This window comes from Chelon labrosus, assembly GCF_963514085.1.
Source record: "Chelon labrosus genome assembly, chromosome: 4".
NCBI classification, from domain to species: Eukaryota; Metazoa; Chordata; class Actinopteri; order Mugiliformes; family Mugilidae; genus Chelon; species Chelon labrosus.
This window is the reverse complement of record NC_140340.1, coordinates 13,497,073-13,629,959: the sequence shown is the minus strand read 5'-3', so window position 1 is coordinate 13,629,959 and position 132,887 is coordinate 13,497,073. Positions and strand designations below refer to the sequence as shown.

At 40.6% G+C, this 132,887-nt stretch overlaps 4 protein-coding genes across 4 annotated transcripts in view; 1 reads left to right on the top strand and 3 right to left on the bottom strand.

Annotated features, from left to right (window-relative positions):
- Window positions 1-9,895, bottom strand: part of vgll4b (vestigial-like family member 4b) — a 17,416-nt gene extending 7,521 nt beyond the window's left edge. Inside the window, 2 exon segments of the mRNA XM_084542795.1 lie at window positions 3,792-4,020; window positions 9,490-9,895. Of these exon segments, the coding sequence (XP_084398921.1) occupies window positions 3,792-4,020; window positions 9,490-9,571 (311 nt within the window). The 5' untranslated portion in view covers window positions 9,572-9,895.
- Window positions 9,896-27,928: 18,033 nt separating this feature from the next.
- On the bottom strand, window positions 27,929-35,666 carry tamm41 (TAM41 mitochondrial translocator assembly and maintenance homolog). The gene is made up of 8 exons (XM_084543846.1): window positions 35,184-35,666; window positions 34,612-34,794; window positions 34,299-34,391; window positions 33,665-33,815; window positions 33,000-33,145; window positions 30,919-31,084; window positions 30,526-30,588; window positions 27,929-29,432 (listed from the first exon to the last, which is right to left on the bottom strand). Exons 1-8 carry the CDS (start codon window positions 35,319-35,321, stop codon window positions 29,341-29,343), a joined length of 1,032 nt encoding a protein of 343 aa, XP_084399972.1. The 5' UTR covers window positions 35,322-35,666; the 3' UTR covers window positions 27,929-29,340.
- Window positions 35,667-52,194: 16,528 nt separating this feature from the next.
- On the top strand, window positions 52,195-128,849 carry syn2b (synapsin IIb). Its single transcript, XM_084542091.1, has 13 exons — window positions 52,195-52,964; window positions 98,052-98,109; window positions 99,965-100,056; window positions 104,561-104,717; window positions 104,997-105,086; window positions 116,828-116,890; window positions 117,768-117,910; window positions 118,296-118,370; window positions 119,580-119,682; window positions 123,429-123,605; window positions 123,851-123,917; window positions 127,439-128,285; window positions 128,660-128,849. Exons 1-13 carry the CDS (start codon window positions 52,525-52,527, stop codon window positions 128,811-128,813), a joined length of 2,466 nt encoding a protein of 821 aa, XP_084398217.1. The 5' UTR covers window positions 52,195-52,524; the 3' UTR covers window positions 128,814-128,849.
- On the bottom strand, window positions 105,452-116,225 carry LOC311487498 (metalloproteinase inhibitor 4-like). Its single transcript, XM_084543795.1, has 5 exons — window positions 115,331-116,225; window positions 108,992-109,089; window positions 108,469-108,583; window positions 108,021-108,145; window positions 105,452-107,667 (listed from the first exon to the last, which is right to left on the bottom strand). The coding sequence occupies exons 1-5, from the start codon at window positions 115,467-115,469 to the stop codon at window positions 107,470-107,472; spliced, it is 675 nt and encodes a 224-aa protein (XP_084399921.1). The 5' UTR covers window positions 115,470-116,225; the 3' UTR covers window positions 105,452-107,469.
- Window positions 128,850-132,887: the final 4,038 nt, after the last annotated feature.

Genomic DNA, 132,887 nt, shown 5'->3' with positions numbered 1-132,887 from the left:
GGTAAATCTTTCAGAATTTCAATCATGCAGAAATACTGATAGAAATCAGGCCCATTTTTGCCAGTTAACTGACTGCAGAGAAAGAGTACTGAAGAAAATCCTTTGTTATCAAAGCTGGGACAGATCGGATATGGGAAACAACCACAACAAAAAGGCAAAGAAAACATGCGAACACACACACAGACACACTGAAGAGAAAAAAACACCCATGTCTCCATCTTTTCCTCACATGCTCACTACATAAATAGTCTCATGTAAAACAAGAGGGTAACAATGACTTCACCAGCCTTAGCCACACACACACACACACACACACTAACTCTTCCTCTCTTATTTTCTCCCATTTGGCCTCTAGAGAAACCTCCATGAGAACAACTTACTGATGAAGTTCCCAGTAGCAAGCAGCTGCAGTTTCTGTACGCTACAGCTCTTAGTGCAGCAACTTGACTTATTTGGATTTTGCGTTTAACCCATATATCTACAGCACTAGCTTTAGAATAGCATGTATGCAGCTTCAGATTGCATACAACTATAATCTGAGTCCTTATCTTGTTGTCCACACATCTTTTCAGTTGTTTAAATAATGTGTAGTGGAGAGAAATGGAAATGATGTCTGATTATCAGGCATTAAGAAGAAAAGCATGAAAATGGATCATCTGTTCCAAGCAATGACTTCCAGACACTTGCTGACTCTCTCATATTGTCTGAACTTATTGGGTTCGTCAGTCTTAAACTTTGCCATTAATGGCATCAGTAAAACCAGTACCTATTCAGTCTTGTGAGTGCTGAATAGACACGCTCCTGTCACTGGCTCTTATTTTTAAGGAGGTTGAAACAGCTGAGAAGGAGCACTCTACTGGCAGGCCTACAACTGCAGAGCGACGGGCAGGCAAGCAGGCAGCAGCAAGCTTCCAGCCCGCAGGCTCCAGTGGACAGGATAAGGCTTCTTTGTTCAAGACTCCTCCTACTCGTCAGAGAAAATGAGAAAGTAGCCCCTGCTGCCTGACCTCACCCCACACACAACAAGCACACACACACACACAGATGAACACAGATGAGCACAGATGGGAGAGCAAACATGCACGCATTGACAACACACACAACGACACGTGTGCATACCTGCACAAACACATGCATACTCCATATAGCCAAACAAATCCCATCCACGTATTATCATTAGGACTTACCCCTATAGCTTTTACATGCAGAATTTATCCATGCAAACTTTTACGAACTTTTTTGTATTGCATTAGTGACGGATCTTAGTTGACAAATCTCTCTCACAGTCATATTTCTTAAACACACCAAAGTAGAATAAATTTTATCATGCCAGTTTATGTTGCTATATAAAAAAAAGCTGGTTCAGAGAGTTTTTCTCACCCCAGCCTGTGCCTCCCTTGAGTTCAGCTTGTTGTGATTGGACAACAAAGGAAACCTGAGCGTTCTCCTTTGCAGCCCCACCCAGAGCCTGAGGTGTCAGGTGTCTGTCTGTGTCAACGCTCGCCAATAATATGACCAAACTTACAGACAAAACAAAGCCGACTACAAGTGACTCAAAGCAAACTCACAAAACTTAGAAACCAACACAATCAGCACACAGGAAAACTGCCATTTGTGCAAAACAGAGAGGGTTTTAGAAAGAGGAGAATGAACACAGAAGCTTCTAAACAAAAACAGTCAACAACATTGAGCAAAGCAATCAGTGCGGACAAAAAAACAAGCTACACAGACAGAAGCAGCCAGCAAAATCCAAAAGCTAGAAAGGACAGATAACCATCTCTGGACTGAAATGCACTGTGTGTGCGTGTGTGTGCCATTTTCTGGTTTTCTGTCTAGCTGTTTCCCAAGAACTAAGTCCATCATTTTCAAATTAAGCCTAATCACTGTCCCTACAATTGACAGATGAGTTAAATGAAACGGAAAGTTTCTCTGAGTTAAAAAAAAAAAAAAGACAAGTCAACTGCAAAGTGCCTGCTGATGTTTTTTCCCAATGGTGGGTGTTTTATGTGCTATTTTTAACTTAACTCTTTCTGTAACAACAACCCATCATTCTTCCCTTTAGTGCAATCACTGGACAGGCAGAGCAGCTAAATCTAGAAGCAAACTTTTCAGAGGCTGACTCTGACTACAAGTTTCAACAAGTCACTCAGCAGTTACCTTTGCCAGGGGAAGAATGCCCTCAGAGAAACCTCAAATTAAATGACTATAAAAAGAGGATGGCCCAGAGGGAATAAGGTTTCCAGGATAAAGACGTTTAGATATATATATATCTTTGTGAACCAGAAAGCCATGAATTGCCCTTCATGTTGCAGCAAGTCAATGACCAATTGGCTTTTGTTTGGTAGAGATTAACCCAGAGCACTTAGAGTCAAATGACTTCAAGGTCATAATTAAATAAAGGGATTGTGGCTTATGTCTAGAAAATAATCATGTTACAATGAGCAGTCTGAAAAGTCTTAAACATCACAGACTTTTTCTGTTTTCTATCAGATATTTTTTTTCCAGAACCTTATTCCAACTAAGCAAAATGGTTGCATGTAGGATCTTTGGCGAGGGAGTTGCAACACCAACTGAAAGCTGATACGACAATAAGTCCTATTGTACTACAGCACGGACGTACAAAATAAAAATTCAACTTGTGATACACAAGTAGGAGCATTTGCTTATCAATGCATGCAGAACTTAACCGCATAGTGAATATATAATGTGGAAAACAACAGAATAACACACCAAGGGGAGGATAGATTTACTGCTCGGTTTCACGAGTATAATGTCAATTCTCCCACCACTGACACATGCATAACAGAAAACAAGATGACTGCACAAATGTCAGGACACACAAGCTAATCCTTTGTTACGTGAACCCAGATGGTCACAAGACTGAAGAACAAAGACCCTCCCCCTGTGCCACAGGAACAACTTGATTCACAAGTAATTCCTACCTGTAACCCAATACATCTGTGCCATGTCACGCAGGGAAGTGAATATATACAACTTCCGCAAGTGGCTTTGTCGTTTGAAGGCTCATCAACTAAAAGGCCTTAACCTGTTCTGGGGAAAAATATTCCTCTCATATTATTTGTACAATATGCTGTATGCTGCAAACAAAAAATGACTAAATACACAACTACCAGTGGAGCTTTGGAGCTATTAATATGTATCTATCAACTGTATCTTCCACTGCACTCCATTGTGTAACCTCAATGCCTAAAATGTTATAAAAACAACAATGTCACTTGTATTTACATCTGAACAAACTGGAAGCAACGAGCATGCCTGCAAAACTGCACAGCTCTACCTAACACCTCCTTTCCTCTGCAATAAATAGCTACGGCTGGAGTCCCATGACTGACTTAGTCATGACTGCCTCTGACTCCACTGCCCCCAAGCCCAGCAGTCCTTCGCCATCAACCAGCACTCCAGAATCTCTGGAATCTCTGGAAGTGGGAATGTGGGAACGCTGGAGACGTAAGCTATCTTTCTGTTGTGCAGTCTCTGTTTCCAAGCGTCCACAGACCTGCGGCTATAAAGAGTGTTCAACACTGCGGAGCCAGCTAAACCTGGCATAGCACCATGGAGTCCAAACTGGGACTTCTGAGAAGGCCTGCCTGTGCAGAGCTTCACATATGGCCACTAACCTTCACAAGCAAAAAAAAATGTGTTTTAAAGACTTTACTAGCTTTTAGAAGGCAATGTCATTCTGTCACTTCAGAATGTGTTAAAAGGAGATGATGTCTCCAGTGATGGAGAGATTGAGATGTATATTTCTTTATTTTTTTATGTGTACTCACAGCTGTGCAGCAAATAGTCGACTCATCTTTGCCACATGCTCGTTGTCGTCCATGTCGCTGTCCCCCTGGTCCCCGCTTAACTTTCTCTTCGTAGGACTGATGGGAGGTGGACCTGTCCTGTGGCTGGAGATGGAGGAGGAAGATGACGAAGATGACGACGAAGAGGAGGAGGAAGATGAGGACAGGGACAGGGATTGGAGTCTGGGGTCCCCTCTCAAAGCTGCTTCACCTGAGGAGGAAAGACAGCAAGGGAAAAACAGTTAAAATGAGTTATGAATGATATGGAGCCGGTACTTCAAAGAACAGTCAATATGAGTCAGAGATCAGGTGAACACCTTTACACAAACTAAGTACGATATCAAAATGACGACTGTGTTATCAATTATATTGCAAAATAACACATGATCATGTATACTGCTGGCAATTTAAAACATGGCTGAGACTGAATGCACAGTTGCAGTAGTTGTCAATCCACCTGCTTCAAACCATACCATAAAATGAATGTAAACTATGGTAACTAGTCAAAATGACAGCATGCTAAAGAAGATAACCGTTATGTTGAAACTTTTAATCACAAAAAGTACTTCATGATGGTGTTTTACTGTACAGACTGTGCTTCAGTTCAAACTCAAACTAGATTTTGTTGACTTATACAGTTTGCTGAGAGAGGCACAAACCTCTGGCATTAGCAGAGGAGTATCTGGTTAGGAATGTTTTGGAAGAAATAGTTGTGGATGGATTTCGCACATGTGTGTGTTGTGTGAACTATTTCTCTTTCTGCAGTCTTGTCCTGGTACAGAGGGCCTACAGAAGTGACCAGTGAGTGGGAGTGAAATCAACAGAGAGTCAGGAAAACTACCACTGGCTCTGTCTCAGCACGGGGACTTTCCACTGCTTCAGCCTCATGTATCTGTCTGATTTTTCCCAAACAAAACATAAAGCCTGAACTAAAATTCCCACTGCATCTCACAACCTTCTTCACAACCACTCTCACACCAAAAAACTAATTTGTTACCAACTCTAGTCACTAATATCCCAATAATTTTATACTGAAATACAGCATTTACAAGTTAATCATTTTACTATAGATGTTGATGCTTACTCTGCATAACTTTTGAATGCACAAGGTCATAAAATCTGATCTGAAACTCATTTAGAAGACATGCTGCTGCCTTCTGATGCCATTACCACACAGTGAAAAACAGACTTTGTATTGTAACAAAATGTCTGTATGTTTAGTTTTAGCGTGGCCGAAACACAGCAGCAGCAGCAGCAGCTCCTCCTCTCGCTCTGTCTATGGCATGTTCCTGCTCGCCCTACTGTGTACCATGGTAACAAGGGTGACATCATTGTTTCTGGCAGGGCAGAGGGATGGCAAAAAAAAAAGAAGGGGGACTGTGACACCACACCGTCCAATCAGGATCCAGGACACATAAAGGCTTATCAGTGAGTGAAGCTCTCAACAAAAGGGTGAATCTGTGAGTGTTTCCCCTGCAAACAAGTAAGACATTTGACCGCATGGAGTCAAACTCTGTTGACCTGACTCCTACTCGACACTGAACCTGAGCAACAATATACTCAGTTGCCAGTTAAATACACCGACTCAAAACTAGCGCAGCCCTGCAATAAATGATAAAGTTGCAAGGTTATGATGTTTTGTGTCTGTTGACAGTGAGAGAAGGTTATCCATCTTGGAGAAGGCAAAACCACTTTCAAGAAAAACTAAACAGTGAGTTAGACAAACCTTTTATACATAATAAACTAGCAACTGGATATCTACTTTTACTTCAGCCTTGAGTTAGGCATGTCTCTTTCTACAAGCAGTAAAAATGTAACCATAACATTTGCTCAGCAGCCACAAAATAAATTACAGAAATAGGCAGAAGGATAATGGTACAAAGGACCAAACCACCCTGTGCAATTTGTTTCTAATTTACCCTCAAATGAAGAGACGGATGGGAACAAGGAAGGTAGAAGGAGTACTGATATAATCACTGCCCTGATACATGAAATAGGCTGTAGCTCATTTTGTATGTATGAGAAATAATGTCTAAAAGGCACTACAGCAATAATATTGCATAACTCTGCAATATTGGGATTTTTCTTACATTAAACCAGCAGACAATCAGTATAAAGAGGGCACTAACACAAAAGTGAAACTCCACTCTGTCTTTTTCCCCTCTGTGCTCTCCCAGTTCATTAGGTCCACATGATCAAAGCCTATTTCTCTTGATACAACTTCAAACAGCTTGGAATCAGGATGAGATTGGATTACAAACTGAGGCGGACCTCTCTCTCTCTCTCTCTCTCTCTCTCTCTCTCTCTCCCCATTCCCATCACTCTCTTTTGCCCCCTTCTGATTCTTAAAAAAAGATCCTAAAAGTCCTAGCACGTCTTCGCTCTGCAAAACAGCAAAGTAGTTATTTTTGGCTGATCTAACCTGAACTTGGCTCTCTGGGTTGCCTTTATTATTTAAGTCTCTTATTTAAGTATTTCAATATTTAAAAGGACATGCAAAAAAAAAAAAAAGCTCTTCCACTGAAGTTCTTGTCTATATGAGTTGCACTTTTAAACCAGATGTTAGATTGATTTGCTCTCTGACAGAGAGAGACAGACAGACAGACAAAAAGGGAACCAAGGTTGACAGAAGTACATGGTTTTCAGCCTTGTTTATTTTCTCCTGCTCAGCAGCAAAAAGAGGAGGTCAGCATTCCCTGCATCCCTCGCCGCCAGGCTTACAACTGATAGTAGCTTCTATCTCACAATTGACCAAAAGCAATCATTTCCAAGAAGAATGTAACCGAAGCCACTACTTAATATGATCAGGAAACAAAATTAGTTGAAATTAAATGGGAGCAATTGGTCAGCGTGGTATTACAGGAGACTGATGTCTAAAGTTAGAAGCCGTTTAGAAAGCTGCACGTGTAGGACATTTAACTTAATTTGGTGTTAATGTGACATGTGATGGTAAACCTATCCCTGAAGTGCTCACAGGAAAAGACCAAAATTCACCGTCTTATCCTACACGTATTCATGACAGCATGGTTTGATGCCAATCCGCCTTTGTGGCTGTGTTACCTGGCACCATAAGCACTGACTGCCAGCACTTCAAGGCCAGCTACTGGCTGACTGCCTTTAATATTGCTGGTAAGTAAATGAAATCTGTCATCATGCATAGCTGCATACAATCCATCACTTATTATAAATTTACAAATCTGACATACCCATCCATTCTAAAAGGTCTGCCACTGATTTTTCTACAAGATTTAATGTAGTGCATAGACAAAATGGAAAGGATAGGATAGGCAATGTAGATGAATGTCACTTGTCATCTGTTACATTTACCCAATCATATTAGTAAACTCAAGGTCCGGTCTTGTCTGTTTGTCACTTCATACCCTTCCAAATGTCTTTCCTGAACCTTAAATCCATTAGTTCATATATATATGTTCAAAAGAACTCAGAAATCAGACTGGATACTGTATTTCATCAATAATATAAAAGGCATACATCAGCTGTGTCAGATAGTCAGATCAGTACTTGCTGATAAATGTCAATGCACAGAGCAGAACAGAGCTGGAGTGCACCAGTATGAGCATGCAGGTGTGTTTGTCGGGAATCGTACTTGAGTTGGTCTGCTCATGCACATAATAACAAGTTAGGACACCCACCATATGACAAAGCCCTTCCAACTCTTTCTTGGCTCAACATGTTTGAACACCAGGGGGGTTTCTTTCACCTGTTCTACTGGTAGCCTTTTTCCTGTTCTTTTATCTTTGTGTTCTTATCACGAGGCACATGATGGAGAAAGATTTTAGCTCAGTCAGCTAAACTCAACGTGCATGGGAAACGCAGAAAAACAAACAGAACAATCCTGCAGAGATATACTTCCAGAAAAAGGGAAGTTAAAAAAACAAAACAAACATTTTATACAAATTAGAAGTATGATTTAAACCCCTCCCCTTGTCCCCCAGCCTGTAACTTTTTTCCACAGTGAATGAAACAATGAAACATGAGACAGGTGAAGGTTTGTGGCTACAAGGACAACCCCCTTTCCGACTGGCATCAATCCCAGGCCGGTGGCAGCCTTATCTGCAACACCTTCCCCGCACAGAAAAGAAAGCTTTAAGAAAACTGTCACTAATATTTCCTCCAAACTACTGGGCAAAACTTGAATAGTCACATGTCTAAATGCAAGAATCTCACCTGCAGTTTGCCAAACAGGAATTACAGCCACCCACCAACACTTTTCCAGGAAAGCATTAGAAATAGACAAAAATATAACTCTGTTGACAGAGGCCTTAATCACAAGCCAAACCACACACAAAAAAAAATAAATAATCTTTTACTTCTGCTGCTGACACCTTCAGTAAAAAACAACCTTGGCACAGAAAGTAATTTTCTGTATTTATCATGCTCCACTCTGGCACTCTCAGCAGAATGGTTCACACAGTTTTAATAGGAGCACTACTACAGGTTGATTATACGTTACATGTCCAGGAGAGCTTTTAACTGCTGCACAGTGGCACTAGGTAAAAGTAGGCTAATGCACAGCAAAGAGGCACAGAAACGTGACAAGAAAAATCTGCTGACTGGTTTAGTATGAAAATGCTCCACTTGTGCCTTGCTGCAAGGTGTTGTATTTTGTATAGATTGTCTATAAATCACCACTTCAGAAAAGACTGTGAACAGTCTTTTTTTTTCTTCTTCTAATCTTAAAATGTTATTCCTTAGACAAAAGACAATATCAGTTAGTTGTCATGTAAAAATCTCAAAAAGCTGCATACCTGCTTGTGAAACTAGACAAAGAAATGCTTCTCTTTGTTTCCTTTATTTGATCCTGCAAGCTGGAAAAGAGGCCAGGAACAGGACAGAGCTTTCATATAGCCCCCCCAGACAGACTGGGTGATATTACAACGCCTGACATGTGAGGAGAGGAGCTACACTACTCCAAAGTCAGCCACTCTGCAAAGATATGGACGTCTCTTGCTCTGAGCATTCATGACATAACATGAAATCCAATACTGCCAATGCCAGAAACAAATTATAAAGCACAGAGAAGAAAAGCAATCTCAACTATTATCAAAAAGGAGAGAGACAGATTTTAAAATACAAAAGCACGTATGCTGTATTGGATCACAAAACAACCCAATGTAGAAATCCTGGACAGTTCAGTAGGACCTCAGAAATTTAACCACAAATAACTTCTCAACAGAAAAGTAAGCTATGAATAAGAGCGAGCAGGGAGTGAGATTATCTATGTAAATACCAATACAATGAGTCAAGCGAACATATGGCTTATTTTTACAACACTTTATCTCCGAGAGTTTTCCTTTAGGTCAGCAGTCAGTAACACACAAAAACGATAAGCCAAGTCACTAAATCAACTTCCAGTCTTTTCAGATAGCACACAAATAGAAATGGTTAACGCCAACTACGTTGCTACGTAACGTAGTTAGCGTCAAGTTAAAACCGTTGAAAGCAACAACCAGTTTAAGTCGGTATTTGCGTAAAATAAATTCATTTATAAATTCAGTTAGTATAAATATTAAATTATGCAACTTTCTACTGCTGTAAAGTAGCCGGTTATAAGTTAAATAAAGTCAGCTTAAGAGAAAACTTGCTACGTCGTTAACGTAACGGCCACTTCGAAGTTTTAAAAACAACCGTAAAAACGCCCACAAATACTCCCGTTTACCTTCGTAGCAGAGAATACCGATGTTGTTGTTCATTTTGTCCAGGTACTGGTAGTTCAACAGGTCCATTTTCGTTAGTAGCATTTATCGGGTTTTTAATTATTATTATTTTTCTTTTAAAAAAAGAGAGAAAAGGGAGAAAAAAAGACCAGCTTTTTTCTTCTTCTTCTTCTTCTTCTTCTTCTTTTTCTCCTCTCAAGCGACGGTCAAAAAGGTAAAGGCCCAGCCTCGAACTTTCTCAGGAAAAAAAAAAATAAACAAAAAAAAACCCTTTATAAAATAACCAAAGTGTTATCGCAGTTGTTTTAGTGAGTTTACGGTACTTTTTTTTTTGAAACACGGATAAATGTATAGCGGTGATAAAGAGCAAATAAAAAAAGAGTAGCGTCAGTTCTCCTCACAGCCAGCTGTAAGTCGACTGCACTGACACGCAGGCTATGCTTGGTATGACTCCTATGCTGCACCAGTGGTTTCCTCTGCTGCTGAGAGGTGCGCACTGGGCATGCTCGCTAAATCCCTGGAGCGCCTCAAATATCAGGGATGTTTTACGCACAAGATCAGCCTCTCCAAACACATCCAGAGAGAGAGCGAGAGAGAGGGAGAGAGGGAGGGGGGAGGTAGAAAGAGTGAGAGAACACCCCCCAAAAAAGCTGCAGCTCGACCCCATATTAAATCTTTAAGGGAGGCTACAATACGGTTAGAAATAGTCCCAGTGCTGAAGTTTTGCCAAGGGATATTCAACATGTCAAATGCTGTTGACGCACATGGGAGCCTCTCCAGGAATATAGAGGAGATAACTGTGGAAATCATAGGTGCCATAAAAGTACGTTAAGACCTCCATAACCTCCTTATCGCTGGCTGTGAGTCCCTGCAGGACTTATTATGACAATAGTAAAGTGGTGGCACAGCAGCCATAAAGTCTCATAAGTAATTATAAAGTTGCCTGTAAAAGGATACTGCAGGAAAAGTATAAGAAAAAAAAACTGAGGGTAAATAACAACGAGATAATGCTTCAATTTATGAATTTGTTGCCTATAAACTCTTCTCACAAATCTACATGTGCTTTATGTGTGATATATAAACAAAGTTTGGTCCCTAAAGAAGCTAAACTGACATGAATTCTTCATATCTGTGAAAAGCTTGTAAATTGTCTGTAGTTGCCATGTAAAATGAAAGGAAAACATACTTCTCTGTGCAGATTTTAAAAGCTAGGAAAAGTTAGAAAAACCTCCAGTGGAGTCTCCAAACTGTTAAGAGTGGAGCTCTCCTGCCCCCTGGTGCCTGACATGGGCTATATGCGTTTCCTCCTCAAAAGGATTGACGTTCAGAAAAAGGAGTAGGAAAATAGGATGATGAGAGGAAACCGCTTCCCTCGGGACAGATGAACCGAACGTGAATATTACTGTCAACACATCACATGGGGTGGAGTGGAAACAGCAGAGAGCAACGAGCTCCTCTGGGGTATTTGACTGGGAACACAATGAGCCGGGTGTCTCTGTGCGAGTTTACATACAAACACACACGTGTGGTTTAAGTGTGACGCACACCTGCAAACACACAGACTGGAAGCATCATGAAAAGGTGAGATGAAATACTGAGAAGTCTCTGTAAACAATTAAGTGTTGAACAAGACAAACCCGGAAGTTGGCCTTTTGTTAGAAGATTACAGTAACATGAAAAGAATAAGTGAAGTACACAAAAAGGAGCTAAACAAAGATAATGCTTTAAGGTCATAAAGGAAGAATAACAGTATACTATACCTCTAATGCTAGTGGTGGATTTACCTCTCCATCCTTTGCTCCATGCAGGTGAAAAGCACTTAAATTCTGTGTTGAATTTCATATGACAAATGTAAGACAGATTCACAGACTTCTATCTCACTAAAAATGTTTCCTTTTACTTCTAACGCTGTTCAAACCTGTGTATAAGAAACTTTATCCCCTGTCTCCCTCTCTTTCAAACACACAAGTGCCAACAAACACGGTATGCATCCATATAAACAGACTCATACACCCACTCCATCCTGCTTCACAAACACATGAGTCCAAAGACCTCCCCCCTTCTTTGCACACAAACACACGCACACACAAAGGCCTCTACCCTCTTCCCTACTAGCCTCCCCCTCCAACCACCAACGCTCAGAACCAAGGAACATGGTCCTTGCCTCATTGGACGGCCATTGTCTCCAGTTTCACTCACACAAAAAGTTGAGCTCAGTTCAGAGTCCATTCATTGCTGCTCACGTCTCACTTAAAGATTGCCTAAAGTATGAGGCCTGCCAATGAACACTGTTGCGTACTAGCGCAGCACAACATGCTTGAATTAAAATCCAAAGCTTTATAAAGCCCCAGAAATTTCGGTACCGCAATTTTTCGGGAAATATGTGCGGTTTTAAACCTCAAAGCTGAAATATAAGGAACAGAGAAAGGCAGGTACATTGCATCTGCGCACACTAACTCTCAGCCAGAAACAAACTACCGCCTCCTCATAGCAGTAAATCTACAGTGTGGTCCCTTTGCCTCCCTGCCAAACTACACAAACACTGTCAGTGTGTGAGTATGAGGTATGCCTGCAGTCTATAGTTCCTTCTCTTCTTTCAGTACTCTCCAATGAGGAAAAGTCACATGGATGGTCACCCATGTCAGTTCCCGCCATCGATTGCATTCTTTTTCACGTTGTAATCCTTCCCCTGAATGTTAAATTTCTTAATTATTTGGAGCATAGGAAACTTCGGAAGCTTCCTAGATTGCATTTAATTGTTCCTGACCGCCAGAGAGAGTAAATTCATAGAACTAAACTTACATTTGTAACTGCTCCCCTCTTCAGATCTGCCTAACGAACCATTGTTGGTTGACGTAAGCACATTTCTACAAGTGCACCAGTTCGTGAATGTGACCCCAGTATGCTGCAAAATACGGAGAGATGTACCTGGTTCTGATTAGCTTAATCAGCATTGTGTGAACCCATCTGGCAAGGGCTTGAATGTAGAGGACATTCATTTATCTGTAAAAGTGCCTCACTATAGCTTTAAAGACCTATGCAGTAGATCATGGATAAATTGGATGTTTTAAACAACTGCTGCTGCTTTACTTAGAAAAATCAGAGTATCTACTAGAACAACGAGAAGATGTTCACTGGATAAGTGTCTGCAATGGCCTGCTGATGACCTTTTTTCCAAATATATTCAGTCACACTCAAGACACTTAACTGAAATGTGTCAAAGTCATGGTGAAAGAAAAGTCACGAAACATAACGTTTTGTACTCTGGGGATTTGGGCTGCCTGTGCAAAATGTCAACCTGACAAAGTAAAAAAGAACAACTGACTTGAAAAGTTTCTGAAATATTTCAGTTTAAACCAAAGTGGCGTACCGACCAATCAGCTGAAAGCACTGGGTTTACGTAAAGAGGTGACATCTGAATCTTTCATCAGGGTTGACACAGATTTTAATTTGTAAATTAATTAGTATGATTAAAATGTTAAAACAACGGGGTAAAAACAATCAAGTTTGGAGTTTGGAGCAACTAAATGCCGGGGCCAGCGTATTTTCTCGTCTCGTGTACATCAGTCGCAAAAAAGCAGTGAAACGGAGAGCAACCACTCAACACAGCAGCTCTATCAGACACTATAATGAGTCCTTGACAATGTGCCGAAGCAGCTCAATGAGGCTTTCTCCTGCAGAGAAAGACTTTAATGGCTGTCCAAAATCTTCTTGGATTACTAGGACTCTGAAATACAGATGAAATGTACCTTCAAGTGCTTCAGTTGTACAAAATGGGGCCCGGCGGTCTCCGTCAGTTTTGAGCAGACTTTGTGTGACCGAGGATGATCCCTCTCTTCAGTCATTTTGATAGAAAATACTAATGGATTCCTTTAAAACAAAATGACTGCAAACTGCAGGATTCTAGGATGGCTTATATCGCCTCATTACATAAATCTGTTGGTTATTACATGAAATGCAGGCAGCTCAGGTTTTATTTCCTAGTGGCTGGAGCATTTACTTCAACCTAAACATCTTTTTCTGACACAGAATATACTTCAAATGGCAAACGTGCTCTTTCACACAGTGTCTTTGTTCTGGCCTGGCATGCTCTAAGATGAATAAGTATACTAAGGAGATTAATGGTTACACAACAAGTTGGTGAAATTCCACCTCTTTTTTTTTCTCCATGTTGTAACACACACAAGTTAGCCCACGTGGAAATAACCTTTCCTTTTCACAGTTTCCACAGCTTGAGTCAGAGGTGTCAGTGTGAGGCTGATGATCGATAATGAGCAGCGCTTCACCTGAGCATAATTTTATCAATGAATAACTAACAGATTTAAGGTGGTTTCTGACCGTCGCCGTCCTCACAAAGTTAAGTTCTTCAAGAGTTTGAATCATTCTTACGTTAGTTTATAACTTGTCCATGAGCACGCCTGTGGATACGCCAGTCTTTTTATAGCCGGACAGGTACACAGCCGCCCCTTCCTGCTTTTGTGACATTATCCACTAGCTTCCTGTGTGCCTATTTATTGATCCAATCTAACAGGACAAAGTAATCTCCTGTAGTGTTAGGTGTCTCTCTTGAACAGGTCTGGGCTTCTCCAGAGAGAGGGTGTGTCTGGATAACAACGCCACACAGGACAGGTGGTGATTCATCCAAATGCTTCATTAACACACCGCAGTGTTGTGACACACAAAAGGGAGTGCAAAATAAAATAAAAAATGCCTGCTTCTTTTCACCTACTTGATAAATCATCGTCACGGCTTCTTGAAAAGGAAGGAATTTGAATTTCAAACTGGTCTTATATTCGCTTGTAAAAACATGATCTCAATAAGACAGGGTGGAAGAACAACTCTCCCACTGGCAGAGATCAAAGGTCAAATCCTTGATTACTTTACGGCGCGTCTGTTGAAATACCACCACGCCATTACTGGCTTTGTTTACATGGTGACATAATGGACTGAAGACGTTTATCCCCTTTGTAATATGTCGTCTCGGTTCGTGGTATCAGGGTGATTACTTAACCGCTTCGTTTTCCTCGACCTTGAGGCTGTAAAAGGTTTGAATACAAGTACACTGTCTCCAGACACCTGACAGACCTGTATTTCAACTTGTGACACCACACACTACATTGACGTTCCACAGTATTTAACAGGGATTCGTCTACATTTTTCAATAGTCATCTACTCTCAAGAGACACTAGGGAACAAACGCAGGTTTGGTTTTCTTGGTTTCTGGGAGTGTTTGGGTGACAACACAAGAGGAAATATCAGGTTACAGCGCTGAAACAATGACAACAACAGGTGACTGTGTGGAAGCAGAGCTCTCCTGTCATTTCCCACCTTTGTGTTTCTCGTGTGCATTTGCGTGACGGGGGGTGAACCGCGGAAACCCCGTCTGTCCTTGACACATCTAACTTTTTATTGTAAAACATAGTGCAGCTTTTTAGAGAGACAACAGAAAGGTAACCAGTTTCTTAAACCTTCATTCACACTCAATTGTTTCTGGTATAATACATAACCAGCGGACAAAAGATAAATTGACTGAGTAAAATATACAAAACACAGTGCCCTACTTTGTGTATTATAATCCATTAATAAACATTTGAAACACAGCAGTTTATTAGCCTGTAAAAATGCCAGATTTTGTGTAGTTTCTGTTTAACAGGAATTTAATCTGTTATGTCCTTTAAAGATTATTTTTAGAAATTCAACAGCTTGTACTGTATGTGAGAAGAGCGTCATCAGAAAGATTTGTGCACAGATGTTGGCTGTGTCTTAGCCACTAGATGTCAAAGTATTTTCTTTTTGTGGCATTCTGGTCTGCATTAATTCTCCGTTTAAGTCTTTTCGGCTTAACTGTATGTCAATGTGACACCACAGATCACAGATTAGAGTAAGTTTACAACCTCCAAGCTCTGTTCGTATAAATATTGAAGTCGTATTAAGGCCCCAGTGCACAATCAGCGTTCAGCAGCTTTCAGCCACAACTGGAATGTGGACCACGTGGCCGCTGACAGTTCTGATTAAGAGGCTGTGCACCATTCATGCTGGGCAGTCACAGAAGTTTGAGCCGTTTCAGGGTTCATGCGGGAAGGATTATGAACAATATCACAGTGGTGAGCTGCGATCACCTGCGTACTATTATTTACTTTATTGCCAAGTACTTTACACATACAAAGAAGAAAGCAGCACATTCACAGTAAGAAAAACTATATTCAAAACGTATAAAGGATAAGTAGTGTAACTGATTTTGAATAAATTAGCTGTGCAGGGATGTGCGGTCATTCACAGCGCAGTGTTGACAATATGAAGTGAATAGTACAGTTAATGCAATGCATTAAGACAGATTTATAGATTTTGCATTAATGGAACGTGTTTTTATAGCAGGACAGGGGCCTGTGTCGAGGGGATCAGTGTCCCCGTTGATGAGGACAACTGCAGATGGGAAGGGGCTGTGCTCATAGCGTGAAGTTTTCAGTCCCTCCTGCCAAAGGGGACTGTCTCGAAAAGTTTGCATCAAGGGTGGTAGGGGCTGCCGTTCCTGCCCACCTCGCTAACGACCACGGTGTTATATGATCTGTACAAAATCATGGTAAGTCAGGTATGTGTTCAAAGTGTTCCCTTACTGCCAAGACATCCATGCCATTCGGGACCTACTGTTCCTCATGCGCCGTGTGTCCCGCTTCACTTTTTACATTTCAGCAGACCGCCGATCTCTTCCCTCAAACCCACTTGACGTCCACCTCCGTTTCCTTTCCTGTATGAGTTTTTCTTTTCTATCATGCTGCCCGCATTTCTTGCTCTGTTGATTTAGCAAAGCTCTCCTCTGATAATACTGCACCAGGCCAGGTGTTCTTTTCTTTCAAATGCTTTAAAGTGATCTCGTTTTCTCCTCCTCTCCGGCTTGCCTACCAAATGTTGTTTACAACATAAACAAAACCAGCATGAGGCAGACACTGACTGCACTGGCTGTACTGGATTCTGGTGATGCAAGTCTAGATATCAACAGTCTGCAACCGACTGTAACACAACTCAGCTCTTATTTGAAATCTATTCTTAGCAGCAGGTTCTCTCATGCAGATTTTAAGGTCGGCTGTTTTTTTTTGTTTTTTTTTAATGGCTAATTAAAGAATGGTCAAGCACTTCAAATATATAAGGCCAGACAGATTCTATTTCTAGTAATGGAAAAGGATCGCTGCTCCCATTGGCTGCTCGGACCCATGACAGCATTCTTGCCATGCAAACAATTAGCTGGCAGCAAACTGACCCCTGGAGCCTTATCATTTATTGGCAAAGACAGTTCCTACGTGGGACTGGAGGCTCCGTGTCATTGCCACTACTCATGCTCTGAATCTGTGCCTCGGTTACAGCCTCTACAAAAAAATTATCGCCGGATGCAGCGACTACAAATGCAATCCACACTTTTCAGAGTTTTAAAACAAAAAAATGTACCACTTATTCTATCATCCTCAGAGGGATTGACAGCCTTGCACCAGCTGAATAACAATAATGATTATTCCTTTAAATATGCAAAATAAATATAAATGCAATAAGTCCTCTAAATCTGTTGCTACAGACATTTCTCTTTTGGGGTACTTGCACATATCAAAACAACCGGCTTCATTAAAAAGAAAAGTCAGTTTGCCGCAGGCAAATTACTTTTTTTGCACTTTAAAGGTTAACTTTTTCTTTGTGAGAGAGGCATTGCAATCCTGTTTCATTTCATTCTGGGTAACTATGGCGCGTGCTATCAAAAAGCGAGGAATGTAAAGTATGTGTGGTCAGCACGGCTCTGAGAAAAGGTTCCCTTGCTTAGACGGCAGAGCCGGTAAGGAACCAGCAAGCGTGACATTTGCCGAGAGCGAATGTGGGACATGAATTCTTTAACACATTTCTGTCTGGATGGCAATATTAAGAAAAAAAACACTTTGACCAAGGGCCTTAACAAATTCAACAACCCCGCCTCCCCTACCCCTCTTGTTTGGGTGAGGACAGATTTAAAAAAAAAACGTGAGCATGTGATTGTGGGTTTTCATTACATTGTGTGGATAATGAGGAAAACCAGATATCCACTTCAGTGCCAAACATGTTGCTGGCAGGTGAAAAGAGCCAGCAGGTGGCAAAAGTGTCCCAGGGCTACATGTGACTATACACAACGTCCAGTAAATTAGTTTGCTGTGACAAGATCACATTGCAAGGGAGGGTGACATCTCAAATTTGTGTGAATAAAATTGCTGTTTATGTCTACATGGAACAACAAACCGCTGGTGAAAGTAAATCATTCAAATTACATCTTTTCCAACTCAGCTACACACAACTATTTAAGAAATGAGACAGCTGTCCATGCACATGTAAATGTTTTTTTTAAAGAGCAAATAATGATTTAAAAATCTTCAACTTTTAAGTCAATGTGCAAAACAGAATGTATCTCAGAGAAATACAAGCGATGATAGTTTTTAACCTCATGGCTTGCGACCGTGACCCTGTGACAATTGACCTTTGACCTTGTGACCATGGTGGCTTTATGCCGCTCTTGTCTTAATGGCCGCCTGCTGAACCATGACACTAAGAAAGCCCTGACGTAGTGGCTGACCACTGCACACATACTCCTGCACACATGCAGGCATGTCAACAGATAAGTAAGCGCAGAAGAAAGTCTATGTAGGGGCACAGAAAAATGACTGCAGGTCAAACAGACGATAACAACAGATGATAGACTGGTGGTAAAAGGGAATTACTGGGAAGCTGTCACTCTAAGCACAGAAGGCACAGCAACAAGTTCGGGGTGGAAAAAGGCGTCTATGACGGGATGAAGACACGCTGCTTTTAGCCTGTTTAAGATCAGTGTGTTGAGTATACTGTATATGTTAGTCTTATTACTCATGTAGCCATAATATAAAAATGCTTTTGCTTTATTTAAACAACACACCTAATTTTAGGGGACTGCTCCAATTTCTTTTTTTGTTACAGCTGAACAAAGTTAAACTGAAAAACACGAGCGCTCTTGAAAGAAAGCAACAAGCACTGCAGTTCAGTTTACTTACAGTGCAAACCCCGTTACACTTGCTTGATTCATCCAAATCATTTATCAGAGCCAAACAGACGTATACTTCCCTTAGGTGATCAAAAGCGGCAGCAGGATTCCTAATATCTAACACACTTAAATGCCGTGTGATGAGAAAAAGAAGAGCACAAGTGGTAACCGGTAAACGTTCAAGTGGGACGAGTGAACATCGCCTGCACATCACTTTGACCCAGTCATCCATGAGATCTTTATAGCACTGATAAAAGCTCTGCTGATAATCGGGATTTCTCTTCTGCAGACTCTTTGACCCGCACACAACAACTGATAGCAAACAAACCGTGTTAACAGCTATCACAGTACCTTGTTTACCTAACAGACAAGAGGCACTGGCTGAAGGACTGATACGAAAACGGGCAATAAAACACAAGTGGTGTTGGACACAATGGAGCATTACACACACATGTTGCTGATTTTTCATTGCGCAAACTTCGGAATAAAATCTATAGCATACAAAAACGCAACAGGTGCCAGGACTGTTGAGTCTACAATGGACATGTTTGTGGTCGACTTCTTTTTGTTCATATATTGTCACACTTGACTTTTGCTTTTATTCACTTCGAGAGACTTAGATGAAAAGATTGATTCCATTGTCACGTCTGTATATATATCCAACCAAATGATGGTTTAAGTTTAGCTTAGCATGCAGGCTCTATTCAAAGGTTGATCTCACAAATTAACACATTTGTTTAATGTTGTATAAAAACAAATACTTTAAAATGACCTTTAAAAGGCTTTATGTGGCGCCGTTACATGGCCTGCAGTCTTATATTAGGCTACCCCTTTAGCATTGTTAAACAGATGTAGGCTAACATGCACATGCACGTGATACATGTGTAAAGGTTTACCTCTTATAAGGTTTGATTTTAAAACATGGTTGTGACTTGTACATCATTTTAAGAAATGTCGTAGCTATAGAGTTTTCTTAAAGAAAATATGTCTCAGGAAAATACTGATATAGCAGCCTTTGTATTTCCCACCCAGTGGTTAGCATGCTAAACCGTTAGCCTTGTTGCCTTTTGGTGTTTTATGACTGCCAAGTGATTTTACCACTTGACCCACAAACTGTTTGAGTATAAGCTAAGCTCCATTTAAAGATAGCGGCAGGCACAAAGATGCTACCATTAACCTGCTAACCTGCTCACAATGCTATGATTATGACATTTTTACAGGCAGTGCAGTGAACTTGGACCGTATGAAAAGAGTGCTCACACGCTCAGTAGTTATCCTACAAACTGATATCATTGGTGAAAGCCCACCTCCTGTTTGTTGGGTTATTAATACATCCCAGAACACATTGTACTTAAATCTAAGCTCTTTTAACTTAACCTATCCAGCCACACAGGGAAGATTGGTTATACGGATGGAGTCATGCTGCTCATTGTCTCTATGCTCAGACCATTATCTTCAGCTGGTTATTACCTGTTCTCTTTTTCCTACACGCTGCAGTGAAAGAGATCCAGAAACCTGGACTGGCTGAAGGGCAAATCCACTCCTGGCGGAAGAAGCTCTACACACACCCAAAAACCAAACCCATCCCAGCCAAGGGCACAAATCCTCGGTCAAATTACCTCCCACCTAGAATACCGTTTACCTCCGGATAAGTTTAGACAACGTGCCATGATGCAAGTTCTCCCATTTCACTTCATCACTGATCGTAGTGTACACACACAGAGGAGCATTAACAAGCTCCGACTAGTCTTTTGAGCTCATTTGATGAGAAGATGAAACTTTAAGCATGGACGCCCAAGACAAGGAGTACAGCATAAACGTACCTCTGCTATTGTGACACGACTCAATATAAAACAAGTGACCAGATTTAAAGTATATTTAGTTCGGTGCCAGCGCACGGGTCGTGGTTGCTGTAGGTGTGTCTGTACCTTAAGGTGCCTCTGCTATGCTATCTGCCCTTTATATGCTATCCATCTGTCTCTTTACTCAGAGACACATGTGGCTAATTCTCTTAGACCAAACCTACAGTACAAGTTTGGAAAAGTCTGTCAGACTCTCAACAAACCGTGGAAACTTTAACAATGAAGGGGGGATTCTGCAAGCATGTGTGTCCACGATTGTGTGTGTATTCTCTAAACAAACAAGCAGGATTTCAGAGTACCGAACTAGAGTAGAGGGCACTGCTCAGATCTGAGCCAACCACCTTCTCTTGGCAACAGTTCCTCTTTTGTTGTGGTTCCTGTCAAGAACAAAAGGTCCATATTCCATGTCTTCAGTAGAGCCCTAAACCGCTGGCCTCCGTTTGGAATGACTGGCTTCAACCTAACATCCAGGATCCAACAGCAATAATAATCTGGGTTTGCTGACTGACAGTGGCACGGAATTGACAATAAAACTAAAGAGATCACTCGTAAAACAAATGTATTAACTAAACATTTGAAGAAAAACTGAAACAAAAAAAAATGTTTTGAGCTGGGCCTGTAGTCAAATCCACACTGATTTCAAATACAGATTTGCTTCCAGGAAGGGTGGAGCACGCTGTGAGATCTTCCAAGCAGCCACCAAAATTGCTATGGAGGGGTGATGACAAGTATTAAGCATCTCACCACATTCACCATTAAACATAAGGCACGGTTTACTTCTCTGCTTTTTTAGTAAGTGAGTAATTACTGTATATCCAAGCCAAGGTCAGGAGCATCTGAGTTAAGACCTGTGATTAGTCTCGCATGCAGACAGCTCGTCCACTAACTGAAGGCGCCTCAATGACAGCAAAGACCTGTTCTGCTGAGGACTGTGCAAATATACATATATATGACAGTAACTGTGGCATTGGTTCAGATATGTAGTAGAAAGCAATGTTTATTCCAATCCTGTGAACATCAATTTACAATGAAAAACTGTGGGATATTATATACAGTAACTATACTGCAAACACACTTCAAATAAAAACAGCACAGATTTCCACGATGTTGAAGGTGAAGTATCGTGATTTGGCAATCTCAAGAGAAAAAGGAATAACCAAATCCACCAAGATACCTAACAATGTGATTTCAATATGGCTGATCGACACTTTGTGCAGGTCTGATCGACAACCACCCCATAGCAATGACACTCCTTGACTGCAGCAGCCATCCCCAGCAGGATGCAGCCTGACACAGGCACACACACAAGGGAACAACTCAAAAAACATGAGAAACAGCACAAGGTTTTGACTTCCAAACTCACTAGATCCCAAACTGATCAAGTATCTGTAGGATGCACTGGAACAAGCCTGATGCACAGAGGCCCCTCCCCTCAACCCATAGGACCTAAAAGCCCCCACTAACGGCATTCTGTTTCCAGACACCACAGGACACCCTCAGAAGGTCCATGTCCATTCTCTGATGAGTCATAACTGTTTTGGAGACACAAGGGAGACCTGCACAATATTAAGAATATGGTCATAATGTCATGCCTGTCACAAACATACAACGTAAAAAATTAAAACGGTCTTAATATCTGTGCCTGACAAGACAATACTGTAGTATATTTTCCCTTTCAGAGTCAAGCGGGGTGACCTCAGATAAATACATTATTCATGAACTGCATTTCTGTCAAGACGGCCCTTGTGTAATTATCTGTAAAGTGTCCAGCAGAGATGGGTTATCTGCAGGGGTATGGCAGTAGTAAAAAAAAAAACAAAAAAAAAACAATGCTTTCCAGTTCTAAATGTTTCAAAGTGCAACACTGGTCCCGGCAAGCCCCACACAGCAAGTTAAAACGGCTGCTGTGAAGGCAGGCCCAAGCCTCTCCCCATTCTGTGTCAAGTGCTACACAGTCATTACAGAAGGTTGTCATGAACGCAAATGAGTCAACAGAGTCTGCTGACTTCGCTGCCTGTTGGCCCGCCGGTCCGAACGACTCGTAACTAGTTTGTCTGACAGGCTGGTTGGTTGGTTAACTCGGTTAGGACATTTTATTCTGCACTATTGTGGAAACAGGTCGAGTGCATTGTCTTTGGACAAAGAGGCCATGCACTGCTCGCAACACAAAGTGACATCAGTGCAGAGGGACTAAACAAAAACACTGCAGGGGAGCGAGGGAGCACAAGAAGAGGGGAGGAGAGCTCCCAAGCCATTTTACTCAGAACAGCAAGGAAGCTGATATTCAGCTCATTTAACCCGAAGCATTATGGGAACATGCTGGTGATATGTGAGACGTTACAGTTGAAGACATTCCCATTCTCTCTATATAATTATCTTACAGTGCATTTTTTTATTAAATAAACTGGAAATAAGGACGCTGGAATCATTTTCTAGATCTAGAGATTGTTTTTTCCCAACGTAAGATGGAAAGAACAGCGAGGCTGCTCAGCAAATTAAAATACTTGTATTTCTTAATGGGATTCAGGACATTCCTGAAAGTTAATAAATCCACCTGCTAAGGAGACTAAATAAATATGCTAAGCTGATGTACAGAACACCAGAAAGAACAGTGCTCATCAGCCATGTGTGCTATCTGCTGAATGTTAAGTGTCCTTGCAGGTTTCACTCAGCTCTGCAGCCTACTGGCTGCTGAGAAGCCTGCTGAGAAGGATTGGCCACTTCTCCTTAATCTTGGAAGGAATTTTTTATTCATCAACGCCAACAGTCCTCAAACATGTTTAGGAGATGAGGAAGGAACAGACGGAAGAAGTCAGAGCAGGAGAAGTCTGAGGAGGAAGACTGAGAAGTGACAGAAAGAAATAGCTGGACGGAGGTCAAGAAGCCAGAAGACAGAAAGTCAGAAACAAACAGAGAAAAAGAGAGAGAGAAAGACAGAGAAAGACAGAGAGAAACAGAAACCCCACCCTGATTCCTGTGAAAGCAGGTTAACACAAGCAAGCAGCCGGTTAAAACGCAGCAGTGATGGTGGTTGGTCTTATTTGCCTGTGTGTGTGAGACTTCAAGCTTGTACAGCACAAAGGCGCCTATTGTCTTAGGGCAGAAAGCAGGGCCGGAGGTTAGGGCTGAACAAAATGTTGCACTTGATCTACATGTAACACGACTCCAGTCACATAAATCGTTTGTCCACGGTGCACCTTTCAACAGCACAGCAGAGGGGCCAAAACACATGGGTCTGTCTAAACTCCACTTTTAAAAACACACGGGGAAAACTTACTTTCTTCTTCGTTCGCATGAACAAATGATGCTGCTCTTGACAGGACATCCAGTGGCGTCTCCATGCTTGGATGCCTGCGGGACAGAGAGGAGGGCAAAGCTGTCAAAGGTGTTTGGCTTTGGACACGTTACGTTGTCTTGTACAAAAATTACATTGGAGGATGTTGAGTCATCAAGAGCTGCACAACGGTTCCAAGACCTCACGTGTAAATGAGACTTATTTTAACTGCTTACGTTCAGTGAATATAAATCATCAAGACTACTTTTAAGTGATTTTTAAGAGTCTTGGTGATTAATGTTGTCTCAACGCAGTCTTTCCTGATTTAGATGTGAAAACAGAAAGGCACGCTTTGATACTTGCTCCCAGTTGCTAGCAAATGTTTTAAACATTCAACACCAAATCCCTGATAAATTAAAGTATAATTGCTTAAGTGGTGTTCTTCACTGGACATTTGTGGTATGTTGAGCTTTTGTTTTTATTCGATGCTATCTTATACTTCTATCCACATAATTTCAGGGGGATTTGTTTTGTCTGGATCATCGTTTTGCAGTAACAGTATGTGAAGTAGTACTGGGCAACAGTTAATAAATTTAAACAATAGTAAGAGTAACAGTATCTAACCGCAACCTTGTTCCTAAATGTGGCTTAACTAATCCAGGCTAAAGTGTCGATATCAGGCTAAAACAATCCTGTTAATTCTTATTCATATGATTAGGTTCTTTGAAAGCAGTTTGAGGAGTCAACTATTTGGATGTGGTTTTACAAACCTGGATGAAACTGTTTACTGTTTAATCCTGGATGAAAAGTGTACTGGGTCAGTCAGTACACTTAAAAACTAAACAGGAGCAGTTAAAAGGTTGAGAGCTGATCATGTGGCTGAACCTACATCAGGTACTGTAGCTTTACTCCAAACCCTCCCCGCATGCATTAGAGGTCCCTGGACGCGAGTGTGTTCTTGCATTTTGCTGAATATATTTCGTTTTACGTCAAGCTACACAATGTTTCCACTGTTTCTAATTTCCTCTGACAAATTAGATATCACCATCGAATGTATTTAGATCCTGAGTGATGTCGGCGCATGACTGGTGAGGCTCTTCAGTCAACGTTTTTGAAAGCTCACATGAACAGTTTCAGTGTTTCATGTGCTCTGACTCCACTCAATGTCACGGTTACAACCTCTTTTCACTATCATTTCTAGTAAACACACTTATTGAGTCACATTTGTGCGTTTAAATTCTGATAATTAGACAAAACAGATCGGAATTTTTAAATAACGGATGGTCTCATACTTACTACTTCTCATCATTTCATTATACGTAAAAAGATATGAGTTCACAAATGGGATTAACCCTTAAAAAATCTTTAAAGTGCAATCCGGCGAAGGATCTACACTTATGTCAAACAATCAGCACTCTAGTCTGGATAGTTCATCCATTTAAGAACATGGTCCTGACATCCAGCCTGGATAGACAAGTCCAGTCCAGTAAGTATTAAACTGTAGTAAGGGGCAGCTCTAGCATTTTTTGATTCTTAAAGTAATTACATGTTACTGATAATACTTCTGTACTTTTACTCAAGTGAAGTTTTGAATGTTTTTACTTTCATTGTAGTGTAAATACTTGTACAAGCACAGCCCCGAGGAATCACTGTTATTTCCCTACAATTTCTTATATTATTTGTGACCTTTCTGCAATATTTCAACACTGTTGGTCTAAAAATTAGTTTGAGGATTTTTAGGATTTTTCTCCAACAATGTTGAGCCTTCAACCGTGCTGAACTATGAAGAGTATTTATTTGCGGATTTAAAAAAAAAAAAAAAGTGGAGAAAGGCTCCAGCGCGCTTCTCTTCCCTCTCTCTCGCATTCCTGAGATACCTTCCCCTCATTTCTCCAGGAAAATAGCGTTTCTGGGCAGCCTTATCACTGACAACTATCCCTGCAACTTTAGACTAAACTGCAAATATTCCCGTTTGTTTCTTTTTCGTATGTAGCGTCACAAGAAGGCGGCAGCGGTGCGCGTAAAAAAAAAAAGACGCAACAAACTTTACGCGAGAGTAAAAACAAAAGCGTTTACATGGACAGCAAGTGCGTCCGATCTTATTCCCGGCAGCCACTGAAATGTACATGACTCAGTGCTTCCTCAACAACGATGCAGCCTGGATCACAGCAAAGTAAAGCCGCAGTAAACTGAAACTGGCACCAAGGAGGAAGCGCTCCACTTGATTTGCGATAAGGCTTCACTCTGTCTAGTTATTCCCTTTTTAAATACAACTGGGAGATAAACGGGAGGAAAGCATGTGGCTTAAGTGGGTTCCTTCTTTCCTTGACATGAGGAAGAAAGTTTGGGAACCCGACTGAGCCACTTGTTATATCGTGAATGAAATTTTTAACCTTTGCGTAAGAAGGCGGACACGATTTGAGCCCCGTTCCCCACACGGTCTGCATTTACGAGCTGGATATTTCAGAAAGTGTGACTCGATTCCTCTCACATACGGCTCGGATAAAGAGCGCACTCTCATCCCACCAACCCGAAACAACCTCTGTCCCCGAACAACTTCATGTTCAGCAGCACATACCTCCTTCAAGCGCCACTTTGGTATCTTCCGGTGTCCGCACTGAAATAAACAAGAAAAAAATATATACGTGTGTGCGCGTTTAATCCCCACGGAGATACAAAAACAAAATCCGAGGCTGCGCGCCCCTGTACGAGGAAATACAATCGCAGGCAGCAGAGCTGTCGGGAGAAAGTTGGTAGTAAACGAGGAAGAGGAGGAGGAGGGAGGGAGGAGGAGAAGGGAGGAGGAGGGAGGGAGGGAGCAGGAATGCCTGGAATGATGGAATTCAGTTCCTAGCAGGTGGTGAAAGTGAAGCGCGCTGATTGGTGGAGGAGTGGAGCAGTGATATCAGCATATATTATGATAATTGCGCATTGCATCACGTCCTCTGAAGGTTAGGCTGCTGTCACTGTGTGTGTGCATTACTCTGGGAGGGACCATGAGGTGGTGAAACATTTAGTAGATGACTGGGGGAAACTGTAAACCCCTTCCATCCAGCCGGGCTGTTAACCCTCTACCTCTCAGTGATCAGGAGTGGAGGAAGAATAGAGATCTTTATTTGCACAAGAAAAGCAAGAATTATTGACATTTTACTGTCCTCAGAATGGAGCAGTTTCTCACCACTTTATGCACTTATTTGCCAGTTCATGAGGTACACTTGGGAAAACAAATGCATCCTAAAATAACAGTCCTGCAAAAAATCTTATCTTAATAAATGTATAAATGTTATGGTATTCAGCATTTGTTAAAAATAACTGAGAGAGCTGTTGATTCAACTGGGTTTTCACTCTAGGGGCTGTAGTTTGTAGTACTACTGAATTTTAATATGTTGTACTGACACATTTCCATTATTTTGACAGCCCCATTTCAGTCAGTGGACTAAACAATAAAAACAGCTTTGTGTTAAATTCATTACAGTTTATCAGCACCACAAATTACATCCTTCAAAATGACAGTACTGTTGAATTACCCCCTTCCTGACGCCGTTTCAACCTAAACTGAGCATTATAAGTCATTAAGCTGAGCCTGGACTGTTACATTAGAATGTGTTAGTTTTCACTAGTGTACCTAATGAATTGGCAGGTGAGCGTATATTTATTTTAGTCGTTTTCTTTAAAGAGCAATTAAAAAAATATTTAAAAAAAAACATACATCATATGCATGAAACGACATAAGCACTGCATACAGAACAACTACAAAAGTATATACATAAAAGATGTGATGTGGTCAGCTTTTAAAAAGTTTTCTCCTCCTTCGAAACTGTCTGCTGCTCACCATTGTCTCAAAGCAGGTGTATTTTCATATAAAATCATAACCTGAAACGTAACTAATAAGAGCTAATTAATGGCACGACTGAACCTTAGTAAGCGTAGAACTGATCACTGGTACTGGACATAAACATCAGCATAAAGAGAAAACCCCATCAGATGCATGCATGAACATATCTGCTTGTTACTGCAGCCCACTTCTCCTCCTCTCCTCTATTCTCTCTCTTTTTCTGTCTCTACCCGGCCGGCCTGAAGCAGACGGGTCCCCTCCATATGAGCTCAAGGTTTCTTCCTGGCAGAGTCGACTTAGCGCTTGCTCCGGGGGTTTCAGGCTCTGGGTTCTGTAAAGCAGCTTGAGTTAATTGTGACTGCTACTGATGCTAAATAGATCAAATTTAATTGAATTATCTCTCAACTGTAAATAAATCACAGGAGCAGAGATGGATGATACAGTTCGTGGAAAAAAAAAATATGCTGCCCTTAAAGTGCCAAAGACAAATCTGTGTGCTCAGCAGGCTGTCCCAAAGTACAGAGATTAGATAATGGCATTATGTGACATGACGTAATGTAAACCTGCCTCTGAATGATTCATGTGTCCATAACTGATATATGACTCATATAGTGATGAATAAAAAGGTGACTTGACAACAAACAGTACCAAGTAGTAAGCGATACTGTTCACGTGATGTTTTATTTTTGATTATAAAAAGGAAATGAAAGACAAAAATCTATATGTACACTCCTCATTCTTCTATAAAAAAAATGCACCCTGTGCTCTGTACTTATCTTGCGCGATTGTAGTAAAAATACATGCACTCTCTAGCTATGTGCATATTTAGTTAATTGCAATATGTAACATTTTGTCTAGTCATAGTAAAACGTACCTGTGCTCTCTTTTCATATCAAAACTACTATTGGGAAAAAGTCCTATGATACATTTGAATGAAAACACAGAAAAATGATCTCAAATAAAACTGCAGCATCGGAATAATGTATTGCATATTTCATTCTAAGTGTGTTGCAGAGACATTTACACTCTGCGACTTATAATGTAGACATTAATGTGTTACACTGGGTCTGTTAAACCAAATTAAAAGTCCAATAAGTCAGAATAAATATAATTCTCTTCACACTGTGAACTGGCTTTTGGATTTTCTGGGGAAAACAAAACCACTGAAGAGAAAATCCTTGCAGATGCTGTGAGCAAAAAGTTTATTAAACCCATTTCTTGTGGCTGAATTACACTACAGCTATTTCCACTTTCACCTGTTCCTAATCGCGAGCTGAACCAATGAACGAATACTGACAAAACACAAAGAGTGCAGAGATGAAGGTTTGGCGATCTCTGGTGAAGTCATGTGTGAAGTGTCTTCATACGCGTGCGTGTGTGCAACCTGCACAAAGCTGCCCACCATCTGTCATCTACTAGGTAGGAAGCACGATTCACACAGAAAAATGCACAGATGTGACACTCGTATGATTAACCAGAGGACGTCCTAAGCCATTTCCTCATGTAACGCGAGGTATGCTTTTCAAACTGTGTTCATGAAGATTCTGTGCCCATGTTGTCCATTCAGTAGCACCTCATGAGTCACCGTAGTCATCATCCATTGAGGCCCGGTCTTTAGTACCATTGAATGTCAGCCATAATTCAGGTCGACTCGGGAAATGTCACCTTTTATTCTACAGCTTTTATGGATTTAATGAGAACGCTTCTAAACTATTCACACACAGGCTTATGAATGGTCATAGGGTCTACAGAGTGATACAACCAGACCAGAGGATGGACATTGTTGGGTTGTCTGAGTGACAAAAACAAAGACGGACAGGCTCCAGGTTAAAAAAGAAAAGAAAGAAAAGAAAGACAGGATCAGGACATCTGCGAGACAGGCGGCTTCCTCCTCCAGCCCTTCCACATCTTCATCAGTTTTTTGGAGCTGTAGGACACCGTCTTCCACAAGCCTGGGGGGGGGGGGGGGGGGGCACAACAGTGCAATCAACGTTAACACTCACACTGGAAGGACACCATTTCTGCATTAAAGCAGACACTACGACACAGTGAAAGGTTTAAAAAAAAAAAAAAAAAAAAAACTTTAGAGATGGTTCATCAAATAATTAATTGCTAATTAAAGATAAGAGGCACACCATTCTCAGGCTTGTCTCAGGCTGGTCTGTATTTGTCATTCAAAAAGGGAAACAAGAAGAGTTACTATTAGATGGGAGCTGTTCGGATTAGACAAAGATATACAAAATAAGATGAGCCTTCTGTGTGTCCTGTGAACTTATTCGCGTCTGTTTATCTTATCAGTTTCTAACCTGATCAGGCAATCAGGTCTCTCTCTCCGACACACTCTGCTCTTAATTCAACAGGCTGAAAAGCTGCCGACAGGGGTCCAACTAGTGGCATGGTGCAGGACACGCTGCAAAATCTAGGGCCACAGACGCTCACCTATGGGCCGACACAGAAAAACGTCTGACCATCGGCTCGGTGGGTCACGGCCTTGATATCGAAATATGGTTCGTTTTGAAGAACCAAAGCCTGGCGATATGGATATCCTGATCTTGAGAATCTCATGAGAATCCAGCAACCTTGTAAGATAGCAGCCAAACCAAGTTAGCTGTAACTTAGCATAAAAACATCACAGGGCTATCATTTAATCTAAATTGAAAGCAAGTAACAGAAAAGACAGGAGGAAGAACTGGAGGTAGCAGAGTTGAAGATGTTGATGTCTTTTCTGGGCGTGACCAGGATGGACAGGATCAGAAATGAGTACATTAGAGGGACAGCTCACGTGAGATATTTCAGATATCAAGTTAGAGAGGATGTTCAGAGGAGGGATAGAGAATGTATTGGTCAAGACCAAAGATGAGGTTTATGGACGTCGTGAAGGAGGACATGAAGGTAATTGGTGTGAAAGAGGATACAGAGGACAGGGCGAGATGGAAGCAGATGATTCACTGTGGCGACCCCTCAAGGGAAAATACGAAAGGAAAAGAAGAAGACTGACACAGCATAAGAATACATTAATGTAGGATTATAGATATTACTTCTTACCGGCTGTAGCAATGCCTTTGATACTCTGTGTTATACTGGAGGATTTCACAATGGATGAGATACCTGAGGAGTAACAGACAGTGCTCAAAACATGTAATCATAACACAATTAATATCTCATCACTCTCTAATATGATGGCATAAATCCTGCAGGTACAGCCTCCATAAACAACTATTAAAGACATTATTTCTCCATAGAGAATAAAACTTTTTTTGCTTTCTATTTACTATCATTAACTCTCACACAAGAAATAAATGATTATTTTCTTATTTACAGATATATAAAATGACAAATGAGAATTTTTGCATCCCCAAATCTCTGTTTACACAAATGTTTCTTCAGTCATCTCGAGAGAACGGATCCCGCAGCAGACCGGCCATCTTTCATCCGTACCTTGTTGCACAACCGCTCCACAGTCGGGGTCCTGAGCCACCTGCAGCAGGATCTCCTCCACGTCCCGGTTTTTCCCCGGAGGATCAACCAGCTTTGTGATCCTCTGCTGAAGAGTGCGGGGCAACGCCATCAGCTGGGTAAACTGGCCCTCGGGGCTTTTGTCAACCTGCAGGAAAACAGAGAAGAAAGAAGTAAATTAACGGCTAATATCTGAACAGCACGTCTGACTGATCAGACACAAGTGCAGAGCAATAAATATACTGTTATTATGAATGAACACAAATTTGCCTGTAATGAACCATCAACACACACCTCATTATATAGTATTTAAGTGTTTTCTGGAGGATATTGTAAACTCAATATTTATTAGCTGAGATTAAATGTGAAGTCTTTTCCTTCTTTTTCTTTTATTTATGTTATACAACCTGTTTCAGACAAAAGCTAAAAGACATGCTAATCCATCAATTTGCCTCTGCTTTCTGGAGGACAGACTGCATTACCTCTAACATATCTGTGGCTCTATAAATACTTGATTTATCAGTCTATCCTGAACCGTATATTGTACTGAACAAAGATATGACGCACAACAGAAAAGATAAGAGCGAGTATACTGTAGCCAACTATCCTCAGCTATCTTCAAGGTTTTAGTTTTGCAGGAAAGGATTAAATGATTTATATTTTCAAATTTCAACTTTAATGTTCGAATGAAACGAATGAAATAAAATACAGCCCGAAGACGATGAAGAGCCTTAATCATGAGTTTGTTATGAGTCCTGTTCTGGTTGGACCCATGGGTGAGATGACACACATTTCTGTCAATGGTTTCCCACAACGGCACTGACAAACAAGCTAAAAGCAAAGGGCTGCAAGCGAGTAAAAGCAGTCCATGCGTTTAAGCATTCTCCCGGCACAGCTCACGTCGTACAATTCCCCAAGGCGCCGTTCAACCCAAAAGATAATACGCACACAAGCCTTGCACACACAAACAATACACTGTATACACAGAGCCTTGCCCTAAAATGATCCTCCTACCCACTTACTAAACATGTTATTCCAGAGAGCTGTGATGCCTGAGGTGATGAGTATTTTTCTTGTTCTAGCAGGGGAGTGGTGGCAGCAGTTAAAAAGTACACCAAGTAAAATACAGAGGAAGGTGTACCTATGTAACTACATGTGCTAACATTTCCACACTATATTAATTACTAATGTAACTGTAGTTCAGTTGGTTGAACCCGTCTTCATTAGTTTGACACACGGATAATAAACAATTTTAAGATGGAGAGGGCAGCCGTGTGTCTTTCTGGAAATATAGCTAACGATCTTAATATACACCGATCAGCAACAACATTAAAACCACTGACAGGAGAAGTAAATAACATTGACCATCTTGTGATAATTCAATGTTCTGCTGGGGAACTTTTGGACCTGGCATTCATGTGGATGTTACTTAGACATGTACCACCCACCTAGACCAGACCAGGCACCCCCACCCCATAGCAATGACACTCCTTGATGGCAGCAGCCACTCCCCAGCAGGATGCAGCCTGACACAGGCACACACACAAAAATGGTTTAAGAACTACTCAAAAAAAACATGAAGAACAGCACAAGGTGTTGACCTGGCCTCCAAATTCAGCAGATCACAAACTGATCAAGTATCTGTGGGATGCACTGGAACAAGCCCGATCCACAGAGGCCCCTCCGCTCAACCCATAGGACCAAAAGCCCCCACAACTGTTTTGGAGGCACAAGGGAGACCTACAAAATATTAGGAAGGTGGTCATAATGTTATGCCTGATCGGTGTCACAATTTTAAGCAAATTATTTTTGAGGTATTTGGTCCAGAGGCTCAGAGAATGCTGCAGACTGTCAAACTGGTTTTGGAGAATTAAACTAACAACTAATGAGTTTCTGACTCTTAACATGATTTTGGTATTATCATAGTGTAGCATGCGTCTGTAGATAAAGCACACAACATCCAAGTTCAGCTCCGTTGCTCGAATGTCAGATGAGATGATAAGAGTAGGTGTGTAGGTGTTCTGTGCACGTCTTTTGTCGCTTGTCTGCATACAGTGTCGTACCTCAAGTTTTCCTTGTTGAGGTTTGTAGACCACTTGAGGGCAGTCCCGCAGAATGTTACTATACAGGGTCCTGAAGTGCTGAATGTTGTCTCTGACAATATTGGCCACCTTGGATTTATCCTCTCCGATCACCATCCTGAAATCCCCTTCAGAGAAACAGACATAATGTTTTCCCTTAACAGGAACAAAACAAAGTCCAACACATCCTGTCAAAGTTAAGATGGTTAATATTAAACACCTTCACCTGTTTAGTTCCCTATATAAAGTTTCCAGTAGTGTTTAATACTCATTAGCACGTACATCATTACATTCTGTCACTATAGCTTGGCAGTGTTTCCCACATAATGTTAATACTATGGGGGCCTGCCAGGGTCTAATTTACTCCACCATGGTCTCATAACGAATCGGAAATATTTTTGCACGTTTCAAACAATGTTATGCTTGCTCCTGAAAGCATCTCTTACGAAATTTTGTGGGAAACACTGCTTGGGGAATCTACATGATAACACTCCCTCTGTTAGCACATTCTTAGCAAGCAAACACTGACAGAATGTAAGAACGAAATAGAAACTATTTTCTGAGTGAAATTAATACAACCGCTGTGGGAAAGTTAATAAACATTTAGTACACATTGTGAAACGTTCAGGAAGTCGTAAGCCTCTTACCAGCATAAGAAAGACCAGCTATCTGCAGGAAAAGGTCTTCCTCAGTGAAGCTCTCTGGCAGCATGAGGAAGGAAGCCGTCACAGCACTCTTCAGATTTGCCACCAAGGCGGCACGGAGCTTTCCATTCTCGCTCTGCACCAGCATTTTCACCTGCACAGCAACACATGCAGGGCATAAGCATGCATGCAAGCCTGACAAGATTTCAATAAGTAGGTATTTACTTCAGCTGAATAAAACCAACAGTCACTAAGCCTTTGCTAAGATTGTCCAAATCAGTTTTTTTGGCATTTATTGAAATATATTTAAATTTTTGACACTGGGGACAGCAAAAAAATAATATGAAATGCAACTTTTTGTCAGTCGCCTTTAAACCACAATTTAGAGGTGGCATGAAATGCGATTTCTACAGATGTGTCTCAGTACGAATGCTGTGCCAGCTCAAATTTGACTTATTAGTGGCCTTCAGCATCACTCGCAACGACAACATTAAATACAGAGTGACAGAACTGCTGAGCAGAGTTCAAGCTGCTACTGGTAGAAGTCGAGGTAGACAAGGTGGTCCGTGGACAGACACGGAAATAAATTGTCTGATATATCAGACAGGACAGGTAACAGTCTGATCAGCACACTGACCGGTTTGTGAAGGCGTCCAGCAACATACATGGTCTTCCAGTGCATCAGGTCATCAATAAGAGAATCTGTACTGATCACACCGTACTTGATTATCTGAGAAGAGGAGGAAAAACATGTCATTAATAAATTAATCTAAATATCCCAATTTTTCTTCCATAAGCATCACCAGATCAATTATCTTGGATGCAATATTAGAGTGAATGATTTATACAAACACATGATCATCAGATGAACACATACATGAAGAGATGCCGGCTCAATCTTCGAGCCAAGTGCCTTCATCTCATAATTTACAAAGAATCTAGCGACTTACCCTCTCGTCCACAGGCACCAGTGTGTTGTAGTACACAGAAGCCCCGTGTTCATTTTGTATGGAGCTGATCTTTGTGGGACCCAGCAGCTTGAGGATGGAGTAGTGTTTGCGATTCTGCAGCAGATTCATGGTGTGCCACGTGACTGGGTCGTCCACCGCGAACACAAAGTCCAGCATGTTCTTCTGTATGTGTCCGAGGTAAGCACAGCGAGGAACATCACATATTATATGTCAAATTAGGACACGGTGTCCATTTTGATGATCCAGAGGGTGGGGGAATAATTCAGTACTGACATTATTATTTAATTATACTAAATAATATTGTGAATAAGTGATTAAATTGTGTTTCTAAAGATTACCTGTTCTATTAAACTGAGTACATTTTATATTGCATGATAACATAAACTATTTATATCTGAGAAAAATGTGAATATTGATACAGAAGAAAAGAAAAATAACAGGAAATACAGCAGGACATGGATTGACTTACTTCAATGTGACAATAAAGTCAAAGAACAAGTTTAATGTCACATGTTTGATGTTTGGAATCTGCTAAGTCGGATGTCTCTTACCTCCATTTGACCTTGGTTGGTCCCATGCTGTTTAAAAACGCCAGACCCATAGGCAAAAGCTAAGCTAATGTCCTGAGGAAACTGTGACAATATCCTTCTGTAAAGCACGCCGGTGTTGTGCAAAGCTGCAAGAGTCATTTCGAACTAGCACACAGCACCTGTCCGGCAATAACACGAGCAGGTTAGCGACAAGAAAATCAACAAAACTACGTGTGAAACAAATTACCGGCGGCATAAAGTAAGAGGTACATTTCAGACGGAGAGGCTCGGTGACTCTAAACACGATTATAGCCCATAAATAGCACTAAAATAACCCGTTTACTCCCTTAACTCCATCTATCAGGACAGTTTGGGTCAGCTGCTGTCGACTGAAATATGCGTCACAGGTTCCGGTGGGACCTCCTGTGGGATGACGGGAAATGGAGTCGGAGATGGAAGGTAAGCAACCGGAACCATTAAACTACCATTAAGAAACGTAGAATATTGGTAATTTTGTTATTTTGCGGGTGTGGTTAAATATTTCTACACATTGCTGTTGTTTATTGCTCGGGAAACGATTAGAGGAAATCTGAAGGGCTTTAAATGTAGCCAGCAGAGGGCAGTTTTCTATCAAGTTTAGCTAAGAGAGAGTGAGGTCATGCTAACCTGTTCTTTATACTTCAACTGTTTTCTGTGTAGTGCAAAGTTAAAGTTATAATTAACGTGGGAATTATTATTATTTTTCTTTTAAAGCTAGTATAAATCCACTTAGCTGCCAGTTTATTAGGTACACCCTAGCTAAAACTAATTAAGAGCAGAGGGGTATTGCACAAAACCAAGATAAGGGATTAAGCCGGGATATGTTGGTTATCCCGGTTTAATTTAGCCTCAAGTCGGTTGCATGAAAGCAGCTCAAACTTAACCCGGCCAAGTTACTATGGTGATTTATTCTCTGCAGCTAGCCTGCTCCAGACCAGGCTAACAGCCAGGCTAAGATTAATCCTGGTGATCCACCTGTATTTCCACCGTCAATCCTGTGAGGAATTAATGTGTTTTACAACATGTCCATGGTCTTTCTGAGTATGTTGCATCATTTTAATTATCCTGTATTAAAATATTACATATATATATAATCATTACTCATTTCATTTAAATCTGTTGGCTGTTTGTAATTTCAATAGTCTTTTTATATTGATTTAAGTGGTAGTATTATTACTCAGGCCAAGTGTTATATTGCTATGCTAATGAAGACTGCTTGTCAAATTGCTCTCAGAGGTTTCATAAATATGAGTTTTATTGCAGTAATTGAGATTACAAAACACAGCTGATGAAGTTGCAAAGGTGTTTTCAATGAAATCTGTGACGAGGGCAATATAGTGTATATATAGGTCCAACTCCCATTCACCTGTTCCCTCTTCATAATGGCTTGCCCTTTTTTGGAGGATGTGCTGGATGAGGAAGCCCTCATCCTCAGACGAGCATTTAGGCGTGAAAGAGTCTTCCGGGACAGGTCAGACCCGTTGGCCTTTGGAGATGACTATCTCATTGAAAGATATAGATTCTCAGGTGATGGACTAAGATATTTATGTAGGCTGCTGGGTCCAAAAATACAGCACCAGACTGCGCGAAGCCATGCTCTCACTGTACCACAGATGGTCTGTGTTACATTGAGATGGTTTGCAAGTGGGAGCTTCCTTTATTCTGTTGGGGATGCAGAAGAACCTCAATTAAGGAACCATTTGCCGCACAATAAGACGTGTTTGTCTGGTGCTGAAATCATTTAGCAACATATTCATCACCTTCCCTGGCCACAGAAGACCCCTCTACATCAAGAAGGGGTTTTACAAGATTGCAGGTAACCTCAATTTCAATGTGCAACCATTAGTTTCTAATTTGATCAGTCACAGTTGGATACTCACTATTCTTTGTTACAGCTTTCCCTAACGTCATTGGTGCAGTGGATTGCACACATGTAAGGATCAAACGCCCCTCAGGAGAACATGAGGGAGATTACATTAACAGGAAATCCTTCCACAGCATCAATGTTCAGGTAAGAGTGATTTGTGGTTATGGCCTACAGAAATTAATTCTGTGCATTTAATGACCTTAATACGTTACAACTTAACATTTCAGATGATCTGTGATGCTGACTGCCTTGTGAGCAATTTAGAGGCAAAGTGGCCTGGCTCAGTACACGACTCCAGAGTCTTTCGGGCTAGTCCAATTTACGAGTGGCTTTCACAAGGTAAGCCACACATTTTTTTTTATTTGTACTGTAAGCACCTTGGACATTGTGTGTGTAACTCTGCTGTGTTTTCTAAATGATATCTTGTATTGTCAGGCGAATTCTCTGGTGTGCTGCTGGGAGACAAAGGATACGCCTGCGAGTCATTCCTCTTGACTCCCCTTGCGGACCCCCAAACCCCACCACAGTAGGCCTACAACAACCATGCACACAATAAAACAAGGGCTCGAATCGAGATGACATTCGGCCTTCTGAAATCTCGGTTTCAGTGCCTGCACTACCTGAGGGTTCCCCCGGACACGGCCTGTGACGTTATGGCTGCATGTGTAGTACTGCATAACATTGCAGCCCCCCACCCGAGTGGCTGTTGATGTTGACTGGGAAAATGCTCCCATCTTCCCAGACAACACTAATGGCAGACTCGTGAGGGAGCAATATATTGCAAGTTTTTTCACTTAATTTTTGGATTTAGCCTCTCTTTAGTTAATAAAAGATCTTAAATGTCACTTTTTGTTGTGTGCATTTTGCTTAGCATTGGTGGCTCCTACTTTACATTCATGAAAGAGGGAGGACACCACAATGTTTTCTAGTTTTTAAAAAAAAAAATATATATATTGATTGATTTATTGATTTGATTGTGTTCCATGTGCAGTAGTGCTACAATATGTACCTTGTATGAAGCGGACAGCTTCTGTGGCTGGGACAGAGTCGTTTACTGTCCCTCCCTGATCCCCTCCATCACTGGCCTCCCTTTATTTAAAGTCACTTACCAGCCTGCAAAATGTTCTTATATTTAATTTTAACTTGCTGCCAGGCCCTTTTATGGCCAGACAAGTTTGTTCTTTATTAAAGATAGAAAGATAAAATAGATAAAAACGTAACATGAGAAAAATAGATTAAACACACATTGTGGATACTTGTTTGCACTTAATCATACTCTACATTTCCTGAGTAACTTGAAAAGTAACTCCTTTAGTCCTTTTTAATTGTAGCCTAATTATGACGGTTCCAATGGAGCACTGTTTATTAATTGTACAGTTTTGGACTACTTACGCATTAAGCCGGTCCGCTATTGTCTGCCAGGCTTTCTCGCGTTCTTTAATTATGGCAATAGTATTGCCTTTTTTCATATTGAATCTTTCACCTCTTCGTAAAACTGCATCAGGAGCTGTTGTTCCGCGGCCGTGAAATATGACGCGCGACTTTTATCTATGTTCTCATCAGTGATTCTGTGAGTATTCCAATACATCACTGAGGTGCAAACTGATTAATCAAATATTCTGGGAGGAAAAAAAAAAAACAATCATGGACTGTTGCCAGTGTTTTGAGGCTGTAGCCAGCGAATATATAATAGAAATTCAGATTTCCTATTCCGCCATTGTCGTTCACAGTCGGAGTAGGACTCTGCAGTTTTCACTCAAGGTATTAGGGTATCACAAAGCTGACCGCCTCTTTTGCCCTTTGCACGAACTGTTGCCTGCAACCAAAGCCCACTCAGACGTGATTTGTCAGTACTACTCAGAGAGCTCCTGGTACATTGTCCGTCGTTTACAGTTTCCGACATTCATACATAGATGTTTATTTAAGAATAGGACAGACAGCAGTAAAAGTCAGGACTTATCCTGTTAGTGGATAGTTTGCTGGTATTTAAATTTCATATTGCATGGCTCATCTCAATGATAATGACTGCTCCTATTAGCTTTCGGACTTTTAGATGTTTTTTAGTTCTTGGTGTTTAATGTTTATGTTGTTCAATCAGACATGTCAAAGCAAACATTGTCTTTAAACCTAAAGCATGAGTAGCCATCTTTTCCATTTTCTGGCACCATGGGAAGCTCTGAAGATGATTGAAATTAAATACCTGCAGACTAATCTGAAGTCCGAGATTCATGTAAAATAGAACTTCCAGCACTAAAAGTGTGGCGAGGCCATCCTCAAACTTCACTGCAAAACTGTATTCCAAGTGCTCACATCCATTTGAATGAATTAATATTGAATGTGGATTCATGACAGTTAGCAATAAGTCTGCAGCTCATTATGGGATTGTCAAGTGCAGCACAAATATTATCTTCTTAGTAATTGCCGGGAGCCGTCCCTTCAGTCAAATGAATATTGATAAGGTCATTGAATCCTGACTAACAAGAGCACTCGCTGTGTTAAAGTGCCTTGTTAATTCAGGGACACTGAAGGACCAGTAGGAGTAAAAGGGTATTTTTATGTTTTTTCATCATGTACTACATCATGTAAATGTTATATTAACCCGTGTGATAACCGCCATGGACATATACATTAGCCCGTTCTCTGTATGGTTTCCGTTGACCTGCACCTAATTCAGCCAGTGTGAATCTATCACGCCATTCTCATACGATTAATTCTCCCTTTTAACCACCAAACTGTCTTTATTCAGTTAAAATATATTAGCAGTAGTATTTATGAAATAATCTGAATGCAGGTGGGACAGGAAAGAACAGTAATGATATTATTCTTTTGACAGTCTATGTTCAGCCATTCATTTTCTGTAACTGCTTGTACTCTTTGTATGTCTTTGGACTGTGGGAGGAAGCCGGAGAACCCAGAAAAAACCCACGCAGACACAGAGAGAACATGCATGCTCCGTATAGGAGGGCCCTAGTCAGCCAGTGGGTTCGAACCCAGAGTCTTCATGCTGTGAGGTATCACACCTAGGTCGACAAAACAATGAACACAACCTCAAATTACTTTGACCATTTAATTCACAGTAACTATTAAACAAAACTTCAGTATTAGCTGATAAAATGTAGGCTATTACTTCTCTCCGCGTACTCCGGCTTCCTCCCACCATCCAAAGACATGCTCGTTAGGTTAATTGGCTGTAGGTGTGAATGGTTGTCTGTCTCTCTGTGTTAGCCCTGCGATAGACTGGCGACCTATTCACCTCTCGCTCAATGACAGCTGGGATAGGCTCCAGCCGGCCTCGACTCTCCAGAGGACAAGCAGTTACAGAAAATGAATGAATGACTGAATGAATGTATGCTATTACAAAACATCTGTAACCTGCAACATCTGTAGTCTGGTTCAAAAAATCAGACATGTCCAATCTGTCTTTGCAGGTTGCATTGCACATAATCGGCGTCATTTCTTCCCCGTCCAGACGACTTTAATCTTAATTTGTTTCTGCAGAGTAGAGGCCCTCTCTGCAAACACACTTGATGCTGACAGAGGCAACTAGCTGGTGTAGCCCAGTCAGCTAATCCCTTTGGAAGCTGTTGCAAAAGTTAAACCCTCATAACCACTGACTGCCACCACACATTTAGAGATAGTCTCCGAGGATTATTAGAGTTTATTTTAAATTAATTTTTCCCTCGCAAGAAACTTTAATTAACAGAAAGCCTGATAGGGAGGATGAATGAGCTACAGGATATATCTGTTGAGGAGTGCACTGTTTTCCTGGACAAAGTAAACTTAAATAAACACAGTAGTTAATTTTTCACCACTTCTAAGGCACTGACAAATTACTTAAAATATAAATTATAAATATATTGTTCTGCATGACTGTTACAAACGTATTTTGGCATTTAATAGGGCTGCATATGTTTCACATTTTTAACTCAACATGTCTGAATAAGATTTGCCATACTACACATCTTTTGGAAGTCTCACGATAAAAACCCATTTTAACAATTCAAGACTACAGCAACAATTTCCATTGATTTTAGCTCTAAGACTCAGAAACAATTGTTCTTAATTTTGTAATACATGTGCGTAAACACTAAAGCGATAGTTTCTCACCTTTACACTTTTTTCACAATAAGGGTTTCCAGGCTATTAGTCTTTCGTTCATTCATTCATTCATTCATTCATCTTCTGTAACTGCTTGTCCTGTGACGGGTCACGGGGTGGCCGGAGCCTATCCTAGTTGTCGCTTTTAGTCTTTTTTTGTTAAATTAAGTGAAGGGGTTAAACAAAATCTTCTTTGTTGCAAAGTGCTTCCAAGCAAGTAAACAGGAAGAACCAACCACAGTGACAATCCTCCCATCACACCTCCATCTTTCCTCGCAGTGTTTGTGTGGGCCTTTGTGAAAATGACTGCTGTGACTGGAATGAGAGCAACGAAAATATGCCTTTCTAACTTTTGGTTTGGAACAAGAGCACCTAATTAAAAGCTACAGGCTTGTGGTGATTGCACGTTGATTTCCCCAGTTTTTGGTGATGCAGACGATGTTTCTGTTATGTGAATGACTCTGCAAGTAGCACATGATCTAACGCACACAGTACCTCTCCTGGAGTTTGTTTAGCCGCCTTTGTGACAATTCATTTGGATGTCCATAGCTTTGTGGTGTATGGCTTGACAAAGATACTGACTGACTTATCCTGCCGTTAAAATTTAAATCTCTATCAGTCTAAAATGCAGATCACACTGATTGGTCAAATCTTACAATCCTAACATTACCCAGTACTCCAGCTGGCATAATTACATGTCCGAGCACAGGCACAGATACAAACATGCACAACAACTCAACAATTGATGAAGAGAATCTTTTCAGCTTTTGCACGCCTGTTGCCATGGAGATTGCCAGTGCAGCCCATGCCTAGTGATGGAACATCAAAAGAAAATGCACCATTAAACACACAAACGCACACTCTCCTCTGAAGCTGCACAGCTGCAACAGACTTTATCCTTCTCCACAGAAGGGTTTACGGTGTCACTGAGCAGGGAGTGAGACAATAATATTCACAGTGTGAGAATCAGAAGCAAGTGAAAGCCAAACTTCAATGCACATTTGATAATAAGACACTGGTTGGTACTGTTAGGTGTCCCAGCGATTTTAGTTCTACATCATTTCAGTTGATTTGCAATGGCACAAATGCTTCACTGATATTGTTGTAAATGATGTCTGCAAACATTAATCAGGCTCAGTGGTTTAGGAATTTTTCACTTCCTTTAGCCTTCAGCAGTTGCTCAACTTCTCATCTAAGAGCTCCTAGGTATTATCTTTCATCTATGCATTTAAACCTAATACCTAACTATGTAAATGAATATATAATTTAGGTGAAGATACTGTAAATAGCACAGTAGATCTTAATTTGCAAGAATTTGTTGTTGTATATGTATGCATACACCCTACAAAAAATATATTTGTCAGCAGCAACTGAGGTGCATTTCCACCTCACCGCTAACTGGAAGGCTTATTAATAAATCCCCAGTCATTATGGATTCTAATTCAGCGGCAGTTGCTCATAATAATGATTTAATGGTGCCGTTAACATTACAGTATCTTCAGTAGTCTATAAACTGTACTCTTCTTCTACATACTGCAATATCATCAGAATGAACCTGGACAAGAGCATATATCAGTGGTTAATTTTCTCGCATTTACTCATTGTACACTGCAAAAACTTGACTTGCAAAATCAAGATCCCGCCCTATAAAGGTAGGGAAATTTTAGAGGAGAGGTATTTTTGTTGCCCATAGTTGTGGAATGAAATTCTTAACTGATATTGCATTTATGTATTTTGTTTTGCTCTTCCTTGCTGGCTTCTGCTCTGCTGACTGTAAAAGCTTTGCTGTAACTCACAGCTGGTCACTTGTTGCTGCTTCTGTTGCTGATGAAACATCTCTACTCCAGCATCTACCAATAAGGTCTGAGTCTTAAGCTCAATAGTCTTAAGCCAGATTTATGAATCCTTGTTTGTTTCTGTTTGCATAGCTCTCTGTCCATGCAGGGGGAAGGGTGATGAAAATTCAAGCAGCATGGTGGTTATGGAGATGTGAGTCCAACAAGCCAACAGCGTGTGGTCCATGGGTGATTGATGATGTGGTTCATAGGTCAAATGCTGATCATTTGAAAGTTTGGCTTTAACTCAAAAGTGCACAATTACAGCTTAGTTGACCCCAAAGAGAAAGAACCGATAGACAGTGGCAGTGTTGCTGGACCGCACAGTCAAACCAAAAGCTGCTACTTGAGTGTGCGCCCAGTTGCAGTAAATGTGCTCTGCTTGTGCAAAGAGGAGGATGTCTGTTGTATTGTTGGCTTTGACAAGCAGTGTGTGGTTCAATGGTTGGAGCTGTCACTTTGTAAAGAGCAGAGTGTGCTCCATAGTCCCATTAGTGGACTATGCGACATCATCAAATGGCTTTGTCATATCTAGATGTGAGTAAGTGAGTATGTGAATAATATTTTAGGCGGTTTTGTGTGGGTTTGCACAGCTTTTGGTCTGGAAACCATCAGTTTTAGCTGGCGACACTGCAGACAGTGGTTACATTTTAAAAATAAGAGTAGTCAACATTTCTGGGTTGTTCTAAAGCTACAATTAGTAGATTTGCGTCTGACTGTCGGTGCGTGCCATGCATAGACTGTATAAATATGGACAACGTCTCGCTACATCCTTGCATTGACCAAACTGATGGTATTTTCCTGGGGATACAGGCTGTGCCATCTTGCGACTTTGGAGCCAGAGTCTGCGTCGTACAGTCCAAGAGTGGAGCCCCGTGGAGCCCCATATCAATGACCCGTCCACACTTCCACACTTTACTTTTGGGGAGAGTTCCACCATCCATCTTTATGCAGTCTGTGGTGCCATGCTTTATTTCCAAAGGGCAAACCTGTTATCGTCAATCCTCATTTCCTCCTGTCTTACACTTAGAGTATCTTTGTAGACAGTGATAAGGTCAGAGTCTGGACTGCAAACATTACAGGAGTATTCTCACAGTCATACTATATTTGAGTTAAATCATTTGGCTCACTGATTTATGCTGATTTATTATTATTGCTGTGCTTTTGTTCTCCTGCTTATTGAGCCGGCATTTGTTCTAGTTGTTGCCATGGCAAGTTTGAATCAACTAAGCCTCATATGAAAGTATTAGTCTTAGACGCTTCTGCACCACAACAAGTTTTGCTGTGTGTGAATGTGTGTATTTGTGAGGTGCACACAAGCCTGGTTAAGTTGTGTTTTGGGGGATTTGCTCCACTTGTCGCAGTTGTGTGTGGGTGTTTTAATTTTGTAGTTTCATCCATCCGCACTGCGCTGTGAAAATCTGAGATCTAGCTTTTGTAATAGCTCAGCTGAGTCTACGGTATTCCCTGAAGTAAATTCAGATGATAAAATAGATATTAACGTGCGTTTTCAAATGTTTTAAAGTGAGTAACAGTATCATTTAGCACACAGTTCTGAGAAGGTCTGTCATTTTAAGACATATTACTATAAGATTAGACTGTATCTAGCCGCATAGTCACCATAGCTTCCTTGGTCGTGTCCCCTGTGTATTAATTAACCTGCAAGTGAATCAGAGATTAATCTCTGCAAAGCAAAATCCCATTCAGTCTGTTTGACTCGTCAGTTCTTCTCACTACCCCTTCCAATTTAAAAAGCAATAATCAATTGAATAAAACTTGGGGTAAGTTGAAAAGAAATTAAATAATTCATTAAATGCTGGAATTTGCAATTAAATGGAGGCTGTCCTGAGGCTGTAGAATGTATTACACCATGTCATGAGCACCCACTGTCAATGCCAGTTATGCAAAGAGCCCAAGAATGGATTATCTAAATTGAGCCAGCGAAAGCACAGTTTTTTTTTTTTTACCTTTGCGTATTCACCCACACACACTTACTGTAGAAGTACAGTACACAGTACTGAACACTGACATACACCAGACAAACCATGAGACATAAAAATATCTCAAACTCCACCAAACATCCTATTTTTATTTGAGAATAATAGCATTTTTTTCTTGTTTTCTTTTTTGTTCACGATATATGTGTGTATCTAGTCATTAAAGGTGATGCTCTTCAAGAGAAAGTGCTGTGAGCAGGAAAGCTGAATGTGTATGTCAGCATCTGTGTGAGGGTGTGTGTGTGTACATGTGGATTTGAGTCTGTGCTCGTTGTGTGTGTTGGCAGATGAGTGATGGTGCAGGCATTGTGGTTTTGCTGTTTGTGCATGTGTTTCCTCCAGTGCAGCAGCACAGAACAGATCATCCTGTCCTCTCCGAGCTATTTCATAGTCAAGTCATAAGAAGGGTGGCTGAGGAAGAGGAGAGTTGTGCTGTCTCTTTTGGTAGACAGCACACCTCTCATTTCAAAGAAGATTACAAAGGGGATTCTAGGTGTGGAGCTTGCAGGCTCTCACTGTGCCTGCGTGGGTTTTCTCCAGGTGCTCCTGCTTCCACCCACAGTCCAAATACGTCCCTGTTGGGTTAACTGGTGATGTCAGTGTGAAAATTTGGTCAGCCAGCTCTTACCCGATGCATCTAGATTGGCCCCAGGCTCCCGCAACCCTGTACAGAATAAAGCTGTCATAGGTGTGCCCTACCCTAAGCTGTAGACTGACGTGCTCCTCCTCAGAAATATAGGTACCTGTTGCACTGACGCAGACTGCAGCAACTTCCCAAAAAATTTCAAAACGTCTCTCAGTGCACAGACTAGGACAGAAAATTCTCTCTCCTTGTCCCTCCTACACATCATCTACTGTGGCATTTCTTTCCTGTGTCCGGTGATTTGAGCAGAATTAAACTGTTATTCCACATTTCAATTTCAATTAAGCTTTATTTAATAGAGCCAATAACAATTCAAGTTGTCTCAAGATGTGGTCAGACTCTTTAACATCAGCAATTTGTTGCACTGCTGCAGAGATTCCTCCACGCCTAAAGAACCACCTACACCCTCAGGTTGTTTCCCAATGTGCAATAATATTATTTTTTTTCACAAATGTTTTGGTCTTATTGGAGTCATCAATATTCATAATATTCATGATGTTCTTTGTGTGCAGCCTACCTGCACCACTTTTCACTTGACTTTACTCACTGTCTCCTAACTTTAGTTAGTTACTAAGTTACTAAAGCTTAGTACCGCAACTGAAAATGTTTCTACCTATAAATATATTCTGTTTTGTTTTGTATTGTGTTTTTATTTTTATTTTTGTCTTATTTGAGTTTATATTTTTTTACTTGTATTTTTTTGTCTTTCCCTGCCACTGTAACACATATGTCCCTTGGGGATCAATATGAAACCCCTCGGAGCAAGCACTAAGGCAGCACTTACGAGGAAAAAAAACTCCTGTTAACAGGAATAAACCTTGATCAGCTCATGTGGGCCGACCCATCTACTCGAAGCCGGCCTGGTGGAGAGCCAGAAAAAGAGGGGGAAGACAGACAGAAGAGAAAGGAGGAGAGAAAGAGAGTAGATTGTCAGGTAAATCATTTCATGCATGCATCTGGATAAAGCATTGTTCATGATACTAGGTCACGCTTGATACATGGGAGAGTGAGGGGAGCGTCTCTTTGACTTACACAGAGAAACTCAACACAGTTAAGTAGTCAGTGACTTGCATTTTTTAGCGGCATAATTACAGAACGATGCCGACTCATCAGAAGCATCACAAGTATAAATGCTTACTGACGTAGATCTGTAGCAGAGGTGTAAACCAAGCTTAGGCTGTTATGAATGGATGGATTACGTTTAGGGGCAACGCTGCATTTAATTTCACTGATGTCTCTTTTCTATCTCCTCTGAAATATTGAAATACAGCCAAAAATATTAAAATTAAAAAGAAGTAAGATGGAGGTTGAAATTTTAATCTTTTAAATGTCAATCTTTTGTGGTAGGGCAAAAAAAAAGCAAAACAACAACAACAAAAAAAAGCTTTCTAATGCACAAAAGAACTTCTGCTTTGCATAATCTCTTGCACACATGTATTATATAATGACTGCTTGGGAATGTGCTGTGTGTTGTGTATATGTGTCATGAAACATGTAGGCCAGGGTGAGTTTAGGATGTCGCTACAGTTCGCACTGCAGCTCGGTGACTCACTCTGGCTCTCTTCTGCTTGACTAAACACAGCCCCCATCATCGGGCTTGACTCATCGTGACTTGCTACAAATGTGCATCCTGCATGTTATGCAGAAAGAACTGAGCACGTACCCATTTATTCATTATTTTACTACATCATAATGGGTTTTACCATTACACAGTTTAAAAATTGGTTAATGTACAGCTTCCTCTTTTTTTGATTTTTATGACGAGAAAAATTGGTTCACCTTTTTCCTGTCAGCAGCACATTTTCAGTCACGCTCAACGATGGATGGAGCCTAGGGGCATTAAGCCGCAGAGTCTTATGCGAGACTGAATCATAAGGGGTGAATACAAGGTGAGTGCTGGTGGCTGTGATGAAACGATGTGTCGCAATCTTACCACCTCTCCCTACTCTCCTGCAAATTGCAACAATTTCACCTGTTTAAAAATAAACTATGAGTCGCAAATATAGCTGAGGTTTAAAAGAGATGTGGCCATGTGCGAGTGGTTTAGATCGCAGCTGAAAAACAACCTTTCAGTGCCATAAAGGTCAAGGAATACATTTCCACCAATAGAGCTGCAGACGTCACGTGACTTTTTTTGTTGTCACTGCCATATTGGCGGGAAAAGCTCTGAGGATAAATTAATGGCGCCAGCGCTGATTTCAGGCTGTCAGAGTTTACTGCACACTTTAAACAGATAGATATTGACCAGTACAAGACAAAACTCAAGAGATTTTATATCACGGACCCTTATCATGCCACAGGTGTGCTTCTTTCGAGCACTGAAACAGCCAGCACAGACAATGTTCCTGACCTGCAGTATCCGGATATATTCTTCTCTTCTCTGGGGATGGCACATGCTTGAAGATGGATGGGACATAGTCAGGTGACAGAGGGTTATCGCTCTTTTTCCCTGAAACATATGTTACACCCATTACAGTTAAGTATAGCATAAGGAATGACAATCAACAAAATATAAATCGTAAATCATAGGCCCACTATTAACTTCCTCACAGCCAGCTTCCCACTAACAGGACAAGGGTTAAACACACAAAGGCCACACTGTTCACCCTTTAATCCTGCACTGAAGGACTGACTGGGACCTGACTTGAGTGAAGTTACTCAGCAGAGGAAGTGAGCAAATACAACAAAAAAAAAAGAAAACTATTCCGCCTAAAGGGCAATACCCCATATCTTTTTGCCCGCTACCAGCTCACTTGCCATGGTGGACTAGATAGAGGAAAAAACCCAAAATAAACCAAAGGAAAATAAACCTCCACGGCAAGAACAGCAAATGGCCCCCCGATGCTCTGGTATGTTAGGCGATTAAGTCCTACTGACTACCAGCTGCTTTCAGGCCAGCAGGGACACAGGTCGATATTCCTGTACTTGTTTTCCCTGTCCACCAGCATGAAATGAGGTGTGCACCTGCCTCACTCCACTGGTCTGAACCAATAGTCACCAAAAAACTGACTAATTGTGGCCCCTCCTCTTTTTTCCACTTGGTACCAGCCACCACATCTCACCTCCTCTACATCTCTATGCAGAGCGGGCCAGTAGCAATGAGAAGACACTAGCTGGAAGGTACGTTCTACCCCCTGATGTCCATGGTTATCATGCAAGTGAGTGAAAACATCTTTGTGCAAACACTGTGGCAATGCAAGCTGGTAAGTCTCCTTACCACCATCCGGAGAGTTGAAGCTGCGGTACAGTACATTTTCGTCAAACAGCCCCATTGGTGGGCAAGCTCCTTGGTATCTTGACCAAACCTCTATCTCTCCTTTGAATCAGGTGGCCTGGCTTTCCTCCAGCAAGACAAAAATGGCCCAAAGGTCTTGCCCTTGTAATATGGCTAGATTCTCCTATTTTTCTAAGGAGATTAATGACACTAACGTAACTCATTGTGAGTAGTTTTAATGCTGAATGAGCAACACCTCTTTGCAATCCATGTTATAAACATTAGCCTAACTTGCCTTTATGGAAAGAAATCTGTTGGACATTGAGTTAAAAACATGCTAAATAAACAAGACATTACACTTGGAAAATGCTGGATTCTGTACCTGATATAAAGTGATCGCTAAACAAGCAAAATTTGTTTCTTGAAGGATTATTGCAGTAATCCACATCTGCCTTCTTGCAGGATCTTTGGGAATCCTATAAAACGACTTCCCCTTTGCTTGTCCCCGACTTTTCTGGCATCCTGAGGCACAACAGCTGTCGGCCATTTTTGGATGTAACTGCTAAGGACAAGTTAGTTAGTTGCTCGCTGTTGTCAACCGAATAGTAATTCGAAAAGCATGTTTTCTTGCCAATATGGCGGTGTTGTGATTGCCGGAGCAGGGTGACATTAGCTACTGGAGCTCTATTGAGATAGTATCAGTGCTGAAAAAATCAAGTTGAAAGCTGTGTGTTTTCAGAAATGTGAAATGAGTGGCCAGATATAATAAATAGGATGGTAGCTGGGGTAAATCAGGAATATGTGAGCACTGAACAGAAGATGAAGGGTACGGTTCTGTAGGTTTAGAATATTTTCTTCTGCCGCAGTCTTTTAATGCCACACAGTTCTCCTTAAAGTGGCTCAGACGTTTGTGGGATTTTCTTCCCGCTTGAATAATCTTCTTTCTTCCTCTTTGTCCTGTCATCTCCAGGCTGTTTTTTGAAGTAAAGCTTAGAGCAGCAAGCAGTGCAGACCCAGACAGCAGCTTCTCTTGCTGCCGGCATTTAGCAATGGTGATCTTCACATGCTCTGATACAGTGAATGTACATGCATGCTTATTCAGGGATAAGAAATGAAAGAGAAAAAACATAGTCTCTTTAGAAAATGAAGAATATGACTGTATGTGAAGAAATGAAATGTGCGCCATGACTTGATAAATACGAATGTAGTGACTGCAGAAATTCAGTGTCCTTTTGATAGTTGCCAGGTGCGGCCGCACCGAGACGTTATTGAACTACCTGCTACGAAGGCTGTCTGTGACGTCGCCTCACATCGCCTGTGTCTGGGCGCCATTGGCCATCTGGCACATTATACAGGCTATGGTGACACACCTGCATGAAAGGAAATAACTCTACTTACCAGCAGGTGGCAGTAGTCAGGGTTCGTTACTGAAAAGGGGTAATCAGAAGCTCTACTATTAGCTGGGAGCATAAAGATGGAAAAAGCCAAAGCAAGTAGAGCTCCCCCTGGTGGCTGGCTGCACTATAGGTCATAAGCTCCACCTTCTCTATGTTAGTGTATGGGACAAAAACACCTCAAGTGCACCTCAAATATTTTTTCAAGCATGGTTTCTGTCATTTTAGGTAGTTAATATAATGCTGAAGCATGATGCAACGGTCCATTTTTCTGATAAGATGAAGATGCAAAACAGGAACAGCCTTTCTCATCCTGCACTGGTTTGCTAAGAAAGATTCAGAGACGCTCACCAACAGCCAACTGTCAGCTTGGTGTGTCACAACCTTTATATGCTGTTTAAATTTCTTACTGGAACAATAGTCATCACAAGTTTTGTTGCAGCAACAAAAACAGTAAAAAACAACCTGTACCATACTTATTTACCATAATATTTATGCCACGTGCACTTACTGCCTATTGCACTTCTGGTTAGATGCTAAACTGCATTTCGTTGCTCTGTACATGTACATGTGTAATGACAATAAAGTTGAATCTAATCTAATCTAATCTAAAAAGCATAATGCTCCAAAATGTACCAAAAAACCATACAAGTAATTTAAATTCAAATTTTATTAGAGGATAACCCCTTGAGATGTATCATCTCGTCTTCCAGGGGGTCCTAAACATTGATACAATCAAACAGTACAATACAGTCACATAAGCACAACACAAGACATACACTTAAGGTGCTCACATTGGCTCCAAATTCCCTTCTGCCCAACCCACCATACCCCAACCCCATCGTAAGAGCAGAATAGAAGTTATTTACAAAGAAAAGTTAAGTTAATAACAGCAACATTGGGTCTGAAACAAGGACATTAGTGAAGTCTTGAACAGATGGAAAGAAGCAACAGATATAATGGATGGCGGCAAGTTATTCCAGTCAAAAGGAGCTTTGTGTTTGAAGGCACGTTTACCAATTTCTTTTGAGGTTCTTGGTACAAAAAAATACAGTTGTTAACTAACATACTACACCACCATGTGCTGCTTTCTTCTATCATAGTCGATAAAAGCCAGAAGGGACAGATACATTTCAGTCCTCAACAGGAATAAAAAACACACCACAAATACCTGGAAAGAGACGCAACACTCAGGAACACTGTTCACACTTTAGGGAGATGGAAACAGACGCAAGAACAACATGGCAACATAGAGTAGAATAATGCTGAGCTTCCTTGCTGTCGTGGTTCAACTCTGCCCTCCATCATGCTACATGCATTTAAGGGTAAAATACTGACACGACAGCAGTCCTGGGGGAGGGGGTTGTATTCTCAGTTGTATGAGAATTTATCCGCTAGAAAACGTATCAGCATTGTCACGCACAAAAAAAGAAAGGGATGAAGGCACGACATGTTAAGCCGGAGGAAGAAATTATGGATGGATGGCAGGAAAAAGGGTGGGGCTTGCAAAGCAGGGTGGATGGTGTTTCCATCTGTGAACTCCACCTTGTGCACGCTTGCAGGAAAGCCCTTCCACTGGTTGCACACGGCACGCAGCGCTACAAGGCTGCAGCACGACACATAAACGTAGTGTATGATGTAGGAGGGTGATGACAGGAGAGAGGAGGAGGAGGAGGAGGAGGAGGAGTGGAGGGGGAAGGGGAAGCAGCCAGTGAGCATGCCGAGTGAGAGTGAGTGAGCGAGAGGAAAAGGCCAGGGGGAGCGTGAGCGAGTGAACGAGTGAGATAAGCAGAGAGAGCAGCATCTCTTGAGTGCATTCGGCTTGCAGTAGCTCAGGAGGCAGGAAGGCAGAGCAGAGGGGGGCGACAGCATACCTCTCTCTCTCTCTCTCGCTCTCTCTCAGATATACTCTCTCACACGTCACACACATTCGTCAGGAGGCGTGAGGATCAGCAGGAGGAAAACCACACACACAAGCGTGTTGTTTTGCTGGCTTAGCTGCACTTTGGAGAGCTGTCTCTTGAAGACTGGACCATAGCTGTATCCATCGCTTCATCCATCCTCTCCTTCCTTCCTACTTTCCATACCTCCAGCACAGAACCAGCTCTCCGTCACGCATCCCTCGACCATCTGGACTGGTTTGCTTTCTGCCACTCGTCTAACCTCTGATCATCTCTGCCTCTGCTTTCACTCCACACGACCAGGATATCAAGAGACACCCAAACAAGAGAGGAACCCCCTGACCGACTGAGAGACCCACCTTTCAACCGCAATCATGAACTTCCTCCGGCGCCGTCTTTCTGACAGCAGCTTCATGTCCAACCTGCCCAATGGCTACATGACAGACCTCCAGAGACCTGACCCGCCTGCTCCACCTCCACCCACTGCCTCCTCCCCTTCCCAGCAGGGTACTGTGCCCGCCACAGCTCCTGCTCCTGCCCAGTCCCCAACCAAAGCGCCGACACCATCCCAGGCGCCGGCCAGCTCCCCAGCAACCCAGGAGCGACGTCTGAGCCAGCTGGCTCAGCAGCCTCAACAGGCCCAGTCCTCCTCCGGTGGTTCTTCTGGTTTCTTCAGTTCCTTCAGCTCCATCACCAACGCGGTCAAACAGACGGCTGCATCCGCCGCCGGGTTTGTGGAGCAATCAGCCCCCTCTCCTTCCCTCTCCAAGAAGTTCAAGATACTGTTGGTCATTGATGAGCCCCAGCATGAGTGGTGAGTGTTGAGACTTTAATGATGGGTTTTCCAAATGTCTGATGGGAGCTTGATTCGACTGTTGGTTCTGCTGAGTGTCTTTGATGAATGAAACTGGAATTCTCGGTGACCTTTAAGTAATGTGCACACTGTGTGTGACTCTACGAATTTGGCATAGAAAATATTTGTTTCATAGATAGCCAGAAAAAAATGTATTTACTTAAAAAAAAAAAAAGCTAAATTATGTGTGGGTGAGTTGGTCTATTCATCACCAGCACTGAAGGCATTGATTCATTTGTGCAATAAGCTCATGATAAATGAAAAGTTCACATGCTCACAGCGGCTACACACACATGAAATTCATTCTTCTGTTTTATTCTGTTTTTTTTTTCATGTTTTTGTGTTTAAATGTGTTGTGTTCTCTCACTGCTCCTAAAATAGAAACAGCTTTAATAATCTGAACAGACAGAACAGATTTTCTCTGGGGTTTGGATTCACATATCCCACTACCCAGCGTCTACCCTGTACCGTCACCTGTCTCTGTTCTTGTTTTTATGTGTCTTTATGATGCCACGTTTGTGTATGCTTATATCAACGTGTGTGTGCTAGATAGCTATGAGTAAGTGCCTCCATCCCTTGACAGCACAAGTTGGCTAACAGGATATAATCCTTATACTATCAGCTCATACATCATACGCAGTCATGCGGGAGCATGTCGCTCTGAATAAAACATCGTCTCCTGAACATAAAACGTGAACCCTCAGCTCTGTAATAATGTTTCTTTTCCTCTCGCTCTGTCCCTGCAAATCTCATGTTTAGCCTATAAATTTATTTCGTGTGGATGTTGATGACTGATTTTACAGATGTTCAGTGCGGTCGTTATCTTGGTGTAGTTTCATCTTGTCAGCCCTTGTATTGGAAGTAGCAGCCGCACGACACACTTTTGACCTTTTCAATTTAACTGCAGTGTTGTCATATGGCAATAATTGTTTAGTGCCACTCGTAAATCTGAAAAAGTGTATTCGAAAAGAACCAGAGCAAGGAAATGAGCATGGAAGCTTGAGTTAGACTGATCCACAGTCGGCGAGCATCATTTTTAAGTCAATATGAACAAGAAATGCTTGAATAATAACAGGTTTGAACATCTACGTCTCGACTTCTGAACAAACTCCTTCTGCTCATAAGGACTGTTGACAGCCCCCAGAACAAGCTGATAAGTGGAGTTTGAGTTGTTGCCTTGGGTGTATTAGCTTTATTATTATCTCTTTCTTTTATGATTGTGATGGTGCTTGATGGTTGGTGAAAATGAAAATGTATTTCCAATAAGATTTATGAATCTTTTGTGAAAAAAATATAGAGTGACTGGCCAGTTCATTAGATACACAAGTAAAAATGAATATCTTCTGATACAACCCTAATATATAATGTAATCCTGAACTAAATCTTAACTTCATTAAGGTTATAGTGAAACACATTTTTAAATTATCGAGATGTTGATTCATCTGTGTTCAGGCTGTGTTTTTTTTATACTATTGAATTAAACTCTAAAGTGTTTCTATTATTTAGTCTAGCCCATTGACTAAAATGGTGTCGTCAGAATAATAGAAACGTGTGTTGGTAAAACACACATGATTTCAACACTACTACAAACCACAGCACCCAAAATGAAAACACAGATGAATCAACAGCTCTCTGTTATTTTAAACAAATGCTGAATATTATAAAGATTTAGTGCAGGACTGTTATATTAGGATGCATTTATTTTCGCTAGTGTACCTATTGAACTACTTAAACATGCTTTAGTGATGGGATGATACAAATCTCGTTGTTGTCTGTGATGCCAAGATTTATATCGCCCAGGTGCAAATTCATTTCTATGCCATAGTATATGTAGTTAAGGACACTCAAGCTTTATAATGGACTGTTTATGTCCAACACCATCAGTTACTATAGGCACAGGATTATCTCTATACGAGTGCATAATGCATGCGTGTGTAGGGAGTATGTTGTGACGGTAATCACATCTCTCATACTGTGATTGTTTTGGTGGATTATGATTGGATCGCTGCCGTTCATGATGTGGCTGATTGTGCGGAGCTACAACTATAATTCATGAAAGCATGGCTTCACTGCATGCAGTCCTGCTTCTGTAACATCGGCAATGACTAAACACAATCAGTGTATGTAGGTAATGTTTTTAAAAAAAACATTAACAGACCGATTTTAGAGTTTCACTGTTGCTCATTGTTGCTGCAATAATCAAATCAGTGATTTCCAGCATTCGCTAATACTGTGGTTTGACTCACATGTTGTACTGTGGGGTATATTTGAGAGACGTGTGCAAATGGTGTTTTAAATTATGGCTAATTTATGTCACAATGCTCATTTTTGTTAAGTGATTGCTCTAAAATGTGATGCAAGCTGTGTAGAAATGCACATCTACATCTAAACTCAAATTGGAAAAGGTTTTTTAAATTCCTTTAACATAGAATTGGCAGCAAGAAGACGTCAATTTCAGTGATGCCCAGTAAGTGACATGATTTAAAATAAAAATAACGTGATGCATGAATTTGCAACTTTCCTGGCGTTATTCTGACTAGTCTTTTGTTTGTAAACAATCTTTCATGCCGAGAGCAGGACATAAATATTAATGCTTGTTCTTTGGGCATCTCGACCAGAGAGACATTCTGCTAAATGTTATTGATTTTCCACAGAGCAAAGAGCCAACTTGTGGCTCTCAGTAATATAACTTAGGGAAATAGAAAGTAACACTGAAAATACTGCTGCAGTAATGATCCAGTGAAGAATCAATCAGACATGGGGGGGGGGGGGGGCACATTTTGTCTGTTTGACATTGCTGAAATCTGCATGCACAAAAATAAATACGCTTTCAGTGGAGAGCATCAGTCCCAAGCCAAAATTTTACTTCCATTTACATCCAAATGAAGTCTTAAGAATGACGAATGATTTTTTAAGTTGCCATTGTTTAGTTTGTTCATTTGACAAATTTGTCCTAAAAGGGCATTGCAGTCTGACATGGTTAGATAAGACAGATGGACAGTGACTGTGGAGCTACTCTTTAAAATATAAGTGCACAAATATACTTATTTATCAATAAATATGTGTTTAAGTACATACTGTACATGCATACAATGGGCACATGCACTGAAACCTAAATGTGCACACAACATGTGTACATTTAGATCCACATTATTAAAATTCCATCCTAAAACACCATATTTGTAAAAACTGTTTTGAGTTTGATGGATCAGTTTCTAACCATCTGTGAAGTGCTTTTCCAGAGTGTGGAGGGTCCTGACGACAAAAAACAATTCCCTTCTGGTCACAAAATGTGACTTGAGAACAGAAAGAAGTAATAAAATGATCTAAAACTGCTTTGGCTCATAGGGTACGAGATCTATTGTATATTTTAAATTCAACAGTAGTTCCACAACATTAAGCTCTATGAATAAGAGACACTTGAAATACATTAGGTCTATAAATCCAGCTAATACTGAACATTTTATCTGCTGCCTGATCATAATTTTAATGAATAAAACTGTATAAGTTGTAAGAGAAACATATTGCTAGCGATGTTGTCTAACCTGACCAAATATGATGCAACAGAACTTAAGGTCCACTAACTATCATACATTTTAATCATCATTCACTGAATGTGCCATGCTCAAATTAAACTCCTTAATCTGGGAAATGCATTCGGTCTGTTTCAGAGTGTCTGAATGCCAGACTTCTTGTCCTCCAAGAACATAACACAAATGAAGCCCATTTTGCCTATGAATTATAAACAATGTTGGATGAGTAGACTGATGGAAAGCCTAAAAGGGATTGGCATTCAATTAGTTTTGATCATTTCCACCTGTCAATGTCAATTAACTGAGATAAAACATTTTAACATAATCATCATTGATACTGAAATGATGATAGCAATGAGAAGCAATGAGGATTTTACATTCTCTTGTTTTGTCTGTCTTCTTTTCTATATCTTTAATTCTATACCTTGACTTTTCCTAAGTAATGCATATTCAATTTTATTCTATTTAACTTCCTTTTATCCATCAAGCAAAAAGTCAAAATTAGCATTTTGCATTCAGCATGCATTGCAAATTGAGGGGAACTCGACGTGCAGAAACGGGAGGATGTCAGTGTCCAAATGACACTGACATCCTCTTTTAAATGCTGTCTGGCTGTTGCATAAGCAGCCTGAGGTGTCATGAATCTCTCTCTGCATCTGACGGCTCTTTCTCTATGCCCTGAAGTATCGACTGTGCTGCTATGATGACTTTTTCCCACTGCGCAACACAAAGAGGCCACAATGGGTGTCCTGCAATAAAGCCGCGACATGAAAGACCGCATTTTACAGGCGATTCAGAATGTGTGTTTCAGTAGCCTTGTGTAGTCCTTACGTAACAGTCCCGAGCCCATTGAGATGGAGACTGTGTCCTCCAGGGCCTTTCAAGGTGATATCAGCACAGAGGGGAGGATTAATGAAGAGTGGGGGAGAAGATCTGGGTGTAATCGCTTTTATCGCTTTCTCTTGACGTCGATGTGATGCTCTTTCCCGTTTGTCCCACCTTCTTTCTTTGTAAGTTTTTCTCTGTGTGTTTCCTCTTTCCTGCCTCTCTGTGCCTTTTATCATGTCAGGCACTCTGTGTGTGGCTCCGGAGAAAGTGCTATGGGTTCACGATGTGATGAAGTAATGAGAAGAGACGTGGTGATTCAGCAGTTTCAGCCCAAAGGCCACATCTGCTCTCTTTCCTCATCTCTATATATCTGTGCATCTCCCTCACTCCCTCTTTTTGGTTTCCCTTTCTTTATATCTCTTTTTCTCTGCTGGCTATGTACTCTGCAGTTTTTACTAGACTGCCAGTGAGTGTATTCGCCACCTATATTGCATAAGTGCCCATCAAAAGAGATTATTTTGGATTGTTGACTTTTGAAATGACTCACGATGGAGGGTTTTGTTGGTTTGTCTGTAGGCTGATAGTGGATGTCACCCGATTGCCCTGCAGCTTGAGCTTGAGCTTTAACCAATTGGTATTTAAAGGAATACTGATAATCCAACAAGTAGCGACATTTGAAATGCTTCACAGAAAGCAGCGGGGGCGTAAACATTATTTCACATTATTCTTACTGGCAAGCATAATAACTAGACTTGTGTAATAATTTATTTATGTGCTACTCAGACGGTTTCATTTCCCAAGCTGGAAAATATTTTTTTCTGACTTGTTGAAGTTGATAACTGTTTCCAGTATATGTCTGACAATGAAGAGCAAAATAAACGGATCACAGGACCCATTACATTTCAATAAATTTAAAAAAAAAAAAAAAAAACATGGTAATCATGCTCATAGGTATGGTGTTTTTGGCACCTGTGTGAGGTGGCCATACAGCTTGCCTTCAATTGAACTGAATTTTCTCATATAGATACAAATTATTCCAATTATTAGTTTAGCATGCTAATGCCAGTAGTGGCTAATTAGCACAAACACAATATGCTGTGTGATTAGATTACAAGGTTTGGGGTTTTTTTACACGAAAAAAAGTTTGGCTTGATGGCATCCAATGATTAAAAATCTCAGGATCACCAAAGTCACTGGGGTTCATCCTCTGGGTACGATGCATGTCTGTACCAAATTTTGTGCCAACCCATGTAGTAGATGTTAAACTATTTCACAGGATAAGTGAATGAGAAATGGCCACTAGCTGTAGACCTCACCAATGCCGACGTGCTGTATTTCTGTCTGGACCAGAAAATCAACACACACCTTACAACTGCATCACAGTTTGTATGAGTCTGGCATTGCTAGTGGAAATCAGGGGCGCACAGTTTAAGCAGGTGGGGAGGTGGAGCCTTGTATATCTCTAGCAATATCATAGTCAAACACACACACACACTTCATGCATTTCTATTTTCTGTCATCTAAGTACACATGATAGAAAAAGTGTTTTCCCACTGAATTCAGCATTTTTTGCTGATAGACTGTTCCTTGTTTCTGCTGACTGAGTTTAACAGTGGTTGGGGAATAAACTTGTTGCAGTCTAAGTATACCTTTGAACAGTACACCCATTCACAGAACAGTACACCCACAATGAACAGTGAAAGGGAGCTTTTGTTATCTGCTGGCTATGGTTTGACTTAGTGGTAGTGATTAGGAATTATCTGTGACATTATGGCTCTCAGCTGCAGGTCCCTCCTCCAAACACACAGGCTGAGAACTGACCTTATTACAGCCGGGGCAATGTCATGTTGACTTTACAGGGTGCTCTTGGATTCGACCTCCTGATGTCTAGTACCTCTTAGCAGTTGTCATACTAGACCGGTGGCATTTTGAGCCCCATGGACGAGGCAGAAACAGCTCCAAGGTAAAAACTGTAATTTCCACAATAAGAAGTGGTAGTTTTATGACTTCAAAACGTGGTTATGTGCTGAAAGTATTGTGTGATTAAACCTATTTTAAAACCTATGTTATTTACCTACTACGACAAATGTTTATGACATCCTCTGGCTCACTATTATTCTGATAATACGGACAGATTTTACAACTCCGGAAAGTTTGTCTTTTGTAAAAATTCTGTTTTAGAGCCAAAGGATGGTCATCCCAAGTATCGATTGGATTCAGTTAATTTTTCTACACTCAGTTTGAAGCTTATTGATTGGCCTTTTCTAGAAAAATTGGTCAGCATCAGATCAATGCCGTCAGAATAGCATTGCTTCAGACACTATGCCGTATGCCACAGTCGTGATAGCGCAGACCGAAACAGCTGTGATTCGCCTGAAATACACTTCCAATTCTCTCTCCTTCTGTCTCCGACTCACCGTCTCCTAGATGTCTTCTGTCTTTTGTGCGCTGCAGTGACTTCTATCAAACTTGTTCAACATTTATTTGCTCTAATTCCAACATGAGCTACCCGTGTGAATTGTTTGAAGTACACAGAGAAACTCCACACAGCTGATTAACCAATTTCGGGGGTAATTACAGAAAGATGCAGACACATCAGCACACAAGTTTTTCTACTGACAATGGCTTAGCCCGTTGTGGTGTCGGCTCCGCGAAGATCTGTTGTGGGTGTGGAAGCCAAGCTGTAGACTGGCAGATGCAGTGCCTTGCAGGTTGAGCTCATATTGTTGTACTGACGCTGCATTGGCTGCAATCAAATCTGTTTTCACAGCTAAGGTTGAAAAGCAAACCTTAACCAATTTACCGTACATTAATCATAAGATGGCAGATAAAGCAGTCATAAATACATTTTGAAATGAAAAATAACCTATGCTATTGTTTTGTTTTTTAGGGAGGTATTAAATAATTCTTCTTCATTTACATTTGAACACTTTATCATAGTTAATGGTAGAATTTGAAGTTATTTTTTTTATTGTATAATATGCTCCCGTATGGCGTATTGTCTCTGTGAGGAATACTTAAATAAACAGAGGGCTTGTAGTAGCTCTCATGAGACCAGGCTATTAGTGAAGACAGATCTGCCATACTGGCCGTGTCAATACCTGCTGGCTTTAAAAAGAGCTTTTCTTCCCAAGGCCTAACTGATGCTCACAGATCAGCATTTGACTCACTATGAAGAAGGAAGGGAAATTAGTGACAGGAAAAGAGAATGTCCCAGCTGCGCATTATGTATGAGTATGTATATCTCCCTTTACTTTTTCATTTCTTTCACTGACTTCTTCACTCTCTCAACCGTGGCTGACATTTTGCAAAGACAATTAGATCAGAACAGCACTCACTGCCTGTGCTTCCTCCATGAATTTACACCTCAACCGGCTGTTGAACTGAAAGAGCCAAACAGATTGAGCGGCTTTGTTCCAAACTAATTTATCCAAAAAGCCACGGAGAGCAGTGAGGCCTGAATGAATGACTGGTTCAGTGAATGATGCCAAAACAAACATTTGTGTTAAGCCAACAGCTGTACATAAAACAACACCTGTACTTGTGTTTGACCACTTGAATAAAATTAGCGTGTTTCTGTATTTGATTGGGAATTTCAGATGGTGAGGAGAAATTAGTTGTCTTTTGGTTGCTGGGTTTATCATGCAGTTTTACCCAATCAAGAAGACAGCTCCGCTATCTGTCAGCTATGGTGTCCTTTAATGGCGGCGTGTTTACTAAGTTCATCTGATTGCTCCTCTTTGGTGGTATTTGCAAACTTTAAAGTAGAAATTTCTGAAGTCGTGACAAGTTTGGTGACATTCTCAGAAATGGCAGAAGTCATGGAAGTTCAGCGGTACGCATTACGTTATCCTCTTGTTCGCAGTTGTCAGCCTTTGGGGATCTTTAGGCAGATTTAATTGCATTGCAGTGGTGTTCTGACGACTTGCAACCGATGGTACAAACTTAATGCCATGCATTTTGTATACACAGTGAGCTTGTGGGTTTTGTTTGAAAGCAGTGTAAGTTAAATTCCCTAACATGCTCTTCTCCTGTTCCTGTCCCACCTGTACTGTTTCTCTTCAAATGATCACAGCATATATTCATTGAATTGTCTTCGTCTTGTGAGAAACCATTAAGAACAATAGAAAACCTATATATTGGTCAGATACCTTACCTAGTTTATCTAACTGAGAAGACTAAGGTATCTTGATCTATGCATTATATACTGTACTGTATATATATTTGTGTATATTGTCTTATATATCATTTGGAGAGTGACATTTGTTTGTGAATACCCTTATAGTGTTATCAGAATGCAGATGTAGTTCATATACGTATATTTGCAATGAAATGCATTTAATTAAACCACACAAAGTAATTCATGTCTGTAATGTAGTTTAAAATTATTTATGATTGCAGTCAGGCAAAAGGTTTTGCTTAAGGCCGTCATACTGGAATTCAAAATGCACTTTGTGTACACTAGAAATATAATGATGTGAAAATCAACTCACATCCAGTGATATGGACAACATGCCAGATAGAACAGGTTTTTATTAATTTAATCTGTGCACACATTGACCTTCATGTCATCCAAACAGACCTCTTCAATCATCCCTTTATTCGTCCCTTTATTTAATAGACTCTTCAGTCAGACAAGGAGACATGGCCAGCAATCAACCAACCTACCAATTAAAGCATTTTTGCATGGAATACGTTCTTTCCATGATCAAAGTAAAACTGAGTTATAAAGGTTTGGTGATATAATACAACATTTCTGCTTAGAGTTTGTTCAGTTGTAGTTTGGCTCATGGCTCATTGAGTTCTCCTATAGCTGTATGTGCTGCGGCTGTTTGCAACAACAACAACAAAAAAAATACAAAAGGGAAAAGCTTTACAGAGTGTGCAATAACAAAAAGAAAGTGGAATTTTATTGATCGTTGTTTTACCAGTTGCACTTGTGTTGAGCGCAGCCCCTCTGTAGTATTCCTGAGATAAAGCTGTAACTATGCATGAAGCATACAAATACCTTAGAGGGCCATAAACAAGAGCAATCAGCACCACAACCTCTGGTGAGATAGGCCCGCTGTTGCTACGGCAACAGGTAATCCTCTTCAATGATCTTGAGAATATATGGTTGAAAAGAGGAACCGATGTGATTTTATGAGAAACAACTGATTACAGTTTACGTTGAGTTTTTCTGTGTGAGGTGCACGAACAAATGGAGCAATTAACACATCAAAACTGAAGCTTCCTCAAATGACATCTCAACCTTTTGTCTTCTTTCTTTGTTTCTGTGTCTGTCTACGACTCGCTTCCATGGACATTTGAACATTTGGGGATGAAACACAATGTCCTGAACAAGTTCAGGAAGGAGCCGCCAACAAATTGAAATGATTATTAAGCTATTCCTCTGAAACCCTCTTGTATTTGCAGACATTTCTCACATTATCAAAGGGTTATTCAACAGATGACCTCTAGAGGAAGATGTGAATGGAGAGAAAATATTTGAAAAATGTCCATTTTTAACGGACACAATAAGCCAAACTGTGACTATTCAGTTTAAGCGTTTGAGACTCTTTTTTTTTCCTTCTAGAAAGTCACAAAGAAAGAAAGAAAATTCACTCTTCTTGACTGTAATATAAAAAAAAAGAGCAATAAGCGCCAATAAAAAATAACAGTTTGCAAAAAAAGAAAAAAAAATGCCACAATAAAATGTTTCCATTTCATTAATGTGTGCGGGGGTTCAGAATAAAGTCAAACCATTCAGCCAAAGAGGACTTTAATTAGCATGCATTTTCTTTATGGGGTGCAGAAGCACTTTTTCTTTCTGCTTTAAGTATATCCTGGTTATTTCTTAACAAAGAACCTCCTGTGTGCATGTTCTTTCTATGTCTCAATGGGACATATTCACATTAGATTAATGGGGTGCTCTGAATTGTTCCTAGGTGTGGCTTGGCCAACGTCAGCTGGAATGGGCTCCAGCTCCCCTCTGTGACCCTCTAAGACGGTATAGCTAATGGATGTAGGCAAGATATAAGGCACCGTATGTAATCGTGTTTTTTTTTTTTTTTTCAACACCATAATCGTTAGCCTCCATTAGCGTCGCTTGCTACAGAATTTGAAGCTCTGTGACTGAATATCTCTTCCTGTTATGGAGCTTGATTGTCACAAGTATTATGTGCCTATACTTTCTGCTATCTGACAGTGAAATTGATGTATTTTCTCACACAGCTGTTCACATTTTTGTCTGATGATTAAACAGTTTCTTGATGATCCAAATCATAAGAGCTGTGGAGATGCGTTGCTAACCATTTCCTCCATTTTAAACCACAGTCCTCTCTGATCAGCTGCATGATGAGATTATGCTTGGTGGGCAGCAGCAGCCTGTGGTGTATAGGTTTGTATGATTAGACGTAGCTGCAAGCTGCTGCCATGTCATTGCACCCTGCTGCTGAAGAAGGAGGAACCTCTCCTCACTAGCGGGTTTATTTTAGGATGATGTGTGGACAGTGTATGTTGACACACACCTCTACATAACAGCTGAATCTAAAAGTTCCTAGGAAGCTAAGAAGAGCTTGCGATAGAGCTGTTTATATTAGGGAAGGTAGACTTGATTCTGCTTGATCGCTCTTTGTTATATTAGCATTCTATGCTGTGGGTCCTCCATGAGGATTTAAGCGGTCAAGATGCTAAAATGCAGGTTGCAAACCATGTTTTTTAAAAGTGGAAACTTCATATATACAGTAGTATCCTGGTGGAAACACCTGCTCAAATCCTTAATGCAGAGCAGTATGTAGCTTTAAAGCCAATAGGAACTGCCACTGTGTTGGTGCAGCAATTGTGGAGATCAGTAACTTGTGGTTCACAGTTCACATGTTCTGTTCTATTACTCTTTTTTAATTAAGGTGGTCTGCGCCAACTCATAATAATCCTTTAGCTTTAGTGTGGCATGACTGATTCAGATAGTTTCCCTTCTGTTAGCTTCTGCAAAAGGAGATTATATGCATATGTGTGTGTGTTTGTGTGTGTGTGTGTCTGTGTGTATGTTTCTGAGAGAGCTGTAGTGAGAGAACAGCATTGACACTTGCTGTGATAATATCACCAACAGAAGAACGGGAGCTATTCTGTCATCACAAATGTTTAACTTATTTCTTGAGTCTAGTTACGATCGAACAAAGGCAGTGACCGGATTCACTTCAGGTTTTAATAATGCTGCGCCACTTCCAGTTTTTGTTCTGCGCAAAACAGTTTGACACCTTGTCAAAGGTAAAGACGTCAAACCCGGGGTGACAACTGCAGGTAATTAGTGCAACAAATGAGCAAATGAGAGATAACCTTCTTCGGATATGAAATTATTATTTTGCTTTATTGCGATAATGAGCTTGTGTCTAATGGGAGTCGTTTAATTGGTGATAGAACCATCAGCAGGCTGAGGACTGTGGCGCCATTTCATATATTTATAGTGTCACTGTGGAACAGTCTTGTGCTGAGGTTGCGGCCCACCCTCCCACATGTGGTCACACATTACACATCTACGCGCAATTCCAATATTCACATGTGCTTAATATTTATGTGTACCTTATTGGATTTACAGTTTAAGACGGATGATTGCTTTACAACTCTCCCCAGGCTTATGGGCAGGTCTATGAGGACTGATGATTAACACTGTGACTAATATCCCAGGCAAAGCATAACATTATGACCACCTTCTTAGTATTGTGTAGGTCTCCCTTGTGCCTCCAAAACAGTTGTGACTCATCAGAGGATGGACATGGGCCTTCTGTGGGTGTCCTGTGGTGTCTGGCAACAGGATGTTGTTAGTGGGGGCCTTTAGGTCCTATGGGCTGAGGGAAGGAGCCTCTGTGGATCAGTCTTGTTCCAGTGCATCCCACAGACACTTGATCAGTTTGTGATCTATTGAATTTGGAGACCAGGTCAACACCTTGTGCTGATTTATTTTTTTTTTTTTTAGTTGTTCCTAAACCATTTTGGTGTGTGTGTCTGTGTCAGGCTGCATCCTGCATCAAGGAGTGTCATTGCTATGGGGTGGGGGTGCCTGGTCTGGTCTAGGTGGGTGCTATATGTCTAAATAACATCCACATGAATGCCAGGTCCAAACATTTCCCATCAGAACTTTGTATTGACACAAGATGATCAATGTTATTTACTTCACCAGGCATAATGTTGTGGCTGATTGGTGTAGATGATTGTTATTGAACAGCTGGTACTGAAACGGTATGAAAAAGGTGGTAATTAAACTGTGAGATAATTTGTGGTGCTTTTGAACTGTATTGAATTAAATACAAATGTGTTTCTGTTATTTAGCCCACTGACTAAAATGGGGCTGTCAAAATAAAAGAAACATGTGTCAGTGCAACACAGTTCAATAGTACTGCAAATCACAACCACACAAAATGAAAACACAGTTGTTATTCTAGCAATCCGAGGAAAACCCCCTCCTAAAGATCTGCTCAGTTTTAATCGAAATGAGAGCACAGACTATTTGACCTCTTTATATTTTGGCCTGTTAATGAGACCAATTGGAGCGCAGGTCATAAGGGACCGAGTCTTCAGCGCAGCAGATGGGGTAACTACTCAGTCATGTTTCTTTTCCTCACACACACACACAATTCTTTTTCTTTCTTTCTTTCTTTTTTTTTTAAAGAGAAAACGTGACTCCACTTGACAACAATAGTTCTGTGCTGCTTTCATAACAGTCCTAATCTGTTTATCTGCCATCAAACGGAAGCACAAAGACATGAATGGCGCATTTCTGCTGTCCCAGTTGCTATGGAAACGTACTAATTAGATTGTTTTGGATTCTGGAGGCCGGCACTAAATATGTGCTGAATTGTTGTGGTTATTAGAGTTGCCACCTATCGAAAGTGCTCCTAGTGCAACACACGTCCCCTCAGCCTCGAGGAAACGAAAGAAATTAAATCTGTTTTCTATGGTTCTCTCTCACCATTTTGTGTACAGCACACACTGATATGAGGCCAATATGAGTTTTTAATCTTCATCTCCTCTCCTAATGTTTTTTCTGTGTTCAAAGTTGACTTCCCCAAAAACTCTGTTAACTAATCGCCATCAAGTGACATGAAGAGGGATTGGCAATGACACATTTATAATATCACAAGTGAGAAGAGAGAATCTGACAGGGTATGGAAATACAGCAACAGAATAGGTGATGTCCGGTGTGTTATTGGAAAGTGCCTAAAGAGCATGAGATGGCTGTTGCAATAAGAAAACTTAAGTTTATATTTTTTGCCAAAATGTCTCAATAAAAATCATGACATGGTTTAGGGCTACTAGAAACAATTATGTTTTCAATTGATTAAACTACTGATTATTTAATTCTTTAAAACATTTTATAGTGATGGCATAGCTTACCATAAAATCTGTGAATGAAGGAACCATTACTTAATTTTTTACCTCATGATAATATTCATCCCATTCAGTGTATATCTGTTTGCTATATTCTGTCATTAATAAATTTAGATAATGTTGATTATGAAGTAATTTCAATAGGTTATGGTGATTGTAACTGGAAATCCACCTGTATTATTTATCTCCAGTTGGCTCCTTGAATCATCTTAGAGTGTAACATTAATGTAAATCGTCATAATTTAGTTTTGTAGGCCTGAATGTGCGTGAACAAATTGCTTAAAACTTTAAAATGCGCTGAAAAGAAGCATTGCCGCCCTTACCATTAGCATCTTTTCTAGGAACTCTTTCTTGTGGAACTTTTGCCAGAAAAACAACCAATTAGGATGCAACGGTGACTTCTAGGCACTAATCACCAGCCGAGAATCAGACAAACTCGATGTTATAGTCCAGTACTGATGCTGCTGTCTCGTTTTGAAGTGAGAAAGTCGGCAGGTGTTTTCTGTTGGGATTCTCATGTGTAGCAGTTGTGCAGCTGTGGTACTCTGTTTCTTTTTTTTTTTTTTTTTTTTTTTACAAAGCAACAATTATATCAGATCTTTAGTTAAATAATTCTCACCATTTTGATGATTTTATTCTGGCTTTTTCAGATAAATTCTCATATTCAGCATGTCTGGCAGCCGAACGCATCATATTCGAGAATGTACGTAAGCTTTGTGTCGTGTTGACGTATTCCACGCTAATAAACGTGTTTGCATAAGCGATGCCACACATGACTGCACCCCTAATCTGGAGGTAGCTCTTGCAAAGAGAAAGTTTTCTCTAATAGCAACCGTTGCTGTGCCTAAATATACTGTATATATTTGGTACCATAATTCAATTAATTCAGATCACAACATAATGATTTCTGGTCCAAGGTAATTGGTTAATGCCGCAAAGTCTCTTAACTCAGGCACACATGCCACTTAAGAATACATCTGTTCGTGTAAGTAGGTCCAACATGAAATCCAATGTTCCCTCTGTGTGGTAGCGTATGCCATTAAGTATACTCTAATTGTACTGAAAGTACACATAATTTAATCAGACCAATAGTGCAATGCAATAAGCTGACTGGGTGAGCGTTTTTCCCTTGAGCCATCGCTGTTTACTCTCCAAGCCCTGTATAGACATTTGGAGGTGCACCTATTGTACCTCATGGCATATAAATCAGCCGTGTGATGAAACACAAGGGCACGGTCTCCCCGAATTAATCCCAGTGGGGATTCCCTCAGGTGGAATTTGGACGGAGAGGGCAATCAGTTCATCTCTTTTTGTCTCAGAGCTGTGAGCAGGGTACGTTCAGTCTGCCTTTGTTTGTCTTCCGTTAAGCCAGGGGTCGATGTGAAGCACTGTTAGTTTTCGGAGTCAGCAGGGAATCAGGGGTATCTGCCAGATAGCGGAACCGGGGGGGGGGGGGAGAAACAGAGAGAAAAGAGAAATCAGATAGGGCAACAGAGGTAATGACAGGGAAGCTGGTTTGAACTACAGAGATGGACATGAAAGAAAGAAGATGGAGGGAAAATGAGCTCAGCAGAATCAAAGCCGTTACCATTACAGTATAACAAGACGTGGTATCAAACAAGTCTCTGGGCTTTTCTCTCCTGGAAACTTTCCCCTACTGTCTGTTGCTCTCTCCCCCTCCAGCTTTCTCTCGCAGTCTCAGTTCAATCCATATAATGAGACGCTCCAATCCATCAGAGGATCAAATAAGCCTAAAGCCAGTCTGAGCCATTGGCTTCTCTGCTCACTACTCACTGTCGGTGTGGCCCAGACACTAATTTCCAAGTGTTTTGTTACAAATAGGGGCATTTATTATGTCTAGCATCTATTTATTTAACCTCTAGAGATATGTCATCTCTTGTAACAAGAAAGAGCTTGCCAAAACGACAGCACAGAACAGTCATCTCATTAAGAAAAATGTTCGTTTACACCATTCACATATCCCAGAAATAAAATAGGACTCAGAGGGTAAGATATGACTTAATTGTTTAAACATTTACAGTGCTTGTAAAATCGTATTGGTATAGTATTTAAAAAATATGAACTGAAGTTTGTCAGTTAAATTATTCCTTCTTATCCTTATTGTACAAAGGTGTGTATTGGGAAATTAATTTGTGCCCAGGTCAGCATGGACACCGGAGACATTGATTATCTGGTTAAGAGATTATTGTGCTGAGTTGTATTGTGATGTTGTTTACACACAAGAGAAACCATTCTCTAAAATCTGGCTTTCACTTTAAGCATATTTTAGGTTAAATACAAAGGACTTGCCACCGCATGTTTAACTTTAATAAATAGACACACCAGTCAGCCTAATGTTGTGTAGGTCTCCCTTGTGCCTCCAAAACAGTTGTGACTCATCAGAGAATGGACATGGGCCTTCTGAGGGTGTCCTGTGGTGTCTGGCAACGGGGTGTTGTTATTGGGGGCCTTTAGGTCCTATGGGTTGAGAAGAGGGTCCTCTGTGGATCAGGCTTGTTCCAGTGCATCCCACAGATACTTGATCAATTTGGGATCTAGTGAGTTTGGAGGCCAGGTCAACAGGTCTTGTGCTGTTCCTCATTTTGGTGTGTGTGTCTGCTGCCATCAAGGAGTATCATTGCTATGGGGTGGTGGTGCCTGGTCTGGTCTAGGTGGGTGGTACATGTCTCCAAGAGATTCCCAGCGGAATCTTTTTCACAAGATGGTCAATGTTATTCACTTCACCTGTCAGTGGTTTTAATGTTATGGCTGATCGGTGTATATTGTAATTTTACAAAAGACTAATTCTGTGAATTAAACCCTTGACAAATGCAAAACTCCAAAATCTTCATAAAGCCTTCACTCGATTATGTTCATGTCACCCAAGCCTCGCTGACACCGGCGTAATGAAATTATATGCTTTCACAGCGTTTGAAAGGTGGCGTTTTACAGAGGCCAGCTCGCTGTGATATTAATCAGATGAAGTGTTTTGTGAAAGATGAAGGGCTTTACGTAATGACACAGCTCTGACCTTGGCTCTGCAGTGTTTTGTCATCATTTGCTACAGCGCACTATCCATGGCACCAGTAGAGATGACAAAGCAGCACACAACAACGGAGAAACTGTAGATCCTACACACACAGTTTACTAATACACAATAGAGACGCTGCACCCTGCATACATCAACAAGTTTGTTCTGGGAAATTTTAGTTTTTTGGTTGTTTCTCTCTCAACTGCTGTCATAGTCAAACTGAAAATCCATGCTGTATGAATATGCTGCAGAGGGGAACAAGCTGAATTGCATTTAAGTGAGGCCTGATTATGGGTTTAGCCAGCTGCAGTGTAGTATCAGGTAACACAGTATGGTTAACACACAGACACATGCATTTTGACATAACACCCATGACTTCTAGGAAGAAAGTTACCGGTCCAGTGTACTAATCCAGTGAATTTAACCACATTTGTAGTGAGTTAAGAACACAGCTATGCAATTAGCCCAACACAGTTGTGCCTTTGAAGTTCTTAATTGAAGCAGTTTAGTTTGGTTGTATGGGTTTCCTAAGATAAAGGCCTGAGGACTAAAAGAAACAATTATTTGTCTTTCCCTTCAAGCAAAGACATTTTGTTTCTACCACCAGTTACTAAGACTTTATGGCGATACGCTCCTCTGCGCTCACATCGGCCTCGCAGTGACAGTGTAAGTGTCTTTGTGGACTTACACTGGACTTAATTAGTCTAACCAGCCAAAAGAAAAAGCCTGAGGAAACTCTTTTCTGCTGCAGAAGCTCACCAGGACTCATTTTTAGTTTATTTTTTGTAATTTATAAAAAAAAAGAAACCATCCTTTTTTGTAACTCTGATGCCGGTCTCAACTGTGTGTACTTAAGTGCATACTGCATGATTTTTGACAATGTAGTCTTGTTTCAAATCAAACACAGTGAGTTGTTCATGGTCCAGATATAAAGATAGTACCATTTGCCCAACTGATCTGCAGAGCTAACACCACCTGCTGCATATTGCGGTACAGAATCATTACAAACTGCTAAATGAACCAAATGACGCTGTTGTGGCATTTAAAGAGGTACAGCTGTGGCCTAGTGGCTTTTAAAGCAGCTTTGAGCCTCATCCCTTCTATGTCCTGAGATGCCTTGAGCAAGCACTTTACAACTGCTCCCCAGGCACACTGGCTGGGTGTCCATCAAGGGGTGTCATTGCTACGGGGTGGGGGTGCCTGGTCTGGTCTAGGTGGGTGGTACATGTCTCCAAGAGATTCCCAGCAGAATCTTTTTCACAAGATGGTCAATGTTATTCACTTCACCAGTCAGTGGTTTTAATGTTATGGCTGATTGGTGTATTTTGTAATTTTACAATAGACTCAATTCTGTGAATTAAACCCTTGACTTGAATCTTGAATCTTAATTAAGTCTTCACTCGTGTATGGATGGGTCTAAGCTTTGAGACCCATCCCTTCTATGTCCTGAGGTGCCTTGAGCAAGCACCTAACAACTGCCCCCTGGCACATTGTCCACTGCTTACATTGTGCTCACTTGGATGCAAAGAACAAATGCCTTGTACATATATATACATGACACATAAAGCTGATTTGAAAAATAAACAATACTTATGTCTATAATGTGTACAACATCCATGCACAAGCTGCAGTTTCCTTGAGTTTCAAAATTGGTTGATGGTCCCTCCTGTTCCACTTAGCAGCCAAGATGGCGACCATTGAGAGTGAAAAGGGTTAATTCTTTCACATTTACTTTATTGATTCGCTATCAGCACACCACACGGGTTTCCACTGCATGTTTCCATACCTGTCAGCACCACTTACCACCACTCCAAATAAGTGCAACTATTGAAGAATTCATCTTTACTCTTGAGAAACTCATACACACACCTAACATTGTTTCTTTGGTCTTTCAACCTCACAAATAATCAAAAGGCAAAAGCGCCTTGCAGTTTACTTCACTTCCATACCCAACTGAAATGCAAGACTGAAGTAAAATGTAGTGGCCAAACCCATAACCTTTAAAACAGCTCTTTGAAGAAAATACCATAATATCATAATAATAAATAACCATTTCCTACTTTTTGCCAAGATCTAGCGACTCTTCAGATCTGATCCACAGCACATATACATACTGTACATAATAACCCACCATTATTCTCGGTCTCTCCGCCCACACACTGTCCATACAAACCACCCATGGAGCTTAGCTCGCCTTTGACGTGACGGTCTATAGGAGGAGTAATTGTCAAACTGTCAACATGGAAACACTGCAAACTGCCAAGGCCAAGAAGGAGAATTCACACTCACTATATTCATATAAAAGCATTCAGAGGCACACACCAACATCCATATGTTGATGATACATAATATAATAAATCAAACTTGCTGACAGAAATCTAACAGCACTCTATCTTTGCGTTTCCAATCAAGACAAAAAGCATACTGATTGAATAAGCTGCATCTCTCTCTGAAGACACCATCAAATATTCAATAAAATCAAGTTTTCCTTTTTAATTCCATCAATTAAGAGCATCACTGACATGTTACAGTAGCACAGAGACAGAATAAGAGGTAAAATTACGATATACAGAAATATAAATCTGCATTTCATCATTGTTTCACTGTCTCCACACAGCCCTGTGTGCATGGCAGTAAATGTATTAGAGTTTGTGTTCACAACACAGAAACTGTCCTATAAAGAAATAACTACATCTACAATAAAGAGATGAGAAGACAAAAAAAAACACTTGTTAAAGATGTCTTTTAAACCAGAAAACTAATTGAGACAGCTACATTCTGTTCTGTAAAGATAAATGTGTGTGTTTCCATATGTGCATGCAGCGTAGGTGTGGGCGTGTGTGAGTGGGACTGCGGCAGCTGACTGTGTGCGCTGTCGCGCCAAAGGCTTGCTTCTGTATCCGCCGTTCACATGTTTGTATTCCACACACACCTCAGGGGGAAGTCACATGACTCATCTACGCATGCACTTTACGAAAATAGCTTGAAGATTAATGGAGGAATGTGTAAACACTAAACAAAAAGTGTGTGTGTGCGTGTGTTTGCTGGGGCAGAGCGTGCTGCCATTTTGAGTCGTGACCAGAAAATATCCTCCCTCCTGAGCTCACCTCAAATACCTACTTTGAGGGTAGGGAGACGATGTACACCTATACTGCCCTGTGCATGCTTTCTCTTGTCTTGGTGTAAGATGAGACGGGAGTAAGTGGCAGAGAAAAAGCTCCGGGCTAGCTCAGTCCAGCGCCGCAGCAGTCCTTAAAACATCGACTTCCAACTGGCAGAACTCCAACTCTTAAGGCGGTAGCGATGAGGCTTGATTGGCCCCATTATCTGCTTTCAGCCTCCTCATCACAGGTGATGCGGCTGCTGTGGAGGTTTGGATTAACCCTGTAGAGTCCAGCGGCAAGCAGTTCATCATGGACAAGACTTGCGTGAAGTGGTCCTCAGATCGGCCTAACCACAAGCCACAGTGACATTTGGCTGAAAGACAAGACTTGAAAATTGTGTCTTTTGAATCATCTCTCCTTCTGTACCCAACCCGTGTGGTTTGCCCTTTTTTTTTTAATCATCAGCCCCATCTGTATCTGTCTCAACCCAGAGGCTAAAAAATGTCACCCACAGCTTCCCCATTAATTTTCCTGTGACAAAGAGCTGTAATAAAAAACCAAAGGGACAAGAGGCTGCCCTGTGGAGAAGAATCATCTTCAAAAATCATTGGCAACTGCACGGCTATACATCATGTGGTTCTTTAAAATGTTCCTTGGGTTCCTTCAGGATGGCACATTTAGCAGAGTAAATGTAATTGGACACTTGGCTGTTTTATGGGCAGATGTTGGACAGTTCTTTGTTCTTTGATATTTCCTCATCAGTTAAGCCAATTAAAGGTCTGGAGCCGGTTCTAAGTGCGGCAATTTGCATTTAGAAGGTGCATTCAGAGTAGTTTTAAGACAGCAAAGAAATTAAGATCAAAAAATCCATCAGAGAGAAAGCGTAGTGACCAACAGTTTGATCGATTCTGAGAAAATAAAGCGCACACTGATAAAGCATGCAACAACAAAATAGATGCCTGAACATCCAATTAAGACAGCAGTGGTGGATAATCTCGGGATCATTAGCATGCATTGCTTCCAATGGCACAGAATCGGTAATGTTTAATGATGAATTAACTCTGAAGTGTACATGGATATACTGTCTGCTCATATTCAGTCACACTGATTGGACCCAAAACCTACTACGAAAGCAACCCAGTAGTTATTGGAGGTAAAGAAGTAGAATATTCTGCTGAGCCAGTCTGTGTCTGACATGAAATGAGCGCTAGAGAAAAATGAATCAACACACACACACACACAAGACACACACACACCTCGTTCTATTCCAACTTCAGAATTTCTAAAGCCCTATTCTGTTTACCAAACTCAATGATGATTAACAAGACGTGTAAAAGAGCTACAGGCAGCAAAGGTCATGCTAAATCAATCGTGTTTGTTTCCACTGGGACACCGTGCATGATTTTGTTTTATTATCAGTAATTTAGCAGAGCCTACCAGAACCTCCTGTGCAACATATTACTCTATTAGCTATTCACTCTCAAGAATGACTGTCTTTGTAATTCCTCCATCAATTTAAGCAAATGCATAAGACTCGATAAATGTGTTGCCCTATTATCCTTCCAGTCAACAGCTGCCAGAAGCAGCGTAATAAAAAGCCACAACGAAATCAAAAATGAACTCAATGAAGCTCAGTTTTAAGATTATATGGATGAGAAATCCCTTGTGTGATGTTAGCGTGAGTTAAGTTATACTGAGAACTAATTGTTCAGCGCAAGACCGATCATAAGGCCGTGATACGAAGATCAACGTCAAGCCCCCGACAGTCGTGTGTGGTCCTTGGCACAAGTCGGACCCCTGTGGGCAGCTTTTTAGTCAATTCATCGACAGCAGAACAAGTCAGAGAAAGAGCTAATTTTGATTGGCTGATCATCTTACCAAATCAGTACACAGGAAATCAAAAAATTCCCTTCACGACTCTTGTCATTTTCTATCTCCATCTAATCTGAACATTCAGATATAATATACTTTCACAGTGACGTGATCATTCAGAACTAGCTTATTAGCTTGTGTCAGCTAAATGCAGATTTTCCTGTTTTTACTCTTGAACGACAAATACAGACTTCTGTCATCTCCTGGTATGAAGACTTATTTCCTTTTACGCCACTGGGCTGTTGACTGTTGACTTTGTGGAGTGTTGAAGTCAAACTTTTTGGTCGGCCAGTAGCTGTTTGATGCCGATTTGTTGTGTCGGTACTTTCGTGCCCAAGGAAAGGGAAATCATTTGAAACAAAATGAGCCACTTTGAAGTTGTAGTACCATTTTCGTTTGTGATCATTTCTTGGAAGCTATATACCATAAACATGATACAGCTGATTTCTGCCCAATTCATGGGGACAAAATACACAAAAACTGCTTGAAACCAAAATTATATGGTTTACTGCTGTGAAACCATTAGTGGTGCCTGAAGTCATTTTTCGCATGTGCTGTTGCTGTAATTCCAATTATAACACCCAAAGGTGTGATTGTTCACAAAACCATGTTTTTAGACTATTATGTGCGCTCTTGAAATGAAAGTGCAGCCTTTTTGCTTTGAGGGAGAGATACAATTCCCCGCTTTGTTATTATGTGCCGATTTTTCATAAATGACAAACAACCCAGAGGAAAACAGATGCTGGGACGAGATAACGCAATACATTTATTGAAGCCCTCGGCCTCTAAACAGGGAGGCAACACAGAAGATTTAGCATCGGAGCATTGCCTCGTCTTGTGGACAATAAGTATGCAAGGAGAATAATTACATTCCAGCTTTTAGGAGAGAGATCAGAGGAGTGGAGAGGCAGAGGAGATGATAAGTGTTCAGAGGCCAGGATTTGAGGTGAAAAAAAAAAAGGAATCGTAGATAAGACGGTGCTTCAGCCTCTGTCGGTGATGTACAAGGGGAGCAGAGGATGATTAGAAGTGAATGGAGGACAAAATAACGTCAGGGGAAGCTTTTATTCCAGACAATGGTTCAAGGTGCAGAATTGAGGCATTTACTGTTCAAGAGAAAAACTGTTTAGAGATGACAGTAGGGTGTAGGTAGAAAGATAGAAAAACAGATAGACAGAGGAGAGAGGGCAAAAAAGCGCCTCAGAACGACATTAAAAAGGTAGATGAATGGAGAAAGTGTGACATGACAGGTTTTAATAGGGACAGATTAGTTCTGAATGGTAACTGGGAAGATCTGCGAAGACACGTGTCTCTGTCGCCCTAGTGAGCGCCACGTCACATGAGTGCCCCCAGGGGCCTGCTGCACTCAACCATGTCACGCCTGAACGGTCACGACACACATACAGAAACAGACACACAGCAGGAGAGACCGACGGGAGGATGAGAGGGTGAAGGGTGAAAGAGCAGAACAAGAGGCAGGGTGAGAGGAAATGGTGGTCGAGGTGTGGAGAGATGGCGAGTGAAGGAGTGAGATAAGGCAGGGGAGGATGGGCAGCGAGTCTCAATGTCACGCCAGCGAGGCTGAGGAGATACAGATGGAGGCGTGCAAACTTCAAATGTTGAAGCTGTGTTCAGCTATTTCCCCCTGAGTCGTTTATTATTTGTGCACAGGTGAGGCTGAGTATTTGAATAAATCAAAGCTCAGATTCAGGTAAAACAGTGTGACTGTGGAGTATCTAGTAGTGGGAATACTGCAGTTCTGTAAGCGGCAGTGAGTCTACTGAGACTGTGAGGAGCGTGTGGTGCCTGTGGTTTGTTAGCGTGAATATGTTTGATACCTTTTGTGCACTGATTGTGAATGACAGCCCGAAATGAAACATGGAGGAAGGCTCAGAAATACATACAGTAGTTTTGCCGGTGTGACAATTCAACATGTAAGCATAAATTTCTGAATACGAGTGTGTTAAAAAGGAGAGAAAAATGTGGTATGCTGTAAATAAACAGTACTACTTGTATTTAGAGAAACGCTGTGAAGTTAATGCTATAAAAGACAGAAGTCATTAAACATTGATGATTTGAAATTGGAGAAGTCTCCTGGACCGTTCTGTGAGTCACCATTGTGGCAGCTAGGTTTGAGTCATATTTTTCACACATCAACCCATCCTTGTCCTCATGGCGCTGGCTGCAAATCTGTCCTAGAAATCCATTTTAAAGTAATAATAATCACACACTAGGCTTCGCGAGGCCTGGTGCCGGAGATTATAATCGATCCTCCCACTGCTTTCAGATCCCTAAGTTCTGCCTATTTGAATGTGAAATGTTCCCAACTTCCGGTTAAAAACTAATGATCGAGGTTTTGCTGTGCCGACTCCTTAGAACAGACTTACGAGTCAGCATGAGGTTGGCTGACACGGTTTTACAGAATGGCTTTTTTCTTTTCTTTGTTACTCCGAGAAACACCTGCAATGTGTTCTAATTCAAAGATTATTATTGTAGTATACTGTATTATTATTCTTTTTTACTATTAATGTCATTATGGCAAGTTTTTGTTTAGTTCTCTGTGTTAATTTGGCCAATAGTCTGAGCAAATGGTCAAATTAGCAACCATTTCTTTCAATGAATATGCAATCAGCAATAATTTCAGCAGCACACGTAAAAATGAATGAACGATTACCTCTAGAAATCAAGTGTCCATCCAAATACTTTTATCGTTCAAGGACTACTAGGATCTGTAGATGACATTTGAATCAATTAAGTGTATTTTTATTCAGTTCCAGCTGTGGCAGAGCTGTGTGTTTTGCTATGAAAAGGAAAGATGAATTAACAAAGTAGGGAAAAACAAAGCCCACGCTCATTTCTGTTTGACAGGGTGACCTCTGCTGTTTCTTCTCTTTGCTTCTCTCATACGTATTCTGTTTTCTGACCTCCGCTCACCTCTCTGCACACAGTCCCATGAACTGAAACTTGAATCTATAAACAGATTGTTTTAGAGGTGGATGAGAGAGACACAAACAACATCTCATTAACATTCTGTACAACTAGTCTCCTTTTAAACTCTTTGACACACAATCACACACTGTATCAAACCCACACAATGCAAGGTGCCTCACAAGATGCGATTAATGAGTAGCACTGAACCAAGGAGAAGCAGGGGCCCTTGGTATCACCACTGTGTGACAAGCTGTTATGCAGAACAATGAATGAGGGAAACTGCATTAAATGACTTTGAGAGTTTGCACATGCGCAGTTTGTTCACACAGAGCTGAACATCCCTAGAGAGTCTTATGGCTTGGACATCAGCTCTAATGATGATGATGAGCAGCAGACAGGCTACAGACGTCTCACTGTTTGTTTGTCTTTCATTTAATTGAGGGATCCCTCTGGGTCTCTGCACAGTGGATCAGGACAACCTGGATTGTTTCACACGTTTCATTAAGGTACCTGCATGATGTGACTGTCTGTGTATCTCTTTGTTGTGAGCAAGAAAAGCAGCTCATCTTTACTGTTGATGTTATGACGAACTGATCAACACCGCTAGCTAGCGGCCGGTTAGCTTAGGTTAGAATAACGATGGGAAACAAAGGTTTTACAGTCAGCCTGGTCTCGTCCAAAGGCAACAAAGTCTGTGCTAGCGCCTTTAAGTGGAATTTCACACTTGCTGCTCCAGAGTGCATTAACCTATATTGGTATAAGTGTGAACATCATGTACCATGTTTTGGTCCATTATAAGGAGGTGAATTCTGGTCCAGATCAGTCTAACGTTGAAGACATGACTCAGAAATCTGAATAAGCATGCATATCTCAGCTTCTCAGCTTTTCAAATGGGCAACAGGCAGGGTGCGTCGAGTGTCCTCCTCATTCTCTGCAGTGTTGTGTAATAGTACCCCATTGTAAAATTAGCCAGGGCCTTCTGTGCAGAGTTTACATGTTTTCTCTCTGCTGGCATGGGTTTACTCCGACTTCCTCCCTACAGACCAAAGACGTGCTCGTTAGGTTAATTGGTGATTCTGAACTGGCCATAGGTGTGCATTTGAGTGTGAAGGGTTGCTTGCCTGTCTGTGTTTGCATTGTGATAGACCTGTCCAGCGTGAACAGCAGCCCGATGACAGCCTTGATTGTCTCTAACCCCACTGCGACCCTGTAGAGGACAAGCAGTTACAGAGAATGAGTGAATACAATTGTTGTGTGTATGTTGATGTGAGCTTAGAAGTGTATGAGACACTGATCTGAACAATGGGGAGTTAGGGGAGTTAGTAGGTTATATGCATGGTATCGTATCAGTTGTACCAAATTTGGAAGCCCTAAAGTTAATTAATAAATAAATGTCTGAAACAAGATTCTTCATAATGGACAGTAAGTGGGGACTATATAAATAGTCCAATTGTATCGATCCTATTTCTCTGTTAATTTATTACCTCAGTAAACATTTATATAGTCTCAGTATCTAGATTCCTGTGTTGTTCAATAAAGCATGATGGTCATTTTGTGAACATCTCAGTCAGATTCACCCACCGCTCCTCTCTCGCTCCACCCTCTCATCCATATATGTTCCATTCTGCCTCCAGAAATTACATTGTCAGCCTCCTAAAGGTCAGACTCGAGGCTTCAAAATGGTTCTCTCACATCAAGATGCGATTCTGACGTCACTGCACATTTCAGGATGATCAACAAAATGCAGGAAACAGATTTAATAAGTGTACTAATTAAAGGGTACTGATTTGTGGAGTGCTGAGCTGCTGCACGACATCTTTAAGGTCTGGTAAACTTCAGGCATCTAAGTCATACTGAGAGAGAACATCTGTAGCTTCAGGTTCACTAATGTGACTTGAAAGAATAGCCTGCACGTATTGGATCATTTTTAAAATTTGGTTATGGCCCTTGGATACACGCCCTCTAAAGCTGTAGACAGTTGTTGTTGTTGTGTTGTTAGCCTATTATATTATACCCCTGCTCCATTCTGAACAGGCACCTGACCAACTAGCAGGATTCAGTACATCAGTCTTCCCACCCACAAACACTGCCCGGTGCATTTGATTGAGTCCAACTGGATTCATTGGTAAATCAATAATCTTTCCGTCTGTGTGGTTGAGAGTATTATGAACACACAAACTGGTCGTCTGTCATGGCTGAAGGTACTCTCTGTACTCTTTAGGTACAGATAAGCTTCATAAGTCAACTCCAGCTTCATCCAAGTTTCAGCTTGAGATCTACAGGCGAAGACAAATGACAAATGTCACCTGAATATAAGCCTTCTTATAAAACCTTGTTTGTGCCTCTCTGTGTTTTTGAGTGTGTTTACCTCTGCTCGTGGGGGCGTAGTTTCCCAATTATCGCACGGTCACAAATGGTAACTTCCTGTTCAGGTTTAATCTCTATTAACCTCGATGCAAGCTACTTCCACCTCTCACCGGTTCAGCAGCCTTAAACGGATTAATCCACAGGGAAAGAGCTCTTTCCCTGTTCCTTCTCGTCTCTCTCTTTCCCTCTCACCGTTAATACCTTCTCGAATTGTCTCTCGTCGTGCCTGTCTTCCACTCACATTCTCTGTTGGAGAGTTAAAATGAACCACTGAAGGAAAACAGAGTCATCTGTTCGGTTACTTAATTAGCAGCTTGGAGCATGCATACGCTGTGAAACACTGAATTTCACTGCAGTTATACAGTGACTGGCTGCAGATGCACACCAGTACACAGATGTCATGCATGTACTTACATAATCTAAACCTGATATAGTCCTCTGAGATCACATGACGCATATCAGCCTAAACCTACACAAAAGGACTAGGATTACCTCCTTAAATGAGCAAGAAAATGGTTTATTGGCTGCTGTTATTACTGATTTAGTAATGGTTAAGCTGCTTTTAATAATAGTTATAGCTGTCCAGTTAGAAACCTAATCCAATCTGTTTATCTGCAATGTGACTGAATTACAATTTTTAAGTTGGGATCAGAAATTTATAAATGTATATCACAGACTCATAGAGCACTCATTTCAGGAAGTCATCGTGTCAAATGGATTGTGACATCTGTTGTATGATTTTTTTTACCCTTCATTTTGGGCAGGATTATCTTTTCATTGTGAGATGGATGAGAAACATGTAGCCTGAAGGAGTAATCCATCAGTACACTTTATTGTGACACGTAGAGGACAGACTGCCCAGCCATGCAAATTGCATTTTGGAGACAGCTGACACATTAACCAAACACAGACACTAGCAGAGCTCCAGCAGATTCATACAGTGTCTACTCTGCGGGACACAAAATAAACACAACTCTAATTACAGTCGGGGCTGTGTTATTTATGCTTTGTAGCGCAGGAGCAACCTGAGTAACTATGTGGTGTGAAGATGATATGGTTAAGTAAAAGAGAAGTGCATTGATAGGTGCTGCACCTGTAGTCTGTCTTTTCGACTGCATGTCAGTCGGTCAGCACATACAGTTATGCTGTCCATCCAACACATTTTGGGAGATGAACTGATTCGAATTTGGGGGTCAAAGGTCAAGGTGGCCTTAACTCAACAAATCATTGTCTAATTATAACAAAATGTCACACAGATTTTTAATGGAATAAAAAGATCCAGTGGCCACATTTTAAACCCAAAATGTAAAAGGCTAACTTAATTTTCGGGGCATGCAGTTATGAGGCAGTGATTCAAGTTAGGCCTAAATTACCAAGGCCTCTAATATAAATCAGATGGGCTGTTTTTGAGGAATAAAATTACCCTTTGAATGAACTCTGAAGGTGGTAGGCATAATTAACGAGTGACAGACTAAAATAGGTTGGAAAGCACCGCCTTAGAGGCACCTCGCGCTGTGTTCAGATGTTTGTTATCATTTCAAATTCATCATCAGTCTTAAGTTAGAGAATGGATGAATCTCCTTAATTGCATGTCAATAAAAAGAAAGGCATCATTACACTTAGCTAAGTAGCTAAATCTATCTATTTCCAAATAAAGTAGCAATAGGAAGATGGATATGTGTCAGAATTTCGGAATTTTTGGTGGGATGATAATTTTTAACATTATTAGGAAAGTGACTAGTTATCAAAATATAAATAAATTCACTGAACCCAAAACAAGTCATGTCTGCAGAATAGTCTTCTGCACAAGAAATACTTTAAATTCAGTGTTTAATTACCTAAATTCTTGCCTAAATGTTTTGTGCAAGGCTATGAAAGCTTATGCTCATGACACTCCTGTTAAAATCCTTCCCTCTGAAACTGCACCAGTTCATCCACTCTGTGCCTGAATGAGCAGCAGTTTAAAGGCCCCTCCGGTGCGTCTGTTGAGCTGGAAAAGGTTTACTTTCACATTTTAACAGGCTTCAGCGTTACTCCTGGAAAACATAACTGAGGAACTGACTGGAAAATTAGCCGGCTACTTAGAACCTGGCTCATCGCCACTACCCAGGAACAATGTGGGATTTGTAGCGTTCTGTCCAGTGATGCAGTAAATTACCAAAGCTTTCATCACTAAATTTTATTTTACTATGAGGTATGAATAGCCCTTGAGTATATCCATTTCTTTCCCTTAACAGTATCATGTTGGACTCCGCTGCAATCATTTTTGTTTGTTTCATGCCTCTCTGTGACAGTAAAATGAAACAGACTGAGGGCTTCATTTTCTGTGCAGGTGCTAAGCTGTTGACGCAAATGAATGACCTGTGTGCCTTTTCGTTTTTATCATTTTCTATAGTTGGATTATTTTGTAGTGCAGCTCTGAACAAGTGTTCTTTTGTGTCAAGATATAGCTGCTATGATTGACCTGAATGTGCTTAGATAAGGCCTTGTATACAGCAGTTTTAATTTCCACTTTGATATCAAGCCTGATTTTTTTCTCCACCTGTTTAAATCAATTCTTATTACACGTGGCACCAAAATCTGTTTTATGTGCTTCATTTTGAGTGAGTGGCATTACTCAGCTAAATATAGGCAACAATCAAATATTATGCACACACGTTTCATTTGTTACAGGTTATAAAATGACACTATCTAAAGTAAGTTTTAAAGGTGGCACCATCAGTCTTTGGAAGGATATTTTTGGTGTTGCATATGTGTCATCTGGGAATTTATATCTCCTTGATAAAACTGTATTTTCTGGAGCAAAGCCACTCAGGCTCCCCACTCGGCCCATTAAACTGTCTGCACTGTCTAAAGATGAAACAGATGTCATTGGGTGTTGTTGATGCCTGTTCCGGTTCCACCTGCCAATCACGTATTCTCTCCTTAAAAGTATTTATCTTTACTCCACTTCTCAGAATGCGCCGTATTAGAATGGTGGTGAGCAAAACTAAAGAATAATAATATGGTCTCATGTATGTCTTTTCACGAACATGGCAACCAGTGCATTCTTAAATCTTGCAGAACACTACATCACTGTCAGTCGAGACATTTAAAACTGCATTACTTGTTTTATTGGTTTGTTTTTTTGCTAATTACACATTCAGCATACGCAAAACAACAGTTTCCGATTCGAAATTTCTGAGTTGTGTGTCAGGTGACCTGATCTATGTGTGTACAACTGTCATCTCCATTTTTCTTTATCTGTTTAGCTGCTAAATGCTCGACAAGGTTCACCAGCTTTTTTCAATGTGGCGTTGGATGTTTGTCTGGCAGCATTCAGATGGTTTGTCAGAACTATTTTACCGAAAACTGTTATCTTCTTCTGTGGCCAGAAACAAAGTTCCTGACAGAAGTGAGATTGACGGTTCACACCATAGACTGTATATAAATATGGGCAACGTGTCGCCACGTTCTTGCATTGGCCAAACCGACGCTATTTTCCTGGGGATATGGACACCGCCATCTTTCGTCGCCAGAGTCTCCACAGTATGGTCCAAGAGTGGGGCCACACGGAGCCGTGAAATCAATGACCCACCCACACTTCCACCGGATTCACTCGAGTGTTCATTTAATTAATACTGCACTCTGCTCTGCCTCCATCAGTTACAACGAAATGTTGGATTATACACTGTATTTATTATTATTATTCTGTTTTACAACTCTCATGGTCCCAAGGGACCACTTTATGGAGCAGTTGGCATGGCAACTCGTAGTCGCCATTATGTCACATCGTGTTTCTAGAACACTATCTAAAACGAAACTTATCCAAAAGATTCTTATATGACTCAAATGTGTATTAACATATACTTATATTAACTAACTAAAATGGCAGAAACCATCCGTGAAAAAAAAATATATTTTAGTGTTTTAGTTTGACCCAGGTACCATCCACTAACATGGAGGAGGTGGCGCTTATGACCTATACTGCAGCCAGTCACCAGGGGGAGCTCTACTTGCTTTGGCTTCACTTTTGAAGAGCTGTTCTGCCATCCATCTTTATTTCAGTGTTGGCATTGTAGGTGATGCAGAATCTCTGTGGGAGTGTCATTCAAGTGCTCGCTGGTGTCATCGATGTGGGAGGGTTGGACCTGGCATTAATATAACATGGCAACTGCGGAAGCAACCGCATGATTAGCTGTGTCAGAGGAGCAACAAAAAAAAGTTGACGCTAGCTCCACTTTCAGTGTTGAATATCAGCTGGTCACTTCATATCACCAGCTTCCTTTGAAAATTTGTAATGTAACCAACCAAATATTAGCTGAAAGATGCTAAAACTCACCGTTTAGTAGGAACTTTGCAAATATGCAAATGTTCTGTTCGTGTTCTCAACATGGAGCAGGGTCTGAATTAAATAACGGGTACTTACAATATATTGTTCCTGCCGTCTAGCTCTGTCAGTCTCTGCAACAACCAGTAAAATGTGCTACTATAAGTCTAGCTCCACAAGATTGACACAATGGCCATTTGCAAAGAATTAAATCATGTTCAACACCAGCCTGGCTTGAATCTACTCAATGCTGTTGTGTTGTTGCTTGAAGTTATTGTTGTTGTACATTTTTCCACATTACCACCCCCTTCTGAACCACAATGGAGCCTGTTATTGTATAGTGCATACGAAAGGTGTGTGAAAACTGCCATTGCTGACTAATTTTTCTAATCTCTACTGGTCTTTAGACTGTGATGTAAATGCAAACAACCAAAGGTCTAAAGGAAAGTTTTAGTTCCTTGAAAGAAGTCACAATACTCTGTCTTTGCCAGTGTCAGAGGATACTTGCCTCATCATTGCACGTAGCACTTGCCATAATGTTTTAAATTGGGTGATGTCTACCTCATAATTTACTCTATGGCTCCGCTGTGCTGGCTTTTCATCCATCTGGCGGTGGTAACCTGGAACTTTTTGTTTCTGACCCCGTCTATCAGGCAAACGGCCAAAAGGAGGATCAGCAATTTCTGTGGCGGCTCTCTCCCTCTGTCTTTCTATCTCTAGCTCCCTCTAAATTTAAACTCTACGCTCCAAGCATTGTCACGACAAATAGGCGGTGTGGGTGGTGGACAAACAGACGCATGAAAGGACACAGACTAGTTCTCAACAAAGCAGAACAATAAGTGAAGTGGTGATGACTTTGCAAACAGGGGGACTGTGGCCGTGAAATATTGTGTGGGGTGCTGTTTGTCGGTGTATGTTGTATAAATTTGTAAGTGTTAATATGTATGTGAGAGGTTGGGGAGTGTGTGTGTGATGGTTTCTGTCATTTTAGCAACTGTCTACCTCAGTGGACAGTTTATTATGATGGTTTGATGGACTGACTGGTAAAACAAACTTTGCAGTTAACATGTTTAATTGTGACAGCGCACCCTGGTGTCAAAAGAAGAAGTGAAGTGACGTAGTTATGGAGCCACAGTCTATGCAGGGAGGAGGCTGAGGTTGATGGATAGGTTGACAAAACCTCTGACTTTAATAATCAGAAGCTGTTTCTGCAACGATTCCATAACCTTAACTTAGGGCTTATTATTGAAACAATTATTATAAACTGCCTCTATTTTAACTTAAACCCTGCGTTTGAATCTAAATCTAATCAAACAGAGTTTTAGAGAGTAAAACTGTTGACTCACTTTTGGACCCAGCCTCAGGTGGCCATTCGCCAAACTGCAGTTTTCATCAATTCTGCATTGCCTTCACCTTTCAGCCCCAGAGCTGGCTGATTTCTTTTGGCAGCTTTACAATGAAATCTAACTTGTATTTTTACCAGTTAAATGGTTTCAGCCGTAAAATATGTAGATTTTGCATCAGAAATAGCTTACATCTCGGCTGTGACACTGTCATCATTAAGAAAAACTATTGCCAGAGGCAATGCTAAACTGTAATACATTCAAAGGCTAAATGTCTACCATGAACTATATGAAAACATGAATCCAGCTTTTTTTTTTTTTTTAAATTACATCTAGTGTTATTGTGCTATACACATAGACTTGGAAAAATAGTTCTAGATTCTTAAACAATACCTTGATCAATGATTGAAGATAATCCACAGGTTTCTTTGAGAACATTTTTCTACTGAAAACTTCCCTGTCCCTCTACACACTGCTCCTCCTTTGGTGTCTGAGTATTCCCTGAGAGGGCCCAGTTAATCTCATCATCACAGTGAGAAACAAGAGTAAATATGATACCTGAGCTGACACTGAAATCTGTTTTTTTTTTCTTCTTCTTCAAGTGACAAGGAAATTCACTGCAAAGCACTGACAGCAAATATAAACCTGAACTTGTTGTGCATACATGAATTCCAGTGCCCCTGCACTGACACCAATTTCAAGGCTGACTTTTTCAAGGGAGAAAAATACGTCACGTGTATTCCTGTCTGGTTATATTCAAGTGTGCGGGAATAGAGTTGTTCCTTTAACCCCTTAATGCCTGAATTGATTGCTCTCAACTATTTCTGTGACTAGGATGTCAATGTGTCTGCATGTTCAAGGGTGTTTTCGGATGCATATGAAATGGTGCGCTCTCACAGGTGTGTTCATACAGACTGCCGAGCAAAAACAAGAGAGTATCTAGATGACCATTTCGATAAAGTGCACATGAAATCCAATTTGTGCCAAGCCGCTGCAGCGTTGTCTGTAATGATTTATCTGTTCTCCATCTTGCTGCAGACAGACTCTCAGTCTCAACCTCTCATGAAACTGGGAAGAGGACTCACCTCAGCTTCACCTCACTGTCAGATGATTCAGAGTGTGTCTGTTGATTCAGGACTGGTCATCTTATTGAAAAGAACTGAGGCAACGGTTTTGTTCTTGGAGACTGTGTGCTCAAGGTCCCTGCCTTGCTAAGTTATTCATCTCCCTGCCACAGTGTGATCAAATTGCCCACCCTGTACGGTTGTTGAAGAATAAAATGGTGTCTTGCATGTGAAAGATAGTCGTTAAAATTCTACCGTTTACATGCCACTGCTGCTCCATCACAGGGAGGACCTGATTAGACTCAATGAGTTGTGGAGAATCCTTCGATTTAAACTGCCGTCTCCCCAACTGTGTATCCATCTCAGCCTTCAGTCAACAAATTAAATATTGACAGCCCAATCTTTAAGACTGAGAAACAAACTCTCTCAATCTTAAAAGCTCACAGAGAATGGAGGGCACGTATCCTGGCAGGGCATATATCTTACTTTTGGAGAGAAACGGATGAAAGGCAGACTTTTTAGTTGAATCTGAATTCAACCTGTGAACTTTGAGCTCATCTTGCTGTATATGAACGCTGCTGTCATATCTTTTATTCTTATAGTTTCTCCAAGGCTTTTGTGAGAAGCGGAGTTAGTAGTGGTTAGAGAAGGGACTGGTTTGATCCCATACTGGACGTCCATGACTGAGGTGTCTTGAGTAAGCTGCTAAAGCCCCCGAACTGTTCAATTTTCATTTATATTGCATCACTTAAAATTGTCTGCCTAACCTAAAACCTTAGGAGCAAGCACAAAGGCAACAATTGCAAAGAAAATTGTCTTTTACTGGGACAAACCCAGCTCATATTATCATTATATCTCTATTAATAGAGATTAATAGAGAGACAGGGAAAAAAGAGGGAGGTGGGACAGAAGAGGGGAGGAGAGAATCAAATAGTCACACATGCAGCATATGTACATGATTCAAACAGGATACATGATACTTGTAGGTGATGCATGAAATGATGGATTGAGTTAGCGAGTAGAGTTGAGGAGTCCGCTTGTCTTTTAAACAAAAATACCAAATCAAAGATGACGACAGAGTATGGTCATAGAGTTTTGTTTTCTTTCCTTTGGAGGTTTCCACACAAGGACAAAAAATACAACAGTCCTAATCAGAGTGTTTCACCACAGTCATAGAGTCTTTTCTGACTCAGCCAACAATTTTCAGTAATGAGGAGTTTGGTTTTCTACTGCCTGAAGAACCAATCATGCCACGCATTTGCTGGTAATTGTTTGGCTTTGTCACTCTGCTAATTAGTGAACTGGAAATCAAATAATACTGCATTCAGTCTGAAAGGAGACAATACTGGCAAACTGGCCTCACAGCTTACACTTTGACAGGAGAGTGATAGAAAAATACTGATACTATGGCAGAGCAGACACCAAGTACACACAGTATAGTAGTCATATATGAAGTATAGTAGGTTTAGTAGGTTTATAAGGCTTTTATTGTTTCTAATGGGACGTTTGGAGTCTAATATATGTAAATATTAGCTTTATAAAACCTTAAATGCTTCCTAATTACCATTTCTACTCTTTGTTCATCAGTATATGGATTCTGGTACATTTACATATTATGGATGACGTACATCAATGACAGGCTGACGGTGCTAACCAAGCCACAATCCCTCATGAATGAGTCAATCACATTTTTTATCTGCGACGACAAATCAGTCTCAAACTCAGCAAATGCGTGGCTTTTTACGTCAGAACTGTTTTCAGACCAGATGATATTGGAGATTGTTTTTGCCCAAAATGTCATGTTTCACTCGTCACAAATCCACAGATTCAATTTTGGTGACTGACCGTTGCTGTCAGCTGTCATTCAAACGCCGACTGATGACCTGGGAGCGCAAACACGAGATATAGGAATATTATTAGTCCGCCCAGTTCCGTTTTCAAGACACCAATGAGTGCATTTAGTAGAGCTTAAAATGTTGAAGTTAGCACATTAATGTCTAGTATTGTGTTTGCCGGAACAAGATACTACTAAACTTCAAACTCAAAAAGCTTGTTGTTAACATATCACATCAGAAGAACCAAAACTGACAGGAAGTTCATGCTCTGTGCCTTGGCACATCAATATACTGCACCACAGCACAGAGTGACATGTTCCTCATTTATATAATTGAGTCCTCGCCAAATGTGTGTTAATCCACAGCTGAAAATAGTCCCCAGTGAGAATGATGCCAGCTTTATCCTTTAACTATGCAAATTTGAATAAAAAACTGCGAGCAAGTAAAGGTTAAGTGAAAAAAGAGAAAGGCAAATAAAGCTGCAATGTGAACTAACAAAAAAATCAACGCTGTCAAATTACAGGGACAAGATAAAAAAAGATTACTGCCACTCCTAGTCCCGGCAAAAAGCACCATCTCTACAAACGTACACAAACATAAAACCAACACACTCTCAGCTCAGTCCAGTCACAAATCACTCGGCGGGATTCGATGAAACCTCGAGGAAAACAAGATAAACTCTGTTAGTTGAAAGACCTTTGCTGAGACAAGTCTTAATGCTGTCAGTGGGCGCTCTAACACACACACACAAACCTGCCTCACTTATAAGCACACATGTGTGTCTTTATGAGAGAACAGCCTGGCCTGTGGGTCATCGCTTATCACAGTAATGTAATAAAACCTCACAGACGAGCCACAGACTCTCTGAGGGAACACAAAGACACACACCTCTGACACTGTCGTTGATGGTTTCAGGGAAACCAAGGAGAAAAATACGTCACGTGTATTCCTGTCTGGTTATATTCAAGTGTGCGGGAATAGAGTTGTTCCTTTAACCCCTTAATGCCTGAATTGATTTTTCAGTTAAGAAATTAATTATTTGTGCTTTTGCTTACCACTCCGACCGGTCCTACGAGAAACTAGTGCTTGCAAAAGGTTCCTAGGAATTTTTTGTATGTGCACAAACCGACATTGGAGTATTACATCCGTTATTTCGGCTGCAGTCTGAGCGGAAACAGTGCGTCGCGAATTCGCGACCCTAGGCGTTAAGGGGTTAAGTACTGTTTGTACAGTTCTGCGTCTCAGCTTTATTCTGAGGTGGATTGGATCGATACAGAAATAACTTTGTGGGAGAAATTGTAGTTTCAACACATAGTGACCAAAGTATTGAGGTTCCACAGTAATTGCAAGTCAAACAAATATATTTAATCATTGTGTTAAATCCTTGACCCAAGTTTTGACCCATAGACATCAACAGATAGACTTTGTATCTTCCCTGATAAGGCTCACTCACCTTCAGCTCTTGCTTATTTTTCCCTACCTTTAGTTTGGCCTTCAACAAGTGAATGGCAGTCACAGATATTCCACCTCTTCACCCTGAAAAGCCCTTTGATTCTTTTGACCTTATGTTTAGGAGTTGTTGTCCAACTGAATGAAGAGATGGATGCTGATGAGTTTGGCGAAATTAAACTCTCTCTTTTCATCCTGTTGCTTCTTACAGCAGTGCAAATATCAATGAAAAGCTGTTTTGAACCCTAGCAATCTGTCACTGAGTGTTAAATGGCTATATCTCACTCTCAGTTATTTCATTACTGACATAAATCCCCTGAGGAAGATTTGGCACTTTATTCTAAAATGATTTCAAATGAAATGTGCTAGGGAAAGTCAAAATACTTTACTCTGGTCTAGACTTTTATTTCTGTTGTTAATCTACAGTGTTTTATATTCATTAAGGTTTAGACAAACCAAACTGACATACCACCTCAAGTGGCACTGAATACATTGAAAAGACTTCAACCAATACCGTGAAAAGAAGTAACTTCTCATACCAGCAGGTGGCAGTATTCATTAATCGAAACCATAGACTGTAAATAAAGATGGAAGGCAGAACAGCTCCTCAAAAGCGAAGCCAAAGCAAGTACAGCTCCCCCTAGTGACTGGCTGCAGTATAGGTCATAAGCTCCACCCCCTCCATGTTAGTGGATGGGTCTTGGGCCAAACTAAAAAAATAAGTGTACGTCAAATAAATGTTTGTTTTTCAAGGATGGTTTCTCTCATTTTAGGTAGTTAAAATAATACAGATGTACGTTCAAGCGTCCATTTTCTTTCAAGTTTTGTTTTAGTTAGTTATTTGACACTATAGAAACAGGAAGTGACCTCATGATGACTACTAATTGCCATGCTAACTGCTCTGCGAAGTGGTCCCGTAGGACCTTGAGAGTAGGAATGAATAAATGAATAAATAAATAAATAAGTAGTGTATAATCCCACATTTCTTTGTGACTGGTAGAGCAGAACGCAGTATTAAAGAAATACTAACGAAAATGCGAGTGAGTCTTGCAGAAGTGTGGGTTGGTCACCGATAACACGGCTCCAATGCGGATACTCTGGCATCTCAAGATGGTGCCAACCGTATCCCTGGGAAACTAGTGTCAGTTTGGCCAATGCAAGGAAGTGGGGATGCCTTGTCCATGTTTATATACAGTCTATGAGCAAAACAAAGGCTGAAGAGCTGCTATTAGCTAGGAGACTAGTAAGCTATTAAAAGCTATAAACATTTGTACAGAGCTGGTTCCTCCTGAATCATGCTGATCAGTTGGTCTACATCAAGGCAAGGAAAAGACGGGAAAGCCTATAAATGTTCTAAGACAGTTGTTAGTTTATACCAGATTTTACAGGGAACTCTTCACCAGGCATTTCTAAATTCAAACTGTTAATCATTCACCACTTATCGATGCTTTATACATCATTAATAAGCCACTGATGAGACCAATTTTTGGGTTCAGGTTGAAAAACTTTCCTTTTTGGCTTTTGCTTGTCCTCATTCACGTTGATGCTTGTGTTGTCTGTCTAATTTAAATTCAAATTTAACATATTTATTATTTAGCAAAACCCATCCAGTGGCTGGCAAAAAGCCAATTACTTTGTTGAAAAGGGGGCTTTGGTGCACCAGGTTTATAATACATTAATTAAAAGCATATGAATATTTATAACTGCTTACTGGATGGATTATTGAAAAAAATATTCACCATTTTTATTCACCTGAGAAATAATCAGTCACTCATTGAAAATTACTCAACACTGAAGTAGTTACTCAATAGAAACATTAATATTTATATTACTGCTGAAATGTTCTGGTTTGTCTAGTTAACACTTAAAAATAAAACCAGACACAAACTCTTAATCCAGTTATCAAGATAACAGAGCGGAACCACAGCCTAATACAAATCCCATGGTTTGTGTACTCTCTAATTTGCTCAATTAACCATCAGTTCTGTAAAAATGGATAGAATTATCAATATTATTACAGGATATGTGTCATTACTAATCTTTAAAGAGCAATAAACTACTTAAGAAATAACTTTTTTCAGTTAATATCTGCCAAATAAGCTCATTGTAGATGATGTAAAGAAAGACCATTTGACAGAGCTGCTGTCTTGATACTCAATACTAACCACAACTCACTCACAGCTTTTACCAGACACATTGACATGGCACATTTATGGGTAAGGGAGGAGCCGTCTCAGGGACACCTGCATTCCCGCGGGGGCCGCAGAGAAGGAGGATAACAGCGGAAGGAGGTGTTACAGCCTCCTGTGCCGCAGCTGAATAATTCAAGCGACATCTTCACCTCGGGCAAGAACGTATGAGCCGGGGCCGCTGATTTGAAGCTTTATATGCCGTGCATGTTCAGTCAGCGCAGCCAATCAGAGCTGTGGTTGCCTCGGCTGCTGTTCAGTAAGTATTTCAGCCTCAATCTGCACTGAGGCTGAAATACTTGCTGAAGGACAAATGTCAGATTGCGCTCTGATCCTCTGCTTGGAGAGAGAAATTTGTTTTTTTGTTTTGTTTTTTGTCATTTGTTTGTATTTGAACAACAGTGTATAGACTGCTCTGTGACATCAGCTTAGTTGTCATGACATGTGCCAGAACAAGCTTGGCAAACATGTGTAATGAGATTATGACAAATCAATATGAGCTGAGGAAAAGGTTGTGACAGTGCAGATAATCTATAAATCCTTTACTTTATCTTCTTGTTCATACATGTACACAAACTCAGTGTTATTTAACATTGTACAAAATTATTCTTGTTGTTTGCTTGGTATATTCTAATTTAGAGTGTTTTTGTATGTCTTACTGTTATTATCAGTCTTTTCTTCTTTTAGTCTAACATCGCAGACAGTGATTTCCATCTGTCATCAGTAGAAAACCTGTCTTTATATTAAGTCCAATATATATTAGTGCGTTAGTCTATGAAAGCAGAAGAGCAACAGCTTTCTGCATGACATACAGTAACAAGGAAAGCTTGAAAAACTTCTAGCAGGCATGCAGTCGCTGAAACTGAATTCTTGGTTTGCAGCCAGTGTAGTTCACCAACCCCTGATTTCTTCCTTCTGCTGTACTCTCGTTATCATCCACCTACATCGTCTGTATTCAGCTGCTATCTCAGGCAGAGACAAGACTGCTGTTACACTTTTTGTGCCATTTCACCCCAGTAGTCAGATCTCACCTCCACTTGTGGAACAATTGATGAGAAAGCCAGGGCGTGTACTGTCTCGTATTAATAGAGACTTTGGGTTGCTGTGTCAGGAAGAGGACAGCTGCCTTCTAGGTTAGCTGAAACCAACAAGAAGCTTTAGCATTAATACATCTTATTGCGTGACAGTTCTTTTTCTGTCAAGTCGTTTGAGATTGCGTGCAAATGCTTTCCTTCGCTCCATTAATTATTCAATCTTGCTAATTACATACAGTCTAATGTATCATAGCAACACGATGTGCCTTGAACGATCACTCTTTTCTCACTAAACCGGTTAAATGACTCACACCGAGTCGATCTTGACAATTACAGATGGGCGAAAAACAGATGGGTGGAAAAAATGTTCATCTAGGTATTATAGCTATGAGAAGAAAAACGAAGAGAGAAATTGCTGTGAGGCGTGGGAGAGCATGCCAAGGAACATCTACTGCATTAATGGGATGTGTATCATGCTTTAATAGGCAACAGACACTGTCATTAAACCCTGATTATTCAGCCTATATTTGTCGACTGCAACTCGGAGGATGACAAGTTCATTTTACAAATCAAACTTGTGTGATGTCTACTTAGTTGTTTTCTTGCAGGTTCTTGGACCTGAAGAAACAGATCGATGCATATGATTGAGATTCACTGAACAGAAATAAACTGGAAATTCAGTGTTCCCTGCAAAACATTTTAAAATTCAAAGCTGTCTTCATAATTATGTAGAGCTCGGTAGCTCATACCCCAGTCCACATCGCAGTTATTGCATTTCCAATTACTGATGCCACTCATTTCTCCTTTCTGTATTTTTCTCCCATCTCTCGCTTTCACTCTTTATGTTTGTCAGTAGCGTGCATCGATTTAAAAGGCTTAATTTCTACAGGCCGTCTCAGACTCAGACGCCACACATCAATAATGAAAGCGGCTTCTCGTCAAATGACCCTGAAAAGAAAAAGATGGAGTCAGCAGGGCTCAGTTGTTGAATTAAAACCCAGCGCTGGTCGCACTGTTTTTCAGCAGCTTCTGGTTTGCTCCCAGACCTACGTCACAGCTCGTGTCACACTTGTGCATCTGGTTCATGCATCCCGTTGAGATAATAGGCATATGTTTACAGAATGACTTGCGAATATATGCTCAATCTCTGGTAGCTCAATGCGAGCTTGTTTGTGTATTTACTTTTCTTTTCAGTAAATCGTCAATCATTCAAGTGTTATGTATCTTCTATTACAGCCAGCTCCATGCCACAGATGTTTACTCCAGATGGGTCTGCTTGAACTGCTACACTCATGAATTAAAGAGCATGTACTTATTCAAATCCACCTTTATTTTTGGAATATGACACCTTCTCAGCTTCATCTGGATAATTGCTGTTTAAATCTTAACATTACCTGAGCAAATAAATACATCTGCTGTAGCTAAATGGTTTCTACTTTAGAAAAAGAGGAAAAACATATCGTCCAACTTATTTTTGAATTATTCTTTACACCGTTTGGAAGTACAATGGTGGTTTTAGGGATACCAAACAAAATAAATTTTTAACCACAGTTTAATTTAGGCACTATTTAACCTCTGTGGCTTCTCATTTTGCAGATTTACACAGATGACAATTCATTAAAGTGTTCCTGCAGTGTACCTTAATAATGTGTGCTCTTTCAATTGTAATGGCTCAACTAACACACTTTAAGTCTGTGTACTGTGCTAAAACAAAACAGCATGTGGCTGTTTTGGTCTTATTAAACTCTACTGAGAAGCATTCAGCAATGTTTTCTTTTAAAGCACTAGTGGGTGCTACAAATTGAATACAGGAAACTACAGGGATATCCTGTCGGAGATCATTTGTTGTTATGATGTATGTATAGCCTAACAGGACTAAACTAACTGCCCGTGATGCTGAAGAAAGCAGAACGCTGGTTGGATGTAGTACAGAGGAAATTTCTCCATTTATGTGAGGTGATTGTTTGAGGGGCCTGAGGGTGACTGGAAGCAGTTGTAAATGTGTGCTGTCACTCTGCGAGGCTTTGTTGCTCCTTTTCTGTGTTGCAGTGACTGTGGCTTTACTGTATATTGTGAGATCTTGTTCTTGCTGACCTGCAGCCGTATCCTGGACCTTTCTGTGCTGAGTGTGCTCATAGGTGTAACACAGGTGCCGAGGTCTACTCCTCCAGCTACCCACTGCTTGGCAGCATGGTGTTAAGCTACTCTAAGATCAAGCATGATTATTGCATTACTTGAGAACCAAACAAGTTGGCAGAAGTCTTGATCAGATGCCAGATACCACTTCACTGCCAGCTGCATGGTGGGAACATCTGGGCTGACTGAAACCCTGCAGGTCTCCACAGTGTACTTGAAATACTGTAGCTGTACAGTGGATCTGAAACGCCAGAGAACTACCAGTACTTACCCATCATCAAACATCAGACAGAGACAGTGAGATATTAGCAGGTTAATACAAATAGTATAGCATTTAGGTGCTAATAAGTCAGGTATTTCATTCAAGAAGTGAGGCAGACTAAAACAAGGCTGAAAGGAGAATAAAGATCCAATTTGTCAGGTTGCTTCAGGCTCATTGGTAGATGAATGCTTATGATGCTGTGTTTCTCCCAGAAGGGGTGAATGATGGTAACAGTTTGCTAACACAGTTACAACTCAACAAAGTCACAGCCATTGACCCCTCCATGGCATCACCCATAAGTTTCCTGAAGGTCTCCTGCAGTTTTAAAGCTCAGTGCAGTGCCATCTTAGCTTTTCCAGACTCCACCTAATCCTAACTGGAGCTGAGGCAGATGGGTCACACTTGGCAGAGAACTAGCAACATATGAGGGCACCCATCTGTGGGGAAAGTGCTCTCAATTATGCGTGATAACTTTAAGCTTTAATACAGTTGGAACAAGTGAGTTATAACAATAGTTTACACCCATACAGTTGTCATGAATGGATAAAGAAGCTATAGATACCAAAACTGTTTTTTGTGTCCAGCTGTAAACATTTTAAGTTCTGCTATAGTTGGATATTTAAACATGAACGTCAGTGGGGACTGACTCGCTTTTGGAGTGAGCTTCAAGTAGTCAGTCGAGGAACTGAACTGCATTTTCCAGATTGTCATTTGAAGACATGTTGAGTTCTCAGGTTATTCCACCGTCACAGTAATACATCTATAAAGATGTCACCCCACAAAAATTCAATATGAAGGTTGTTCCATTTTGTCACAAGCACCGTTGTGCTGTGAAAGCCTGCTCTCTGGCATTCATTTACAGCTTTGTTAGGATTCACATAATGTGACAGCGCCATGTGTGATGAAATTATGCTGCCTTTCAGTACAACACTGTAATTGCCCATTACCTTGTTGGCCTGACATTCCCATGTCTTGGTGTATTGTTGTGCTTTGTGCACCATAGACTCTGAACACATACCAAACGTGAAGCCTCATTTTCTCTTAGACTCAGCAGTGGGACTATAGTGATGCTGTAATGAAACTTGTTGAATCATAGCATGGAAAGTAATGACACTTTACTTCCATAAAGACGATGCCTGTCGTGAGTTGTACATTTTTAATAGTGTAATAATCACCAGTGAATATGTGGTGTCATCATTGCAACACTGCGGTGTGTAAGTAGCTGCCTGTGCCGAAACCTCATACTCAAACAATATCACCATCCAGCAGGGCTGATAAAGACTAATTGCGCTAACTGTAGTGTCACCCATTTTGCTGGTGAGGTTATTGATTGTTAGAAGATAAGGCATCATGCCCTCGGAGTGTTCCTCTCACAGATGGTCGGATCCTAATGAACCAGACTAACGAGCCAGATGCCTCTGCGCCGCGCTACACAAGGCCCAGTGAGGTTGTGTGTGAAGGAATCCTGCATACATTTTTAATTGACCCCACGCAGGACAACCCTGAATGAACATGTAAACTGATTTGATGTCAGACTGTGGTACACGAGCTTGTGTAGTGTTTGGATAATTCGAGGCAGCTCAGTTACCTAGATACAAGAATTGGTTTTCAACTCTATAATAACTGAAGAATTAATTTTGTGTGTAAGGAAAGTAATTTTAGATGCGTCGTCTTGTTTTGTTTATAACTGTAATATACTTACAGTTCAGGTTTCACCAAGTTGGTGCATGAACAAACTTATGAGGACAAAAAGGTGGAAATAATATAGGACTTCTTCAAAGTTCTCTGTTTTTAGCATCAGCCAAAACTTGAAAAACTCTCTTTCTAGTTCACGTTCTTGTTTATTGCTTTATATATCTTCAGTGTATATTCCGATGACGGACGGTGGGTAAACCATCTGCGACCCATTTACGATGCGCGTGTACAATGAAACATCCTGAGCATTTTGTCTGTTTGTGTTTTTGGCCAAAAAGGCAATCAGTATTTCTGCACTCGGTCTTGAGCAATCAGCAGCCAAGACAAAGTCAACATCAAACCACACTCTTATTGACTGCATTTATCACACAGATGGCAGTTAATGCTTGCATCACAGTCAGATTTTAATGTTTCCCCCGTTGTGATGGAACTAATTGCATTTTTTATTTTTATTTTTATTTTTTAATGGCCTCGCTGATCTGCTGGATGTTTTTAGAGCTGTTAAAAAAAAATGCATGTTTGAAAAAAATCCTCCTCCTACAGTTGAGAAAGTTTGGCCATTAAAGGTGAACAAGCAGGCATCCATTTTCTGTTTCTCATTTGTTTCACAGGAGGTGTCCTGACCAGTAGAGGGCAGCATAGACAACTGAGAGTTTGTAGTGTATAAATGGCAAACTAATCCTCCTCTCTTATCTTTCAGGGCCAAAGTGTTTCGAGGAAAGAAGGTCCTCGGAGACTACGATGTCAAAGTGGAGCAGGTATCACATAATCTCACAGATCTATGATGCTGCATAATTCATTATTAAAGGTTAAAAGGGTTCAAAACGAGATAAAAGTGAACAGGTACCATATTTAGTATTATTCATACAGCTATATAAACAGTTATTTTAGGCCCTTAGAGAATCAGCTTTTGTTGCTTTATTAATTTTCTTGGAAGAGTTTAAATACTGGATTATGACCAAAATACCTGCAGAACTCTTAAGATCAACCAGAACCTCAACCTGTCCTGAGCTGACGTAAATATTGACATTTTTTCTTACAGGCTAAACAGAGATGGAGAACCTGATCATCGCATTAGCTTTTAGCATATAGCTCAGCCGTTAGCTCAAAGCACTGCTTTCTCATGCAGAAAATAAATTTAGAAAATATAGTAATAATAGACACAATGTTGAATTCATAAGGAATCTGTGCTACAGTGATTTCAGCTAACAGGCTAAACAAAGACGGGGAACCTGATCATCACATAAACATTTAACATATAGCTTAGGCTTTAGCTAAAAGTACCTGATAGCTTTTTCCTCATATAGAAATGCAGTAGAAAATAGTAAGAAACAATGTTATTAGGAATTTGTGCTGCAGTTATTTCAGTCTTTTATGTTAATATGTTATCCAAATTAGCAAATGCTAGCATGCTATCAGGTTAACAAACATGTGGAACTTGACCGTGATGTCAAAATACCTGAGAGATGCTTCCTCATACAGCTATGCAGTACAAAATAACAATTATTATTTTTATTTTTTTTTTAACTTTTTAGGGATTTGTGCTGTAGCAATTTAAGTCGTTTTATAAATAACATCGATCTTCAACTAGCTTTAACTGTACCTTATGTTAAGATAGTATGTCATCCTAACAAGCAAAAGCTAGCACGCTAACAGTCTAAATAAAGATACTGAATGAAAGTTATTGCAATATTAACATTTATCATGTAGCTTAGCGTTTAGGTAAAAGCACCTGAGCAACTGCAGGAAAGAAATAAACTAAAGAAACCTAACAGAAATTTGTGTTGTGCAGTGATTTCCTTTTATAGACATTTATAAACTTGAACAAGCCTTTCATTTATATTCTAATTTTGAAACTATCAGAACTCTAAAATTATACTAAAACCTTTGCACTATAATTCTGTGGTTTCTGTGCATAGTTGTTTTTACGTAAGGTCTTCAATTCAGCCTTACCCTCACTCTGTATCACGTATTGGTTTCATATCGGTTCAACCAGCTTAACCATTCTACGTGACTTGGTTAGTGCACTTCAGATGAGTATTCCGTGGGGTTTCACACCAAACAGTTTCACACCTAATAGATGTCGACACTTAAATTACGACCTCAAGCCTCACCACAGAAACGAGATAGACGCCAGAGGAGACAGACTTGGCGGCTATGAGTCACAGAGAAATCCTCACTGTGCTTTCAACCACACCAAAGAGCAGTTACATGCGTTATTTTACTAGAATGGTTTATGTGTGTAATATAGTACGCTACGATAGATAAATTACAGCAGCAAAAGTGTGTGGCACGCTAGAATGTTTTTCTCTGTCATTCATCTCCTCCTCTACTACTACTGAAGAAGTGATTCAGCCTTTATTTTAAGGGCTAGTCTGAGTCACTAATTCAAAAATTCAAAAAAAAAGAATGATGCCAACCGTGAAAGCCGTTTTAATTATAGAACACATCCAAGAGTTAAAGAAAAAGTCTGATACTCTGCTACTCTCCTATTCTGCTTATTCCTTCTTCGAGCTCCAATAGCTGTTTATTTAGAGCAGTGGAAACTATTTACAATATAGTCACATGTAACTAAACTATATATAATTATGTGTTTTCTCTCCATCCACACAGGCCGAGTTCGCAGAGGTCAACCTCGTCTCACATTCAAATGGAACTTGTAACGTGGACATGCAGGTCACCAGGGGCGGCACCAAAGTGGTCAGGTCAGCACCACCCACACACACAGACACAAACAAACTCATGTTTTTATCTTTGAAAGGACTTTTCATTGACATACTGCATTCCCTAACCACTTACCCTAACCATCTCAACTAACTGCCTAACCCTAACTCTGATAGGTTCTCACACCCTAACCATAACCTGACTGTAACATTTACACTTAAAGCAAGTCTTAACAGATTTTAACCTTAAAATAGTTGCAGGGCCTGGAAAAATGGCTCCAGGCCACGAGTATTCAGCAAGAGTTTGGCCCACAACTTAATTAAACAACAGTACACACACATACACACACAGCAACTACGGGATTTAACATGGCTTGAATCCCAAAACCCAAACTTCCTCCTCTTTTTTAAACCACAACTGTTGGGTTTGACTTCTGGATCAAATCAATGGAATTAATAACATATAAAATCTATAAGACCTCAATCTACAGCACAACTTCCCAGTCCTACTCTAGAAATAACACCTGGTTTCTCCAACATGCTGCTCCTTTCAAAGCTTATTACTTACTGGTTGTTTTTGAGCATTTCCAGACGTTAGTTCAAGTAAAAGGAAACATGAGGAGAGACAGAGGGGAGGCGACGTTTAAAGCATTGTTACTGGACAGAATCGAACAATGCTTTTGATGATGTCCATTGTTCCAGTTAAATGAATATAATATATGATGCCGGAATCTAACTGGGGATGACTAACTAATTATAATGTCATCACCCTAAAACTTCCTCAAAAAGTCCAAAAATATTTCTAATTTTACCAGTTTTTCCTTCCAGGCTCAACATATTGCATGACATTAACTCTCCTCTTAAATGACTATTTTTGAATACAACCAAGAAACACAAGTCAAACATAAAATATTAATCTGACCCTCTCTCTTGAAATGAGCCCTCACAAAAAAGGTCATTTGAAGCACATTTGGTCCTCGTGAGTGTAAGAACACACAGATTTTCAAACTCCAGCTAAGTGCCATCTTAACACATTAATTAATGATGATCCAAAGATGTTTCCAGGACACGACAGACCTCAGAATCCATTCCAATCCAATAATAAACAGAGTTGTTTACCCCGGAGCTCTGATCTAGTGGAAAAAAGGGCAGAGGCGTTTGCCCACAACCATTACCCACAGACTGGCACAGTAGGTCTACGTGCAAACACATGAGCCCGATGCAAACCAGACAATCACATAGACACACTCACACACCACAAACCACACTGACACAGACACCGGTGTTCTGGCTAAAGGATGTCAGTGATTGTAAGTCCTACCGCTCAGCAACAAACAAAACTGACAGGAAATGAAAATGGCAGCATCACTGTGAAAATCAGCGTCTCTGCCCTCTGCAATTATGCTTTACGAGGGGCTGGTCTGCACTTGCCCACTCACAAACATGCAGCTAGTTGGGACATTAACTGGAAATATTGTGGAGCAAACTTCACAGGAGAAGTCAGAATGATTCACGCTCATCTGTCCCGACGGTGTCTTCACAAGTTTTATTCTTTAACAGCATGTGTCCTCTAAGCTCCTCCGAAGCTGCTTCATGGCCGGACACGGAGACGATTATTGAGTTGACAATAAATACTTCAATCTGTCGTGTTGTCCTGCGGTTTCGGTTTTTAAACCTTTCTATCTACACGTGTTTCTGTAATTACACTGTGTCCATCGATTTCAAGTCAAAGCAGTGATTTGCTTACTGCTTCGGAGACGGCGTGTTGCTAAGTAACCCCCATCCAGAAGAAGATCTTTTATTTGCAGAGCTTGTCAATACATGATCTACAACTCTGCTGTCTTTATCATTAATACATCCAAAACAAAAATGAAACAATAACAAAATAGGATTTATCAATGATTACCAGGTCCCTTTTAACACATTAGGTAGATTTTGAGTTGCATGACCACGTTTGGGTTCTTGCTGATTTTGGCTCGGCAGCACTCATGGAGCATTTGCTAATCTCTTTGGTGCATGCACGCATGGTTAGCTTCCATATGCTCAGCCTCACACACGGAAATTCAGGTCAACTGGGAACGGGACACTTAAAGGACAAGGATATTTGACTTTGAGATCCTGTAACTCTGTAATTGCCTCTTTGACCTAGTTGTTTTCCTCATTTTCTTTGGATTATGGTTGGATTTACTTTATATTTTTTTAAATCAGCATCAACAAGTCCATGAAAAAGGTTAAACATGATGAGGTATTCTGTTAGTTGGGCTATTTTCACCTGCAGCTCAATGCACATTTGCTATAGTGAGTATTTTAGAGCATCAGGATTCTACATGTGAGACTGACTCAGAAGATCTCTATTATATAATAGTGATGTTCATTTCAATGAGGTAATGTGTCAGTCAGTGACACTGGCTCATTGATGTGTTTTGGATTGGACAGGCTCTAACCATCTTGGACTTGCCAGAACCTGCAAAACGTCTAATCTCTTTGAGGCAGGGATACACGGAGAGTCTCCATATGCTCCGCCACACACAAATGAGAAAAGGAAATGGGCTCTCCAGTAACTGGATGAAAAGAGTCCAAGAGACGTCATTCAATTTGGGAATTGATGACAGAAATGAAAAATGACAGTCTTTTCCGCAGATTTAAAGTTCAGGTCTCGTTGCGAGTTCCAGTTCAGGCTGGATTTTTTAAAATGTATTTATTTAAATAAAGTTGAGGACACATAAGTCCACAGTGGGAAACCCAAAGCCAGAGTTAGTTGGGATGACTGCGGCGTTGTTGGCTGAATGAGGGTATTACTGAGAATCGTGGCCATGTTGATCTGCGCTGCCAGTAATGAAGAGATTACAGTCACATTAATTGCTGCGTCCTCTCCACCAGAGTCTTTTTTAGTATCTTGGAGTGTCTGATTAGTATTCTGTGTGCACAAAGAGCTGGTGGTGGTCATGCTGCGCCAGAGTTTACACTCTCTGTTTTCTCTCTACATCTCTTTTTCCCTCGCTCTCTTTTTTCTCACACATCTCTTCTCTCTCTCTCTCTCTCTGTTGCTGTCCCTGCCTCTCCTCACATTCTCTCGCTGTCATACGAGGCATGCGGAGACAAAAGGAAAAAAATAACAGGAGTCATGCCCCATCACCGTCAACTTTCCACCGAGTCGAACTGCTCTGGATATTGCTCTTGACCTTAACCCGCTGGTCACAAATTGCTTCTCTGAGCTCCAGTGCTTTAGTGTTTTGCTTGAAAAGCCGCGCGTTTTAAAGTTCATCACAACAAAAGAAAAGCACACAGAATAGGAATAAATCATAAAGCCAAATTACCGGCTGCCATTTTGCATTAGGTTTCTATTTATTCATGCAGATTCATCCGTCATTTTGTGTCAGTGGTTGAATGCCGGATTCATCTGCACTGCAGTCCTCTGCCGCTGGCCCGACGACGGCCGCAGACAGTCACCTCTGCCACACAGCAGCTTCATTTCACCTGTCAGTGGCGAGTTTACCCATTAGGACTAAATGTCACACAGCTCCCTGCCCACTCAGTTCTACCAATAACCCAACATTAGGCTTCAGTCTAATGCCAAATAAGAGCAAGGCCAGAATTATAAATGTCAGCACAGATGATTATTAACAGAGGCTAATGAGCACGCATGCCTCTATATTAAAAAGTGAAACAGAGGCACTGCGTCAAGTATTGGTGCTTCACTCCTACCTCTCACCAGCATTCAGTAGGCTCAGAAAAACTCTAAAATCGTTCCTGCCGTCATATACGACATTATGAGATGACGTCTGTTTAGACTTTTTGTTTTGAGATAATAATCGCTACAGCCGTCTTTCAGTTTATCGGATTATTGTCGCACAAAGTCAAGCATGAAAGGTCATCAATCATTTTGCTCAGTTTTATTAAAACGCTCCAGATTTCTGTCGCTGTTTCAAACACAAGCAGAGAGAAAAATTTAATTTAGATGCGTCTGACATCACCCAAGGTGACGCTCCACCTGCAGCTGAACTCATCTCACATGAGAGGATTTTGAAGTAGTTGAGCTCTCAGTGATGCGTATAAACTTCTGCGTTATAAAGTCGCATTGTTTAAGTTGTTGTGTCATTTTAATTATTCATAATTATCAAGATAGGTTACCCACTTCGGCCTTTATTTACCATAAGATGCCTTCATGTGCTCATCCAAGCAAAGAAAGATCCTCTCTCATCTGACTTGGCAATCCGAAACGGAGTGCTTATTAAGAAGCCTTCACAGATGATAAGCGCTTCTTTGAGGAAAGATATAACCACTTACAGTAATTGTCATTCTTCACAGTCCAATTTTAGTTTTAAATTTATGCAGCCAGCAATATTTAAATAACTCCTGGAATAGAATTTGACTAATATAATACCTTTCACAGTTTTACCACCGTTGTTTAATGCCGTCATCCTTCGTCCTCCATCTAAAAGTGCAAAAATAACTCATCTTTTTGGGCTCTTATGACACAAGAAAGTACAGTTTAACTCATAATATATTCATTCTTAATTCAGGTCTCTTCATTTTCTCTTTCCAGGTCCTTCAGGCCTGACTTTGTCTTGGTGCGCCAGCATGCCTACAGCATGGCCCAAAACGAGGACTTCAGGAACCTGATCATCGGTCTGCAGTATGCAGGCGTCCCCTCAGTCAACTCTCTGGACTCCATCTACAACCTCTGTGACAAACCTTGGGCCGTAAGTAATCTCAGCAAAATAGATTGACAGCTGCAAACATGGACACAGTAATTACTATAGGGCATACACTATACAGAGTTTATACAGTAAAAACATTAACACATTACTAGATGTACTGTATTTGTATGTGTACACTATATATATGTACTCAACAGTACTGTGTATGTGTGATAGGTTGCAGTATAGTAAATATTAAACTCTTTAACATAAAACTTTTTATTGCTTAATTTTGAGTAGATTCACCTTAGCTGTTTGGGTCTTTCCATTTTTCTCCTCCAGTTCTCCCAGCTGATCAATAATCAGAAGAGGTTGGGTTCAGATAAGTTTCCTCTTATTGATCAGACGTTCTACCCCAACTACAGAGACATGGTAAGGTTTCTTGTTTTGTTTTTTGTTTTTAATTGTTGTCCCTCAGCCTTCATCATTCACATAAAACACCGAAACTAAACCAAATGAAACCACTGATGATCTGAAGATTTATACACAGTAGTGTTAGTTAAGTTTCATTGCAGTGGGACAGCCTCTAAAAGCAGGGGACATTATTTCCTGGCAAGTTTTCAAGACGTCACGGAAATGAAAATACATATTTTATATGTTTAGAATGTTTAGCTAGTTTAAACTAAATTAATAAATTCATATATTAACCATGTAGCTGTGAGAACACGGTACCTTTTAGAGAACTCTTTATTTCATGAACCCTTTGCATTAGATCAAAGATGTGTTGAGGTTACCAAAAGGTTACAAACAAAAAAGTTAGAAATACATTTAACAAAAAAAAAGTATTCTATTGTTTGTTTAACACACAAAAGGGGTGAATTTGTTCTTCCTTTGATTTACTATATTTACAGATGTATTCATTAAATATAGCATAGATATAAGGTAACAGAATATATACTGTGCTCAGCATTATTGTGCATTTTCATTCAGAAATCTGCATAAATTACTTTGTTCGAGACATCCTCTTAGAGGAATTCTTAGCAAGCTCAGTAAAGTCATCGCGTCATTTTCTTTTTTTAATGTTAATGTCACCTCTGAGCTCTCATTAAAGTTTTCATAAAGACTCTAATTGTCTTAGATTTTGGTTACAGGAGAGGAAAAGAAAGAGACAGTGACACACTGTTCCACTGAGACATTTTATATACAATCTTTTTTGGTACATGGAAATAGAAAACAGACAGAAACAGAGACATAAATACAAACCCAAACACTTCTTTCAATATAAAACAAAGATGAAATTGTTTAACACTTCACTAAAGCCGTACAGTCATTATGCATTACTGTCGTATCAGTCTTAAAATTACCTGTAATTACTGTCTATAAATAGCGGCATATTTCCAATATGTCGGACCGATGACTGTTGAACGTGACTCATAAAAAAGATACTACTCAATAGCAAGTGACAATGCATTTTATTCGGTATGACTTCAGTGAAGTAATCCAGTAGCAAGGCAGGGGTCAATTCAGATCTGGGTCTTTTTATGACTCAACACTTCAATCATTAATTTTAGCTCAGAATATCGTTATTTCTCTTCATTAACATCTTGTGCCAGAGTTTGTACTATCCTCTCTGATGGGATCCACTTCCAGTTTTTTTAGGAGTTAACATTGAATTGAACCATGTCCTGTTACATCGTGTCCTCTAAGGAGAGGCGGCTTGCTCTTCTACAGGTGGCAGTGCTGTTGTTAAAGCGCTGGATTAGATTTTTGGCACAGGAAATAGTACAGAGTTCACCCAAGGAAACTAAACGCACACACAAAAAAAAAAAACCAACAACACGAGAATCTCTATGCTATAAGAGAAGATCTGGTTAGACTTTAAAGTGTTAATTCCCACTGAAATACAATATTTACAGTCTCAGAAATTTGAGATAAAACTGTGATGGTTTAGATGTACAAGAATTATGGTCAATATATATAATTCCTGTGTTTAGATTTAGTCAAAATATAATCAAGTGTAAAATGTCTGGTGCTGTTTTTCTTTATGTGTACAGTACTGGGAAAAGAATTTAGGCACTTTAGATGTTTAGATCACATAATGCATTAATTATCAGCCCAATATTCATTATGTAGCATGACCCCAAACATAGTCAAGAGTCATGAAGACGTATCCTCAGCCACAAGGAGAACAAAGATTCCACTATAGAGCCCTGATCTCCGCATCATTGGGACTTTACTTGCAGTACCTAGAACTTTCACACAGTACTGAATTTACAGTAGGTTTTCGTTTATTTTTTTAATGTGGTGATATAAATGTAAATTCAACACCGGAAAATGTGGGAAGAAGGTAGCGGTGCTGCAGTAGAGCAGCGAGGATTGGTGCATATGTAAAGTACACACAACTCAAACTGCTACATATACACAGTCTCAATATTTGTATGCGTCTACCATCAGGCACAAGACTTGCTCTGGAGTGAATGATTTGGGGTGGATGGTCTGCTGCTATTCTTATTCTGTGAAAGTGAAGTGGAATGTGTGAGAGCGCGAAAATGAGTCAGAGGAATGCTGAAAGCCCCTGCAGTTTATAAAAATTCTTCTAGCTTTGCTGTAGCAACCACCTGAACTCTGCCAACAGAAGCTCAGCGTCAGGTTAAGCTAATTTGAATGTAAATGTGCCCAGTTTTCCAGTGGAATCGGTTGATGCTTTGCGCTCCAAATCTCAACTACATAAGCCAAGGCAGGGATCTATTTTTATTCTTTTTTTTCTTTTTTTTTCTTGGGTCAGATGGAGTAAAATGAACGTCAAAATTACAGGTCAAGGGTCGGACATGTCCAAGAACTCTTTCTCAGGTGGAGGTCCGCCCCGGTACCAGCTACAGGATGAGTCGGAGCGGCGGATACAGGCGTACTGCCGAGCCTGCTCCCCATTTAGGCTGTTATCCAGCAGCCAGTCCGTCCACAAGCACTCGTTTTCGCCTGTTGACGCACACGGGACTGTGTAGCAGGTGTTGATCTGATAAGAGAAAGAGAATCAATTCAGTCCTTTACTCTTTATTTGTTCCTGAAGTCGATCCCGCCCAAGTGTTATTAATAAGAATATAGTTCTGGGTGAAGGCTGGAAGAAGAACAGCAAATAAGTGCGTCGCTGTAAGGAAGTGTCAATTGAAAAAAAATAAAAGTTCTCACGCCTGAAAAATGTCTGTACTAAAATAGAAAGGAGGCAGAGAAGCAGACAAGAAGAGTGACCTCTTTGATGTAACAGCTGTCGCTCTGTTTTGTTAAGTTCATGTAGACGTCTCTAAGACAGACAGATGAGTGTGAGAAAGATAAATATGTATAAGTGGAGAATGAACAGTCCTTACTCACTCTGCATTCACAGCCCATCTGGTATCTGTAGTTGAGGTTCTTCTTCTGCGATAGAGATAAGTTGTCCCAAGACTCAACCAGGTCACACTGGCCAATAGAAATCCTCCCATCACTCCACATGCTTCCTGTTTAGTGACACCACAACACCAGCGTTTAATCTCAACCAAAAATATATGGACATGTACAACACGTGGCCTTGTTAACAGCAAAGAATCATGCTTAGTTGCTCTCTTATGGTCTGTTTACCGTTCACCTAAGCTAATTGGCTAACGTATGTCGTATTTACCAGGCTGACAGACATGAAAGTAAATGTCAATCCTCTTATCTATCTCTGAAAGTAAATAATTTCCCATAAAAGCCAAAGAAAGCCCTTCCTGCTACTATCAGTTTTCCTTTGCATACAGCATATACCAAATTAAAACAGCTAGAAAATAACTGCATGCTGTACCTGAGAGCAGATACCCTGCTTTATTGTTGGAGTCCAGCTTGACTCCGCACAGCGAGGAGAAGACTGGAGTGTACACATACTGGATATCCTTGGCCTTGTCAAAACCTTTGAACATCTGGACACAGAGACATGCAGGGAGACACGAGTCAAACAATTTCTCACTGTACGAGCCTGGCCTGATGATAGACAAACTATATGCTCCCAAAATATAGCCCGCAGGCTTTTATTTTCTTTTTAAATTAACTCCAAAACATGTAAAATCCAACCTTATTAACATAAATTTGGATGTTCAGAAAGAGACAGGGAATAAGGGCAGACAGTGTTGTGATATGGGCTATGTGTCTTTCAGACTTTTAAGACAACGGCCTGTTTGTGAGACCAATTACAATTTGTTCACCTTTCCTGTCACTTGATATGTAGCCAGTATCCACATAAACCGCACAGCAACACGCAGCAACCCGCACGGTTAAACTGATGGATGTCTGCAGCAGCAGCAGCTGTTACTGCTGCCTAGAGCTCCTACCTTGATCATTTTGATTTCATACTGGATCATCTTCATGTAAGGTGAGGAGCTGTTGCTAGGCGACACAATCTTCTCTCCGGAGATCTTTGCCCTTATCACTGTTAGGGGCGAAACACAACAGAGAGAAAGGAGGATTAACAGTAATTGAAATGACAAAGATGGTGAAGTACTGTACAGGCTAGAAACAATGGAAAACACTATGGTTAATATATTTTTTTAATAGATAGATAGATAGATTTCTCATGTCCCTCCTCCTTCCTCTTTTTCTGTCGGCTTTTTCTGTCAGTCGTCTTTCTCCTCACACAGACAGTGCAGCAGTCCCTCTCAGTAGTGATACAGGAAGTGTCCCTCGTCTCCTCTGGGAGGAAAATCAAAACCCTCATGGAATAACAAGTAGCTCACTGCTTGCTCACTCCCATTTAATCAACTCCACACACACACGCACACATACATGTATACAGTATATAATTTACCACATACACCCAAAGAGCACATTTTGATTTTACAACCTCGCAAAATATTTTATTATAATAAAAGGTAAAAAAGGTATTTTTAATCGGACGTAAACAAGCAGGCCCCACTGTGCCAAATTAAACTTAATTTTAAGATTTTTACTTTTCCCATCAGCCAAACACGTGCAATTTGCATTTTCTGCATTACTCATAATGTTCACTGACAAATTAATTTCACTGTCAGACATTGTAACACTGTGGTGGCTAAATCTATTAAATATAATTGAGTTTGCTATTATAGCTTCTAGGTTAATCTCCAGTGAAAAAGTCATGCATTAACTATGCAGATAACTGAAAAGTTGTCGACTGACTGTGCCCTTAACTCCTCACACAAACAGTGGCTTTACAATTATACCTTAGCAACCATTTCAACAGGTGTGGCAGGCCTCTTTTCAAAGATGTTAAAGCACACAGTTGCAATTGATAATTTACATAGTTTGTCTAAAGTAAATACGATAGTAGTAACCTCTGGTTTTGAACAGATAATATCCATAGGAAGCAAACATTCAACTGAAATACGTTTAGGAAATAAATAAACCACACGTAATGTATGGAGTTGTAGGCGATAGTTGACAGATGTGAAGAGTTTAATTTAGAGTTTCTTGTTTTTTTAACATAAACAGCACACGTTAGCATGTCTAGCTTACTAGTTTGCTAGCTACAGTTGTAAGACAGTGCTACTCCAAGGCCAGCGACGTTTCATACTACATTGTTTGGGAAGTTTGGGACGCGAAAATGCTTAATTTGTGGTTACAACATGGGAAACTGTGTACACAAAAATGTTCAAGTGGTAGCGACCATACGTCATTAGGAGACTGCTGCTAGGCAACTGCTAGCATCTGGAAACCAAAGAGGCTAACAGTTAGCAAGCTAACGACTGGGTAACTCAATATAGAAAAACTTAAAGGTGTAACAAAAACATGAAGCCGTTGAGTCAACGTCAAAACATAAGCAATGACGCCAGGTCGTGAACTCAAAATTACGAAGGTGAATACCACAGTTCTTGTGAACTCGTCTTGAGAACACAGGCAGCAACACTAGCTTAACTTAAACATACAAAAAAGCACAGATTATCTACTGGTGATGATGCTGTTTTTTCTAGGACATTTAGTTTTAACTTAGGTCTTTCGGTAAGTTATTATTTAATGTAATATTAAACATTAATGTACATTAAAGAATATTCATTTCCTTGTCAGCTTGAAACATGAAAACATTAAAGTGGTTTTTTTTAACCAACGTAACGTTTAATTAGGTTGCTAGCTGCAACTCTGCTAGTGACAGTTTTCAACCGTCAACAGACACAAGCAACAAATAGTAAACCTTTGTCTTCTACTGTGTGATATTAAGTTCCCATCATTTTGTAATAACTACAATTTATATGGTATTTTGATATCTGCATAACCAAGAGCATAAATTTAATGTTTTTCAATATAATTTAATAGGTGTCTTGTAATTCCCATAAATGTAATGCCCCCCTATAGACGTACCAGAGTGAGATGAAGTGAAAGAAGAGATTTAAAGGTTGAGTAATGTCAACCATGAAAAAAAAAAGAAACAACGGAATTACAGAGAGGGAGAGTGTAGCTAAGCAAACCACCCCCTTGTTTTTCCATTTTGCTCATCACATAACTACACCACGGTGTTGTCTGCCGGTAAGAGGAGGAGGAGGAAGTCAGCATGTTCTATGAAAAGTCAGGTCAAGTACAAACTATGCTTTTGTTTGTTAGACATGCAAGAAGACAAGGGGAGGAAGACAAATGTATGTGGGACAACTGGTCCTGAAACCTTCACAATCACTTTATATAAAGTGTCAGGAAGCACAGTCGTAGGTGTCTCTCTCTGAATAAGTCAAGTGGCTATTATAGATAGTGGCGCTATATCTTTTATTACATTTAATAAATACAGTACCGCTGTATGATAAGGTGACATTGTTCAAAATTGCCTATTTTGGCCTATAACTTCAGAAACTAAATATAACATGTAGTAACCCAATTCTGTGTCTGACCTTACAAGGACACACCTGCCTATATACTCACCTGCACTCATGAGCAGTTGTGACCTGAAAATGTCTTCTAATAACTAGAGCTCAGTTTTATTACGCATTATTATCCATTTTAGCGTCATACCTGCAGTGGCATTAACCGTCATTAATTCAGTTTATTAGGTACTGGAAGCTGGAAGCTTAAGTATGTCGGCAATACTCGTACTACATGAGCCATTTGTCTGCCATGTTATACATCTACCGTATTACATGGGCTATGAGATAAGTTGTATTTTTGCTCCATCCTCTAGTTACTTTGCAGATACATTGTATGAACTAAACATAAACAAATCTAAACATTTATTTTCCTAAAATAGTAAATGGTGTTAGTATTATATTATTTAACACCAAATTACTATACATCAAAATGCAGCTTATAGGTCAGTGTATTGGCATTTCTAACATACTGAGAGCTTTACTTTTGGATACTCATGCACATTTTATTGCCATTAGTTTTGTGTTACAGCTCAAAATCAAGCTTTCGGGACTACAGCATTACTCTGTGAGAGCCAAATCAACACTGAATATTTGTGGCTATTTCATTATTGATACTTAAAATACAGTAATATTTACAGTTCCAATAATCACTTGTTTTATAGGCTAATGTCATGTCTGTTACTGAACGCAGAAACATCCATGCACCCATCTCCTCAGCAGTGATTACACCACTGTATAAGACTGTTCCCTACAAAGAAGTACTAAACTGCACCAGCGATGACCGTCACATTATTGCTCTCTTTGATGTGCACTTTGGTGTGGAAAGGAGAAATATATCTCAAAGTGGAGACGGTTGAAATTGAGCCCAATAGCTAGTCTATCAATGGTAAGTAATACACCATACAGGCATAACAGTGCTCTGCATACAAACAGCTAGCAATGTGAGCTTTGGTCATATATCAGTGCAAGGTCAGAAGCTGCTATATGTAATTATCCAGGAATTTTAATAATTCATTGAAAAACTATATCTCCTCACGAGATAAAATCTGGGGTTGATCTCCTAATAGTTTTTCAATAGCCCATTTAAATGACACATATTCATACAATGACTGAAAAACCTTTCAAATTAGTTGTCTCTTCCCTTGGCCCAGATTCTCTGAAATGTTTACCCCCCGTCCAGGCATTTCTGAACTGTGCAGGCTAGGTTACCCACTCATTTGAGTTGCTGCAGCTGTGTTATGAACAGGAATAAGGACAGGCATGCATGCAGAGTGAAAGTGGCTGTGCATCTGCCCCACAGCTACATAACCAAAGAGAAATATTGCAAACTTGTACCATGAGAACTGATGTAGTAAGTAACTTCCCCCTCCCAGATGAATCGGCACCCTTGTCATGCTCACAAAGCTGGACTGTCAGTGGGCTTTCACACCGATATTGTTAGTATGCAGACCATTAGACCAAGCCTATAGACATGGAAATGAAGTGGGGAGAGAGTGGGAAAGAAAGAGAGATGGAGTAGGCTGTGTTGGCATGGCTTGGCTTCCATCCAACAAACACACACTCACGCACATGCACACAATGTCAAATACACAAACATGGCCAGGGAATCATCCAGGGTTTGTCCAGATGGGATATTACTCAGATGTACAGCTATACACAAACAACTGATCAACTCGGACGGCAATGTCAGGTCAACTAAAGGCCACCACCAGCATATCCTTGGAAAACAACCAGGATGGTGTAACCGCAGACGCCACCATGTGAAAGGTTTTCTTCTGAATACTTGTGGTAAATGAGGGATTTTCCTGATTTGTTATTCATGGGTCCAGAAAGTTGTGTCCTACCTGAAAAGGGACCACTGACTTGATCCATTCAGAGATTTGCATTTAAAAGAAACAGTGCTGAGACCTCAAGAAGACCCAGGAAATAGGATTCTTTTACGAAAATCGTAAAAGTCAGAACCGCCTCCTTCTGTTCTAGTGTGGGATTTATTATATACACCATATTTACCACTCAAACCACTTTTTTTTTTTTTTTTTTAGAAATAATTGGTTCTCAGTTTTACAGAAAACAAAATTAGATTAGAAAGATAAATTCTAGCTCTCCATGTTTTTCGTAATCTGGTCAAAAACTCCCTCTCTTACTGTTGTGTTTTCAAAGACATGCCGGTGGGCTGAGACAGAACAGCTTACCTTGCACAGAAACATACTTGTCATACTTTGACAAAAAATATTGTAACGCTATCCCAGTTTAAGACAAAGCTGCTTACATTACACCGAACTTTACAGATTATATAGAAACCAGCTCTCAATGAATACTACGCAGTATCTCTCTGTACAGTATATTAAAGTCTCCGAACTTTACATATAACCCCACAAGTCAGGTTCTTGCTTTATAACATGCACTTTAACTATTGTAGGTGGTGCTACGTTAGCATTAAAAGTGTAGCTCATAAGCTAACATGCTAATAACCGCATTAGAACGGATCAACACAAAGCATGATCCATTAGTTACTTTGTGCGTTTTGCTTTTTTTGTAAATTAATCTCTGTTCACACTGGTAATTTGCTCTTATTTTAAATTTAGAGAAAGTGTTATGTTTTCTAAAGAGCAGCAAGCAGCAAGTCTTTGAATGTTTACTGCACCAATTAGAATAACAAAAAACTATAACTATAAATTTGGACCCAGTGCAACACCAGTGGATCTTGTTCAACTCTGGGTACCCTTTCCAACTTCATGTTGTTCATTTGGAGAAATTGTACTTAACAGGATCCCCATTTCGGTCATAGATGACACACTTCATAAGTAAAAAACTGTCCTCAAAACACTGCCCTAAATACTCTCATTGTGTTCCCATAACCCAGATCTAATTTGGTTTTAGACCTGGAGGTTTTGAAAACAGGTCTCCACTTCCATTTCACACTGACTATTTTTTAAGAAACATTTTTTTTAAAGCTCCTCAAATGAGCTCAACTTCTCTAAACCCGAAGGAAGATACAGACCAATTTGAAAACAAGACTCAAATAAATGCAGTTTGCTGCTTTCTCCCTCTCTCCTCTGCTGGAGTGCAACCTTTGACAGAAGCACATACTCCAGCTTTCCACACTACAGAGCCAAGTACTCAGAGTCAGAGCGGAGTGTTGGTTTTGGCCTCTGCTTAGACAAGAAAGGGTTGGATGATGGGGGGGCGTCGGACAGAGAGAGACAGGCAGACAGACAGACAGACAGAAAGTAGGCCAGGGGCACTCTGCTGAGTGTTTTTTAGGTTTTGTTTTTATGTGGTTGAGAGCAAATGTCACTTCAAAAACAGAGAGCAAGCAGGAAACAGAAAGAGCTATGTGTTACACATTTTCAAATGAATAATTAATCTACTGCCAATGCAATATTTTGTTTAGTCTTTTATGTTGATATTTGCTTAGATTTTTTTTTTCTGAACAAAAGTGGTAATTCCAACCAGCATAGTTTGAAAAAGTCACAATAGTATATTAGCGTCTCTTTTCCTTAATACCCATCATCCATTTCACTCCATGCAGTTTATAATTTATATGAATGTAAGTGGATAAAACCACAGTAGTACATTCAGTCATGGGGTCCTATTGATTGGTTCTTGTCACAGTGAGTTTACTGTGTGGATTGGAGTTTTTTCCCCTGACAGAAAATCTAATTGAGGAGATCAATAAACCAAATCATCAATCGATTAATTAAGACTGAAGGGTTCTGGGTAATTACATGTGCACTCTGAAGAAATCAGTTTTCTGCTGCTTTTAAAGGCGTGGTGGGATATTACTCATTATATTTAACATTTACACAAATGAAAACAAACTTAATTAGTCTTAGGTCAATTACTTACCGATCTCAGCACTGCAGAAGAGCTGCTGCGGGTGTGCTGGGAGGCAGCTACATCCCTCTACGACTTCCTCCATGCCCGCCCCAAGCAAGAGGAGCACCCAGAGCCCCAAACGCACACTCCGATCCCGGGACACAGCCATCGTGACTCTGGCTACCTCTGACCGCTCCACCACTTGATGAACACTCGGGAGCCTCTTCTGATCCTGTTAAGTTCCCCGGGAAGCACGGCAGGCCAGCAGTCAGCAAGGGGGGAGGCCGATGGGCAAGACAGTAGAGTCGAAGTGCTAGGGTGAGCTCTGCTGAGCTGGCAGGCGGCTGTGGATAGAAATGTTTTCATAAGTTTAAAGTACACCTATGAATTCAAGCTGCAGCAAATTAGTGGAATTGAAGGGAACGCTGCTGCTGCTGCTGTCGCTGCTCTCTTTTCTCCTCTCTCTGTCTCTCTCTCTCCCTCTCTGTAGACAACACACTGAGGAACTTACAATAGCTGGATCCCCTCACACTCTGGTCTTGAATGCTGAGAGGGTCGCACACAGGGAGCCTCTTATGTGCTCAACAACTTAGGGACAGCCTCCTCAAACACAGAAAAAAAAAAGAAAACTACCATCGTTTGCATCCTCTTCTGCCCTCTCTCTTGATGTCCTCCCTCCTCCTCCCATAGTCAGCTCACATAACTCTAGTTAGATCCTGTTTTCAGAGTTGCCGCACAGTTTCACACAAACGTGCCTCCCTGAGGATCAGTCGTATTGACTTTTTGCGATTGTCTCAATTCTTCTCTAGCTCAACCACAGGCTTCACAGTTGAGGTTTTTATTGAAACTGAATGGACTGCCATAATCCTCTGAAGACGTTCATGGACTCCAGAGGATGGATTGTTATGATTTTAATCTTTCATCTTTATATTGTGGATTACTTGGGATTATGAACCTAAAAAAGCATTGACTAGTCCTATCAGCCTCAACTGTACTTTGTGTTTTGGTGTTAATTTATAAATGTAATGTGCTAAACTAAAATATTTTACCTGACAAACATTAAAATTTTCACTGTGAGCCCGTTGCAGTTCTTTAAATCACACATTTAAATGGTGGCTTTTATAAATGTTTTATAGATCATGTTAAAAGCTAAATATCAGATGCAATATTAAATAATATTAAATTAAAACTCATACTTAGTTGATCCTTGCTTGAACTCTCTTACTTCTAAAACGGTCTTCTTCTCAGGGCCTTGAGTATTAATTGATAATTTACCAAACATTAATATTTTAATTAAAATTAAAGTTTTAAAAAAAATGTAAAATAGACAGCAGCTCTATATATAAGGAGTCAATTATTGGCGTTCACTACTTTAAAAAAAATAAAACTAAAAGTGAAATACACTTTTAAATAAAAAGCCTCTCAGTTTTCACTGCTGGGTTTTTCCAGACTGTTGTTTTGAATAAGGTGTTGTAATCCTGTGTTGCTCATCATTATTCATCCTTTAATTGTCCTGTTGCTTTGCAGATTACAACACCAAGTTTCCCGGTAGTGGTGAAGATCGGCCACGCCCACTCTGGAATGGGAAAGGTACTGTGATGATGATGATTCCTTTACAGTGATGCAAAGAGATGTTACAAGGAGATGAAATTAACCACGTCACAGGTGCTTTAAAGAAAATATTGAGTATATAGGAGAATCATTTCACAAACCGACGTACACTACTACTTAATATGCATTCTCCATCCTGTTTTCCACTCAGCTATCCTTCCTATCACAGCTACAGCTAATCTTTACTCTCTCAGTCGTCCTTCGCTCTTCTCATTGTGCCGGTATCGACTGAAAACTGTGTTAATAATTTCTGAGGGAAATCGGAGTGAAGTGTTTCCACCACTCCTCATCGATCCACCACACGCCATTACCCTGAACTGATCAATATGGTTGTCTGTTATTGTCCTTTATAATGTTGGGTTAAAGATGTACCCGGAGTTGGGTCGAAGTAGTGTTAACTTTGCCCAGCAGTGAAGGTAAATAACACCTTATGTCCAAACCACCCCCTGTTCTGGATGATTGTCTTATTCTATTTCTAATTCAGGGTCAGTTTCAACCCTGTAGTTTTCAGTCATCTAACACATATTTATTTTTCTGCTTTCTACTTCTTCTGTATCACAATACTGGCGATTAGCTTAGTTTCTCATAAAGCCTGGACACAAGGTGAAACAAGCAAGATATATTGTCAAGCTAGTTGTTCACCCCTCCTTCCAGTCTTTATGCTAAGCTAATGCTGCAACTGTCTCCCAGCTCTTGTTTTTTACTCACACACAACCATGGTTTATAAAAATATAGTGAAAATTTGTGCGATTACCAAGTTAAGACATGTTTCGTCATCCTTTCACACGAATAAAAACTTGTGCGTATACTGTTAAACTAAATGGCGTTTCTGCATACGTGTGTTATTCCTCTGTAGGTCAAGGTGGACAATGTTAGTGACTTCCAGGACATTGCAAGTGTGGTGGCTATCACTCAGACCTACTGCACTACAGAGCCATTTGTCGACGCCAAATACGACATCAGGGTCCAGAAAATCGGCTCTGACTACAAAGCTTATATGTAAGTGGGCTGTTGTTGTGTATTAGCTCGGTTTAGGGAGACTGTTGTGTATGAACAATGACTGCAGGGCACAGAACAGAAGCACCAGTTGGCAAGGGCGTAGGGACATAAGAAATCTAGAGCTTGCAATTTTGCCGACCCATTTTTATTTTATTTTTTTCATGCTTTTTGTTGTCTGTCAACCTGTGCTATTATCACTGTAAAACAAAGAGCATATGCTTACTGGCCTATTTATCAGGATAATAATCAGGCTGATAACCCGCGGCAATGCTCTTTGCCCGGCTACTCAAGCTTTTGCCTGAAGCTAGTTTTGCGACGAGGTTGTCTACTGAAGTGACTATTTTGTCTGTAATAATTTAATGCGCAATTTCCTCCTCTTTTTCAGGCGAACATCCATCTCTGGTAACTGGAAAAGCAACACCGGATCTGCCATGTTGGAACAAGTAGCCATGACTGACAAGTGAGCGCTGCTTCCACATTAGTGACGCTCAGGCTGCCGCTGTGTCACACGTCGTTTTTGTGTTATGTCACAGTTAGTCACAACGTGCTCACATAGCAGACTCACTCGGCTGAAAGCAGTTGGGTAAACACGCAGATGTTTGAAGATTAGTTGATATTTTCAGCATTTATTCTTGAATGTTTATACTGAATGCGTGTATGGATAGAAAGAGATTAAACTGTGCTGCTGTGGCTCTGGTTTCTGATATCACAGCTTTTCCATTGAGAGGCTGAGAAAATGTGAACAGGGTATTGATTTCCTCTTATGCTTTTGGGAAAGTGTAACAGATGAGGAAATGGAGCAGCGAGAATTGCCCACATTCACTGTAGAGGAAGGCAAGCAGAACATAACGGGAAAGATTTTCCTTACTGAATGTTTTACCTAAGCTTCACTAAAAGCACCGGCATAACAGGTCAAAATGTAGATAATGATCAGCTGCTGCAGTAACATCTGTATGGATCACCAACGATAAATACTGTAGCTCAAAGTCAAAAAAGATTAAAAATGAAAGTAGTTTAAGTAGCTCAATTTGCAAACTCTTGAAAACATTCACAAGCCCCAAAACAGTAAGCAAGGGTTTTACACCTTTCTTTGGTTTTTCACTAATTAGCACCACAATGTAAAACGAAAAGTGTTCATTTTTAATCAGCTAGTACCAGAATGCTAAAAATATTTGGTAAATCTGAAAGTGTGGAGAACAGCCTGCCCTCGTACAGATTAGATTATTCCTTAGGTGAATATCCGTCTGTGTTGAACCTACTTTGGTTGTGTGCAGTCTTCCTGACAGAAAGCCGTACAGACAAGAGAGCAGCAGCACCTTGATGGGCTAGCACAGCCTGGAGCTACAGAGGCTCTGCAACAGGTTTACTGTCAGGATAGATACCCCCGGAAAGTAACATTTGCACTCTCATACTGTGCTGGAGCGATAAAGAAATCAATACCATTGATGAATTTGTGTCCAAGAGCGAAACTTCTGTAGCTAACCGCGAGGCAGAAAATGTTCAGTTTTCATTCCTAGTTCTGTCTGATGCAGCAAAGTAAAATAACTGCAACTCTCATTCTCTCGTTCAAGTTATTACCCATATAGTAGCCGAAGGGGCTTTTCTTGGTTTATGACAGTTATTATCCCTAATCCAGTCTTGTTGTCACATATGTTTCTCTTTGTGATAGGTATAAACTGTGGGTTGATACCTGCTCTGAGATCTTTGGAGGGCTGGATATCTGTGCTGTCAAGGCCATCTGTGGCAAGGATGGCAACGACTACATTACTGAGGTGAGAAACACACATAACAGAGGGCAGGAGGAAGCTGAAGAGAGATTTTCAGATGGACCAAATTGCTGATAAGGCCTTAAGCTGCTTTGTACCACCACTGCCTCACAGTATTTACTGACCCCTGCCTTTTGTTTGCAATGTTTCACCATGTTGACATCAGCCTGTGGGAATTGTGTTACATAAGACTTCCAAAACAACTGTATTAATAATAATAATAATAATAATACATTTTATTTATAGGCGCCTTTCAAAGCACCCAAGGTCACCGTAGAAGTAAAACAGGGTTTAAAATACATAACAGACATCAAAAGCATTTAACAAACTACAACTATATGACACTAAAAGATACGATAAAAAGATAAAAGATTTGGTTTATAAAATTAAAAATTAAAAATCTGGAGAGAGTGACTGTCAGGGAGGGTATGATTGCAGAAAAAGGTGGGTTTTGAGATGGGATTTGAAAATTGCCAAAGTGTCAATGGTGCAGATGTTGGGTGGAAGGGAATTCCAGAGGCGGGGGGGCGGAACGGCTGAAGGATCTGGACCCCATGGTGTATTACATTGAGTACTGGCCTAATATACATTGATGGGACTTGAAATTGTCTGGAATCAAGTGATTGAAACTAACCTGAATATTCATGTAGATTTTTGATAATCAACATCTGGTAATATTTGAAGACGGTCTTTCCCAACAAACTGCTCTGCCTGGTCAATTTAATTTTACTGTCTCCGTTTGTCTTTAATTTGGTCTTTCCAAAACGTATTGGTTTCATGTTTAGTCATCTCTAGTCACGACCACAATGGCTGTAAATACACACTGTGAAAGAAATTAATGTAGAAAATAGTAGCTTTCCTATAAATGAACAATTTAATTGGTATGCCTCAGTTTGGAAAATGTCTTAATGCTCTAACCTCACACATCAGCTTTGGAAAAAAGAAAATAGTTTAGGGCATTTTTGAGGGCGAGGAGAAGATTAAATTGACGCACAGTGAGACCATAAGATTGGGAAATTGTCTATTGCGGACAGATGGGAAGGAGTGTGCAAGGGTCAGACAGGAAGACTCGACCAGATAGAGAGTCATGCACAGACAAAGGAGAAAAAAGATTATATTGTACGTGAGGAAAAGTTTGGTTGGCTGACTAACTTTATCACCTCTGGCTTGACTGGAAGAAGTCCCAAAGCTGGGCAGTTGTGAGTGTTGGAAGTAGTGCTGAAGTACAACAATCATATATAACATTATGACCACTGACAGGGGAAGTAAATAACATCGACCATCAACAATTCAATGTTCTGCTGGGAAGCTTTTGGACCTGGCATTCATGTGGATGTTACTTAGACATGTACCACCCACCTAGACCAGACCAGGCACCCCCACCCTGTAGAAATGACACTCCTTGATGGCAGCAGCCATCCCCAGCAGGACGCAGCCTGACACAGACACACACACAAAAAACGGTTTAGGAACAACTAAAAAAAAACATGAAGAACAGCACAAGGTGTTGACCTGGCCTCCAAATTGACTAGATCCCAAACTGATCAAGTATCTGTCGGATGATCCACAGAGGACCCTCTCCTCAACCCACAGGGCCCAAAGGCCCCCCACTAACAATGTTCTGTTGCGAGACACCACAGGACACCCTCAGAAGGTCTATGTCCATTCTCTGATGAGTCACAACTGTTTTGGAGACCTACACAATATTAGGAAGGTAGTCATAATGTTAAGAATGATCAGTGTTTCTGTCACAAACGGGGGTAGCGGGGGTTGGGAGTTTGGACCCAGATGCAGGACTCAAAGGAGGCAGGAGTAGGCGAAAAAAAGGTTCTTTTAATTAACAAAAAGACAAAACTTACAAAACCAAAAAGAGCTGCTCAGGTTGCAGGAAATCCAATAATCAAAAACACTCTCAAAACTATGACGTGGCATCAAATCTATGACATGAACTTGGCATGAAACACTTAACAAGAATCACATGGCATGACGAACAAGCAGTGAACAAGCAGTATGACGCGACAGGGACAAAGGGGAAGGCAGGGCTATATGTATACACACACGAGGAGCAGGGGTGACAAGACACAGGTGAAGCAAATCGAGACAAGACAAGGTGAAACCAATGATCTAATCAAGGGAACAAAAAAAGGCATGAAGACAAACAGGAAATCGAGAACTTAGCAAAATAAAACAGGAAACAGAACAGAAAAAACTAAACACTAACCATGACTTTGAAAACCAAGAACTTGACAAAATACAATAAACAGAAACACAAGAAACTAAACCATGACAGAAACAAAAGACATGACGGACAACATGGAAAACCAGAACTTAACAAAATAAAACAGGAAACAGAAAACCTAAACACTAAACCATGACTATGAAAAAATACCAAGACTTAACAAAATACAATAAACAGAAAACCCAAGAAACTAAACCCGTGACTGTGAAAAGACATGACGGAAAGACATGACGGGACTAAACAGAAACCAGGACAGAAACTAAACCATGACGAAAGACCAAGAACGGAAAGACGTGACGGAAAACCAAGAACGGAGGACATGACAGAAACTAAGACATGATGAAAGACATGACGAAGGACAGGACATGACGAAGGACATGATGAAAAACTAAAACCATGACTGAAAACGTGACAGAACCCGTGATAGTTTCCTGGAACATTTAGGCACTGAGGCAGGCAGAGAGGTAAAGGGGGCAAAAGGAACAAGACTAGAAGGTTGTTAGGATGCAGGCAGAAGGCTAGCAGTAACCTAGACAAAGCTGAAGCTCTGAAAGAAACTGGAGATGAACTGGAAGACTGGTGATTTGGAGCAGGGACTCATTTGGCCACAGGACTGATCCACTGAGTGGCCATTCCACCAACTCAGGGAGCAACTTGACAAGCCTGGGTTTGTTGGACGCAAACTCAAGAGTTGTAGCGAGAGCTGCTTCTCTCTGAATGTATTTTGGCAGTAAGAACAGAACCACTTAATGGTGCAGGTCCACTCAGCCCCCTCATCCATGCAAAAAGCTGGGTCGGTTTTTATCAACGTTCTCGTAGCTGGCCATAAAAAGCTGGACCTAAATGTAGACAGTGACACGGCACATATGGTTAAAGACGACTTGTTGTTTGAAAGTCACTAAACAAGATTGGTGGTTATAACAGGCAAGCAAGTCCAGTGATGCAGCACAGCAAGTATTCAGAGACTGGTAGGAGGGAGAAGGTAAGAGGACGATTAATGTGGAAGTGTGTCATCATACATTGAGCGTGATTACAAACCCCAGTGAGAGAGTGTAAATCACCAGAGGGAGGAGAGGAAGATTATACAGTAGCAACAATGACACAGACAGCCAGTCATCGTGGTGTCTAAGTCATGCGTCTAAACATCCTGTTTAAACTTTAAAGCAGGCTGACTGTCTGAATAAAATGTGATGCTGAGAGAATAGCATTCTTATGTGTGAGATTTGACAATTTTGTTTCCTTGTTAGTTCATTATTTATCATCTTTGTGGTTGCATCTTTATCAGATAATGAAATCCAAATGCAAGTTTACTGCATCGCCAACTGCCATGTTTTTACTTGTAGTTTAAAACGAACCCGAGTTGCAATTTAATGTGGACATTAGAAACCTTCCAGTGTAAACCAAAAACCCTCCATTCCAACCAATTTTTTTTTTATCAAAGAAAAAATACCCATAAGCACAATCTTTTTTATTTGTGACCTGTATTTTCTAATGCTTGCGTGCTGTTTTCCAGGTTGTGGGTTCATCTATGCAGCTGATTGGTGATCACCAGGCAGAGGACCGCCAGCTTATTTCAGAGGTGGTGCTGACTAAGATGAACCAAGCGCTGGCTGCCAGGTCGTCTAGTGTTTCCCGCTCACCTGCTCGCTCTCCTCAAGGCCAGAAGGCAACTACCGTGCAGCCCCAACAGGTGAAGCCTGCATGAAAAGTGTTTTAATCCGAGTGCACAGACAAACAAACCCTGTGTGTTTGTAACGGGCTACTTCAAAATGATTAGTTTTATTTTTTTCAGTATATACAGTCTCATTCTTACTTAATATCTGTTGGAAAATAATTTTGTTGTTGCTCTTCACAGTTTATTACTGATTAATCTGCCAAGTTACCTGCCTGTATACTTCTCTCGTCTTTATATGTATTTCTTTTGCCTCCAACCAGAGTGCTGCCCTTAAGGAAGGACTGGCGGATCCAAACAGGACCTCAGGCCAGCGCCCTCAACCTCAAGGTTCTCTGAACACTGCTCATTATTAAAGTGTTTAAGACACACTGTCTAAAGAAATCACTGGGGAGATGTTTCTGAATTGACATATCAATTAGTGGACAAATTTAATGACTTCCCTGCCATCACAAGAAAAACTCACTTGAAACATATTAATAAACTAGAAGAATCTGAGGAGTGAATAAGGGGACGTTTTCAGTCCTTTGAGCGCTGCAGAATTGGGACGATGTAGACGATGATGTAGTCCGAACAAGCAGAACGATAGAGCCATAGCCCACATTACTAGTTCAAGTGTTACAGCGGGGATGTTCATTCAGTTGTTTGGCCAACAAAGGGGCAACTCAGCAAATAGTTAAAGGGGTAGATGGACATTTTGGGAAGTAAATTTATTCACACTTTGCCAAGAGTTAGAAGAGAATATCACTCTCCTGTTTGTACAGTAAATAAGTAGCTACCACCAGCAGTTGGTTACCTTAGCTTAGCTCAAAAGAGGAAAACAGCTGGCCTGGCTCGGTCCAGTGTAATAAAACCAACCATCATCTCTAAAACTCAAACAGTTAAACAAAATATTGTGTTCTGTTACGCTATTTCTTGGCCAGGTTCAAACACTTCCTGTACTCTTGGTGCTGCGTTGAGTCTTTTAATACATCACTGCACCTTTCCCGCCAAATCTTTACAACTTTGTTTGTAATTATTACAACGTGACTGTTAATAGACCCCTTTCAAAGCAGACATTTTACCAGATCATAGCAGGAAAAGCACTAGTGTAACTGATTTGATAGATTCTGCCTTCAGGTGGGGTTGTGGACGCCCCTCTCCTGTGGTGTTCACAATAGAGGTGGTACAGGTGGAAATCTTAGGTAAGAAGTTGTGACTGGTTTGCAGGTGTTTTCAGAAATGGCGGAGGTGCTACGTAAGTAAATATAGTGTAATTTAGTTGTAAAGAGCCTCATCCTTTCATTATGCCTTTGTATTTCGATCATAAACCATTAAATATCACCCAGTCATTAGTAAGTGTTAGCCTCTGTGGCTTCTCAAGGCTCAACAGATGATGTTACCACTTTAACGCAGAAGAAGAAGAATTTTAAACAACTTCCAGTTGTAGCAAGAATTCAGCCATTGTGAAGGTTATTAATTACACCTTCCTACCTGCAACAAGTCAAGAGATGTAAAGGTGCTAGCTGGCAGATTTTGTTACATTGGACAGAGCCGCGCTATCTGTTTCTCTGCCGTAGCTTCATGTTCTTACTGCACGAGTGTGAGAATGGTGGTATTAATCTTCTCATATGACATTTATAAACAAGTAAACGAATAGGTCAATTTCCCCAAATGTATTTCTTGTAGAGTAAGATCATTTTTGTGTTCACACTACTAGTCTCATTGCTCCAGTAGCTTCAGTTGGCGTCTGATCACTGCAGCCGTCCAACAACAGAAAAAGGCTTCTGCTGTCTGTTTGAGCAACGGCCTTGCTTCTCTTCAACATGTGACCGTCACTTGAATTAACGAGCAAATGTACAGTGCAATGCCTTTAGCCAGCATGTTGAGTTTAATTGCTGCTGTGTCGTCAGTGTTAAACCCTGTGTGTGTCTGTGTGTGTGTGTGTGTGTGCTGGTGTTTGTGCTCAGGGCTGATGATTAAAAACTAAATGTGCCTATTAAAAGCAGCAGTAATGTGGTGAATTAACAAAAGCCATTATTGTGAGAGCCGTTGCGTTTGTCGGTGAGTGTACGTGTGTTTGCATGTTTGTTCATTATGTTTCCTCATTTTGCATGGATGTGGCAAATGCCTGTACTCCATGTGGTGTTCAATGTGTTTTTAAGAATGGCAGCTTTTTATGTGAATCGATAGAGTTGGACACGTGCCTGGACTATTAAGGTGTGCAAATACGACTTTAGTCACATGTATTTGAATCTTGCATTAAGAACACTGCCTTTTCAACTAAAATAGTAAAACACTATGAAAAACATTTTGAGAGTGGCAGATATGGCTTTATCTGTGGATGAATATTGTATTTATCTATATGCATTCTCTAATGTGAACTAACATAACTCCCTGGATCGGTATTAAGATCAGCTCAGCTTGGTTTCTGTGGTCAGTGCTTGAATCCTTTTCTAACTGCTTTAAATCTTGTACAGTTTTATGGTAACTTATGGTAAACAAATTGGTTTAACTCTGTCAAGCGAGGTCTTAATGTTTGTGAGCAACTGTTTAGTGTTTGTCTTTGGTTGTAAATGAGCATTTGTTGTTCTTGTGGTATAATGCAAAAACTTTATATACGGTACACAATCGCAATTACGCAACCTGGTTACATGGTTAATTAAAAGTCAAGAAGTCAAAGAAGCATCGTTTTCCTTTCTCTGCATGATCATTCCTTATTTGCCTGGATACAGATGATTGAATTGCTGCTGTTTGATTTTCATACATTAGTTATGAACACAAATTTTCCTAAATAATAGAATTAAAGAGCGGATTTAGTTCGGCGCTAATACAAGTCTCGCGTGGTTGGTGTTTCGTCTCAGATAAAGCAGTGAAGTGGAAATTATTCTAATAGCAATCAACAAATATTAGATGTAATCATGAAGCTACTCTCTGAGCGGCGAGCTAAACGGATGTCTCATTCAGGGTTTGTATCCAAGCAAACTGTTATTGTGTCACCCTTTACAAATTATGTTTGTACAAATGGTATTTCCTTTGATTTTTATGCGTCGTGAGTCCCAAGCAACCATGACAGTCTCTGATAAAACGTAAGACTCATGGCCATTTAGCTGCCCGACAGCACTGAGAACTCTGAGAACGTGTGGGATGAATTTTCATGATGGTTTTGTAATGGTCAAACTGTGTGAAAATACTGTTTAATGAAAACTGATTGACACATACACGGATACATTTAACAAGCTGTCTTCAAAGACACTTTAAAGATGCTATTTACACACCAAACAACAAGCCACTGGAAACTCATCCCTGTCCAGATACGTCAGCATCTGTAATAACTTGATTGTGCATGTCAAGTGTCTTTGCTGCGTGTGTTTACGTCGATACGCTTTCTTTCCATCTCATCTCCACCTCAACCTCACTACTAATGGTCACACAAGTTAACTGTGCATAAGAGCAACTAACACTTGGCATGTTGGTGGAGGTGACGCCTTCTCTTAACTGCTGATCTGCCACCCCCTGCTGGTCATTACAGTCCAGACATTCAGAGCCTGTTTGGCCCCAGTCTGTTCTTGACGGATGAGTTGGACAGGGTTTTTATGAATGTGAGAGGTCATTATGTGAATGGGCATGTCCAGACTCAAGCTCATTAACTGTCTTATGTTCTGCTTTGGTCTTTGGTGAGTGTTAAAGACGCCTGGTTTTCTGCACAAAAAAAAACAAACAAATGCTAGATTTTTAAATGATGCTTATTTATCTCATTTATTTAAACCCTATCTCTTTTGTTTTGCTTTTTTTTTTTGCATTTGTATCTTATATAAATGTGGTTATATACTGAGGTATAGTTTAATGAAACTATCTTATTTCTGTTATAGGTGCACCAATGAAATCACAGAGTGTGGATACGTCATCAGAATCAGTTAAGAGAGCGTCTGAACCAGTACCAAAGAGCAGCCAGGCCCAGAAACCTGGTCCAGGTCCAGCTCAGAAACCAGCTCAGGTTCAGAAACCGAGCCCAGTCCAGAAGGCCGCCTCAGTCACAAAGCCTCCAGTGCAGAGGCCTCCTCCTCCAATGACGAGAGCCCCATCCGTCACAAAGCCAGCCCCAGATTCTGCTTCCAGCTCAGTCCCAGCCAAAGCTTCACCATCATCTCCAGCTAAAGCAGCTGCCGCTCCAGCATCACCCCTAACCAAACCAGCAGCAGCAGCAGTAGCAGCACCCCCTGGCTCCCCTGCAGCCTCGGCTCCAGCTCCCACCTCTCCCCCAACCTCTGCTCCTACCACGGAGCAGCCGAAGCCCCAGCCTCAGGGCTCGCCATCCCCTGCACCTGGCAAACCTAAAGATCTGCCCCCCAAACCCACACCACCTGCAAAGCCTATCCCCCCTGTGCGCAGGAATTCCAAGCCACAGATCCAGCCAAAGCCACAAACCCCACCTCCTCCTAAAGCTTCACCTAAACCCCAGGCTGCTGCCCAAGCCCCGGCGCCCTCTCAGGCTTCAGATGCCGCCTCAGCCCCTGCCCCAGCGCAGGTTCAGTCCCCGGCCAGAGCCAGCCAGTCTCCGACTAACGTCCAATCTCCAGCTAAGGCTCAGCCTCAGGCAAAGCCAGCCTCCCCTTCCCCAAACCCTGAACCTGTCCCAGCTGAAGATGCCACAGCGCCCACTGAGGCCCAGGCCCCTGGGGATGAGCAGCCCCAGCAAAAGAGCCATCCTCTGCTGAAGTAAGAGCGATATTATCAACACACTGTTGATAATGCAAAGACATGCATTTCAATGGGCCGTATAAGGTATTTAGGATATAAAACAGTTATTTACAGCCACATCGTGATTATTTAACAGTAAATTATTTCAGTATATTTTGTTATAAGAGTATCTTATTATTTACACATTTTGTGTATGTGACTTCCTGGCCCTTTTAAAAATGTCCCTGTTTGTCTTTGCTCCTCACTTACCCCTTCACTTACCCCTTCACTTACTCAATTAACATCCACATAACCCTCTTTTCCCTCCCTTTATTCCTCTTCCATCCCACTCCCACTCCTTCTCCGTCTTGCCCTCTTTGTCCTCCTCTTTTTTCCTCTCACTCCCTTCCCAGTAAGTCCCAGTCCCTGACCAATGCCTTCAACGCCTTCAGCGACTCCTCTTTCTTCCGCGGGGTCTCAAGCTCTGGAGGCGACGGCCAAGAAGAGGCGAAGGCCGAGACCATTCGCAACCTTCGAAAGTCCTTCGCCAGCCTTTTCTCTGACTAGACACAACCGAACCGTAGTCAGCCCCTAACCCCTCCCTTATTGATTCTGGCCCCCCGTTTACCATTGGCCAGCGGTGACTTGATTGACATTAAATGTGACCCAGTCTGAGATTAAAGTTTGTGTGTTAACTGTACTGTATTCCCTTCGTCCCCGGTCCCTCTCCTGCTCCACTTCCAGCTTCCCTTGTGTGAGTAACAGTGAGGCCTGCTGGGAGTTAGTCAAAATAATGGTTTTGAAGGAGTTACGTCATTGATAGAAAACAGAATACAGTAGAACAGAAATCTTTATTTTTCCCAGAGCACACTGAAGGAACACATTCTAAAGTATATGGAAAGAATAATATTTAAGACTACAGATGAAATGTACATATATACATTATATAAATATAAACATATATAACTTTAAAGGGAGATAAGCCAATAGTAGAAAAAGATACCCAGCAGCACTTTTAAATTAGCTTTTGTCAGTGACATAACTCTTTCATTCAGTGGCTGGATTTATTCCTGCTTTTGATGGTTTTCTCATCCACTGAATCAGCGTTGGTCAGTAAAGAAATACTTCTTCAGAGGATTTGTTCCTGTGTAAATCCAGCCGTTGTGTCCTTGGCTACTGGGCTCATCGCTGCCGCCCCTTTTTTTGTCTACGAGCTTTGAGATTCATTGATGTGCGAGGGAGTTGGATATATGTGTACGTTCATGTGTGTTGACTTGTTATGCATGGCTCCTCCAAGTGGCTCGGTGTGACTCTTTTGGATCAGATGGGAGCTCTATCAGTGTTGAGTTTTGCCCTTTGTTGCCTCTCTCTCTCTTTCTCTCTCTCCTCCTCTCTCTCTCTCTCTCTCTCTAGATGTTGTAGCCTTATTGTGAACATGTTTTCAATTCACAGCTACGTTTGTTAGCTGTGCAGACCTGAGTCAATTACAGCTTGGCATGTACTCATTTACTCTGAAGTAACCTCCTAATGGGTGTAGATTGTTTGTGGTTTGGTCCAGTCAATGCCAGAGGGTGAATGAGTGCACTTCAAATGGTAACTCATGTCTGTAGCTGTGACTGGTGATTTCTTGTTTCACCTCTGTGTAGATCTATCAACAGTATTGTAATTTGTTGATTATTCTCATGAAAAGACATTGAGACGGTAGTGCAATAACACCTCGACATGACAGTTGAGCGCTGTCACCCTTATTGTATGGATATTATCAAACATACAGCATCCGTGTCTGTGTTAAATACCTTACATTCCCTTTAAGGTTCCTTTCAGTGGCGACTCTCCAGGTTGCTCTTTATCTGCAGTCAGCCGCTGGGTGATTATTATTGCCATATTAAAGTGTTGTCATTGATCCCCCTTGTAAAGGGCGAACTGAAATTATCGCCTGGCTGGAATGAACCCACTACCTTCACTGGTCATCTTCAGTTAAGTTGGTGCATTTCAAGTACATATACTACATATATATATATAAAAAAATATTAAAAAACTGCATATCAACCTGTCTGCTTATCCATTTCCAGTACTTTGTTGCGAGTAAATTATATTGTATTTGTATGTATGTGTCATCTCAGGAGTTTATTTTTTGTAACACATCGACTGATTTATTTATTTTTTAGGCTCCATATTTATGGTACAGTATCTAATGTTTGTTTTGTATCGTGTTTTTATTTGTAATGCAATATTGCTTTGCATGATCTGGTGATAATATTGCTTTATTTTCTGTACAGATGAAAGTTAATAAAGATGTGGTCCATCATTGCACTGTTTCACTAAGTGAGATTCAAATTGAAGGATGCGTCTTTTGCTTTTAAAGGGGCACATCGGATCAGATTTACACCCGGCCTGAGGAGTTTTACCACCTGGGAGCTAGTTCTTTAATGTCGTCCATGGATCTGGACATACACTCATGGGCACTTTAACAGAAAAGTTGAATTTTCCGGACAGGGAACTCCTACCGAAAAGCTGCTGTTGATATGAGCCATAGAAAATACAAGCGCTTGGAGCTTGACAAAATGAACTTAAAGCTAGTTCCTAAACAGGGCAGGTGAATAGGGTGAAAAAGTTAACATCACCTTGTACCTGTCCATGTTGTGTACTTACATTAAAACTATTTTTCTATCTGTTACAAGGTTTCTGAAATTTTAGATGTAATAAGTATCACTGCATAAGTTAAAAATAAATAAAAAATACTGTCAACAGCCAGAACAAAAATCTACTTCCACAAAGTTTTTAGGAATAAAATGTAAATTAAATCAGCCTATAAATCAGAGGTCTTCAACAGGGGGTCCGCGACCCCTAGGGGGTCCGCGGAGGTACTGCAGGGGGGTCGCGAAAATGTTTTGATTGATTAGACATTTTTTTATATTCACCTCCACAATTTTTTTTAAACACACATGAAGTTCTTTTTAAATGTTATACAGCTTGGGGATTATGGGGAAAAGAATCAAGGCTCTAACTATTATATAACATATATTTATGGGCGATTTCCTGATAGTAGTGATCATAAACGGCAACAGAGTCAACCATCTTGATGTAAATAAACGATCTATGCTGCTGTGCCATACTATAGGACCGGTTTAATATAAAACACAATTTTATACAATATATATATATAAGTAGGGGGTCCCCGCTCCATCTCTCCATCAGATTGGGGGTCCTTGGCCTGGAAAACGTTGAAGACCCCTGCTATAAATTATGTATGAGCAAACAACTCTGTATAAACATGCATAAGAGTATTTCTATCCGTATAGATAGAAATAAAGCAGGAATCCTTAATGCATGGAAGTGTGGAAGTGCTACTGAAGAGGAGATGTCTGCCAGAGGGTATAAGAAAAACTTTTAGAAAACATCCTTCAAGTATATGTTTTAAAAAATTCAGCTGAACTTTTGAACTATTGGATTTCACCATAAAACTTCCATGGCTGATATCTTATATAAAGACAGACATATTTTGACGACGGGTGGCACAGTGGCGAGGTGGTTAGCACTGATGCCTCACAGTGAGAAGGTTCCGGGTTCGAATCCATGGGCCAACTGGGCCTCTCTGTGTGGAGTTTGCATGTTCTCCCTGTGTCTGCGTGAGTTCTCTCCAGGTACTCTGGCTTCCTACCACCGTCCAAAGACATGCTAGTTACGTTAACTGGTGATTCTAAATTGGCCGTAGGTGTTAGTGTGAGTGTGAGTAGTTGTCTGTCTCTCTGTGTTAGCCTGTTAGACCTGTCCAGGGTGTACCGCGCCTCTCGCCCGATGACAGCTGGGATAGGCTCCAGCACCCCCCGACCACGACCCTTCACAGGACAAGCGGTTACAGAAGATGAATGAATAAAATCTTTTGATGACAGATCCTATAGATATAGATGATTTCTTTCCACTAAACTAACTTTCCACTAAATTGCATTTGACCAGTGCACTTGTCTGTGGTATCTCTTGTTAAGCCTTTGTGTTGACAGATAAAAACATATGTTACAGGATTTGGTCAAAAGCAATCCAATCAACAATTTAACTATGTGACTAATTCCCAACCTTATGATCATCTGAGAGTATTATGAGGGTGTCCAGAAGAGACTCAGAAGTATGTCTCACACGGTTTGTGTGGAAGCACAGTTAAGTGATTTTGAATTTTAGCGAGGCTCAAACACTGTTCACAACACCTAAAAGTTTCATAAACCTGCTAATAGATGATGGAAACCATTCAGTTTTTAGGCATATAAATGTCCAGCTGAAGTACGTGAACCAGTTCCCACCAGCTGGAAAACAGCATCTGCAACTATTAAGACATCCACAGCTGACCGACAGCTGCAACTGAAACACAGTATGAGACGTAATGCAACAAAGTATATGTGCATGATTACAGAGCTTTACATCTTGCATATTTAAATGTGGGGCTCTCCGATCATCAGCGTCTGATCAAATCATTGTCAAAAAGCCCTCTCCATGTTGGGGTGGATTAATGTCAAACTACAGCATCCCAAGTCTTGCTCTCATACATGGCGGAGGATAAGTTGAACTACTTCTACTACGCCACCAGATGGCACTAAATCCATGCAGAAATATTGTGTATATTGCTCATCAGCAAAAAAAAGTGTTTTT

Excerpts from the sequence above, each read along its gene's own strand:
- tamm41 (XM_084543846.1), bottom strand. The coding sequence starts at position 35,321 with ATGACTCTTGCAGCTTTGCACAACACCGGCGTGCTTTACAGAAGGATA. Across the intron at positions 33,146-33,664 it reads AGCTGGTCTTTCTTATGCTG|GGGATTTCAGGATGGTGATC; the intron begins GTAAGAGGCTTA and ends GTTTCTCTGAAG. Across the intron at positions 31,085-32,999 it reads CTCAACAAGGAAAACTTGAG|GTTGACAAAAGCCCCGAGGG; the intron begins GTACGACACTGT and ends GTTTTCCTGCAG.
- syn2b (XM_084542091.1), top strand. The coding sequence starts at position 52,525 with ATGAACTTCCTCCGGCGCCGTCTTTCTGACAGCAGCTTCATGTCCAAC. Across the intron at positions 118,371-119,579 it reads CAAGTAGCCATGACTGACAA|GTATAAACTGTGGGTTGATA; the intron begins GTGAGCGCTGCT and ends TCTTTGTGATAG. Across the intron at positions 123,606-123,850 it reads CTACCGTGCAGCCCCAACAG|AGTGCTGCCCTTAAGGAAGG; the intron begins GTGAAGCCTGCA and ends GCCTCCAACCAG.
- LOC311487498 (XM_084543795.1), bottom strand. The coding sequence starts at position 115,469 with ATGGCTGTGTCCCGGGATCGGAGTGTGCGTTTGGGGCTCTGGGTGCTC. Across the intron at positions 109,090-115,330 it reads CTTCTGCAGTGCTGAGATCG|TGATAAGGGCAAAGATCTCC; the intron begins GTAAGTAATTGA and ends CGCCCCTAACAG. Across the intron at positions 108,584-108,991 it reads ATGAAATCAAAATGATCAAG|ATGTTCAAAGGTTTTGACAA; the intron begins GTAGGAGCTCTA and ends CTCTGTGTCCAG.